A 128306-nucleotide genomic window follows, 5' to 3' on the forward strand; every position below is an offset into this window, starting at 1 on the left:
CCCGCAAAGCTGTCCTTTTCTCCCTTTAGAACTCATTACCGTTATATCAACTTAGTCCACATTTGGCTTGTGTCTGTTTTGTCTTCCTCCAACCCTTACCCACATGAAGACAGGGATTTTTATCTGCTTGGTTTGCTGTTGTGTTGACAGTGCCTTGCATGATCTTTGACAAATGATAGACACTCAATAACCATTGAATATTCATTCAACAAATCATGATGACTAATTTAACCTTTGACCTGAACAACCTGAACATCTAAAATGACAAAATTCTTAAACATGTGAAGACATTTATTAAGAACTTACCGTGGGGCAGATACTCAAACGTTGAGGTTGAATCTGTTATTATCTCCATTTCCAGATGAGGATATCGAGGCAGACAGAACTTGAGGCACTCCCAACCTCACTTGGCTCGTAAGTGGAGCCAGGATCGGACATAGGCTAATATGGGATTCCGTGTTCTAACTACTGCACTATTTCCAGGAGACAGAAAAGTTGAGGGCTTTCGAGATAGGGACCTGTTGTGGAGGGTAAGAGAAATAAAATGTGTTGAAACCTCATACCACGTCTATATCCTAATAAACTCACCAAACATGTTGAAAATCAAGAACCATTTCCTGATGTACCAAGAACCTCTCTTTACCACTGCAATAATTTTTGAAGCAAAGAAATCTGAAAGATTACCATTCTTCTCTTTCCTAGGTGAACTTTGACGTATTCTTGAGAAGAAATGTTGAAGTCTGAAGTCAGTATTCAAAGCTAATTGGTTTTGTGCTCAGATCAATTGGTCATAACTGGTAAACAGTCATAAATGATGTAATTAGTGAGTAGTAGGGTTTCCGTTTTTTATTCCTTTTTTGTTGGTTTCTTAGTTTCTGTAATAAGGCCAATGTTCAAATTTTTTCTCATGTCAATCACCACTTAATAATTACAACTATGATCACACATTTCTTAAAGTAGATGACTTCATGAAAAGGTGAAAGTCCTGGGGCTTGGTTCTGATGAGTCAAAGTCTCTGCCACCCTCAGCTGCTCCCTTCTCTCATCCAGGATCCCTGACTCAAGGAGCTCCATCAGCGCTTTCGCTGCCCTCCGCCCACCATCTGTACCGGAAAGTTGTTTCCTTTTCTCTGCCTGTATATTGCTGCCTGGAGTAAGGGTTTGAAACAGCAGCAGTTCTGGCCCAAGAGGATGGTGGTGGTGGTAGCGTGCAGGGGGTGATCTGCAAAATCATTGGTGACGCTGTGAGATACTGTGCCATTCCTGGACCTCAGTGCCTCAGGGGGTGGAGAAACTGTGTTAAGAACAAAGGTTGGGGGCACTCTTGAGGGAGGAGAACAGTGAAAACCCTGTTGTAGGCTCTGGCTCCTCTCCATCTGGAGGCTGCGAGAGGAGGAATAGGTTCAGGAGCCTGACTTTGCTTTGGAAAACCTCTTAACCTTATTACTAAGGGCCAGCTTTAGGTAAAACGTTTAGATGGTCATCCAATATCCGGTCTCAGTCCCTGGAAATATGTTCCATAAAGACACAATGTCTTTTAGTCTACAATTAGACTTAAAAGGCTCAAAAATGCAAATATTTGGGAGAATTAACAAATAAAAAGCAATGCTTTTGTTATGAAGAGGAGTTAAGAAGGCACTGGGTGCCTGGAAGGAGTGGTGGTAGGCCATCTTAAATCTATAGACAGCAGGGTCAGGACAAACCGTGAGGGTGCCAGCATGTGGCACACAAGAGTCAGCCATGGAGGCTAGTGGATCTGCCTGGAGAAAGTGCAGCCAGCAGCCAGAGCGTGTTAACCAGGTGTCAAGGAGCAGATTATTCGTGAAGAAACAAACTTGGAGATGTCTAGCAGAAGTTTATGGAACTCCAGACTCTAGGCCGAAACTCAATACATGGAAGTGAGTCACAAGATTAAAGTGATTAACCCAGGAAAGTTGACGTGGCGGAGTCTTCATCTATGCAATGAGGGCACCTTAAATTCTGCCCAGTTGTAGGACTGACGGCCCAGCCTGGGGGCACGGGTGAGTCAGCTGTAGACGGGTTCACCCAAGAGAAGCTGCAGGCCACGGGCGCAGAGGGTCAGGGCAGCAGACAGGGAAGGTGCTGTGACGTGCATACGAAGAAACTTCTAAGGACCAATGGATGTAATACACTCTTATTGCAGTGTATGTCTCATAATATGTGAAACAGAAAAAAGTAGCAAGAAACAGATTTTCTTTTAAGAAAAAACACACCACTCAAAGAAAAATACTTTGGTATATTTCTATCCATTTTTCCTGTTTTATTTTACATAGCGAAGACCAGTCTCAGAATATATTTACAGTTTTATATACTTTCTATTCTTCATTGGGCTGATTTTTAATAACTATTAAATAACTTATACAAAGAAAGAGCAACCACTTAAAAACCAGCCTTAGAACTTTATGCTTCTGAAAAGGCTTCAGACGTGGAAGTAGCAGGGAAAAAGTTTCTGAACAAGAACAACAACAATAATAAAACAACAACAATAATAATATCCCCTGAACATTCAACGGTAAATAAGTACTTGTGAAGAGCCAAAAAAGACCCCAAATTATGTCTTTCCTTTGTGACTTCATCTTTCTTTACACCAAGCAAAAGGCAAGCAGTGATTGATCCCGTTTCCATTGTCAAGCCCTGAGGAAGGAATGCAGAGAACAAGGATGTCAAATAACTCGCTTTTGCATTTCAACCACCAAGATCCTAGCCTAAAATAAAATCTTGATTTGATAATTAGGTAGCACAAATAAATTGCAGACCAGAAACTGAAATTTATTTGTGTTTTTTAGCTTCCATTCCTCTAGGCTGGGACCTTGACTTTCAAAACTCAAAAGCTGATTAGTTAACACCTTCTTTCTTTGCCCTCTGCGGCATCATCCCTTCTCTGAGGCTCGAAGATGAGATGCACTGGGTCCAAGGAAGTTGAATGGGGGACAATAGCACCCCAATTGATATCACCAAATATTCCACCAAAGAAATAATTATTGCCCTGGTGATGACCAGCGTCTCTGTGTTTTGGCCAATTTCAAGGCTCAGCTTATATGCTGTGGGAGACCATGATCAGGTTTTGTAGTGGGCCAGATAAAGTGGCAAGAGATGATGGCAGAGGTATGTGCTAGAGTAAGAATTTGCTTGCGCGGCAAATTCTTAGGCCTTGAATGTTGACATGGTCCCTCTCCAGCCTAATAATATAACGAGTCCTTGTTTGGGACTCCTTTTGATGACTGTAAAATTTCATTTCCCTGGAGTTACATGATGTTGATAGAGTGCAACTGAGTTCGAGGATGTACATTTTATTTTTTCAACAAGTAGAATTTCAGGACTAAGATATATTTGATCATGTCAAATCTATTCTGTTGCTAACCAATTGTAAAGCTCATTCTAATGAGGCAAGATTAGAAAATGGGAACATTTTAACAATTTCTCCTTTCACCAGGCCGCCTCACTGATTCAATCGATGAACCAGGCCATTGTTCCAGAAGGTGATCTCTTAATTGCAGAATTGATCCCATGGGGAAGTTGACTTATTGTAAAGGATTTTATAGGAGGTCAATCTTATTTGTTAGAATAAAAATTTAATATGTGTACCTAAAATTTTGTTAAAAGAATTTTGGAGGAACTTGTTTGGTCTGAATTCTTGTGATATATTTAGAGTATCCTATTATAACTTGAGATGCATTTGGAGGCTTGTAAATCCTATACTTTCAAATCCTAAAAATGATTTTTTAATTTATTTTTTGACTCTGTAATATGTACACATAGTACAAAATTCAGACAGTACAGACAGGTAGTCAGTGAAGAATAAATCCTTCTTCTTCTCCCTCGAGGAAACCACCGCAGTTGCCTGTAAACTTGACCGCCTCATCCATGGTGGGTTGCTATACAGGCAACCCTTGTTTGCAAGGTAGTGAGGGATGGTAAAAACCACTGTGCAAGCTGAAACCATGCGAAGTGACCTTAATAAGGAGCGGGAAAAATTGTGATTGTTCCTTGAGATCTTCTCCTCGTCCTACGATTTAATTCAGAGAGGCTGTCTTTTCTATGCCTTGGCAAATTGCTTACTCCTTTCTAAACTTGGATGAGTGTCCAAATTTTAGCTTTTGCATTTTCAATGTCATAAAATATCTCCAAGGGGTCCTTTATTATGAAGTTTTTTTGCCAGTGTCGCTTCCTCTGGGACATCTTCCTTTTCATCACAACCACTTTCCTCATTTATGTCAATAAATTTACCTTCACTAAGTTACCCTTGCTGCCTATCTAGAATCTGTTTAACAGTAGCAGTATCAACATTCTCCTAGTCAGCTGTTTCTTCTATAACTCCATTCACATTTTTTTCCTATTGAGATGTAATTGACATATAACATTGTATCAGTTTTAGGCATACAGCACAATGATGTGATATATGTATATATTATGGAATGATTAACAATAAATTTAGTTAACATCCATCACCACACATAGTTACAAATTTTTTTCTCATGATGAGAAATGTTAAGATCTACTCTCTTTGCAACTTTCAAATATACAATGGAGTATGTTTACTATAGTCACCGTGCTGTACATTACATCCCCAGGACTTATTTATCTTATAACTCTAAGTTTGTATCTTTTGACTACCTTCAGCCATATTCCCCACCCCCGACCCTCTGCCGCTGGCAATCACCAATCTTCTCTGTATCTGTGAGTTTCGGTTGTTTTGTTTTAGATTCCGTGTATAAGTGAGATCATACACTATTTGTCTTTCTTTGTGTGACTTGTTTCACTCAGCATAATGCTCTCAAGGTCCATCCATGTTATGGCAAATGGCAAAATTTCCTTATTTTTTTATGCCTGAATAATATTCCATTGTCATGCTCCTCATTATGATGTTTTGGTCAATGATGGACGGCGTATATGACTACGGTCCCTCAGGATTAGTACCACATAGCCTACATGTGCAGTACCTAGGTTTATGTAGGCCATTTGTATATCTTAGTTGGAAAAATGTCTGTTTAGTTTCTCTGCCCATTTTTTAACTGGATTGTTTGTCTTTTTGCTACTGAGTTGTATGAGTTCTTTATATATTACGGATATTAACCATAGATAACTTTTTAGTTTGATGTAGTCCAACTAATTTATTTATACTTTTGTTGCCTTTGCTTTTGGTGTCAAATCTACCACTTACATTTGATTCAAATTTCACTTCTAGTTTTATCACTTTTCATTTATTTCTGCATTTTTATCATTGTTGGCCAGTTCCCTCCCTCAATTATCCATTTTTCTAATGTGATTTTGTAAATGTCATGTGGATTTACCCCTGGGAGACAGCAAGGCAACACAACTACACACTTTGCTGTCTGTGTGAGACACAAATCACAGATGTGTGGAGAGTGACCAGTCACTGACAGCCTTTGAAAGGAGTGACGTGATTGGCTCTGATCTTAATATTCACCTGTTACTTAGACCTAATTGGTGGATGGCAGAGATAGCAGAGAGGTTTGTACTTAGTACAGTTACTCAAAGTCAATATATTGTGGTAAGTGAAATCTGAACTAGGTGGTTCGGGGCCTGGTATTATTTAACCAAACTGTGGTAATTGAAATTTCTGCATTTCAGAACCATGCAAGGAATGACTACTTATACAATGGCAGATTGTTCTTCAAAAGTGGTGCAAAACCTCTCCCATCCTCCACGTTCTTCTAGAATCTTGCCATTCCCACATCAAGAGGTGGGGTCTAATTCCCCTCTCCTTGAATCCGAACAGTTTTGTGACTATTTGGTAACCAATAAAATGCAACTAAAGTAACTGCATGATTTCTAAAGCTGAAGCATAAAAGACAACACAACTTAATGCCTGAGACTATCGTTCTATGAAGAAGGCCAAACAAGCCCGTGTGGAGAAATCGTATGCAGAGGATATGTAAACTGATTGATCCAGTATTATACCATTGGACTTTTAGGCTGTTTCCAATCTTTTGCTGATATAAGTAATTCTGCAACAAATATCTTTGAACACTCCATTTTTCATGAGTGGGTAAATTCCAAAAACCAGAATAAACACAAAATCTTGAAATTGGAAGAATGATTCTTTTCTATATCCCATCAATAAAGTTAGATCAAGTGAGATAAAGGAATGTACTTAAGTTTTCAAGGAAATGCTAAGTGGTCCATTTTGTTAGTGAAGTAAAAACTACAATATTATTTATGCTAATGAGGCAAAAGGCACTGGTAGCACAGTGAAGATAAATTTTGCTGGGATGAGAAAATTCTTTAGGCAAGGTAATTTATGCTATGACTTAAAAATGTATTTTGTGGAAAGATGGCCATATTTCTCTGAGCAAGAAATCAGATAGTTGTATATTCTTTAAGCTACATTCTTTAAAATGCAGAAAATGAACAAAGAGTGAGAGGATGGTGGGGAATGTTTTTTTTTGGAGGTCAATTCTGGAGTCAGTACCATTCATCTTTATGTTGTACACCAGTTTTGTCAACGTTTTCTAAAAGATGTTCAGCTCAAAACAAAACCTCATGCATGAGATTTCTCATTTCTCACAATGAGACCTTTATGCCATTAAGTAAAGGTTAAGTTACATTAGCATAATTTATTTAAGAAGACAAGGAAGTTTATTTGATACTTTAGATTGTCAAGAAAGAACACTAACACAGAAATATCTGGCCTTAAAGAGTTAACCCTCAGCAATTTACAAAGTAGCTATTCAGAATGATTTACTTCCGCACTTTGCAGATTTCAAACCCTTTGTTTTAGACTTCAGCTTAATTTAACTTTATCTTGATGCTAGGCTATTTGAAATTTGTACAGTATTTCCTTTTCCAGACAGCTACACTTGTACATATCTTAGGTCTATGATGGTTAGTTTCAGCCGTCACAATAGATCTGATAAGGCAGTAGTATTTTAGTTAATATGTAGCAAAGTTCTGAAAGCACTCTAACAAACTTCCTTGTCTTTAACTCACCCTTAGAGTATTACTTTCAGCTTTGTTTGCTTTTTAATTTTAAAATATGTATTTGGTTTCAAGAGGTTCTGTTTGTACTCTCTGCTGCATCGTTTGGTTTAGGCGCTTCTATTTTTCCGATAAGTCTTTTTTATAATAGTGCTCCTGTTTGCTAAGGTGTGGATGGTCAAAACCCAATTTCCTGCATTGCTGAACCAGGCTCAAAGGAGTGAACTGGTGGATGATCCACCGAAGTGTTCCGGTTTCAGACTGTGCACATGTCACACTCTTGCTGACATGCAATTTGCGTTTTCTACTTTGCTTAATTTCCATGTGAAGCACTCTTCTAAGACCTAACCTTTAGTCAGTGCGTGCCTCTCCTTATGGGAGTAAAAGGAAGCTAAGTTATGAAATAGCTGTCATGTGAATGTAACAAGCTATCCAGGATTCAAAGGTCTAAACCAAAAGATCTAAATATCATTTTAAAAGGCAAAGATGTTCTAACACGTCAAAGCAAAAACAAAAATCCACCAGCCATTCTTTCAACGGAAGAGATGAAACCCAAAGAATTCGTACAGCAAAATGGAGGAAATTAGAAGAATGATCATCTAAAAATCCGCCATTGGTGAAGTGATGAAGAACATTTACTGGCTTATTCTGAAACTCGTCAATTTTGCGACTCTTGGCTGCATATGGATTTCTGCGGTACAGTGTACGGTTTTAAACAGCTGCCTAAAGTCATGTGTAATGAACCTGGTAAGTTTTACTGGTCTAATATTTGTCTTTGCAAGAACTAGAACATGTAGAACTCCGCTTGTTCTAAATGATTGAATTGTCTTCTCTTTATGAGAAGTTTTCTCATGAGAAATAGCAGCAAGTTAAAAAAAGAGTCTTTTTCCAAAATGAGTTAGGAACATTTATAATTATGGAAGCAGGGCAGAGCTATTTTATTTTTTTAAGTTATCTGCTTATAGATAGTTTTGGGGGGGGCGCATGGGGTTTGGGTAAAGGAGGCTTAAGTGAAATCTATTTTGCACGCTTTAAGAAATATCAATTCAAACTCATTTATTATGAAATCATTTATATTTGTCTTGAACCATGAAATAAGTTTGGCCACAGGGCAAAGCCTGCTAGTTGCAGACAGCAGTGCTATTTATATTGTGGATGGATGGTTGTATTGGGAGTTGCATGACCCAAGGAAGCAGAGGCAGGTGCCACATGAACAACATTTTATTTTAAACGCAAGAACTGTTTGTAAATTCCTTTATTTCTATGTGTGCATTTGTAATTTTTTCAGTAATGAGTTTTTTTCATATGGAAATTTATGTTTTCCTTCTCATTTCTGGATGTCATCTTTCCTATGCGTATTGTTTCATATCTTTTCAGTTATCGTGACTTAGTTGTGCTTAAAACAGTCTCTGAATCAACTTTGAAAACCAAATACATTCTAGCTAGGGAAAGACACACTCTTCTAAAGGCAAAGTAATAGTATGATAGCTTACGTGTGATACTACTTATAGTCATACTTTTTAAGATAATGAAAGTACCAAGTACAGTACTCAGTATTATGCTGACATATGGGAGACAGAAGTCTGTGGCAGATTAAAAAAGAAATTTACTTGTGATAAATTCTTTTAGTTCAATTTAAATTATGGTTTAAAACACTACTTAGGCTTACTGGGAATAGTAGCACTGTTTTTTTTTAACTTTTTATTGAGATTATGATCGTTTACAACCTTGTGAAATTTCAGTTGTACACTATTGTTTGTCAGTCGTGTTGTAGGTGCACCACTTCACCCTTTGTGCCCACCCTCCACCCCGCCTTTCCCCTGTAAAAAGTTCGGTATTTTATATAAATCTTTGCTGGAGTCTTCATTGCCATTAATGTAGAATTGTATGCTTTAGGTTTTTATAGTCATAATCCAAACTTAAAAATGGAAGAATGGGACCATTAAATGTTTTCTTTATTACAAAATTTAAAAATGTTCTCTGATATAACAAGAACACATATTCATTGTAAAATATTTATAAGATAGAGAAGAATAAAGGGAAAAGTCCTTAATTCCACCACTGTTAAACTTTGATTGTATTTTTTTCAGTGTTTTTCCCTCAAATATGTATATAATTTTACACACAGTTGTGCACCCAGCTTTTTCATTTAACATTATATTGTGAGTTTTCCCTATACCCTTAGGTATTTATGGAAACAGGATCTTTAATATATTCAGAATATAACACCGTGATGTGTTTGCTGACTTCCCTACTATCAAAACTGAAGCTATTTGTTTCCATTCTTGTAGTCTCCATTTTATTTTATTTTATTTTATTTTATTTTATTTTTAAGTTCAGTTCAGTTTCATCTTATCTTTCTGTGTGGGCTCCTTGAGTTCAGGGGTTGGCAGTAGGAGCAGGCAGTTTCTTTGTTGAGTTGCCTTCCGTTCACCACCCACAGAGAAAGGCACAGCTGATGTGGAGATGACTGCAAGGGACACGGTCTACCAATCCGACTGGTGGCTGTAATAAATGTTCTCCATCTGGGCCTCCCACACGGGGCTGGAGGGACAAAAGCCAGGTGAATGAACAATGGATGTAGCCGTGGATCAAGGAAAAGGATATGTAAAGTTCTTGAGTTTATTATGAATTTTGTTTCTGTGCCATCCTTTTCAGCCTTGACATTGACTGTGAAGGTCATCTTTGATTGACTGGGTAGTTTTTGATATTGAGGCATCTTTGCTTTTTAAAAAGAAACACCAAAGAGTCTTGTACAAAGGAATGCCAGAATTGTTGTCCAAAAATGCACAAATCATAGGTCTACGTGTGAGCATGGGTACTGTACATTAATTGATGGATCTGTACATATGCGTTGAGTGTAATAACTGACAATGTTTTTGAATTATATATGCCGTGTGCTACAGAGAACAAAAAATAATTAATGTTCTTCAGAACACTAGTGTTGTGAGATCTTTTATGAAAAAGAAATCAAAGAGATTCATGGTCAATAATTTATGGAAATGCTTTTTACCATACGCTCTTTTGGTAGCTCCACAGGGCACAATAGCATATTAATGGCTTTGTATAATCACAATTTTCTGATATCTTTGACAACAAAACTCTTTTTTTGAGTAACAAATCCAAAGAACTGAGGAACTAGCATTGAGAAGTGCCCTGTGAGAAGGATCAGTTCAATTCAATAAAGGACTGTTAGAAACAACAGAGTTCAGAAAGTTGTCCTGTTAGAAAATATATACAAACATCAGTACCTTTCTTGTATATCAATATATAACTTTATAACAAGATAATGAAATAAAACCATGATCCAAAATTTCATAAAATATTCAGAAATTGCACAGTTTGTATTGGTGTAGGAATAGACAGACCAGTGATACAGAACACAGTCCAAAAATAAAACCATGTATATAAGGGAGTGTAGAACATGATAAAGATGACAATTCAAATCAAAGTGGGGCTATCCATTTACAATAAAAAATAACTCCTTCCTTTGGTAGGTGAATGGATAAATAAACTGCGGCACATCCAGACAATGGAATATTATTCAGAGCTAAAAAGAGGTGAGCAATCAAGCCATGAAAAGACATGGAGGAAACTTAAATGCATATTGCTGAGTGGAAGAAGCCAGTCTGAAAAGGCTACAAATTGTATGATTCCAACTACATGACATTCTGGAAAAGGCAAAACTATGGAGACAATGGAAAAATCAGTGGTTGATGGGATGGGATTTGGGGGGAAGATGAATAGGGAGAGCATAGAGGATTGTTAGACCAGTGGAAATACTCTATACCATCTTATAATGATGGATAGATGTCATTATACATTGATCCAAATCCATAGAATGTACACCACCAAGAGTAAGCTCTAAGGTAAACTATGGACTTTGGGTGATTATGATGTGTCGATGTACACTCATCCTTAGTAAAAAATGTACTATTCTGGTGTGTGATATTGATAATGGGGGAGGCTATGCATGTGTGGAGGCAGGGGGCATATAGGAAATCTCTTAATCTCAATTCTGTTGTAAACCTAAAACTGCTCTAAAAAAATTGTCTTTAAAAAAAGGATTAAAAAGGCCCAACTCCCTACGTCACCAACAGATTAAAATAAATTCTAGGAGGTGTTAAATAAAAAGGTGTGATTTAAGTACAAACAAGCAAATAACAAAAAACAAAACAAGACTTCACCCCATAAAAATATTAGAATAAATTAGGAAAGAATATTTCTATAATGTTGGAGTGAGAATGCCGTAAGAAGCCTGATTTGAAAATCCTTGGTCCCTAAAAGAAATTATCAATGAATTTGACCGCTTAGAAACTTAATCTATATGACAAGAAACAGAATACAATAAAAACCAAGCCAAAAAATGGAAAAAAGTATGACATATTATATACAAAATTTTACCAAACTTTATACATGAAAAGTATTCAAAATAAGTAAAAAGAAGAAATATAAATGGCTAAAAGCGTGTGATAGGTATTCAACCTCGCAGCAACCATAGAATGCACAGTAGAAATGAAGATCAATTTTTCTTCTATCAGACGGGCAAACATAGAGACATTTATAGTTGGCCAAGTTTGGGTAAGCCAGTGCTTTCACATACTGCTGGTTAGGATGTAAACTGACAGATTTCTAGAAAAAAATGAGTTAATAAAAAACAAAATTAAAAGGAAAAGTATACCTTTAACCCCGCGCATCAAGAAATTTATCTGAAGAGATTATTGCATAACTCACTAAAGGTATGTCTGCAAAAGGCTGTTTATAGCAAGTTTGCACATAGTATTAATAATAGATTTTTAAGTGCCTGGCACTGTGCTCTAGTAATTAATACATTATTTAATTGAATCCTCACAGAACCTTATAAACTAAATATTATCCTACTTATGTCTCAGATGAGAATACTAAGTTTAGACGGCATAGGTAACTTTTAAAATATCGCATAGGAGCAATTGTCCTATGTGGGATGTAAATGCAGATCATTCTGCTCTGTTTCATCTATTAGGGTAGGAAGTGAAGAATGAAATTAGTTCCTGCTGAGGTGGGCAGGATAGAGAAGCTTGTGCCAAGAAGTAGGTGTTGGGTTAAGAGAATTTAAGATCCGGGACTGGGATTGTGTGTTTTAAGCAGAGACTTTGAGCGGAAGGAGCTGTAGTAAATCAGTGAGGATCTGAAGTCCCGAGTGAACAACGTGGATTTGGTGCCGGTTACAGGAGGCAGCTGTGCTTTGGTTAAGACTTCAGGGTGTGGAGGCAAACCACCCCCTCCCACTCCCGTCAAATCCTGACTCTTGGGTAATTTACTAAACCTCCCTGTGACTCAGCTGTACAATGGAATTAACAAGCATACCTCCCTAAAAGGGCAGTTGAGATGTTGAATGAGATTTAGTGTAAAACACCTTGCAGAGTGCCTGGAACCTAGGAGTCACTCCCCAAGGAGGAAGAGGTTGGAGAACCAGTGGAGATTAGGGGAGAGTGTTGACAAAATCTGCTTCATCAGAACCCCGGGAGATCCGACTCCCGAGGCTACCCTGCCCAAGACCACTTGATGGGCACTTCATTCAGCCTATTAAATGTAACCTTGAGAGCTGCCAAAAGGATTCGATACTGTTAGAATGTAACTTTATGGTCATCAAGAGACATCTCTGTTGACTTATTGCTTAAAATGGAACACGAAAGCTACTCAGCACTCACCCTTTCGCTTTTATGAGCCAACATAGATTTCCGAAGGGATAGGAAAAAATTCAGTTTAAATTCACTATGTTACACTTGGTTGTATATGATTGTGGTTCAATCATATAAAGGAAAATCAAAAGCTTCATTTTGGACAAAATCATGAAGACAAAGTACTATGAAACGTAGTTGCACAATTAATCTAAAAGATATAGTTCTTACACTCTAAATACTAATCTAAAAACAGAAACATATCAAGCATCCTTAAATATAAGTGATTAGGGAATGGAGTTTAGAGGAATCTTCATTCACACATCGAATGAGAGGAAAAAAGGTAACATTTGTTCTCTGGTTCCTGTGTCTGATTATTTCTCAAGTAAAGCCCCACAATGCTAAGTCATTGGATGATGCTTCCAAGGGACAGGACTTCTAGGGCATTCCTAGGTAGTAGGCTATCTTGAATTCATGGATTTATTCCTTCAGTATAATTTATTGAACACCTATTATCCGTCAGACACTGTGCTGGGTGCTGGGGATAGAGTGAAGAGCAAAATGGATGCTGCTTACATGGAAGGGAGAGAGAATGCTCAATGAACTTAGTGATGAACGTCTTTTCTCTTCCCTCTGAAAACCATGGACTGTTCAGAAGCTCACAACAGATGCTTAAAACCCTTTGGATATTCTCCTGGACCATATCTTGCTTGTAGTGCTGGGTCAGCCAAGGACAGATGGCATGTCCCTTGCTAGATTAATCACCTCTGTAATTCAGTGGTTCAAATTCAGCAACTTTTAAGGGGAGGTTCTAAGCAGTACCAATTAGATTACTAGAAATATTCACTTAGTTTCCCTTTGCTCATAATTCTAAGTCAATCAGTGAGGCAGGTTGATGATTAGATCATATCCACGTGATGCTATTCGGGTACACATCTGATTATCATAAGCCCAGTATTGCCGTCCTTTGTAAGCCCTTCTGTATGTGAAGGACTCTACTCAAATAATGACCAGGGAAAGGATGATCAATTTAGAGAGCTTTTTCCCTTAGTTTCCGTTTCTTTTCTTTCCCCCAGCACAAAAAAATTCTTAAAATTTGTGAAAATTGAGAAATAAACAGTAATCTGATATTTTACTATATGTAAAATTCTGAGTTTGTATTTTTCTCTATTCCTTATAAGAATGCTTTAAAAAAAGAAAAATCTGAACACAATTCATCTCTAATCCAGGAGTCCTTCGACTTGATTAATTGACTAATGTCACAGGTTTATTTAATGCTGTGTGAGGCTCTCTCCAGTGTCCTTAAACACTTTTTATGGCCACACCCCCACTCCCACCATTATCATTTCTGTAGAATTCTTAGGCATTCTATCTTATAATTGGCACTGGCATTATGTCTGATTTCAAGACTGACCTAATGACTTTAAAACATTTGGCTCCTTACTTTACAGTTAGAAAACACTGAGGAGGCGACAGTATTCCAGGAAGCTTTAAAATAAAAAGATGTGGCAGGTAGACTGAACACAGGATCGATAGCTGGTGCTTATTACCTCCTTCTTTATTTCAGGGCAGGCAGCTTGACAGTGGCACACCACATAATCTGAGTGAACCGGTGAGTAATCGCTCCTGTTGTTAAGAACTTCACCAGTGTTTGCATTGATAAAAAAAGGGACAATGGTCAGGTTTTATTACAGTAAGGGTAATTCCTAAATATAATCTCATTTACTTGTCCCTGCTGAGGAAGGTCAATGGGAATTAGTGAGAAGTCTGAATCATAGATTATTCAAAAAGGAAGTCAGGGACAGTGTGTTGAAAGAGCGACAAGTCCATGATTTTGATTCTACAGAGCTGTGTGGCTTTGGGCACATTACTTAATCTTTCTGAGACTTAGTTTCATTATGTGTTATCTGAAAGGGTTGGATTAAGCTGTCTCCAATGTTTCTTCTAACAATTACATTAAGGTTTTATTACTTTTCTGCACCTGTATCCATTTATTCAACAAATGTTTAGTGACTCAAAGTATAAGTATGAAGCAGGCACTGTGCCAGGTAATAGAGACTTAAGAATGAATAAAGAAGGGTCTCTGTTTTAAAGGACTCTCAACTTTGTAGGAGAGACAGACACATACTTAAAACCACTGCCAGACAGTGAGGTGAGAGCCAGAATAGCCATGTGTGTGAGGGGCAAAGAGAATACACAAGGGGAAAAGTACTTGCCTTCATGGCCTTTGAACTAAAACTAGAAAGAGAAAGAATTTTCTAGAAGGACTAAGAGAGGAAAGGGTCCACCAGTGGGAGCCCTTTGTGCCAAGACACAAGGTTTGAGGTAGCCCAACTTGTTCAGGAAAGGAAGAGTATTTCAGCTTGCATGGAAAACAGGATATGTGTGTGGAGGTTAGGAAGGTGGGAAGGTGGAAGACAGGTTCGGCAAGTGAGGTGGGACCAGATCATGGAGAGCCCTGTATATCATGTTGGTAATTTGGTTTAAATTACACACAGTTTTAGGTAAGAGAAGGGTGTAATTAGGTTTTGTTTTAAAAAGATCACTCCAACTGTAGAAACAAGAGAGGTCCCTCATGAGGCTGTTGGCAAGTAGTAGTGGGCACAGAAGAAAAGTAGAGGCAGTGAGTGAGTGAGGAACCCAGATGGATTACAGGTAACGAAGAAGTGAGTCAATAGGACCGGGTGATGGATTGTCCCTGGGAGGGGAGTGGGATGAGAGAAGGAGAAGATGCTGGCTCTTGGCTCGGGCAGCTCAGAAGGTTGAAGCATATTAATGGAAACACAAGAGAAAAAGCAAATTGAAGGGTAGAAATGGGGAATTTAATGTTTCTCATGCTGAATTTGAGGCACTTGTAGGGACTTACATGGAGATGTCTAACGAGCAATTGGAAATCTGAGTCTGGAGCTCAGGAAGGAGCCTCAACTGAAGTTCAGATTTTGGGGTTCTTGACACCTACAATGACTGAAGCTGAGGTAGTGGCTGAGCTCCCTCTTGGAGAACTTGAAGAGCCAGAAGGGAAAAAGCTGAGAATAGGAAACAAACACAAAAGGGGTGGGGAGAAGAAAAAAGAGACGGCAAAGGAGAAGGAACTGAGAGGAAGAAGGAGGGCGTACAGGTGTCGCCGCGCTCTGTGGAATCACGGGCACAGACAAACAAGTGAGGGAAGGAAAAACGGTGGGATCTGCCTAAGAGCAGGCCACAGAGGCAGCTTTGGGAGAAGTTTCAGAGCAGCTGTGGAGTGAAAGCTGGCTAGTGGGCAGCAGATTTCTCGAACTGTCCACTTATTTAGGTTTTGATATGCTGCCTTCTGGTGGAGTCCCTGGCTTTGAGTTTTGCTTGTCTCATGAGGACACCCCACGGACCCATGATATGCTTGATGCCAGGCTGTCCGAGACTTTACCTGCTGTCAACCACCCAGCAGACAGTGTGCTCCTTGAAGGTCTGGCTGGGCCTCCCACCCCGGGCTGAGCTCCACTCAGCAACCCTGCCGCCCTGCAGGGAATCACGCCAGGCCCTGCTCTGTCTGTAGACACGACAGCTCTGCTGAGAAGCCCAAAGGTCCTGATCCTTTAGAGGCCACAAATTCCTTTGTAGATTTCTATTTCTAAAACATTTTTTGTTACTATATTGCACTTTCAAGTGACAAGAAAAGTCACCCTTCTTCAGTCACCATTGCCTCTTCTGGTCTCTTTCAGTGCATCCAAGGATGTCGTTTTTGGAACTCTGTAGATCAGGAAAGCTGTGCTTTAAAATGTGTAAGTATTAATTATATTTCTGTTTTGATACTGGTTCCCTCAAGAGAAGAGTTGTCTAAGAGGATTCCTTTTTGAATTTCCATTGGCTTTCAATTAGTTTGCTTGATTCAAAAGGAAAAGTATGATAGCCTGAGTAATACGGAGTAATGGAAAAAAAGTTGAGATCAACATTATTAATGCAACTGGAGACCGAGGGAGGTTAATGCAAACCACGGAACCCGGGGCTGCCCAGTTGCTCCAAACTGTAAAAGCCTTTCAGGAGAATGTTAGGTATTTGTTAAATTTCCTAGTCCTGTGCTTCTCAAATTTTAATACTCAATTATCTGGGGATCTTGTTAAAATGCAGATTGATTCAGTGGGTCTTGGGCAGGACCTGGGGTTCTGCACTTGTCCCAAGCTTCCAAGTGACATGAGGCCACACTCTGGACAGCAGGGCCCTACCTAGGTCATGTCCAAAGTTTCTCTAATCCAGAGGTCACGAACACCCAGGTTTACCCCACTTTATGTAGGAAATGCATCCCCCAATACTTTATTTTTCATTTTTGATTTATCCTGGCTTTGCCAGTTAATGTATGACTTAATTAAAGTACTTAACCCCTTGGCACTTTACTTTCCTCGTCAATGAGTTAGGATAATAATTGAACCTCCCTCCTAAGGATAGTGCCTGATATATGGTAATTACTCTGATCTCATGGATAAGAATTTTGTAAATTAAATGTTGGTTGCTTGTTCAGGTTGTTCAAGTCAGAGATGAAATCAGTAAGGATCGCGGTAACTTTGGGTCATATCATTTTCTATTAATGACAAATTATAGCACTGAGATTTAAATAAGGACATTAACCTATCCTTATAGATATAGTCCTCATAGCTTTTCTTGTATAGTATGTCCTCGCAGATCTCTATTACAGGAGTTCCTTATGCCCACTCTCTTGTTTGTAACTGTGCGCTTCACAGAATGGAAGTTACCAAAAGATGGATCAGGTGCTATCTGGGCTTTAGAACTATCATACACTCTAAAAACACTTTTACCTCTCCTTGGTAGCACTTTTTACAAATTGCAGTTTAAATCATCATTTGTCTAGTTACGTGCTTGATATCTTCTGCTCTGACATGTCAGCTCATCCGGGCAGGATGCTCTCTGTCTTGTTCACACTGTGTCCCTTGCACTGAACACAATGAGGGGCACATAGCAGATGCTCAGACAAGACTTGCTGAGTGAATGAATGGGAAGGGACTTTTGTTGCTGGAAACAGTCCAGGAAGCAGAGTGGATGCTGGATCGCCCAGTCTGGACAGAGGAAGCGGCTGGCCTTTCCTAGCAAGAGCTACTGGTGGTTTTCATTTCAAGTTCTGTCTCCCCTGGGTGCCTGCCAACACTCCTTTGTTGTCTCACCTGGTCCATCATGGGTTACCTCTTAGTTGACTGAGATTTTCTAGGAGACGTCGCGCTTCATCATTTTTCCAGTGAGGCAAACATAATTTTCACAGCTGTTCGTACAGCGGCTTTCCTGGGCAGGAGGCCCAGCGCTGGGCTCGCTTGCTTTTGTTGGTTTTATTGGTTATTTGTCAATTGGTGGGACAGAAATTAACTTTGAAAAAATGTATAGGTAAGTGTCATTAAAATTATTTACAACTTTAAAGATTTTAAGTAATTTTCCTTTCCTTTTTTTTTCTATGCAGAATGATAGCTATGCTGCTGTTTGTGAGGTGAGCTTGCAATCACTTACAAAACAGATGTCACCAAACCCCATGCCCTTATCTCTTGCGTTAAAAAAAGAGTGAAGGGACCTGAGTCATTTTCAGTGCACGGACACATTCTTCCTGGGAGTGCTATGACTCTGGGCATAAAAAGGACTGTATAATTCCATTTTGACACAAATATTTGCTTTGTTTCCTATCTCTATGTGCACATAAATAATGTATATATAAGTGTATATAAGTGTGTGTACACCCATGCACATGCGCCTTCACATGTGTACATATATGTGACTCTGATCTGGTTGGAAAGGTTCTTATTCCTGAAGCCTGGGCAGGAGAGGGTGGGGGGAGGAGGAAAGTGGCACATGTCAGGATACCCTTCTCTCTGCTGATTTCATTTTCTTCCCCACAAAGCATGTGCTCTCTCATTAAATACAACGCATTAAAAGAAAACACTTTAGTTGCAATCTTCCTCCTTATTCAACAAACTCCTTTGACAACATTTGAAACACAGCTTTGTTTTTGTTTCCAGCCATGATAAAAGGGACTTTCATGCTAACTCTGGCTGCCCAGGTCTCTTTTCACTTCCCAGGGCCCCCACCGGAGTCTCCTCCTCCGGCATCTGATCTCCTCTCCTTCAGAAAGACCTTAGGATTTCCATCTTTTCCTATTCAATCTTCTTCAGCTAAACATACCTGTCCTGGATTCCACAGCCCTCAGAATTCATTTTAGGTTATTTGACAGTAAGTATTTATGATGAGGCTACATTATTTCTCAGTTTTAAATGTCCTTGAAACCGGAGAACAGAACTATTTTATCTTACCTGGGGAAGGAGTACAAATTATCATCCATTAGTAAAATGGAAAAATTTCCTTTTAATAGAGGATAAAAATAAAAACAAAAACAGTTAAATTGAAACATTTTCTCAATAGTCTGTGCTTACTTTATACCCGAGTGATTTTTCCTTGGGAGTGGATGGTGGTGGGGGTTGGCTAAGAAGAAATACAACCGAGGGGAGAAGCTGCCCCATATGTAAATAGACAAAGATCTTTCCTGATTGACATTAAAAAGAAAAAACGACTGCCTGAGAATGCTTTTATGTGATTAAAGCAAAATTAGCCAAAAAATAGTCCCTAGGAGGATTGTGTCTAGAAAGCCAGAGTGTAAGTCTTTTAAGCACTGAAGCAACGCAGGATTGGCTTTCCAATGGGGTAGTTTCCTGTCATCATTATACTGCCCAGTTGTCTTATATAATGTAAATCTTCTCTCTCAGTGTTGTAACGTACAATTATTCTCTTCCTTTCTATTTATACTTTACTATTTCACACTTTAAAATATTACACTTTAAATAACGTAGAATTGAACAGCAATACATGCTCTGTAGAGGCAGAGATAGATACATAGATATTTTTAACTCAGCTGCCCACACCTTTAGGAAATCAAACTCTTCAACTATTAAGGCTTCAACCCAGGAAGCTTGGAATTTTTGCACATGTTCCTTGGAAGAAATAGTCTTAGAAGTGATGGCTAAGCAAAAATAACTTAGAAAATGACGTTAGCAAGTGACAGAGGTTATCCCTGATAATTGATAACACAAATTAGATTATACCGTTCCTAAAAACCTTTTTATGGCTTCTTGCTGCCGTTTGAGAAAATGACAAACTGCCAATGTCTGATGGCTCCTCTGCCTCATCTTGCCCCCTCTCCCTTGTTCTCTGTGTGGTCACACCAGCCTTTCCCTCTTCTTTGACTATACGAGGGACAGTCCTGCCTCAAGGCTTTTGTCCTTGCCACATCTTTGCAAGCCCAGCTCTCTCTCACCGCTCAGGTCTCGTCTAAGTCCTGCCAAGGACTTGTCTCAGTCCTGACTTAACTGAAGTCAGTCTTCTTCCTGCCTACGTATGTCTTATGCCTTTGACTTGTTTTACTTTCTTCATAGCACTTTTCGTTATCTGAATGTATTTTATTTTTAAAATTTGTTACTCTGTGATTGTCTGTTGCCTTCTAAGGAATTGTAAATTCCATGCAGGCAGCAAACTTACCTGTGTTGCTCATGGCCAAGTCTTTAGAGCCTAAAACAGTGCTTGGCACATAAAAGGTATCCATAAATATTTTTTGAATGAATGAATGATTGTTTTAGGAGATGAAGCCACAATTCACATGGAAAGGCTGTACTAGGGACATCCCAGGGGGGTGCTGGGGTATGTCCTCCTTGTGTTAAGGAATAAGCAAAGGCACTGGCAATACATGTGCCAGTCTGGGAAACATGAGAGTGGAGCCAGAGGAACAATGATAAAGATGATCTTACTCCTATGGGAAAAATGAGAATATAGATGGGAACAGAGATAGCAGGCTGGTGTAGCCCCTAGGAAGACTGAACTTGGCTTCCGCAGTGGGAATGGCAGCTCAGTAGCCTGGAATATGCTGCATAAATGCCCCATCCAGGGGCTTTGGGCCCAGATTCTGTGAATTCCTTAAATCCAACTACCTTTAGATTCTCTCCAGGCAGCTTGACCTTGAGAAACACTGGATAACTTCATTTGAAGTCCAATGTTAGGTTGAAAAGAGAGACAGACAGACAGACAGACGGAGAGAAAGGGAAAACCTAATCAATGGCTTTGCCTCCACTTGAGATAACATTTAAACTCCTTAGAGTACAAATTTCCAGTTATAAGATTAACAAATTCTGGGGATCTAATGCACAGCATGGTGATTATAGCTGATAATACTGCATCATGTACTTGAGTGTTGCTAAAGGAGTTGATCTTAAATCTTCTCACCACAAAAAAGAAATGGTAATTGTGTGATGGGACGAAGCTGTGAGTGAGCTAATGCTGTAGTGGAAATCATTGTGCAGCATATAAATGTATCAAATCAATGTGTTGTACACCTTAAACTTACACGATATGTCAGCTATATCTCAATAAAGCTGAAAAAAAAATACAACTTTCACAAAAGTAAACACAAAAAATATTTAAACTCCTGAATAGATCAGAATTTTATGATCAATTTTCCCATGAAAAAATGCAGGAAAAATAGCCCACGATTTCCCCGATAGTCAGGACTAACTATATTTCCAAATAAACATTATTCCATTTCTTTTCTTCTTCCTCAGTTTTCTTTCTTGAAAAAAAATCCCACGTTACATGATAATTTTGCTGCCCCTTGGTATATTTATTCTCTCCAGTTAATGAACGTGGTGAATGTCTTTTACTGAAACCTGCATAGGAGATGTGAAAAGTATACTAAGCCCTTAAGTTAAGTAATCCTGAGTGCAAACTGAGGTATTTAAATTAATCCTTAACTAAGCAAACCTGGGCTTATCAGGCGCCACTTCCTTCGATTGCACAGATCAAACATTGGACGCTAGTGTCTGCCAGCCACAGCCCTTCCCCACCTGGGATGTTGAGGGCAGATGCATTGTGTCATGGTTTCCACTATTCTCGTGAGAAACAATAGCATGTTGTCTTAGATATCATACTTACAAACTGAAGGAGAGCAGGAAGGTTGATCATGATTGTGTTGTAGTTTTACAACGTGTATCTTTTCTCCAAGTTTTTTTTTTTTTTGTAACTAACGTTAATGCATCTATTAAGAGTTACAGGAGATTTGTGTTAATCATCAAAATAGTGAGAGAAACTGTTAATCATCATTAAGTTTTTGTAGACATTAAAATTTAATGTTGGTATTAAGACATCCATTAAAATGATGTTACTATAAAGTTTATAGTCAGTTTTAAATTTTCCAAAGAAGGCATGGATATATGAAATAAACAGGCATCATTTTAGGCTGGAGTTTTAGGTTATTAGGTCACTAAACCTTTGCCTAAGATGGTAAATGTAGGACTATGCTGTTGAGCTCAATGTTTTTTCAGACTAGGGGGTGTCACCCATTAGTGGGTCATGAAATCAGTTTAGTGAATAAAGAGTCACAATAAACAAAATGAAAGAGAATAGAATAGAATAGAATACATCAGAACATATCAGATTGCATCACAGATATAGGATTTCTTTTTGGGGTGAAAATGTTCTAAAGTTAGATTGTAGTGATGGTTGCACCATTCTGTGAGAATACTTAAAATCACTCAACTGTGTATTTTAAATGGGTGAATTTTATGGTATGTGAAATATCTCTCAATAAAACTGTAAAAAAAGGAAAAAAGTAAGCACCGTTTCAATAATCTTTTTTTTTTCAACATGTATGTGTATGCTAAGTTGTTTTTGTTAAACGTATTTTGGAAATTGGGAAGTGGTCAAGAAGTTTGACAGGTACTCTTCTAATCGTACTAGCAAATGGGAACGTTAAGTACTACAGTTGAAATAATTGATATACAGGTATAGCTATATATCAGGCAGGCAGATTTCAAAATTCGGTTGAAGCTTATCAGCAAAAGCAGTACAGAGGCTGCACTGACTGACGTGCTACCTGTCTTCCACAGCGAGAATCGTGTGAGGTCGGCTGCAGCAGTGCTGAAGGTGCGTACGAAGAGGAAGTGCTAGGTAAGCAGACACACGCAACTATTATTGAAACTAATCTGCACCACTCTAGGGACCTGTGCACATGTAAGGACAATGAGCCACCTCTTAAAATATCTAGACGTCTATATCTCTCTATGATTGATCTATCTGCCTGTCTATCTATCTATCCATCTATCATCTATTCATCTATCTCAGTAATTTCAAATGTGGAAGCCATTTTGATATAGATTCAGCAAGACTCTTCTTTCAGAGCAAAATGGAAGAAACACAGCACATGACTGATGTTTAGAACTTGAAATTTTGCCTTCAATTCAGTAGATGCCTTCACTTTTATGTTGATGAGAGACAAATGTGAATCCTGAGCCCACTCGATGTTAGGAAATGCCCCTGTGTTAATGAACTGAAAGTATAAGAATATTTTATTCAATGCACCTTTCATTATTGAGCTAACAGTTATCCAATAGATTATTTACTATAGGTATGGCTCCCTAAAAGACTCTGGGAAATTTGCAGAATGTACAGAAGCTATACTTCTCAGCGTTAGAGTTTGAGTAAGCGAGGAACTTGGCTACCGATGTCTCCAGATCCATCTGCCTGATTTCAGAGCAAGTTGGGTGTGTCTAAGTGGCTTAACCTAGTGTGTTAATTCTCTTGTGGTTTCTGAAGGACTAATGCTTTGATTAGTCATAGCCTGGATGTTAGCAATTATCTTCCAGAATTCCCCAGAGTCTCCTTCCACTGAGAGAGAGACAGTTCCATCCAGAGTGGGAAACGATTGGCTCTTCCATAAGTTGCAGTCCTTGTTTCAATGGCTTGATCCTTACTCTCAGAGGCTGATGGAAATTGGCAGGAGGATCTTGCCTTGCCGTCTTGATTTGCCTCTGCCCTTTAGTGTCCCACAAAACACCCTCCTTGACATTTCTATGGAGAGGTAGTGATATTACATTTCTTTTCCTTTCGTGTAGTGGGAGTCAGCTGTGGATAAAATGTACATTCTTTGGTTTCAAAACTGCCTGAGGTGCCCAGAGTATCACATCTACCTTGAGGGTAGGCATGGGGGATTTTAAATATTCAAGGAAAACACAGGGGTGGTTGACATCTGCTTGATACCACTGGAACCAATAGCTGGAGGTAGTTTATGGATGGATTGCACCTCAATGGTTGCACTACGTTCCTTTCTATGATATCTTATCTTTGCAATGCTGGGTTTTTTGGTGATTGCTGTGGCAAAAAACAAGTACCATGAGAAACTCAGTGCGGAACAGAAAATGAGGATGGGGGTGCCATCCCCATTCCCCAGCCAATATTGGAGAAGTTGTGCAGTGCCCACTAGACACACAAATCCCAATAGTGTGCAGTTATTTTTATTTAAGGATAAAATAAATATATTATCATTATTATTTTTATTAGGAAGCTTAGCCCAGAGCTAACATCCACCACCAATCCTCTTTTTACTGAGGACGATTGGCCCTAAGCTAACACCTGTGCCCATCTTCCTCAATTTTATATGTGGGATGCCTGCCACAGCATGGCCTGATAAGTGGTGCATATGTCCGTGCCCGGAATCTGAACCCGCGAACCCTGGGCCACCAAAGTGGAGTGTGTGAACTTAACCACTACACTGTTGGGCTGGTCCCAATAAATATATTATTTTATCTTTTATTTATGTGTTTTTTTCCAAACTTCTACTAAGTTGTTAGGGCATGGCTACTTATTGTTATAATACATAATAAATGGAACTGTTAGGTAATTCTTTTGGTGAGGGAGTCATGAAAAAATTACTGAGACACTAAAGATGCCAGAGCTGAGAAAATTTGGGAAACTTTGATTTACATCCTTTTCTTATATTCTAAGATTATACTACCAACTTTATACAATTCTGTTACAATTCATGTATAGTCAGTGCTTTATTTAAAATTTCCCATTGGTTCTGGATGGATGTCTATGCACCACTAACAAGTGAGATGTACCAAGTCATTTGTGCTTACATAAATAAAGACATTTGTGCTTACAGACCGTATCCTTAGTTTGGATAATGAATCTTTTTGTCCATACACCTGAGACCCTGTTTATCTCTAACACACCTCATACCTGGTCCATTTATCTGTGAGTCTGCTATATTATTCTATTTTGGATACTCTCCATGTCCCTTTTCCACAGGGTGGGGAATGATAATAGCTAATAATATATTGAATAAAAATAGCTCTTATGTATTGACCATTTATGAGTCAGTAATTTATAGGTAAGTAATTTAAGGTAACTAAATAATTTTAGGTAACTTATAGGTATTAGCTTTTTTGTGCACTCAGGTATAAATAATATTATTATCCCCATTTTATACATGAGAAAAATGAGGTACGAAGTGTAAATATTTGCTTGGGGCTACATAGCTAATGAGGGATGTAACTTGAATTTTAACCCAGCTATCTGATTCCAGAGCCTTTTCTTACCCACTCTGCTAGGCACTGAACGTAGTATGTATCTCAGTTTAGCTTCTCTTCCTCATTTGGTTCACTCTTGTCTTGATATTTTAGAATAAACCTATTTTACCTCTGTTTTTCCATGTGCATCACTATGGCTTTGAAACATATATCTACATTTAGCTATGAAATTTACATTTACTTGTACTTACATAACTCTGATCTCTTCTGCTCAGCTCTCAACTTACATCTTTTCTGATGCCTCCTGCTTCTTCTTCTTTACTCTGCTGACAACTCCATCATTGGACTCCTCTTCAAGGTATCCAACAGCATATTTCCAATGCCTGCCATAAAGCATCTCACATAATAAAAGAGGGGAACAGTGGAACTGTGTTTTGCTTGTATAGTTATAATTAGCCAAAAATGAACCATAAATAGAAGAATTAGTAGAGAAGGGTTGTGCTAAGCCTCTCTGTGGTCTAGACCCTCAAATGACAATGGCTTAGTTTTTTTCTTGGTCACAGAGTGTTTTAGTAGTATGGCCTTTAATTAGTCCAGATTCAGTATCTATAATGATCCGAATTGTGTCAATTTTTCTTTTAACCGAAAGAGTAAAGTTATGGGAATTTGTGTTTAACTATTTTAAGCTCCTTACAAAATTTACCATGTTTTCTCAATCTTAGTAGTGGTTCTCTTTCTATAACAGAAAGCTTATCCTCTAAGATCAGGAACAAGGCAAGGATGCCTGCTTTTGCCACTTCTATTCAGCTTAGTACTGGAGGTCCTAGCCAGAGCAATTAAGCAAGAAAAAGGCATCAGATTTGATGGCATCTATAAAAGGCATCCAAATTTGAAAGGAGTAAGAAAATTATCTTTGCAGATGATATGATCCTATATGTAGAAAACCCTAATGATATCACAAAAAACCTTGTTAGAACTAATAAACAAATTCAACCTAGTGGTGGGAAATGAAGTCAACACTCGAAAATCAGTTGCATTTTTATACACTAATGATGAACAATCTGAAAAGGAGATTTAAAAAATTCCATTTACAATAGCATTAAAAAGAATAAAATACTTAGCATTTAACTTATCCAAGGAGGTGAAAGACTTGTAAAATGAAAACTCACAAAACATTTCTGAAACAAATTAAAGAAGACACAAATAAATGGGAAGATATCCCATATTCATGGATCGAAAGACTTAATATTGTTAAGATGTCAGTACTACCCAAAGTGATCTACAGATTTAAAGCAATCTCTATCAAAATTCCCAAGATGTTTTTTGCAGACATAGAAAGATCCATCTGAAAATTCATATGGAATCTTAAGGGACCCCCAAATCCTGAAAAGAAAAACAAACCCAGAGGACCCACACTTTCTGATTTCAAACTTAGTACAAAGCTCCAGTACTCAAAACAGTGTGGTATGGCATAAAGACAGATATATGGACCAATGGACTAGAATAGGGAGCCCAGAAATAAATCCCTACACATGTGGTCAAATGATTTTCAACAGGGCGCTAAGACCATTCAATGGGGGAAAAAACAGTATTTTCAACAAATGCTGCTGGGAAAATTGAATATCTACATGCAAAAGAATGAAGCTAGACCCTTACATACATCATATACAAAAATTAACTCAAAGTGAATCCATGGTCTGTATGTAAGATCTAAAACTATAAAACTCTTAGAAGAAAACATAGGGCCGAAGCTTCACAGCATTGAATTTGGCAGTAATTTCTTGCATATGACACCAAAGGCACAGGCAACAAAAGAAAAATAGACACATTGAACTTTATGAGACTAAAACAATTTTATGCATCTAAAGATACTATCAACGGAAGAAAAAGGCAATCAATAGAAAGGGAGAAAATATTTGCAAGTCACACATCTGATAAGGGATTAATATCCAGAATATATAGAGAACTCTGAAAACTCAACAATGAAGAAAACCAAACAATCCAAATCAAAAATGGGTTAAGGATTTGAATACACATTTCTCCAAAGAAGATATACAAATGGCCAATAAGCACATGCAAAGATGTTCAACATCACTAATCATTAGGGAAATGCAAATCAAAACTACAATGAAATTCCACCTCACACCAATTAAGATAGCAACTCTAAAAAAAATAGAAAAGTAAGGTGTTGACGAGGATGTGTAGAAATTGGAACTCTGTGGATTGATGGTGGGAATGTAAAATGGTATAGCCACTGTGGAAAACAGTATGATGGTTCCTCAAAAAATTAAAGATAGATTACCATACGGTGCAGCAATTTCACTTTTGGGTACATACTAAAGAGAACTGAAAGCAAGGTCTTGAAGAGATATTTGTACACTCATGTTATGCACCCATATTGAATTCAGAATAGCTAAAACACGGAAGCAAACCAAGTGTACATTTATGGATGAACGGACAAGCAAAATGAGATATATACGTACAATGGAAAGTTATTCAGCCTTAAAAAGGAAGGAAATTCTGACAAGTGCTACAACGTTGATGAACATTAAGGACATTTGCTAACTGAAATAAGCCAGTCACAAAAAGACAAAAACTATTTGATTCCACTTATGTGAGGTATTTAGTGTAGTCAAAATTATAGGGATGGAAAATGGAATGGTGATTGCCAGGGGCTTCGGGGTGGGGGAGAGACGAGGAATTATTGTTTAATTAGTAGACTTTCAGTTTTGCAAGATGAAAAGAGTTCTGGAGATAGATGGTGGTGATGGTTGCACATTCTAAATGTACTTAATAGCACTGAGCTGTATGCTTAAAAATGGTTAAGCTAGTAAATTTTATAGCATGTATATCTTACCACAATAAAAAATTGAGGAAAAAAAGAAAGCTGAAGCATTAAATTAGTCACAATTTTGGAAAATAAAAAAAGTAAGGTAAAATAATTTTATCCCAGTAGTACATACCATTCAGAATTCTAGCCCGTCATACAGAGCCTGGGAAGTAGCATCAATGGGCATGTGCCGCTAATTGTAATGTCGCTAGTGTTTAGAACTCATGAAATATTTTGCAATACAAAACAGCCGAATTTAGAATTCTTTGGAGTACGATTACTCAAACAAAAAAAAATAATTGACAAGATGGGCAATAACAGTAGAATTATAGTGTAAAATTTCAAAAATGTCTCCGGATACTTGTCCTTGGGCAATGGAGGTTCTGTTGTGCCCCAGACGTGCCCTTGGCACCCGTGTCCTCGCCGGTACAGAGGTGGTATTGCAGGAGAAAACTAGACTGTCTCAGAACACTCCATCTTGCTAGCCTATAAAAAAAAATACTATCTTAGCGATAACAGTGAGTTCTTTGGGGAGAAAACACTGCCAGACTGACTGACTGATTTAAAAACATAAACCAATTGAATATGTGCATCAGTCGTTGTTCAAGTATTGTTGGTATTGCGGCAAGATGGAGTGGTAGCAAGATGAATGTTGAGAGCACTAGGTAAAACAGGCGCCTTCTCTCCTGCCTGGACAGACGGGGTGCATGGTGAATGAAATCTTGTTTTCTTCCCAGAAAATGCAGACTTCCCCACTGCACCCTTTGCTTCTTCCATTGGAAGCCATGGTGTGACATTACGATGGAAACCTGCCAACATCTCTGGGGTAAAATACATCATTCAGTGGAAATATGCACAACTTCCTGGAAGCTGGACTTACACAGAGGTATGAAAAGCTGCCCATGTACCTAAACACAGGCTTTTTTTCAAGTTCTTAAAAGTGCCAAGTTACTACATATGATTATAGGTATAAAGACATTCTAGAGAAGATTCAAGCGTAAAATGAGTGGCTGGATTAGATGAACTTTAATCTCAGCTACTCTGTAACATGTTAATGCTCAACCTTTTATTTCTGATGGAAAATATATTATTGGACATATGTATTATTCCTTCAGCACAGCATCACATAACCAACTACTCATATTATTGGTCATTGTCTGCTCATCCCATTTATTTATGTATGTATGTACGTATTTATTTCTTTTAAAGATTGGCACCTCAGCTAACATCTTTTGCCACTCTTCTTTTTTTCTCTTTCTTCTTCTCCCGGCTCTCCAGTACATAGTTGTGTATTCTAGTTGCAGGTCCTTCTGGCTCTGCTATGTGGGACGCTGCCTCACCATGGCTTGATGAGTCACAGGGCCAGCCCAGCCCAGCACATTTAAAAGGATTCTAACTAGGCCAGGGAGGGCATCCAGGGCTGCCCTTTTAGGAAAGCATGAGCAAGTTCAGAGAAAAATAGTCCCAGGATACCAAGTATATTTTATAGAAAAATTAAAGTGAAGCCTGAGGTAAATGCCAAATAATTGAATCCATAATTTTGCAATTTTGAAGCAGGAAAGCATTTCTGTGTGAGTTATGCAGACTGATGTTCTGGATGGCTCGGTTCTAAGCTCCAGCCTCCACTCCATCTGGTCTGGCAGGCCTTGGGTCACCCCATATCCGAAAGGCCATCCATCTCCTGCAAACTACTCCGTGCTCTTGAGTCACACTGTATGGTGGTGAGTCGACAAATGCTGACGCTTGATCTCTCGTTGATCCAGGCTGTGTCTGAACTCTCATACGTGGTAGAGCCCCTCCATCCCTTCACTGAATATGTTTTTCGAGTGGTTTGGATCTTCACAGCCCACCTGCAACTGTATTCACCCCCAAGCCCCACTTACAGGACTCATCCTTCCGGAGGTACGGCGTGCACACATTCCTTCGTTAGTTGATGCATTAAAGAAAAGTGCTGTGTGTTATGATAAAAGGAACATTTTGAGGAAGGTCTGGCCTTTAGGGTCTTGGAAATGGGGAGTGGAGGAGGGGAGATTCAGGTCACAGTATTAAATAAGGTGGTCAGAATAAGCCTCAAGAAGCAGCTAAGTGTTATGGAAGGTTTTAAACCAGAGGAGTAATTGCTTCATATGCTCCTTAAAAAGATAATTTTGGCAACTATGCATAGAATGGATTGAGGGAATGAGAGAGATTGGGAAGTAAAAGGGTATAGAGACCAGCTGGAAGGTTATTATAATATTTTAACATCTTATCAGAGATGAGTACAAAGTACAGTACGTGTATTGGAGCATTTTCTGATTTCTTCCTTTGGAGATGTGACATCCATACCAGGAAAAGGATTCAGGCCTAGAGCCTTTTAGGGAGGCAGACACTCAGGAAGAGTTTCTGGTGCTCCCAAACTTGGAGTTAGTTGAGGGGACCTGGGAGGACTTATTCCAAGCCAGATGTTAGCTGTCCCCACTCCTCAGTTCTGGAGATTCGGCTGTGTGCAGAGACCCTCAGATTGACGTAGGCCTTGGACCTAGGTTGGTTGGGGCGTTTCCCCGTTCTCTGAATAGTGCCCTCTTCTTGCTTATCAGATTTAGGGTATGTGAGGTCACCTCTGCAGATTATTCCCTGGCCATCCTTACAACCTCGGGTCAGACACTGGCCTAGGGCCATGTTTGAAATGTTCCAGATCAGAGTAGAATACATGATCCTTCTTTGTTCAAAGCAATGCCTCCTGTACTCCAACAGTGCTGGAACATTTTCCAGTGCTGGAGAGATATCACAGTCTAAGGCCCATGGCTAGTCAAATCAAAGTAATGAGGAAGGTAGCTTTTGCTTTGCATTTCTGGGCATTTCTCTTGGATGTACAAGCCCACATACCCTGCAGGTGTTCTAGACTCTGTACTGGGTGTCCATTCCATGGATGGTATCTCATGCTTCAATTCTTTCTCACTTTTCTAGTCACCTCAAACTTATAAAGTACGTTTTGTGTTCCATTGCCTCGTTGCTGTTCTCTTTTAGCTATGGGAAATACATATGATTTTAGATGGTATTATTGCCTTTTAATTGGGACCCTTACAAAGATAATTTCTTTACCATGTGGAATGGTTATTAGGCAAATACCTTGCCTAACCTGACCAGCCTTTCATGGAGGATTTTTGAGGGAGAGATTTGGACAATAACCACAGCTCGCCATGTAGGTGGCATCTAACTTGCTTGAAGTGGAGCAGATCCTGTCTGGGCATTGACCCTAACGAGTTAGGGTTTTTGAGATCCTGATTCGAATTCAGTAGAAGACGACTCCTACTTCCCTGTTCACCAAGGTGACTGAGTGCATGGAGCAGAGGAGTGATGCAATAATGTTTGTATTTGCCAAAGACTAGTCTGAGAGTCGGGAGGAATTGTATCAGACAAAGGCTGAGAGATCAATTAAGAGGCCTTTAAAAAACTCATCCAGTGTAAGAGTTGAACTGTAATTTCTTCCAAGTCTAACGAATCAGGGGTGATGCAGAGCATTTGCCAAAGTGTTCCCAGGGAGAGAAGTCTACTCAAGAGCAAAGTGACATCAAAGTATGTCTTTCTATGGAAATAGGACGTGAAAGAGTGAAGTTTCAGGGAATGGGAGGTATGAAAAGTAGGTGGAGACATGAGTGGTAGACAGGCTGTTCGATCATTTGTTTTCCTTTCTGTTCTTTGCCACTTAGGTAGCTCCTAAAGTCTATGAGTGAACGCTTAATTAATTGATGCATGCTCCTGTAATGCTTTGCAAGAGAAGAGCTGCTAACACACAGGCACAGTTAACCTGGCTTCCAGGGGACCTTGGGAGCTGGGGGAAGGAAGGTATAGTCTGGGTCTGCAGAATTGATGCCAACACAGGTGAAGCAGATTGTTCTGATTCAGGCTTATCTGAACCTGTATCTTTAGCTGGAACTGCTCAGGCCACAGCACTCTAGTGAGTGAAATGCCCCAGGACGTCCTCCTTTCAGCTCCTGTGAATCATTGACTCCAGCCTTGTTACCAATTCTCTTCTCCTTTCTAAGCTGGTTCCATCCCACGTTTCAACTCATTTAGGTCCCTGGAGATTTTTAACGACTTTTTTCTAGAACGTTTATCCTATTTGTATTCTTCCACGTTGAATTTTATTTCACAAATTAGAAGTGAGGAAAATAACATTCAAAAGAGTCCCTTACAGAAGTAGCTAACTGGTGTTATTTAGGGATTAAGAATTGCAGCTGGTAGATATCTCACTGCCTTCTCCCTATCACTTACTTTGAATATTAATAAAAATATTTCAATTATGCTGTTTTCAAAGAACGAGACTTTTCTCCTATCCTATTTATATTTTCCCTTGTCACTTTTCCACTCATTATGTCTCCATTATCTCTTCCAGTTCCTGAAACTGCTCCTCTCATTAGAAATATTGAGAGCTCCAGTCCCGACACTGTGGAAGTCAGTTGGGCTCCACCTCAGTTCCCAGGTGGACCTATTTTGGGTTATAATTTAAGACTGATTAGCAAAAATAAAAAATTAGATTCAGGGACACAGAGAACCAGTTTCCAGTTTTACTCCACTCTGCCAAATACCACCTACAGGTAAGAGTTAAGTGGGGCAAAGATAACATAACCTCCATGGCCGCAGGCATGATAACTAAGAAATATGGCTAAAGAATAGTTTAAATGTATTTTGAGAAGTCCCATTGACTTTGTGCTGTGGATTTGAAGTGATTGAGGTTTTCCTCAAGTTTTATGTTTATTAGATTACACCATCCTAAGTAAAAACATTCTCAAGTATTTCTTTTCCATTCAGAGGATCCTTATAAATATGGGCTAACAAAGACATCATAAACACCATGAATACCATTTCTTCATTTAAACATGAAAAAAGTAAGGAGGTGAAATTCTGTTAATGGTATTTTTTTTTAACCGTTAGGGGGATTATTTTATTATTGTTAGCTTTTCTAGCATTTACTAAGACCTCTTTAAATTAGGGTGGGAATGGGGGTCATGCAGATAGCAGAGTTCAGCTTTTGACCTCCATGACCCTGAACTCTTCTATGGGGAATACAAACAAGGATGTGATTGATGGTCGTTTTAGTGCTGAGCAGCGGCACCAAGTAACTAGATACGTGCATTGCCATATTGTCCTTTAAATAGAAACATTATTACTCCTTCTATTTTTATCTCATGTTCACACCATGCCATGTGAAACACATCTCTCCAAATTGTTTTTGGAATAGGTTTTTTATTACAGCAGTAAATGAAGTTGGTGAGGGGCCGGAAGCAGAAGCTAATATTACCACTTCATCCCCAGCAGGTACGGCCCAAGGATGCTCCTTCTGTTTCACGGGAGCTGAGGGGGTGGCAAGGTTGGGTTCGGATCTTAGAGGTCCTGGGTCATCTGGTATTCCTCAAGAATCTACCTCTTCTGCCCAAATGAACATTGTCCTTTGGATACTTCGTAAGATTTCAATTATAAGTGAGTCCTAGTATTTGACAAATAGAAGTTAAGTTGTTACATTGAAAGTTTTCACGTTAGGATTTAGGAATTTAAAAATTAGAACAAAACAATTTAGTGACTTAAAAAATATAGCCTCAAGCAAATGCTTGGTTTCAGTTGAAATCACTAGTGATTATGACTCACATTTACACACTCAGGGGACCATATAACCTTTCTACCCTAACTCCCATTTTATATTATGCATCATCTTTTAATACGTATCAGATATCTTTTTCTTCCAGTATCCTTAAGGTATTTAAATATGTCTGGACTTAATAATTTACATTTTACCATTTTGAATATTCAATCTACCAAATTAACTTTTGTTATTATTCTGTAAGTACCATATTTTTGGCTTTGGCATTTTAATGACTGCCTTGAGAGACTGAGTACTTACTGCGTGATGCCTATGTGGGCAAAGTAATAAATGAAAATGCTTTCTAAGAAGCACCAAAATATTTTGGGGAAACTAGTAAAAGAGTTTGAATAGCATCCAAAGATTCCGAATTTTCAGACTCTCCTTTCTATTTTCACTAGAACCCCATTTGCTGATTTCACTGCCCCTTACCCTCACAAGCCAGTGGGTATGGAATGTTATCTATCACGAGCCTTTAGTTTTTTTTGGCTGTTACTAGACTCTAGGAAAGGAGAGGTATTTTTGTTATGCAAGAAGCATCCAAAGGGCGAGTTAAATATAGATGAGGCTTAAGGTTTTTGTTACTGTGATTATTGCATAACATTTATTAATTGCTCTAAAAGTGTTCATGAGCACACACGGCCTCAATCCCCAATGGAACAGAACATTAGGCAGAGTTCTGCAGTCCTCAAATTTCCTCTAGGGGACTTTTCTCCTGCCTCAAAGGAAGAGATAATTGAAGATGAAACAGAGACTACCAATGTCTGTCTGTATGTGTGTTTGTAACAACCCACTCTGGCCTGGGCTGGACCACCTCCACCAAGCAGTCAATTTCTCATAGCTGAGGATAATGAGCTGAGCTCCTATTGGGGCAAGGCTGTTGAGAACTGTGATACCCCATGCGATATCATTTTGAGGGCATTTAGGGGCACATATACATAAATCTTACTTGATTGACACTCTACTTCCTACCCCAATCATAGAATAGTGTGACGAAATGCCCCAGTGCCTTCAGAGAAAAGCTTGCCAGCCTCTTTCATGTGCTAGTCCCCTTGCTTTGAAGGGTGGTATGGATCTTTCTCGTGTCAATGTGCATATGGTGGGTCTATCTGTAAATTGTGCTGCTGTTTTAGTTCAAGAAGAGGAACAGTGGCTCTTTTTATCCAGAAAAACTTCTCTACGAAAGAGATCTTTGAAACACTTGGTAGATGAAGCACATTGCCTTCACTCAGGTGCTACGCACCATAACATTACAGGTCAGTATAATAGAAAAGAATGTTTCCTTAGTAAAAAGAAAGATCCAGATTGACTTCCATTTTAATCTCTTTGTTAAAAATTAAAGAAGTAAATTCTCTTTCCTGTAAGTTTTTTGTCTGGTTGTTATATGATAACACACATGTATTTGCATGGCTCTTCTAGGAATATCAGTTCATGTCCACGAGCAAGTTGTTTATTTCTCTGAAGGAACTCGCATATGGGTGAAGAAGGCCGCCAACATGTCTGATGTCTCCGACCTGAGAATTTTTTACGGAGGTTCAGGGTTAATTTCTTCCATCTCCATAGATTGGCTTTATCAGAGAATGTATTTCATCATGGGTGAACAGGTTAGTCTGAGAATTTAAAGTGAATAACTAGATACTGATACTCATATGCATATCTTGGCCTATTTACAAGTAAACACAATTCTTTCTTTCATTCCATAAATACTTACTGCATATTTACTATATTTTAGACACTAACAAGGAATCATAGACCTGGTCTATAGGTGATTCTAGACTATACGTAGTACTAGTCCTGACCTACCATTAAATCATCTTTATTTGAGGTTTTTCAGACCCATGAGTTTATACTAAGCTTAATTCACCTTCCGTAAGATATCGGTGGTGCCTGTATTATCACAAGATAAGACTGCCAGTCATGATCAAAGTCAGCTGCATGCATTTGAAATTACATAATGACCAGGGGTCATTGGTAGGTCTCCGAGAATAAAATATTACTGAAATCTTTGAGAAGACAGTCTTAATCTGTTTCAAATTTCCTTCTCTGAAAGGGACAGGCTTATGGCAATCACTACGGCTGGAAACCCATAAACGTGGATACAGCTTAAATATTTAAAATAGTCGAGTGCCTCCATATCCAGGAAAATAGTTACTTGTATTTCACCGATGATAGTAAGATATAAACTCATTAGGATATAAGATATCGAACTGACTTCTAAGAGCTTTTTTATGTTTTTGCAAAGTGCTCAGTGAGTAGCACAATTAGAAGCCCAGAACAGATGCTCAAGAGACACTTGTTGGCCAAATTTAATATAGACAGACACTAATCCTACTGATGTATTTTTGATTCTCTAGGTATGTGTCTGTGATTTAGAGAACTGCTCAAACATTGAGGAAATTACTCCTCCCTCAATTATTGCACCTCAAAAAATTGTGGCTGATTCCTACAATGGGTAAGTGTTAGCTTTGTAAATATGAATTCTCTTCCATTGGCAAGAATCTTTGGGAAGCTTGCTTGCTAATGAAGCATTATAGCACCAGATGAGCCCGTCTATGTATCTTATTTCAAATTTAATTAAATCCAGGAAAAGTTTTCATTCTACGGAGCCAAGAGGAAATTCTTTCAAACCCGATCCAACTTTCTTTCAAAGTTGGTTTCAAACAGCTTCTCTAGTTAAGTAGTTTAGTATTTCACTGTGAAATATGGGTAGATGGGAAAGACCCCTTGTCTGGGACCTGGAGACCTGGGTTCTAGTCCTGGATTTGTCACTATGACAAATGACTCAGGGTCTCCTTGCCCCCTCAATGCTCCCTGTAAGAACCCCTCTAGCCTGTTTTCTCCTTTCATTGCACGCTTTCTTTGCCTGAACAATTCAGCAGCAGTTCATATCTCTGGTCTGATTCTCACAACTTTCAAGAGGCTGGTTTAGTGAGAACGCTGCCAGCAACCACCTAGGAAACAGGAATTGATGATTGACAATAAGTAAAAATTTTCCATTACGAATAAGTATTTTTTCCCTTGCCACAAATGAAACGGACACATTTTAGCTCAGTTGTGCTGCTAAATTGCACTAGGACCTGGAGCAAATAACTTCATGTCTGTGACCTTTGTTTCGTCCATCTGTATTGGGAAGACAATAATACCCAGTTGGGTTATTTTGAGGATGAAATGAGGTATTCTCTGTGAATATATTTTGTGATCTCCAAATGCACACAAAAGCAAAGGATGAAAACTAGAAAGTTATTTTGGAGTTATTATTTCTTATATATGACCAGATAATAACAGGTTAGTAAATAATAAACAAGGCCAATGTTTGTGAGATTAAACTTTTTTCTTTTCTGTAGGAATAAAGTTGTTTTCGTTTTGAATGAAAAAAATACAGCCCATAACCCTTTTATTTTTCACTAACTGATCTTCTTGAAAAAAGATTTCTCATTATTGATTTAAAATGAAGCTTTTCTATTCATATTCATTTATACTAGGTTTTTATTTTAATGTCTTAGGTTTGAATGAACAACTGAATTATAAAATACTTTTTAAAAAACCCTGTGATGTAGAGCAAGCCCTTTGGACTCTCTGGATCTTGTTTTCCCCATTTATAAAAGTCTAAGATCCTGTGAAATATAACTTTGTTGCTGGCAATGACATAAAATGACTCATTCTGAAGATAATGAACTCCACCCACTAAGTCGGTCACTCAAAGTGCATCTCAGTGAGGTCTTGGGTGGCTCTTTTTTCTGTGAGGATAAAATTGATTTGTGCTTAGATTTTGAAACGGGACTAGAAATGATAATAATAATTAATAGTTATCGAACACTTAACATATGCTTCTAAGTGCATTAATTCCAGTAATTCATTTAATCCTTGTTCAACCCTATAAAGTAGATACTTTCAGTATCCCGATTTTGTAGATAAGGAAATTGAAGCAAACACTGGGCTCCAAATTAGGTGCTTTTTCAAAATTTGTCCATTGGCTCCTTTCTCCTGATTGCTGGGTGGCCCTTCCCTGATGTTTTGGTCACTTGTCGGGTATTTCTTCATGATTTGTAAAATGGCAGCCTTGTTGCCTCGCTCACTTGTAAATTCTACTTAAAAAAGCTTAGTCTACTACAAATGCAAAGTAGTTTTGCTAGGTAGTTATAGCAAAATAGTGACTATGAGGTTTAAAAACAGTAAATGTTTTAAATGTTTTTGCTTTCTTCCGTTTTATCATTCACAATACAAGGGAAAATTTATTGACAGACTTAGAGTTAAGAATTTGTGTATTTTGGAGAAAAGTGTTTTATAATAAATAACGTGTTCAGCCATGTAATTTTTATGTGATATGCTCTCTTTTAAGAGTAGACTTCATTAGAAAGTCTTTAAAGAATCTTTCTGTTCTTAAACTTTGTGATTCCTTAAAAAGCCATGTATAATAATTAGGAGACTAAGCATTATAAATGAGGCTGAAATTTACCAATGTTCCAACGTCTAATTTAAATGAGTAGAGCATATCCTTAGGAAATATCTTTACCCTTTTGTACCTTGGGAAACCCCGTACTTACTGACTCTAGAGGTATGTGGTTCTTATTGCCCAACAGGATAAAGCAGTGGCTGAGGAGGTTACTCATCCACCCTTGCACTGAGTCACACAGGCTTCTTTTTTTCCTGTCAGGTATGTCTTTTATCTCCTGAGAGATGGCATTTATAGAGTAGATCTCCCTGTGCCATCTGGTCGCCACTCAGAAGCCATGCATATTGTGGAGAGTTGCACATTAAAGGACTTTGTAGTAAAGCCACAGTCCAAGCGAATCATTTACTTCAATGACACCGCCAAAGGCTTCATGTCAACATTTCTGGATGGCTCTGCTTCCCATCTTGTCCTACCTCATGTCCCCTTTGCTGATGTGAAGAGCTTTGCTTGTGAAAACAATGACTTCCTTGTCACAGATGGCAAGGCCGTTTTCCAACAGGACCTTCTGTCTTTTAATGAGTTCATCGTGGGATGTGACCTGAGTCACATAGAAGAGTTTGGGTTCGGTAACTTGGTCATCTTTGGCTCCTACACTCAGCCGCACCCCCTGCCCGGCCGCCCGCAGCAGCTCTCAGTGCTCTTTGGCTCCCACCAGGCCCTGGTTCAGTGGAAACCTCCTGCCCTCGCCATAGGAGCCAGTGAGTGCCCTCTCCTCAGCCTGGTTACTGACTTCGCTGGAAGGAGGGGAAAGCTTGAACTACTTGATATTGCAACTTAATTTTGAGAGCCCATGTATGATTATTCAGTGATCACCCAGAAATGCTACTTAGCTCCAAAAAAACCCCACAAAACCCCAGAACCAACTATTTATATCTTTGTTCTGCATTTATTGGTTTTACTTTGGGAGGATCTCTATATTTCCCATGTCTATCCCAACAGAACGGTTCGAACATTTCTTGGGTGTCTACTAGGAGCCAGGCACTGTTATTCTAGTCTGAGTGAATATATTAGCCAGGGACATAGAGCGCTGGGGTTGAGATTTTGTGTCCATGGAGATATTGCATGAATTTGAGCAACTCCCTGAAACTCTGTGAACTTGTATGTCCATCTCTGGAGAGGCATCGTGGTGGTGGGCAAGCAGGTGGGCTCTGGGGCCAGCCTGCCTGGATTCAAAGGCTAGTCTTGCCATTTACTAGCAGAGTGGCCCTAGGCAAGTTACTTAACCACTCTGTGCATCCATTCCCACCACTGGGCAATGGAAATATTAATTATATTTTTCTATGGGGTTGTCATACAGATTAAGTTAAGATGCATAAGTAGAGCACTGAGAACAGTATCCAGCACAGAGATAGGCAAACTTTTTCTCTAAAGGAAGGAGCAGATAGTAAACGTTTTCAGCTTTGTGGGTCGCGTGGTCTCTGTCACAGCTACTCAGCTCTGCTGTTGTAGTGTGTAAACAGTCATGGATAATACGTAAATGAGTAACTGGCTGTGTCCCAGTACAACTTCTTTTACAAAACAGGCGGTGGGCCAGATCTGGACTGTGGGCTGTAGTTTGCCAATCCCTGGTACCCTAGAGTGTTTAGCAAACATTGGCCATTTTATCCTTTAAGACTAAGTTAATTTATGCCTGTTTGCTCTATATCTCAAAGATGGCTGAAAATGAACAAGCAGGGTTTTTTTGGTATTGTTTGGGCTTCTAGGAGGAAGGTGCTATACAAACCCTGGGAATTATATTAGATTCATCACTAAGCATTTGTTTATTAGAAGTGTGGTTACACCTGGTGTTGTTATAGAGCATCCCTGACTGTTCCATGCAGCCGATCGTACAGCTTTGACTGAGGAACAGTGTCCTCTGATTTGTTGGGAATGATGTCTCCTTCGATGGGGCAAAATGAGTGGCCTGGGAGGAATGTACACTGTCCTAGTCATATTGTCAGATTAACCCTGATTAGTGGGGTAACAGGTATTACTGCCCAATAACCCTCCCATTCAAGGTGAGGCTGTAGACAAATTTACTGATGATCCTGTGTGCCCTTGCTGACGTCATCCCGGTGAGTGATGTTCTTTAACTCTTCCGATTAGGCCCATCTGCCTGGCAGAACTGGACATATGAGGTGAAAGTATCAACCCAAGACTTTCCTGAAATCACTCATGTTTTCTCTAACGTAAGTGGGACCATGCTTAATGTACCTGAGCTGCAGAGTGCTACGAAATACAAGGTTTCTGTGAGAGCAAGTTCTCCCACGGGGCCAGGCCCTTGGTCAGAGCCCTCGGTGGGTACTACCCTGGTGCCAGGTGAGAAACCGTTCTTGATTTAGGGAGTGATTCTGACTAAAATGTCTTACTTTCTGTGTCCTTTGAAATTCCTCACCTCCAATGTAGTAGAGAAATTAGAATGAGAGTTCGTTGATCTCTTGAGTGTGTGTTTATTATCTGAGATTCGGAAAGCAAATAGAGCACTGTGTGATATTTAATTTAGGTATCTAACCTGCTATTTTAAACTTTCCAAGATATTTTTGAGGAAACAATTTAATTTTCTTCTTCTTCCTGGCTTGCTTCTTTCTCATGGTTTATTAAAACATAATAATAATGAACTCTGAAGGTTGTGGTGAGAGAAGTTGAGGTGCCGTGACTTCCATCCCCTTGCCTGAAAGAAAACAGAAAGATAACTGTACAATTCATACTGCTGTTGTTTCACAGTTGCTTCTGGGTCGTCTGAATGTGGTCAGGGCAACCAATAGGCAAAGCAAAAAAAAAAAAAAATTCTGCCATGACCATGACATCGCTATAGAGGCAACATCACCACACATTTCTCTTCGCATTCGATTTCAAATATTTGCATAAAAAATCAGAAAGTATATTTAACATGATAGATGATTCTATTAAGCAGATACAGTTACTCATATCCTTCCACAGTGTTTTTCAAAATGTTGATATTCTTTTACCTTACAAAGGAAATCTTAGGATATAAGGTATGTACCTAAAAAAGTGTGCTTTCTGTGATTTTTTTTCCATTTCTTCTTTCCAAAACAGCTTCAGAACCACCATTTATCATGGCTGTGAAAGAAGATGGGCTTTGGAGTAAACCATTAAATAGCTTTGGCCCAGGAGAATTCTTGTCCTCTGATATAGGAAATGTGTCAGGTAAACAGCAAGTCCTTTGTACACTTGGATAACAGGTTTCTACTCATAAGACTTCCTAAGCTGGTCAATAAATCAAAAAAAAATTGAGAGTTTTGGTATTTGGTCAATAACGAAAGGAAAAAATATTGATTGAACTATACCATCAGCGATACAATTAAGAAAATGTCTGTTCTCAAGTAGGAAAGCTATTTATTATTTCACAAAATATGAGGTTATTTACTGATTTATGCCCATTTCAGGAAGGCTTTGATATACTTCTCATGTGTCTCAATCTATCAGTGTCTTCTCATAGTAACAGCTTATCTGTTCCACTAAGACAGCTATACATAAGTAATTTATTATGAGTTTTCTATGAGACTGGAGAACAGAACAGCTGCATGAAGTTCTAAATAAAGTGTAAGAAAGAATTTCATGACAACAAGGATTATTAACTAACAAATGGGTAATTTTGCCTAGAAGACGTTAGAATGGAGATAAGTCTTCTTTGTAGGATAGTATAATGGTGATCTTGTCTGAACATGGCATCTTCTGTAAGTATTTAATTATCTGATCTATTTACTTGGCCGTTGAAAATACAGCAGCGCTTCTGACCAACATAGGAGTTGGACTTAGGAAGTAGTGTGGTACTAATGGAAGGAATGATGCGGTGGAGGTACCTTGCATCTGGGTTCTCCCTCTTTTCATCTGTCAGACCTTGGGTAGAATAATCTCACTGAGTCTCTTGTTCACGATGTCAGAAACGGGGATAATTCCTACTTTGAAGCTTTGTTTTAAGAGTTAAGTGAGATATGTAAAAGTGCCTGGAACGTTTGGCAAAGAAGAGATGCTCAGTGAATAGTGGTTCCCCTCTCTAATTCCAGGGGTTAAGATTTTGGGATAGCATTACTGAAATATTCCTGACAGGTTCCTGAAGTTCTAGCGAATATTATGTTTGTATATGCCTTAAAATTATATTGAGGTGCGTGTGTGATTTGTTGACTCGCCGTGACTATGGCATCCATGAGAAAATAACTGCTACCGATTCACTTTGCTTTGAGACATGGATTGGTATAACAACAGCCTCTACTACAGCGACACGAAGGGTGACGTTTACGTGTGGCTACTGAATGGGACGGATATCTCAGAGAATTATCACATACCCAACATTGCAGGAGCAGGGGCCTTAGCTTTTGAGTGGCTGGGTCACTTTCTCTACTGGGCTGGAAAGACGTATGTGGTAAGTTATAGCTTGGCATTCTGGATGTTCTAGAAAAATACCCACCCACTTCGGTGACTTGACTGTCATTTCCATGATTTTTTCATACTTGTGTACCACCTATGCTACTTTTTATTTACTATTTGTCTCTCAACCTACTCACTTTTTTATTGAAATACATTTATGTGTAAAGGAAATTTTATATCACTATTTGATATGCTCATTATATATTTTCAATAATATCTTAAAATAAATATATTAAATTCTTCACCAATGATGAGTCATTGTCCTGGAGGAAGATGACACACTCCAAAGGCATGATTAAAAGAAACTAAGTGAAGGGATTACTTTCAAAGTTGTGGACAGGGCTAAGGAAAATGAGCAAAGGATGGTGAAGCACGCCCTGGGTCAGCAAGGGTGGGAAGATATTCCTACCTCCAGGCATAAAGGAGAAGGAGGAGAAGGACCTGGTCAGGGTTGTAGCTTTAGGGGAGCTGCTGACATGAAACTCCGCCACTGTCAAATGTATAGTCTGGCCTAGAGTGATCTAGGGGAATAAGTACCCCACTCCCTCTTTCCTCCTGGCCTCCAATCTTCCACCAGGGCTTCCATTGGCCGAACCTCACTGGAAGCCAGAGAACAAGGGAGTCCATTTGATGCAATCCATAGAAGTCAGCCCTCTGGGGGCACAAAGTAGGGTGGAAAGTGGACCTGGAGGCCAAATGAAGACGTCCTACGCATCTGTGTACTGGTACACTTTGAAGAGAAAGATGGTTAATGATGAGAACCCTGGTCTGACAGATCAAGAAATATGGTACTGAAATCGTCTTCTAATCAGGAGGGCACTTGTGGTCCATTCATTTATTCATTCAATGATCATTTCTGTGTTACCAATGTGTTTAGAACGCTGAGAACAGACATAGTAGGGAACATAAAGTAAATAGTAGATGCGTCCCAGCTCTTTTAAAAAAGATCAGCTTTATTGAGATATAGTTCACATTCCATTAAATTCACCTTTCTACTGTGTAAAATGCAGTGGTTTTTAGTATGTTCAGTGTTGTGTAACCATCACCACTTGCCCCTGCTCTTTTGATGTGATAAAAATGCATCCATGAAATAGAAGCAGCACACAAAGCAATGCGTTTAGAGGCAAAACAATATGGTATAGTCTGAATTCATAAGTGCCAATGACATGTAGGCAGAATGGAGTCGATGGGATTAATGAGAGAATGCTCCCTAAGATGGGTTAGTTTGAAAATAGTTTTGAAGGAGGAAGTGGAAAAGTGGATATAAAACTGGTTTCAAGTATTTGCTTTGTCTCTTAAAAAACTGTTTAGGAAAAAATTACTTAACTTCTTTGAACCCAGTTCACTTGTGAAAAAATAGGGAATAGAAATCCTTTATAGGCTTAATGTGAGGGTTACAAGAGCTATTATTTTAAGGATTAAAAAAGGAGTACAATGCCTGGCACATAACAGGTGCTCAATAATGGCAGTAACTAATATTAGGGAAATATACTGATAGAGGGGCAAGGAGAGGTGTCCTCAATGACCAGGATGTATACATCTTCTTTGGGAACCCAATCAAATTCACTATTACTCAGCAGTGTTTCTGCTGTCTGGATGTGTGATTAGGAAGAGCAAGTATTTTAACTGAAAATAAGTTTATCTCTCTTCTCTTTAGAGACATGAACAGAGATAAGTTCCATGAGGGCAGGTATCATCACTGTGTGCTATGTTTCCAAGGCTTACCACACTGCCCAGCAGATAGTGCCAATAAATATTTGCGGTTGAACGAATGAATGGGTGAATGCAGCAATTTACTAATTATTGCAATAAACTATTCAGGAATAATAATGTCATTAGAAAATCATTAACTGACTGTATGCTTATGTTTCATAGATACAAAGACAGTCTGTGTTGACAGGACACACAGACATCGTGACTCATGTGAAGCTATTGGTGAATGACATGGTGGTGGATTCAGTTGGTGGATATCTCTATTGGACCACTCTATACTCAGTTGAGAGCACCAGGCTAAATGGGGAAAATCCCCTTGTACTACAGGCACAGCCTTGGTTTTCTGGGAAAAAGGTAATAAAATAAAAGTAATATCTGGGGGCCGGCCCGGTGGCACAGCCGTTAAGTGCACACGTTCTGCTTCGGTGGCCGGGGGTTCGCTGGTTCGAATCCCGGGTGCAGACATGGCACTGCTTGGCAAGCTATGCTGTGGTAGGCGTCCCACATATAAAGTAGAGGAAGATGGGCACGGATGTTAGCTCAGGGCCAGTCTTCCTCAGCAAAAAGAGGGGGATTGGCAGCAGTTAGCTCAGGGCTAATCTTCCTAAAAAAAAAGTAATAATAAAATAAAAGTAATATCTGATCACTTAATAATACTAAATAGTGCTATTGTATAGTTATGATAATACTCTTTCTGCTTATTATGAGTAGTTATGGCAGATTCTGAAAGGAAATACTGTTACAGCAAGATCTTAGTATAAACAGAATTTCTCTAAGTCTTATTTGACTGTCATAATTGATTAAGTTAAAGTATAATATGAAGATTTTAATAGTTTGCTTGAATGGGCCTACACTTAAAAGTATTTTAATTTCTAACTGATTTTATATTCTTCAGGAGTTTTATTGGATGTTTTAGGGTTTCTTTTTGGGTGGGGATTAGGTATTTCATTATTTTCAATCAATTTTGGGTACTGACCGCTCTAAAAACTGTGTGACCCCTAAGCAAATTATTTGGCTTCTCTGTGTCTGTTTCCTTATCTGAAAAATGGGAATATGAACAATTGTTCCACTTCTTAGGGCTGTTGTGAATATTAAAGGAGGTAATTTTTAGGAAGTTCTGAGAATAGTTCTGGGTACATGGTAACTACTCATTTGTTAAGCGCTTATTATTGTAATTCAATCCGAAAAACATACCTGATACAGGAACATTTATGAAACAAATGTTACTTCTTCAGCTTCTAGAAATAATACCAATTTTTCTTGATCCTATTTAGCTACCCTCTAACTATCCACCTAAATTTCTGAATTTTGTTTTTTCTGATCATAATGATAATATATGTCTATTGTAGGAAATTTAGAAATTACAGAAAAGGATGAAGAAGAAAGAAATCATTCATACTATTTCTAACTAGGATATGCCTTAAGCTTTTCATCTTTTTTTTTTCTGTCTTTAGAGATAAGATATACATAATACAGATATACCAGATCATTTGTAAACAAACAAATTATTGACTCACTTGATGGTGAATTCCATAGAATATATGGGTAACAATAATTTTTGCACATAGTGATTATGATGCAGATATTTAAAACAAATAGAAATTTACATACCGTATTCAGAAATTAATCATTCTTGTCAAGTAATGAAAATCCCTTAATTCTGTTTTGGAACCACTTGAGTCTGAATATAAAGAAAGTATATTTTTTATGTCTCAAATACAGATGCTAAGGGAAAGCACTTTCATTTTGATAAAAGCATATTAAAGATAATATTATCTCAAGAGTAACTTCCTCTCCACCCCTGGGGTCTTTGTCAGTAATCTCCCTACTGCCCTGATCTGGTAGTTTGAGATGTTTCCACTCACGAAAGTTCTGGAGTGGCCCTTGGGACTTTTCTGTAAATGAGTGAAGTCATTAGATTTCTCAGCATATTTGGGGGAAATAAACCTTTTCTTAAATTCCCACTCCAAATCCTCTTACAGACTGGCAAGTGCTGTTGCTGCTTGTGAAATCTGTGTTCTGGTGCCAGGGTTTGATGTCTTATCCATCTGCCTGCATTAATGCTAGTGGGTGTTTTGGAGGCAACACATTTTGCACTGAGCAAAGCTCTCCATCTTGCTGTCATTCCTTTATATGTCGCTCACATATTTATCATGAAGTCATAAGATACTTTGCAATCATAAGGCATGATAAACTACAGGCAGCCAATTCTTTATAGAAAGACATGGTATTTGTGTGATGAAAAGAGAGAACGAAGTGAGAGATTCATCTAAAATGAAAAGATATTTTTTGCAACATCTATGGGTCGGGCGTATAGTATATAGTAAGTTTTATCACAGGATTAAACTTCAAGGTTTTAGTTTAGATCAAAGAGATTATTTCCAAAGTATGGGTGTTACTGGACATAGCAATGGTTACCAAAGATTTACGGAACACCCTCTGGCTCTCTTTAAATATGGGCCCAAATAACTGATGCAAAGGAATGGAGTAATGACCTTACACCTGTAATTTACTTGTAGTTTGAATAGTTGTGTTCCGACAAAGGGAGGTGTAGAATCTCCTTTTTTAAGAGATAAAATAGAGTTACTCTGGAATTTAGAAAACTCTAGTGCATCTCATTATAAATAACCAAACATCTCATTATAAATTAACCTGATTTCACTTTCACTGAAAAAATAATTAACACATTTCTTTTAACCTGAAGCAAGGACATATTCAACTCCCAAAAGGCTGGGAATCGCTAGAATAGTTTTTTTACCTTTTGGGAAAGGAGTAGCTTGAGTTTTCTTGAAGACAGAAGGCTGTGTGTATATGGCAATTGAAGGTTCTCGTAGTCATGTGGCCCAAGATTCTTTCTTTGTAGCAGGTCTTGGGTAACCTGTCAGCAGGCACTTTTAGTTCTTGGATACCTTATGGTATTCTCTTGACATGTTTCACTGGCTCATCGCTTTTATACGCTGCGGTATCTTGTAAAGATGTAGTAATCAACTTTAATGCTATATGACACCTCTCAGCCTTTAGGTCTGCTATAGATAGACTCCAATACCCTGTGGGCAGACTCCTGGCAATCTTAGCTTATTTGAAAAATACCTATAAAGCCAAAGAAAGCAAAAAAGACCTCTTGGATTGTAACTTCTATCTCATGCACTCTATTGCATAAGAGGAGCAGTCTTTCCTCAGTCCTCACCTAGACAACTAGACACCAAATTAAGATATGGATTGTAACAAGAAGACAAAAAAAGAGTTGTCATAGGTGGTTTTCAGATGTCAGCTGGAAATAGGACCTCATATGCAAATGGCTCTATCCAATTACAACACAGGGTTTTTATCCATATGGGCCCTATGTTTTTTTTAAATGTATCAGGATGTTTTTGGTTGTAATTAACAGAAAATACAATTCAAAATGGTTTAGACCATTGGTTTTCAAACTTGGTGGCATACTGGAATTATCTGGGGAATTTAAAAACATACTGGGCACTGGGTTCCATCCCTGGAGATCATAATTTAATAGGATGCAACCTGTAAATCAAGATTTTTTTTAAAAAAAAAACTCCACAGCAATGTGGAGCAATGTTTGAGGAAAAGTGATTTAAACAACAATTAAATTCATTGGCTTATGTGGCTGAAGAGTGCAAAGTTATGGCTAGCTTTAAGCAAGGCTTGGCACAGTGCCTCAAAGTTTCTGATTCTGGAGAACCTGCAATGTGGTTGATAATTTATATTTGTAACAAATTCCCAGGTGATGCTGATGCTCCTGGTCTGAGAATCATACTTTGAAAACCACTGGAGCCAAGTGTATAAAAGTGAATAACAGATAGTTCCTGCCTTATGGGCATTTTTAGGAAACCAGTGCTTATATTCAAATTATTTAGGCATATTCACATAATTTTTATATTCAGTGAAAGGCAAAAATCACTGAGTTTATTATTCCAAAGAGAATGTTAAAAAGAAATCTATAGGTTATTCACTAAGGTATCTTTCAAGCATGTATGATCCATTTTCTTACCTTATTTTCTATTTAGGTAATTGCTCTAACTTTAGACCTCAGTGATGGGCTCTTGTATTGGTTGGTTCAAGACAGTCAGTGCATTCACCTGTACACAGCTGTTCTTCGGGAGCAGAGGTAAGTAACGTCCCTCAAAGGCAATTGATTGAGAATAAGAGAATGACTTGCCCCTTGGTTATAAATGATAATGCATGAGAAGTCATTCTTTCAATGAACATTTACTAATTATCCACTGTGTTGCAGGCATTGTGCTCGTGGGGAAAGATAGATTTGTAAAAAACAAGTTACAGAAGACTATGGTAAATACTGTGATGGGTATAGAGAGCGCAGTGGACATGCTGAGGAGGATGCTCCTCAAGAGCCCAGGAAATGGATGGTTTTTCTGCTTCTTAACAAAGTCGAGTGTACATTATGGAGTTAAGACAGAAACCAGCCTATATGTCACACCTGAAAACTGAAGAGGAAGGGACCATATGATTTTTCTTCTTGATCTACGTCCTCAAACTAAGCCCCCTGACCTTCTCTTGTTGGCATCTCCACATGTTCCATATTAGCATTGTCAGAGATTTTTTTCTAGTATTTTTTCCGATACTTCTTCTCACACTTTTGCTTTTTAAAATTAGGCATAATATATGTAATATGAAATGCTTAGATCTTCAGTGTTCCATTATAACACTTTTGATGAATGCTTTTAAGACAGATATATCCATCATCACAGAAATTTCCCTGTACCCCTTCCAAATCAATTCCCTCTGCCCCCGAAATATGTGCTTTTCGTGTCTGGCTCCTTTTTCTTGGCATAATATCTTTTGAGATTCAATCATGTTCTTATGTGTATTAGTTTTACCCTTTTATTGCTGAGTAGTATTCCATTGCATGAATATGCCATAGTTTGCTTATCCATTCTCCTCTTGATGGATTGCTTCCCGAATTTGGTTGCTATGAATAAATTGTATAAATATTTGTATACAAGGCTTTTTGTAAACATATTCTTGGATAAATACCTAGGCATGGAATTACTGGGTGGCAGGGGAGATATATGTTTAACTTAAGTAATTTCATGTTTTTCATATATTTTACTTTTACCTGTGCTAAAAATCCATTTTTGTTATTATTTTTAGTGTAAATAGGCAATAGTTTTTAACTTTACAGCAGTGATTACATATCTCAAATTAAAATATAGGACATAAAATCGTTCAAGAATAATATTTACAGGGAGAATTTAGAAATCATTTTATCTCATTGATGAGGAAACTGAGACCAGAGATGTGCATAAATTTGCCTGATGTCACATAGTTAATTAGAGAGATGGTCAGGAAAAGGTTAAAATAAAACAGAAGGTCATGCTCTAGGGCAGAGATTTCTAATATTGGGTTCTTGGACGCCCAGGGAGTTCATAGAGGGCTTCAGGATGTGTTTGAGTGCTCTGAAATAGAAGATCCATGCTCTTCATCAGGCATTCAAGAGTCTAATCTTACAAAGGCCAGGAACCCCTGGTCTGTGAAGACAATGCCAAGATTACTTTTAGACTTAAAAATGCTTTTTTGTTGGTTCACGGAAAAACTCTTAATCAGAGAAACTATGAAACAGTATACACATTTGTATATAAACATACAATGCATATAAATACATACACAACAAATTTGAGTAATCAGTTATTTTATATCAACTATGGCAAGCAGCTCTGGCTAGTTTTCCACCTATGAACCGTAGAAAATGAATCGTTCCTTTGCCTAGAAATACATGTATTGGCAATCTGATTGCCAAAAGAATTTGTCTATGAGATAAAGACAATGTTCAAAATGAGTGTCCTGAAGGATCACGGTCCGTTCTCAGTGTCTGTACATCCCAGAGGGCTGGCTTGCTGGAGTTCTCTGAGGTCCCAGATCCTTAATTGTCCAGAGGATCAGTATCATTGGATTGAGTAGGTGGAGGAAGGACATTTCTCCTTTAAAAGTACATTTCCTCATCTCAAGGTTAATAATGTGTCCTTGTATGCAGTGCAGCAGCTCTTGGCAAGGTTACACGAAGGACAGGCACTTTTTGGCTCCTAGTAAGTCTTGCCTGTTTATCACATCAGCAAAAAAAAAAAAAAAAAAAAAAAAAAATCTGTGCATAGAGTCAGGGATTCCAGAGCCATCTTGCAAGCAGAAAATTTTTCCTAATATGTAATCAAAATTCGTTCTCCTACGTTTTAAATTTCTTGCCTTTGGTCTAGATCAGCACTGTTCAATACAAATACAATGTGAGCCACGTATGTAGAGGCTTTCTCTGACCAGACTGCATTAGGTCTCCTTGTTAAGGAACCCACTATACCTTTCCTTTTTTTATTTTTTGCTGAGGAAGATTTGCCCTGAGCTAACATCCATGCCAATCTTCCTCTATTTTTTAGTACGTGGGCTTCCAGTACAGGGTGGCTGCTAACAGAGTAGGGTAGGTCTGAGTCCAGGAACTGAACCCCAGCTGCCAAAGTGGAGCATGCCGAACTTAACCACCAGGTCACTGGGGCTGGTCCTCAACCTTTCTTTTTACGTGCCATTCACAGTGTAGTTATTTGCTCATTACCTGCCTTTTCTGTTAGGCTGTGTATTGTATGAGGGCAGAGATTGTATTTGTCTTATTTACCACTATATTCCTAGTGGCTAACACAGAACTAGGCACATAACATTATTTGAGTGAATGAATGAATAAATGAATGAATCCTCAGTAGAGTAACCTCAGCTGACCTCCATATATATCTCATGTTTCATGGAAGGGTTTACGTTTTTATGATTTTTTTTGCTGAGCTTTGCTTTAAATCCAGCTGTACCTGTTGCTGAGGACTGAAGGGTCTGAAGTACTCACTTCCTGAAAATGAGGAGGTTGTGCTGAACCCCAGAAGTCAAGATTTTCGGGGCAGCCCAGGAGATTTTCACAGGAGAGGAGTCTTCAGCTGGAAATGAGAGGCAATCTAGGCTAGTGGTAACTAAGAGATATCTAGTCTCACTCTGCAGGGAAATCTTCTGTCCTCGGAATTCTGAAACCAACAATCAGCCCTGTGAGCAAGACTGCCGTGAGCACACTCACAGGCCGTAGGCTGCGGCAGGTCTGTGGTTGGTCCAGAGGGCCAGCCTTCTCAGGCCAAGTGCCTCCTGCGTGCTTCTTTCCACCTGGAATTTGGTTTTATATCTCTCACAAGGTTACTGGAAACTTCTAATGAGAAGTGGGAACAACAAAGTGTATAATTAGACAAGTGGGTGAAAGTCCAAAAGACAAACCAGATGCTGTTTACACAATTGAATAGGTATGAATAAATAGTGTTTTACTAGAAAAAGGGCTATGGGAATAGTACTAGCGAACATACTTCTTTATCACGTTGACAACTCCCAGCTATGGTCCTCTGAGACAGTTTCAGTTTTTGCAAGGAGGTATTGTAAAATTCTGAAGGCTTGTATTTATTTTGACTTTAAATGTCATTCTTTATACTCTTCTAAAGAGGGGGATGTCAACGCTTTAAAAAGATTTAGAGACATCATTAAAAAAAAAGTCAAACCACCACTCCAAAATTCTGAGAATCACTGAGATAGTTTTTATTGAGTACTAGGCAACTGGAGTAATTTTAGAAACAACCAAAAAGATTTTTAAAGTAAAAATCATTGTAAAATTCCCCATCATTGAGGAAAAACTCTAAAAGCAATTTAAACAATAGTCTGTTTACTTGAATTCCCTGGTTTGAAAAGGACCGTTTTGACTAAGCTGTAGAAGTTGCTAAGTACCATTGAAGCAGCAGATGGTTGCGAATAGTGTAAAATGAAGGACCAAACAGACTGAAATAATGGATGGTAAGTAAATAAGAAGACTGGCCAAGAATAGGAGGGAGGCAAAAATCACAGGTGTTTATTAAAATCTGTGTAACACTCTTGCCATTGCAATATCACATTAATAAGAAAAGCCCTAGAAAATTTGCTTTAGGTGTACTTTAGGAAAAATGTAAAAAATCCACTTGAAATGGAACTAAGAATAATGACAATTATTGTTGCAAAGTGTTTCTTCTTTGTTTTCATGTCCGCAAACACATCCACTCACAAACACACGTTCTATTCCGTGCCTCAATGTACCAGTCTTCCTCCACTCCAGACACAAGCACTAATTGGTGTCATGTTTTAACAGTGTTGGGAATCCCATCATCACAGAATTTGCAGCCTGGAGTACTTCCGAAATTTCCCAGAATGCACTGATGTACTACAGTGGCCGACTCTTCTGGATCAATGGCTTTAGGATCATCACAGCTCAGGAAATAGGTCAGAGAACTAGTGTCTCTGTTTTGGAACCAGCCAAATTTAATCAGTTCACAATTATTCAGACATCCCTCAAGCCTCTGCCAGGTACAAGATTTTATTCCTGCTTATCCTCTCTCCTCTGTACTTTCTATTAAATAAATGTTCAGGTTGGGATTTTTTCTTAAGAATTATGTTTTAAGAGGAATAAGGCTTTAGCAGTTTCTGTTGGTTTGCTTGCAGTCAGTTTACTCTTAACCCAAATTTATAGCCTGAAACACTCAGAAAAAGATGATTTTCAGGATCTATTAGAGGAAAGGAAAATTTTGTTTTCATACTAATTATTAGAATTTCTATTGATTTTCCATGTTTCCTATGATGATTGATAATCCTAAATTCTTTCTCTCTCTTTTCTTTCTTTTATTCCATAGGGAACTTTTCCTTTACCCCTAGGGTTATCCCAGATTCTGTTCAAGAGTCTTCCTTTAGGATTGAAGGAAATGCTTCAAGTTTCCAAATCCTGTGGAACGCTCCCCCCGCAGTGGATTGGGGAGTAATTTTCTACAGTGTGGAATTTAGTGCTCCTTCTAAGGTATGGCGTTGGTTCTAGTAACTTCTTCTCAAACAGACTGTACCACCGCATCATTCCTGCCCACACTGATTTCTACTTTCTTCACTTAGCCAAGCCCATGTCCCTTGTTATTCTTGTAGTGTTTGGTTATTAAGATTATTCCTGAGAATCTTTGTTTACAGCCAGAATCTGTGGTTAATGTTAACAACTGAAATGTTAGATCCACTTTAGCTGGTCTAAGTGGAATAACATGGAACTTACCAATATTAGCACTTTTAAAATGGCAAGGTTTGACTTTACGTGAACCCAAGTTTGGAGATTTTAGTTAATTAGGAATAAAAGATTGTATGATTCTCTCCCTAAGAAAATAATGTTTTGTGCTTATATTTTAGTTCCTGGCTAGTGAACAGCAGCCTTTGCCTGTATTCACTGTGGAAGGGCTGGAGCCCTATGCCTTATTTAATCTTTCTGTCACTCCTTATACCTACTGGGGAAAGGGCCCCAAAACATCTCTATCACTTCAAGCACCTGAAACAGGTACAGGGGTTGAAATCTCTAAAAAAATTACAAGACAGAATCTTGCTTTCCGTGATCTAAATGGATAATTAATAATTTTAAAAAGTAAGTTTCAGTTTTATAGATGTTTTTAGATTCAATACCCTCTCAATGACTTTTTGGAAATTAGAATGACACAATTAAAATAAATCTGCGTAATTTATTCCAAAAGGATATTTCAAAGATTTCTTAAAGACTGTTTCACTTGATTGTAATGGCAGATAAGAGGCAGAATCCCTGTTTCAGGGAATTTGTGAAATGCTCCATCAGGGAAAATGGGCATTTAAGAGCAGAGAGAGTTTTGTGAAAGGCAGGCTTCTCTGGAAATGTTCTCACAGATGGTGACTTAGAATCTTCTGTAGGTGAATAACTGATGTCTAAATTCAATGTATTTCTTTGGAATATATTTTTTAAAGGATACTAACCATATCTTTACATGTGTATGTTACTTTAAAGTGTATAAAGCACATTTATATGTATCACTTCTTTATTAAACATTTATTACACACCTAGCATTGTGTCAGAAACATCATTTCATTTGATCCTCACACAGCTCTGAGATAGGCAGGACAGGTGTCATTATCTCAATTATGCAAATGAGAAATCAGAAGCCCAGTGGTTGCCCAACATAAAATAACTGGTAAGTGGCAGGGCTGGGGCTTCATCTGGACTTTTCACTATAGTTTTACCAAATCTCCATTCAGTCATTTTTGCAAGGGTTGGCAAATGAGAGTATCATACTGCTTTAATTTATATAAACTTCCTAGCACAGGACCTGGCAGGCGGTAAGAGCTCAATAAACATAGACATCCATTCACCATTGCATTTTTTTTACTGTTAAGATTCTTTCATCAATATTTATCCATAAGTCTCATAACAGGAACATAGTGGAGCCTGGGAAGGTTCTGGAGCAGTTAGCATTTGGATCCAGGTATGCTCTCTTTGAGATTGTCTTGGGATGTCAGCTTTGGTTGGATTCTTCTGTGGAAATGGACTTGACTGCATCCATCAGGGGATGAGCTGGGAATTAGGCTCACCAGCACTCTGCTGGATGTTGAGGGCAATAAGGAAGAATGATAAGATTTGCCCCTTGCCTTAAGGAAATTTACAACATAGTCAGGAAATTATTCAAACTGACAAATATTTATTAAGCACTTACTGTGTGCCAGTCCTATACTAGATCTGGGGGGATTTAACAAGGAATAAGAAAAAGTGCTTTCTCTGATGGAGCTCATAAAACAGTAGAGAGATAAATGCATATGCTGCTAATGATAATAGAAATAAGACAGTGAGAACTGAGTAGCAATGACATACAGTGAATAGACAAGACTATGAAATCTTCACCTGTATCAAGCTGCTCAGCATTCTTAGGAGAAGGTGATGCAAGAGACTAGTATGGCCAGGGAAGGCCTTTGGGGAGTGGAAACTTTAACTGGGCTTTGAGAGATAAGGCAAGAAGAGGCACCCTATGTGAGTACGTGTAAGAAGGCCTGGAGATTGGATAACTTCGATAATGATGTGAGTGTTGAACATTAAGAAGCAATGTGATTGGAGTGTGGGAGTGGGAACAGACCGTGTGGAGGAATCCTAAGAAAGATGAGGGACATCTTGGATGGAATGACTTGGAAATCAGGCAGAGGAATTTCTTTTGATTAAGAAAGAGAGAAGTTAATTAAAGAACTAAGAGGGACTAAATTGCTTGATTTGGCTCTAGAATAAATGGCAACTCCCAAACTGTACTCTTGGGGGTGCTTCTTCCCTCCTTGGGGGAGTTCAAAGTGAGAGGAGCTGCATCCCTGATATACTCTATTTTACACGCTGAACTGGCTAGAGGCTGGGCAGAGTTATTGCCTTCCTTCCTGGTGACTCAGTCAGGAGGAGAGTAAATACTGTATTTTACAAGGAGAACCAGCCACCTTCCACCTATACAGGGCACAGACAAGAAAGACGTGCCTAGGTGAGGGTAAGAGGGATTTGGGCTGGAGAAAAGGAAGATGTGCTCAAATGTCAGGATAGGTTCCTGAAGAAATCTATGGAATATTCTCTCCTGAAGATCTTTAAGAATATGATAGACATACCTCAACTGACTGGAATCTTTATGACTAAGTTGCTCCAGACCCCCATCATGAGTGGTAAAAGTCAACCTTTTGTTCTTTTCTGCCCTATCTGTGTCTCTGCTTTTCAGTTCCATCAGCACCAGAGAATCCCAGAATATTTATATTGCCAAGTGGAAAATACCATGACAAGAATGAAGTTGTGGTAGAATTTAGGTGGAATAAGCCTAAGCATGAAAATGGTGCGTTAACAGGATTTGAAATTTTCTATCAAATATCCAACCAAAGTGATGAAAACAAAACATTTGAAGACTGGATTTCTGTCAATGTCACTCCTTCAGTGATGTCTTTTCAACTTGAGGCCATGAGTCCTGGGTACACTGTTGCCTTCCAGGTACGAGAGTGAAAACGAGGATACGGGTGTCTTTTTTTTTTTTTTTTGAGGAAGATTAGCCCTGAGCTAACTGCTGCCATTCCACCTCTTTTTGCTGAGAAAGACTGGCCCTGAGCTAACATTCATGCCCATCTTCCTCTACTTTCTATGTGGGACGCCTACCACAGCATGGCTTGCCAAGCGGTGCCATGTCTGCACCTGGGATCCGAACTGGCGAACCCCAGACCGCCAAAGAGGAATGCCCGCACTTAACCACTGTGCCACCGGGCCGACCCATAGAAGGGTCTTAATAGTGCAAATAGAAGGTTGATTAAAGAAGTTGGTTAAGAATTCTGCCACTCTGTCAATAGTTTGAGGTACAGTGTGATCTTAGAGGTTAAGTGGGCAGCAAAGGTATAGAGCGGAGAGGGGACAACTCGGGTAAAGGACACCTTGACAACTTTCTTAGTTTCAGATTCAGAACAAATTATTATTTTTTGACTCGATCACTATAGGCCATGTACCATGGTAGGTTCTTTTATAGTCTTTATTTGATCTCATTTGATCCTCACACTGTCTATGAAGGAAAAGCCATGTCCCTGGGTGTATCAGTGAATTACTCAAGCTGCATGGCTAGGAAGTAGTGTGTTGTAGTCCAGCTTCTGGAGTCCTTTCTATCGTATCACATCACTGCTGTGAATCATCTAAATGCCCCGACTCAGAGCTACCAATGGAAGTAAAAACTGAGGGGCTGGGTAGCTGACATCGAACAGTTATCACCTAGCTTCTGATAGAGGAGAAAGTCAGAGAGAATAGGAATCAAGAAAAAAAAACTACTCCCACCTCATTTTGGCATTTTAAATTTAATATGAAATAGCTTTCCTTTTACGATAGACGGCTCGATAATTTTCATATCCTCATTAAATACCAGGTTGGTGACAATGTTGTACATATTTAGAGTTATTTTCCATTTCTTTTGAGGGAACACAATATTTTGGAGAGTGGTTTTAGAGGTCTGAGTTTCCTAGGATCTGTTTTCTTTTTGTTAAATTCTAATTTAATAATTATTTTAATAATATATTAGGTCTACATATACTAATCAAAATAGTTGTACATCAAAGTTAAAGATGATACACATTCCTATTTGTTAAGAATTATGTGAGTTCCAGTTAAATCCATGTTCTGGTTAAGTGTATCTGTCTATATGTATATATAGTTTCAAATCCCAGCTGCCACAGAACTGTGCAAAATGATATGCATGGATGTGCATGAGTTTTACTTAACATGGTCCTGTGCAAAAGAGAAGACTGCTTGATATATATATATGTAATATATATATACACACACACACACCATGCACAGATAGTAATATATAGAATATAGTCAAATGTATTTACTACTAGAAGTACAATAGAAGTAATCCAATATTTTGTTGATTGAAAGAGCACTTAAGAATCTATCTTTCAAGACCATCATTATGGGTGTCAATTTTCTTTATAGATCATTGTACGTATACAAGGGTTGGAAATGGAAATGATTTATTACATAATAAAAGACATAATAAAAATTGTTTTTTAAAAAAACTTTGTCGGGGCCGGCTCCGTGGCGGAGTGATTAAGTTTGCGCGCTCCGCTGCGGTGGCCCAGGGTTGGGATCCTGGGCACGGACATGGCACTGCTCGTCAGGCCACGTTGAGGCAGCGTCCCACATCCTACAACTGGAAGGAGTGCAACTAAGATATACAGCTATGTACGGGGGGGTTTGGGGAGATAAAGCAGAAAAAAAAAAAAGATTGGCAACAGTTGTTAGCCCAGGTGCCAATCTTTAAAAAAAAAAAACAAAACTTTGTTGTTAGGATGCAGCATGGCACAGTGAGAAGAAAAGTATACAGACCTCAGAAGACTTGGTTCGTATGTCAGTTTCTACATGTGTCTTGTAGATAAATTACTTACCTTAATTATCATCCTTGTCCAGTTTCTACTTTTAGTAGTTGTGAGGATCAAAAGAGCCAGTGCATGTAAAAGTGGTTTGAAACGTACAATTCATTTTCAAATATAAGGTTTAATCATTATTTTCTTTTCAGAAATCTTTTAAAAAAGCATGTAAATTTATGTGAAGCGTCTAGTTGTTGAACTCATGATTAAGTGAAAGTTTACCATAATTTGTATAGTTTTATTTCTGTTAATTATTGTATATAACTTAATTTTGGAAATAGCTGAAGAATTTTTTTAGAAATTAAAATTTTTTGCCATAGAGAAGTGTGCCATTTCTTTGTCTTTTCTAGACAGGAAGACTCACCAACATGAGTATGGGGCAATATTTTTCCTCTTAGTGATTTATTGCTATATACTTAGATGTAAATAACTATTTGAAACTATTAGTGGTATGTCTCAAGAGTGTGAAATGAAATAATAGTTTGTCTCAGAACTTAATTATTGCCACTGAGGACATTGTTGAATGCAACTTTTTGGTATTCTCTTCTTTCTTTAGGTTCGGGTCTTCACATCTAAAGGACCAGGACCATTTTCTGACATAGTAAAGTCCAAAACATCAGGTATCTGTTATCTAAAATCTGTACAAAGAACAATTAGTGTTTTAAAGTCATTTTTGATCCTTCATATTGTCAGGCATATGAATGCTGTCTCTGAGCTGAAGTTAAAGTCAAATAAAACAATTAATTTTTATCATCACCAAACATGCTTAAACAAAGCTAGGCTTAGAAAGCCTCAGCAGTTTTGATTGAGGCCGGTGTATCAGATGAACCCAAAGGAGACTCGTGGATTTCAAAAAGGCCTGATATTGAATCAAACGATTTTGGTAAACTAAAGTTATTTTTCTCATACATATTATCTACTTATTTTTTGTTTTCAGAAATCAACCCATTTCCATACCTTATAATTCTTTTTGGAAACAAGATAGTTTTGTCAGATATGGATCAAAATCAAGATGTGTGGAAGTTTTCGGCAGAAAGAGACATCAGTGCCATGGGCTACACAGCTGATGATGCGATGGGGTATTATGCTCAAGGAGACTCGCTCTTCCTTCTAAACATGCACAATCTGTCCACCTCTGAGGTATTTCACTATGTAATTCTTTTGGAAGAAAGGAAGTAAAGTATTTGCATGTTATACCACCCTGTAATTAAAATGACTGGCCAGTGGTTGAGCCATTAAGATTAGAATGGTTGAAAAGGGTAGATGTGTGATTATTTAGTCACAAATGAATACAAATTAGATTTTGGGCAAATGTCATTCAGGATTAATTTAACAGTTCTTAGGTTTAGGGCATTGTGTTAGTTCCTGGAATATAGATTAAAAAAATCGCAGTCCTTGAACAAACTCAGCCCAGTATGAGTCTAACACTAGGGGGACAGTATTGCATAGTGATTAAGAGGGTGAGCTTTGGAATCTGTCAATCTAGAACTTAATTCTGGCTCCACTGCTTACTATATTTGTGCCCATTGGCAAGTTATTTAACCTCTATGATTACATAGTACTTTATTGTAGGATTCTTGTGAAGATTCAATGAGATAATCCACATAGGGCACTTAGCACAATGCCTGGCATATGGTAGGCATTCACTGAATGTTAGCTAGTAGAGAAGACAGACAGAAGAGAGGATAAATGCTATCTATGCTGAGGGCAGGATGTGGTGGGACACAGAGAATGGATGCTCAATCGGGTTGAGTGGTGGCGGTGGGGGTAGGGAAAAACATCTTGGGTACAAAGAAGAGGAGCCAGGTGAAGGTGGGGGAAAGTTGAGGGAGTAGGAGGTGCAGAGGCAGACAAACAAGAGAGCCAAAGTGTGTTCAGGGAGCTATAAATAGAGGGAGCTTGGAAGGGAGATGCAAGTGAGGGTGGAGGAAAGGCAGGTGGCAAAACTGGAGAGGTAGGCAGGAGCCTGAATATAATGGGCCTCCTTCACTGTGTGAAGCAGTCGAAGGAGTTGAATGTCAGTCTTGAAGCCAACATCAAGCCATTAAAGAAATTTAATGGGTCATTAACACTACCAAGTTGTGTTTTAGAAAGACCTGTCTATTAGCAGTGTGAATGATGACTTAGAGAAGGTTAAGTCTGAAACAATTAAAAGACTATCACAGAAATCCAGACAGGAAATGTTGGGGCAGGGTGGGGGGTGGGGAATGAGAGGCAGTGAGGTGAAAAAAAGAGAGGATAAATTGGGGAGATACTGAAAATGGGACTAATTTACTAAGGGTAGTAATGGGAGGAAGAAGTCAAGGATGAACCACATTTGTCAGGATTCCTCCTTGGGTGAGTGTTGGAAATTCATAAAAATAGAAAATGCAAGAGAAAAGGGGGTTTGGGGGGTAGGTTGATGAGTTCTGTTTTCTGGGATCACTCATATGGAGACGTCCAGTAGGCAGTTTGATATTTCAGTTAGTAACTCAATGAGGGATCCTCCTTGAAGATGCGGATTTGTAGCACTGATCTATGGGTTATAGTTGAAGCCATGGTAGTTGAAATTAACCAGGGAAAATACTCAATGTGAGAAGAGGACCACTGTTACAGTGGCACACAATCCAGAGTTGTTAAGGTTTTGGATTACAAAAGACAACTGCAGTAAATAAGTAATACGAGTGATTACAGAAAATTCCTCAAACTTGAAAAAAATGACCACTATCTTCTTGGCTGTGTTTTCTACCTATTGTTAAGATTTTCCGAGGTGCACTGGTTTTTGATATCACAATTATCACAATTGACTGGATTTCAAGGCATCTCTACTTTGTGCTGAAAGAATCACAAAATGGAATGCAAATATTTGATGTTGATCTTGAACACAAGGTGAAATATCCCAGGAAGCTGAAAATTTGCAACGGAAATTCAACAATAATCTCTTTTTCTGTATATCCTTTTTTAAGGTATGTTAAGAGTGAGTATCTGTTTCTATTGTGATGAAATAGACATAGATATATTTAATGTGATATCTTTGCCTTATTAAAAGTCAATGATGGGAAAATAAGTGCTTAGAGTTCTTGACTCATTATATTAACTTATAGTAAGTAATTCTACATATAAATTATGAGCCCACAACCACAAATATGTAAACTTAATCCATACTGACAATTTCACTAACCTAAAATTAGATTAATTACCAGCAGGAAGCCAAAGCAGGTTTTTATATTAGTGAATTCAATAATGTTCTCAGTTGGTAAGGACAAGAAGGGAATTGAGATAGTGGCAGATGATGAGAAGGATAGATGGCAGCATGTCTTGTATAGAAAAAGCTATTCTGGGCTCATTCATCTTTAATTAATGTCCTTATAAGATGAGTTTTAAGGCCTCCATTCAGCAACTGAATAGCAGTTTCTCAGGCTGGAAAGATATATTTTGTTTGTGCCATGAGCATGTTTATAGTTTATTTTGAAACTAGATTGTTAACTAGTATTAAGAAGCAGAGGGCCAGCCCTGATGGCCTAGTGGTTAAAGATCAGTGTGCTCCACTTTGGCAGCCCAGGTTTGGTTCCCAGGCACAGAACCATACCATTTGTCTGTCAGTAGCCATGCTGTGCAGTGGCTCACATACAAGAACTAGAAGGACTTACAACCAGAATATATACTGGGACTTTGAGGATGGGAAAAAAAGGAAATTTGCAACAGATGTTAGCTCACAGTGAATCTTTCCTAAGAGGAGGGGAATGGAGATGGGTGTTGATGGAAATTATGCAAATATATTTCATATTTACAGCCATTAATAAGCCATTTGATACAGCACCTAAGGTGATTATAGTCCAAGGCTTTAGTTGTAAACACATTTATTGAGAAATCATTGGAAAATGCTACAAACACGACTTTGTGTGACATCCTGCATCTCAAAACAGGGTTATTGGACACTAGGACATGTTCTCTCCAAATGCTGCATTTGCCTCTCCAATCGTTAGGAATGATTGATCTTCATTAGAAACTAATATTTGCAATGATATGTTTTACTGAAGTTGGAGAGTCTCTTCTTCCCCCTATAGTCGCCTGTATTGGACAGAAGTTTCTGATTTTGGCTCTCAGATGTTCTACTACAGTATTATCAACCAGACCTTCCACCGCATTCTGCAACCCGTAGCCACAAACCATCCAGATGAGAGGGGCCAATGTTCTTGCAATGTGACTGAATTTGAATTAAGTGGAGCAATGACTATTGATACCTCTGACCTAAAGAATCCACAGATATATTTTGTCAAAGGGCAAGAGATCTGGGCCATGGATCTGGAAGGATGTCAGTGTTGGCAAGTTATCGTGATGCCTGCTCTGCTGGGTAAGACACCCATGTGTGTATGTACATCTTCATTAGTAATGGCAGCTCTTCCTGTCCCATTAAAAAGGGCTTACATTCCACATTTGCTCAGAAGAATACATGCTTGGTATTTGCTTTGGACCACACCAAATGTTCTTATAGAATTCAAGTCAAGTTGTTTCCAGGAAAATTGTATCTAGGCATGCATGTAATTTTCTGGATCTGTGGGGTTTTTTTTGGTGGTTCTTGTTATCTTAAAATTAACAGTAGAGCTACAATTGATTGAGCTTAACTATATATTCTAAGCGTGCTACTAAATGCCGTATCTCATTTAATTGTCAAAACACCTTGATGAAGTAGAAAATAGTAACCTCATTTTACAGATGAAGAAACTGAGGCTGAGAGAGGTAAGGTAACTTGTTCAAAAAGCCACAATTAGTTAGTAGAGGAACTGGGGTTTGAAACTCGGCCTAATTAGAGCATCCACAATCTTTCTATGATCCCATTGACTCCACATTCAGCGTGAGCTGGTCAGTACTTGACAGGTCTAGCTGTTGAAATTCACATGCTTGTAGAAGAGGAAATATTCGAAAGTCTAAAGTGATTAGGAAGTCTTCTAATTGGGAGTAATTGTAACAGAAAAAAATACTCTCTAAATCCCCCCATAGATTCTCAAGAGTCTGCTTCTCACTGTCCACTGTAGTGATCGCTAGTCACACGTGGTGATTTAAGTCTAAGCTAATTAAAATTAATTAAAATTAAAAATTTAATTCCACAGTCACACTAGTCACATGCCAAGTGCTCAAAAACCCTAAGTGGCTAATGATTACTGTACTGGGCAGCATTGATATAAAACATTTCCATCATCAAAAGTGCTATTGGGCATTGCTGGTTTATATAGTGAAGTTTTGAAATTGCAAATATGTGTGTGTGTGTTATAACTCCATACATGGTTTTGTTGAAATGTCACCCAGAGCCTTTTAGAAACAAAGCCAATATACTTTCAATGGGCTTAAGAGTAGAGATAACGTTTTGAACTTCTCTTATCATGAGAATTACGTGTTTCTGTTGAATCCATGACAAAGACTCTTTCCTTAATAAATTTTAGTTAGGCTCCTCTGAGCCGTTTTCTCAACCAGGCCTCGACCCTGGCCTTCTGTGTCCATCCTTGCTGAGTCCAGTTTTAGCAAGAATCCTGCTGACTCAGTTTAGAGAGAATCCCCCACCCTTGGTATCTGATCAAGCTCCTCATCTTCCACCCTTGATGTTGTCTGCCTTTAGCAAAAATCCTATTAGGCCAGTTTCACAAGAATCTCCCTCCTGCTGAGATCTCCTCTTAGTAGTTTTCTATTCACTAACCTCCTCACACTGTTTGTTGGCTGTAAATACCCAGCTTTGTTTGTTGTGTTTGGAGTTGAGCATGTCTCTCTCTTCCATTGTAACAGTCTTGAGCAAAGTCTTCCCTACCATTTAAACAAGCGTCAGAAAATTTTTCTTGAACATTTAGAAGAATTTTCTTGAACATTTATTAACAATGAACAATTTAAAGAATTTCTTTAATTCTTCTTGTGTCTGATACACAAGAATTATCTAATGGGTCATTATCTTATGGGTCCATATAGAACTGGTCAGTCTTTCATGAATCCATGATTGAAATCCATAATCCTAAAATTAGAATGACTTTATAGATCATTTAGCTGACATGATACTGGAAGAAATTCCCTCTACGAAAACAGCCTTGCTTGAACATCTGTTTATAAAAAATTTACCACTTTATAAGGAAGTCTGTTTAATTTTTTTGGACAATCCTATTTTTTAAAAATATTTGCTTTTTTTTTTTTGAGATTGGCACCTGAGCTAACATCTGTTGCCAATCTTTTCTTTTTCTTCTTCTTCTTCTCCCCAAAGACCCCCAGTAAATAGTTGTGTATTCCAGCTCTAGGTCCCTCTAGCTGTGGCATGTGAGACGCCATCTCAGCATGGCCTGATGAGTGGTGCCATGTCTACGCCCAGGATCCGAACTGGTGAAACCCTGGGCCACCAAAGTGGAGCCCACGAACTTGGCCACGGGGCAGGCCCCTGGACAATCCTAAATATTAGATTTTTTTCTTATATTTAGCCAAAGTTTTCCCCCCATTCCTCCCACTTATTGGTCTGATTTCTGACCTCTAAATTTACAAAGAATAAATCAATCACTTTCCACATAATACCACACAACTATGTCGAGACAGCTGTCATAGTCCGTTCTAAGCAGTTCCTTTAAAGGAAAAATTCAAGTATCTGTAACTACTCCTCAGGTGATGTGGCTTCTAGATCTTTCTTTGCCAGAGTCACCCTCCTGTGGTTTCACTCCAGCTGCTTAATAGCCTCTTAAATGTCGCCCCCATAATGACTCACCGTATTCTCAGGTGTTCTGGTCAGAGCAGTGGGCCTCTGACTTCCTCGGTCTTCTTTTCCTGCAGCTAAAAGAGGCATCAAGTCTTTGTCTGCCTGCCTTGAGAAATTTATAGTCTTTTTCATGTTAACTATTATTAAGCCAGATTTCTTTCGTTTGTTCATTTCTAGAGTTGATCTTAAACTTGAATTCAGGATGTTACATTTGTGCCTAGTAAATTTCAATCGATTCCCTGACTGTTGTGATATTTTTGAATTTTAAGTCTGTAATTGAACCTACTAGTGACAGAAAGAATCATGGTATTATCTGCAATTTTGATAAATATGTTTACTGTGCATTCATTACAAATCACTGATAAAAATATTGAGCAAGGCTCTGAGCCCTGTGCCCACCATCTGCTCCCTCCCTTCAGGTAGAATCGTTTGACATGGGGTCACACAGGTAAGTCGTAAATCCTAGCTCTGCCGTTTACAAACTGTGTGACCTTGAGGAGATTATTTAACTCTCCAAGCCTTAGTTTCTACTTCTACAAAATGAGGCTAATAGCCATGATATTTGCCTCATTGGCTTGATATGGAGCTAAAATGAGAACATATCTGTCAAATCCTTAGCCTAATGACATAAAATACAAGTGTTATTTTTTCATATTGAAATAATGGGAAGATTCAAAATTTAGCAGAAATGATACAGAAAAAGGATTTCATATGTTGTTTAGAACAGAAAACGTAAGATACATATTTTGTTATGTTCTTTATTTTATGTTTTTAATCAATAGGACAAACGTTTGTTAGCTTAACAGTGGATGGAGAGTTTATATACTGGATCGCCACAGGGAAGGACAGTACACAGATTTATCAAGCAAAGAAAAGCAATGGGGCCATCCTCTCCCGGGGGCAGGCCCTAAGGAGTAAGCATATCCTGGCTTACAGTTCAGTTCTGCAGCCTTTTCCAGGTAATAAAGTCATGTTGTTAATCAGCTTGTTCTCCCAGTTTAGGGTCAGAAAAGTCTCATAGTGTATGCTTCTCTGGCGCTGTCCTTCCGACTCCTTTGTTGTGCTCTCTGCATTGTTCCAAACTGTCAAGATTTGGTGCATAGTGCCGTTGCCGATTGCCCTCCATCAGAAGTTCTCTCTGTGTGTATCCACGGCTCAAGCTGTGGTAGGCAGCATTAGACATGGAAACTTTTGTCCTGTCAGTCTCTCTGCCTGTCCTCTTTCTCTTCCCAGTCTCATAAGTTCTCTTCTTTCTGTCTTTTTTCTCCTGTGACCATATTTTAAACCTCCCAGTGGTATCAAAAAGCATTGCATAAAACTTCAGGCCTTTTTCAAGGTAAGCTGGCCTATTTCTTGTATGTCAGCCATTTAATGTGAACTTTTGTGCTACCATTTTTATTAAGTTCCTGTCTTTTTAAAAAATGTGTCACTCATAAAGTTTTTTAGTGTTGTGCCCCTAACTCTGTTTTCCCCATAAGCTCTGTGGATTTTATTGAGCTTAAGGCAATGACTTTTAGGAATGCCTGTATCACTTCATGGCAGAACTGACAAGATATTTTCTACTGAGAGTCACAATAAAAAGAGTTTGGAATCTAAAACCCAATCAACCAAAACCAAAAACAGCATTACATAGCCTCATGGGTGACATTCAAACCTCAAGTTGTTTCCGAGTTTTTTCTCAAGCTCTCTCTGACACTAAGATGACAATGTCATTCTAAATTAAGTGTAATTCCCTCTTAGAGATAGAAATGAATGAAACAAACCCTCTTTGCTTAGATATATTCAATTACAAAAATATGTAAATCATACAATATGAAAAAATTGCAGAATTTTTAACTAAACTGAGTGCATATTTTGATAAAATAATTTATTTCCTACTTTGAGAAATTTAAGAGATTTAAAAAGTCCATGATCTGTTTGAAAGTAAACACACACACACATCCTAAAAGTAGCATGAGTTTCCATAATTGGAATTCATTTAAAAATGTAATTGATATAATGCTCTCATTACTTTCTTCAAATTAAAAAAGGGCCAATTTATTTTGCTTCTGTCTAGGTACATTAAGGGTGCTTTAGCTCCATCTGCTGGAAGTTCTAAGCAATTACCAGTTACCTTGCTCCGTTTATCTGAGGCTGAAGAGCGTTTGCAACAGTTCAATGTATCTTATCTTCAATATATCTTCAATATATACTTATAAGTTAAATGAAAATAAAGATGATATTACCCTCGATGTCAAATAAATATGCTGTTCCTCTCATTCATATATGTGTATATATTTAATCTTTTTTTCTTATTATTTTAGATAGAGCATTTCTGTCTCTAGCTTCTGACATTGCAGAGCCAACTATACTTAACGCCACTAATACCAGCCTCACAATCAGATTACCGCCCGCCAGGACAAACCTCACGGAGTATGCCATCACCAGCCCTACTCCAACATACCTGGTTTATTACAAAGAGGTGAATGGCAGGGAAAACAGCTTGGAACTGAAATATAGAATGCTGGTAAGATTGGAGCTGGTGATCTTTGTCTTTTCCTAAGATGCTCTCTTTTGATATAAAATTCTCAGTCACAGTAAAATATTATCTATATTATGTTCTGAAATGTGCTATTATGCAACTTTTTACAGCTGACTCATCAAAACGTATTGTGTTCTAGTCTTTTTTGTCTAGGAGTAAGTTAAGCTTCAAGGAAGTATATTAACTCCAACCAGTTGGCGGATGGCCATGGTGACAGTTTCCTGAAAGAACTGAGTTTGTTACCCTCCCTAATTATCTATTTATCCCTAGAAAGTGATAGAGACTTGTTTTTGTAAACTTTCAGCAGGTTACAGATTGAAATGTGAGAAATGAATTGGACAAAAAGAGCATTACTTTATACATCTTCTCCAAAGCATATATCTAATGTAAAAGATGTATATTATATTTTTGTCTTTTATTTTATGTATGTTGTGAAATGTGCTGTTATACGGGAACTATGTCTGTTTTTATTCATCATTGTATTCCCAGCACCTAGCGTAGCTCTGGGCATTGTAGAGACATTCACTAGATATTTCCTGAATGAATGAATGAATTGGCACAATTCATTCCATCATTGGTGCTGGTGTTTCAGTTGCCATCCTTGTGATGGAATCATATGTATCCAATATTTTGCTTTGTGCCTATTATTTAATCAATTCGAAAGGTGAAATTGACCATCATCTATTGGACATTAAACACTTTATGCAGAAAGTAGACCTGATTTTTGTTACTTCCCTTATTTTGTCTGTTTTTACCTTCCTTTACACATTTCTAAGAGGAGTTGTTTCAGAGACAGATTTGATCATTTGGATGACCAAGATTCGCCTTGTGGCATTGAACATTTCTGTTATTAGAGCTACTCTATCTTATTGTTTTCACACTAATTAATATGGGTCAAAGGCAGTGGTTCTCAACCTTGACTGCTCATGGAGCTTTTAAAATCTCTGGGCCCCTGCTTCACCCCAGACCAATGCAGTCAAAATCTCTGGGAGTGGAACCCAGGCATCAGTATTTTCCTAAAACTTCCCACATGGTTGCAAAGTCCAACCAAAGTTGAGATCCATTGGTCCAAGGAAAGTCTTTTTACTTTCTTAAACTTTATTTCTAAGAATGATTAGATAATGTAGCTTAATCTTTTATTGTATTCACTTGTGTGTCACATCCTTACAATCCCATCTTGCTGAATTTCTAACGCAATGCTAATGAAACAGTGTCCTGCTCGGGGAATTTAGCTTCCTACCTGAAATGAGGATGCCACAGAATTGACTGAAAACTGCCAATCATTTGGCATTTATTCTTGGAGATATTAAACAACTCAGGTCTGGGCAGGTTAGGACAGTGAACATTGTCACTCATGATCCATGATTAAAAAATATATTAACTTTTTTAAATTTCCTAATTATTTCTCCCTTTGATTGAATATTTCCTCCCTTTTTGTACTAAAACAAAGAATCAGATATTGATTTTTAAAAATTAATTACAGGAATTTCAGGAGAGTATAGCCCTTATTGAAGGTTTACAACCATTTTCAACGTATGTGATACAGATAGCTGTAAAGAATTATTATTCAGATCCCTTGGAACAATTACCTCGGGGAAAAGAGATTTTGGGAAAAACTAAAAGTGGAGGTGAGTTATGGACATGGTGTCCGTTTCTAGAGTGCTGTTTTGTGATATATGTGATGTAAATATCTATATATGTTTTTTTATCTGAATGCTAAGTAATCTTTATTATGTGAGCTTTTCTAAGCTTAATAAGAAAAACGTATTTGTTGAAAAGTACTTTGAAGACTTGAATTTTGCTCTAACACCAGAATAGGATGAGTAGTATTCCATCAAAATGAAAAGCAACAAGAAGGTGAAACATTAGAATCAATAGTTTGAACAAGAAACACATTCTTTGGTCTCACCACACAGTGTCACCCTCTTCCCATATATTCATAGGTCTCTATACATGTGGTGAGACAGGAAGATCAAGCCTTTTTTCTGCGTATTTTACTGAGGGCACGAGATTTAAAGTAATATAACATCATTGCCTTAAAGAAAATGCATCTAGAATCTAAAATTGTCTTCTAAGAGGTGGTGATTATTATGAGGTGATGCCATTTCTTTCAGATGCCTCTGATGACATTAAAAAAACTCACCTGAATTGGGTTATTCATCATCATAGGCCATATCCTTGAGCTGGAGTCAGAGAATGATTTAGTCATTGGGCAAAAATAAGCGAGAGCCTTTCAGGCAGCCTGCTAACTTCCCATTATATAAGTGGCTGGCTTTCCTTTGGAACATCTGTCATTCATTCTGCTCACATGATACGATTTTTCCTCAACAAAGACCCCACTACTTCTTTCCATCTTTCAGTGCTGTTGCAACATCCCTTATCATGCGTTGCTATTTATTTCAGTACCAGAGGCCGTTTGGCCCATTAACACAACCGTGCGGTCAGACACCAGCCTCTTTGTATCCTGGGGAGAATCTCACAAGCCGAATGGGCCTAAAGAGTCAGTCCGCTATCAGCTGGCCATCTCACACCTGGGCCTAATTCCCAAGACTCCTCTAAGGCAAAGTGAATATGCAAACGGAAGGCTCGCTGTCCTTGTTGCTAGCTTGTCTGGTGGAAAACTATATATGTTAAAGGTACAGTCAGTGTACTAGGTACTTGTATTGTCATTCTCAAGCACAAGGTTCTGAAAAGATTAAGCAATTGTTCTTTTTCACAAAAAGGTTCTGGCCTGCCATGCCGAGGAAATGTGGTGTGCCGAGAGTCATCTTGTCACTGTCGAAACGTTTGACACACCAGAGAAACCTTACGCTTTGGTTCCAGGGAACACTAGTTTGCAATTAGATTGGAAGGCTCCGTCTAATGTTAACCTCACCAGATTTTGGTTTGAACTCCAGAAGGTAGATTTCATCATGTACTTTGATGCAAATCTTTGTTTTCTGGTATAAAATAAATCGGAAGGCCTTTTTCATATCTCTAGAGTATTCTCTTGTATAAAGTGACAATACATTTGACAAGATTCTTTGATTTGGGTTTGGCACATAGAAGCTGTAAGCTATCTAGACTAATTTCTGATGGAAAGAATTCCCAAAGAGGTTAATTTGCTCTTAAAAGGCTCAGTGTAAAAGGGTAAAAGTTATGGTTTACTGATTTCATAATATTTTACTTAGTTTAGACGTTATCTGGTTCTCTGGTTTAAAGTCCATAGCAATTTTGTGTTTTCTATGGAAAAAAATGAAAGAAATGAACAAATAAGAAAACCAAAACCTTGTCTAGAAATGTTTTTTCAATCATTTAAGGGCTGTGTAGCAACAGGAGAGAAGTAAAATATAAAACTAATTTATTCAAAACTAATTTGATCTGGGCTTGTAAACTTTAAGTAGTTCCTCATCTAAAATCTTCTTGCTTTAACTAATATAAAAATATCCACTGAATTTTAAAGCATCAATTAATCTGCTTAATTCGCTATTAGGGAAAGTCTACATTGATTTTTATATTGACACACTTAGAATGGATTAAGTTTTATAATTGCTACATTTCATTTTCACTATTACATATTTGTGTCTCCACATTTGTAAAGATTGCTTAATAAGGTTTTGTTCAGTGGTAACTGAAAAACAAATTAATATAGTTGTGGCCTCACTTTTCTTTAAAAATGGAATTGCTTCCCGGGATGGTTTAAAATTTTACTATATAAGGTATTTTTTATGATCCTGTACTTTTTAGATAAAAATTATGAAAAATATGAAACAGTGATAAAACCAAAGGCCACAGTTTCATTGGACTTTTTCCCTTGAGCATATTTATGATGATTTGTTGCCTTTTTAAAAAAATGGTCATCTCATAAAAATGCAGCTAAGTTGGAGAAATTGAAAGATCGTCTCTTTTTGGACATCTATTTAAGTAAGCTTAATGCAGTTCAGTTTAAATTCAAGGGGAGGGATGTAGAGTCCATTTCCTAGATCAAATAAATGAAATGGGGAAGGACCTTAGAAATGATGACTCTCTAACCTCTCATGTTACTGATGAGATGTCAGAGACCCAGACGGGCGCCATGATGAGTCAGATATCACCAGCTAGGCAGAGGAGGACCCTGGGGCTGATTCATCCCTACGGCAGTCCTACTTGGGTGCTATCCATGGAAGGAATATGAGTCATTAGTCACCCACCCCACTCCTCAAAGTCTGGGAGAAGAACAGCCGACAAGGACCACGTGGTTCAGTCCTTATGACTTTCATACAGTACTTTTTGTTTCAAAACTTGGTCCACACAGGTTTCAGATAGACCACTTAGAAAATCATGAAGCTAAAAATGTAAGCTACTGTAATTGCTACATGTGTGACCATTGCTAAGTACTAATTGATGAGCACTGTAGAAGGCTGTGTTCTGAGGGGGTTCCTGAGTGACATCTAGTCAGAAAGTTCTGCCTCCTTTGAGCAACTTGAACCTACCTCATGATGGTAGGACAGCTAGGAATAATCCTATTGATTCTCTGAGGGGAATCAATATTGAATTGAAACTCTGAAGGGTGAGTGGTGAGGGTGAATACGTGTCTAATTAATGTTTTTTTTTTTAGAAAGAAAAGATGGAGAAAAGGGTAAACTTCCAGTCTTCAACTTTTCTGTCAAAATTTCCTTAGATGAAAAATGAGGGAATTAGAGCACAAAGCTAAATTTCTATCGAGGTCTTAAATTCCACAGATTCTTTATCATAGCAGTGTATAGAAGAATATATTCAGTTTAAGATTGAGGAGAAACAAGTAATTTCACTTTGGTAAATTTTTTTTTTTCATGGAAGTCCATTAAAATTGTATTTTTCTCAGCTGTCTGGGGAAATCCCTACAAGAACCAAACAAACATTTCTGAAGTTCCGGTCTCTGAGACATCATAGTCTGCACCATTTCCCCCACACCCTCGCCCAAATAATTTGAAAATCCCTCTGTGGTAGCCTTCACCCCTGCGCTTGTTGGCCTCTGACAAATGGAAGGTCGACTCCCTTGTGATTTCCTAGGGTGGCCTGTGGCACCTCTCCAAGCTGGTGGTCTGCCCAGAATATTTGTTGCTGTGGTAAGGCCAATGCAGTTTTCCAGCAGAACCCTTGGTCAAACATCTCCCTGACATTCCAAGGAGCTCTGATAATTTCTGGATGGTGTGGAATATTAGGTCATCCAGACTATCCACTTAAGGTAGTTACTATAGCAGATCATTCAGGATGCAGGACCAAAAAAGGCTAAAATTTTTGAGCCAACAGTCAATTTTTTTTTCTCTCTCTGTCTCTCTCAGAGGGTTCAGAGCAGATCTTAAGGATCCAATGCATCTGTTTCATTAGGCTTTATGTCTCAGTGGAATTGATACATTTATGAGTTTAGCAGGCAAGGTCTCTGGCACCAGCATTTGTTTTCTTTCACTCCCCTTTCTTTTTTATAACAAGGCGGTCCGCTTCCTGAAGGTGCTATAAAGAATCATTCCTAACTGAATAGAAAACTAATATAAAGTGTTCATGCAATGAAATGACATGACCTTGTGAGTGCTAAATGAAAAAGGAGATGTAAAGTAAGGTTTATTTATGGAAACTGACCTTCTTAGGAAACTCTACTGGGGAAAATACACTAAGAGCCCTTGACAAAATGCCACATCTTCTGTCTTTTCCTATTTATACATTGAAAAAAAATCACCATTTTCAAATACAGGTATTAAAGGTCCAAATATACAGATTTTTAAAAAATAAATGTCACAGAGAAAGAAGTTTAAGATGGCTATAATTAGAGACCCAGTGTCTAAAGTGAAATGAAAGTGAGATTTCCTGTATTTAACTTCTAACTTTGCTACTTAGTGGCTGAGAGATGGTGGGCAAAAATTTCCTTCTTTTAGGGAACTAGGCTTTCTATATATAAAAGTAAGAAATGCTGGTTGGATGTCTGGAGAGAGTTTTGGGAGGAAAAACTGAATGTTTAAACTTTTAAGTCATTGTGGACTTCTTTAAAGAATCAAAATATGTAAAAATATTATTTTGAAATTAGCAAATCCATGGAATTGAAAGTATCATTGTTTCGATCAATCATTGTCCCTCAGCTGTGAATTTGCATTCTTAGCCATCCTGATTTAATGTCAGGGTCTATGATTAGAAATAACAACAAGTAGGGGGCTGGCCCCGTGGCCGAGTGGTTAAGTTCGCGCGCTCCGCTGCAGGCGGCCCAATGTTTCGTCGGTTCGAATCCTGGGCGCGGACATGGCACTGCTCGTCAGACCACGCTGAGGTCAGCGTCCCACATGCCACAACTAGAGGAACCCACAACGAAGAATAGACAACTATGTACCGGGGGGCTTTGGGGAGAAAAAGGAAAAAATAAAATCTAAAAAAAAAAAAAAAAAGAAAGAAATAACAAGAAGTCACGCTCTGAGCCCTCCCCAAGGATATGTAGTGAGAGATGTATGTCCCACCTTGGACTTACCTTAAGAACTGTCATTCAAGTCAATTACAGCTTATCAGAAAAAACAAAAAAGGTTGTTGGTAGTGAAGATACTGTTTGGGTTCAAAAATACTCGTAAAGAAACTCATTTTTTAACAGAAAGTAAACTTTATGTTTTCATTGCTTGCCATACGCTTGTGAATTTCTATGTATAAGAAAGTTTTCTTAAGGAAACAAAAATGTTAATTGAGGCTTCTTTTTCTAGTGGAAGTACAATGAATTTTACAATGTCAAAGCTTCGTGTAGCCAAGGTCCTGCTTATGTCTGTAACATCACAGATCTACAACCTTATACTTCCTACAATGTCCGCGTAGTGGTGGTTTATAAGACAGGAGAAAACAGCATCTCACTTCCAGAAAGCTTTAAGACTAAAGGTCAGTACTAAGATACTCAACACTCAGAAAACACTACAAGTTTCTCGATTCCTTTATCATCACATTTCACCAACCCTAGAGGTGGAAATTTTGCTTAAAAGAGTAAATTACTATTTCTAGAGCTTCAGTGAAGAAATTGAAAAGAGATAGGAGTCCTTACAGGCAGTAAGGAGAGAACACTGACCTGGTGTGGCAGGATCGTGAACTGAGCCAAATTATTTTGCCTTTTGATATTCTGATTTCCTGTCTAGCTGGGATATTTTGTAGTGAGAACTAAATGAAAAGTGTTACTGAGTGTTCCGCAAATATTTACTTACTGACTACTATATTCCGGTTGCTAAAAATAAAAAATCTAGAAAGTATATTAAATTAGTGTTCTAAAAGGTATACATAACTCCTTATAAGAATTCCTGTAACAATCAAGCGAAAATGCTCCAAAGCTTATAATAGTTTTCTTTATTTGCATCATTTATTTTGTGTCAAGCAAAGATATATTATTACTCCTCTCATTAATCCATCTAATCCATAGCTAATAAAAACCTCAGATGCTCATTTAAAAGTATGTACTCATATGAGAATATTTCTGAATATTTCTTTAATGTATTGGACTTTCTCCTTAGTAAATATATTCTATAGAAAGATGTTATGCAGAATATTTTATACTTCTAATATGTCAATCAGCATTTTCTTTTGTTTCCAAAGCTGGAGTCCCAAGTAAACCAGGCATTCCAAAATTATTAGATGGAAGTAAAAATTCAATACAGTGGGAAAAAGCTGATGATAATGGAAGTCGACTTATGTACTACATCCTTGAGGTCAGGTAGGTCTGTTCGTACAGGTGCTTTGTAAACTACAAAGGGCTAAACATTTAAGTTTAAGGTATTATTAGATCACAATTAAGAATATTTATGAATATGCATCTGTAAATAAACATGAAAGATCCTTAGTTTAAGGACCTTGCGTGCATGCTTACATTCCTTGCTCAAATTACTAGCGGTCAGCCTTGACACTCCAATTATAGGGCAGATCACATCATTCTTCTCAGAAATCTGCAACTACCTGTCAAAATTTTATGGAAATAATTCAATCATTAGAGCATGCAAGTAATATTTACTTAATATCTATTCTGTTCAAGAAACTGAGCTGATGTTTGATGTTAGATGATGATATACACGTGAATTTCTGAGGATAATTTGTTTTAGTCAGATGAATAATGTCTGGTGAGAATTGAAAATGAGGTAGGTGTTTTTCAGAATGTAAAATCGGGTCAAAGTCTGAAACGGTCTGACGCGTAGAGGTCACACAGCATTCTCCAGCTCTTGAAGATTACCCTTTGTAGTGTGTTCCCAGGGCCTGAAAGTGTGCCTTCCATGGAAACCATGCAGCTGATGAAAATATGCAACCTCAGATGCGGCCAGCATGGGGAGCTCTGTGAATCATAACTGGCTGAGATGAACTGATTTCATGCCAACTTGAAGGGAGAATTCCAAATTCCACAGACACTCCCCTCACGGGACTATGAAGCCATCTTTTAAGACACTCCAAGGACAAAAGTCACTTCCATAATTATAGTCCTGGCAACTTGAGCTTTACGTCTATTTTTGCTTCGTCTTGCTCTGGCATTCCCATAACCTTAAAAAATTTTCTTGCTCATGCTAGAGAATTACGTTGGCCACATTTCTAACTGAAACTTTGAAATGTCTGTTCCTGTTTTTCATGCAGAGTGAAATACATTCTGATCTATAGAATGGCCTTGGTAGTCTGTGAATGTCATGTTCACCAGCCAGGCCACACCACAGTCTTGCTAGGACCCTATTACGGAGTGCATAGCTCCATAAATACTTTGCATTTTCTTGCCTCAAGTCTGTAGCTTCAGGACAGGTACCACGCCATAATAGAATGAATTTCTGTGCCTTCAGTATCTCAAAGTAACCTCTTCAGTCAGGACACTCTAGTTAGTCCTGGTGTACTCGCTGATGGTGCAGAGGCAGTGGTTGTGCAAAGTGCATGAACTTGGAAGCTAAACAGACTGTCTAAGTTTCCTAGGGCTGCTATGACAAAGTACCATCAAATGGGTGGCTTAAACCAATAGACATTTATTCTTTCAGAGTTCTGGAGACTAAGAGTCTGAAATCAAGGTGTTGGCAGGACCGTACTCCCTCTGAAGCTTCTAGGGAAGAATTCTTCTTTGCCTCTTCTTCGCTTCTGGTGATTGCTGGCCATCCTTGGCTTGTCGATGCATCACTCCACTCTCTGGTTCTGTTGTCACATGGTGTTCTCCCTTTGTGTGTCTGTGTTCCCCCGTGTGTGTCTGAGCCCAAATTTCTTTTTTCTTGAGAGGGCACCCTTCCTTGGATTTGAACCTACCCTACCTCAGTATTGACCTCATTTTAACTTGATTACATCTGAAAAGACCCTATTTCCAAACAAGGTTACATTCACTGGGGCTGGGTGGGTATGAATTTTGGGAGGACACTATTCAACCCAGCACACAGACCCTGTTTAAATCTTTGTTTTCTTCCTTTTTTTTTTTTGAGGGAGATTAGCCCTAAGCTAACATCTGCTACCAATCCTCCTCTTTTTGCTGAGGAAGACTGGCCCTCGGCTAACATCCATGCCCATAATCCTCTACTTTATATGTGGGACACCTGCCACAGCATGGCTTGACAAGTGGTGCATAGGTCCGCACCCAGGATCCGAACCAGCAAACCCTGGGCCACTGAAGCGGAGCATGCAAACTTAACCGCTGTGCCACTGGGCTGGCCTCTGTTTTCTTCCTTTTTTGAACTTAAGTTTCCTCATCTGTAAAATGGGGTTATAATCTCTACCTGTCTAGGTTGTTGCGAAGACTCTGTGAAATGAAATAACATATGAAAAGTACCAGTGTGTTGTGTTGTAAATAGAAGATGCTCAACCAATGTCAGAATTCTTCCTTCTCTTCCTCAAAGGCCAATAATTGTGAAGAACCATTTTATAAACTTTTAAGGGTTTCTTTTTTTTGGGATCACAGTTGTTTGGGTTGAACAATGAAATTCCCAATACCTAACATGAGACTTCACAAAATGTACAAAAACACTGTGTCATAAAGCTTTATTCAGGATGGTTCCTAGGATGGTCATTAGCTCCTGGTAACAGTTGTGACCAACTCTGCTGCCCTGATCCTCTTCACGTTCTTGCCCATTTCCTGTCCCCCAGAGGCTCAGCCTTCACTGTCCTTGTTGCTCTTTCAGGACGACCACTCATTAGTAGGAGCAGAACTTCCTTTACATATCCCTGAGCTTGCTGTGGGTGGGCACCAAGTCCTAAAACTGTTGCAGTCTGAAAAGGTTCACACTTGAAAAGTTCATTGTCAGAACTGGAAGGCCATGAGCTTGCCTTCAGCAGGTGATTCTGGTAAAAACCATTCCAGTCACGTCTTTTGAACCCATCTCCTGTGCTCTTTCCATGTTTCATATGAAGAATAACATGGACTGACTTTGAGGTAGAGTATAGGCCAATACAAAAGGAAGGAATGAACCTGGGAATTTCAGATATAACAATAACCTTGGTAGCCAAACTATTACACTGTCCTTACCAATTTTATGACCTGCATTTTATTTTATCCAGATATGTATATGTAAGCTACAGATGGCATAGAGACTGAGAATTAAGAAAAATAGAAAATTTCCAGTTAAAAATTATGGAATGATTGTGTTCTGTATTTGGAACTGTGAAGCAATTTTACACATTCTGATAGTAGGAAAAGGCTCTTCAGCTTTCTCTTGGCCACTGATTATTCATTATTTTCCTCATGGGCTGAGTAGGTTGGCTCCATGCATTGCTGGGATGACTTTATAAGACGATGCTGTGTTCTGTAGCCAAACCATGTGAAAGGAATGAGATCAAGGGTAGAGTGTGCAATAGGAGACGCTCTGGAGTGCTGTCATTAAAATGATATATGAGCTTCTAGAAATAACACATATGTTGTCTCATATATTTTCTGTATTTAAAATTTTGCTCTTTCTTTTGCAGAAAGGGTACTTCAAATGATTCACAGAAGCAGAATTTAATGTGGACGATGGCATTTAATGGATCTTGCAGTAGCATTTGCACATGGAAGTCCAAAAACCTCAAAGGAACATTTCAGTTCCGAGTAGTAGCTGCAAATACTCTGGGATTTGGTGAATATAGTGGAATCAGTGAGAATATTCCATTAGCTGGAGGTATGGTACCATGTCTGTCTACATACTAACTTATTATGTAGAGATTCAGGGGAAAAGATAAGTACATTGTTAACTTTAGGAATAAATTGGGTGACTGTATAACTTATCATCCAAACTATCGAACTATTCATTTCATCTGAAGTGGTCTTCCTAAAACGTCAACATCATCATGTCATTTTTCTCCTCAGCAATAATCAGCTACTCCTTAATGCCTGCCACATCAAGGTCTGTGCTCCTAGATAGGCTTCCAAGGCTGTCCACAGTCTGGTCTTTATCCAACCTTATTATCCTGGCCTGGTACTCTCATCTTACACAAAACAGGCCTAAAAGTATACTTTGTCTGTTCTCCAGTATCTCTATTTTCCACTGTGTATCCTGTTTTAGTTTATGATCCATCATATTTCTAATCACACGGGCTAGAAATCTCAGTACCATATTTGGTTTTTCCCTCTTCTTAGTCACCAAATTCTGTTGATTTACCATTTTGATTTCTGTCTGATGAGTTTCTGCTTTCCTATTTCCACTTTGGCTTTCCTAATTTAAGCTATCATTTCTTGCCTGTGCTCTTGGCTTAATCACACAGCTGACAGTTAATCTAGCTGAAGCACAAGCCGGATCACTTAACCTTGCTTTGAAATGCCCCAAATGGCTCTCCATTCACTACCTTCAGAATCAAGACCAACTTTTGTGTGGCATTTAGGATGTTCTGTGATTTGTCCTCCAATTGTGATTCATCTTTCCCAATGTTTATTCCTATGCTGTAGCCATATCAGACTGACACAAAGCTTTTATGACATAAGTTTCAGCCTTAGTTTCCTTCAGCCTAGAATGCAGGTTCCCACCACCTATCATTTGGCCCCTTAGCTGGGATTTCCTTTCCCTCACTTTCTGTCAATTGCAATTCTTCTCATCTTTCAAGGCCTGTCTTAAATGAACCAGTCATGATGCTTAACTGATGCTTCTTAGGCAAATGAATTATTGCATTCTACACACACAGAGCCAATTATTCTATATAAAACTTACATCATTATTATTTGTATTGTAGTTAGTTATTTGGATGAAAGCTTGGCAAACTTTTTCTGAAAAGATCCAAATACTAAATATTTTAGACTTTGCAGGCTACATTTGATCTCTGTAGCATATACTTCTTTTTTTAAAACTAATACTTTAAAAATGTAAAAATCATTCTTAGCTCATGGGCAGTACAAAGTCAGGCTGTACCAGTTTTAGCCCAAAGGCCCCAGTCTGCCAAGTTCTGGTCTGCATACTTGTCTTCTCTACTCAACTGAAACTACATGAGAGAAGGTACCATGCTTCCATGTTAATATTTCTCAGTTTAACGCCCATGGAATTAAATATGTATGAAAATGTTACAGAAGAAATAGTAATCCCAGTGATATAACATATGAAGACTGAGACTTCTTCGTCCCACATTCATTAAAAGATTATACATGTTTTCTCTGTCCCTCTAAACGGGAAGACTGGGTGGGTATATCCCAATGGTGTGTTGATAAACCAGCTCTTTGAAAAGAAAACAACCTTGACTTTGATTTCCCATGATATAAATACTCTCACCATAGATTATTTCAAGGTACATAGTTTAACAACTGGCTTGCAAAAATCTGGTAGGAGCTAGCTCTGATGTATCAGGCATATCACTGGGACTATATAGCCGTATGCTGTGGGTTAATTTCTTTTTCTCATTTGTTTCATTAGATGGTTTTTGGATACCAGAAACAAGCTTTATACTTACGATTATAATTGGAATATTTCTGGTTTTTATAATCCCACTGACCTTTGGTAAGTAAAATAAGTTTTTAAAAATAGGTAATAAACTGTTTACTTGATCATACTAATTGATTTATCTTAGTTTACTTAATCTCCTGTATAAAACAAATTCATGAAATTCACATTGTTACCGTTCACTATACTTTCATAACCACTAACTTCTATAAATTGTTTTCTGGATCTAGGGAGAACAATTTTATGAAAAATACATCTGTATTTACACGTCATGGTGTACTTTAGATAAAGCTACTTGCCCAGCTTTAATATTCTTTAAAACAGTGTTTGTTTCTGATTGGCTATATAACATGTGTTTTGTGGCTAATAGTTTGAAATAAGTAAAAGAAAAATAACTCTGGGTGTAAAAACAGCATAGGATTAATGAGAGACCAGTGACAATCCTTGGACGGGATAGTTTGGGTCTCTAGGCAGACAGCCTGGTTTGGAATAAGCAAAGCCTCTTTTGCAGAAGATCCATTTCTGGCTTGTAAGACCCACTCCTGCTTTCAGACATCTGACCTGCTTATTTCAAATCCCTGCTCATTTATAAATGACCAAGAAAGCAGAAGAATTAGATTAGGTAGATAGAAAACTGGCTGTTTCCCACTATTCATTTTATACTAACGCGTTAATCCTATAAGTCTTTGTTTTTTTTTTTAGATTTACTTTAATGATCAGAAAATACAGTGACATCCCCAAAAGGGTTGGTCAAGTATTGGGCCTATAGGGTTATCATAGTGGTCATACATTCTGGTTCTTTCCTATCGTTTCAGCATAAACATTAATAGCACTCCTTTTGGGTCCCTAAGGCGCCCTGGTTTGGATTATAAAATGTATGGTCACCCTATCATTATTAATGAGTCCCTGACATGCTGAAGCATTACAGGAAAGGCATGATACTTACCAGAAAAGAAGACTCAAGCACATATTCAGGAAATTGTGGCTTCTTTTTTTCATAAATAAGCGAAAGTTAGAAGGAAAAGTTTAAGGAAAAGTTACAAACATGAGATTGAACTCTCTCAGGATTAAAAAAAAGCCAGTATTTCACTGTGTTCTAAATCTTGTTCTTTCCCTACACTGATCGGAGTCATAAGCTATTAGAGAGCACACTGAAAGTTGAATTGAGTTTTCTTTTCACAGATTCCACTCAGATACTATCTGGAACTCCTTCAGCTAACTTGGAAAGCTAAAAATTTCAGCTGACCCTGATGGGATTTTAACCTGTGGTTCCAGAGAGTCTAAGTATTGCACAGCTGATGTTTTGCCACTAAGCCAGCCCCTCCAGAATTACCCATAGGACTGCAGTATATTTGGCAGTTGGCATATAGGCTTGACTGCTTGTCTGCTTTCCTACTGGGAAGGAGTATTACTTGAAGAATACTTCATCTGACCTTTGCTGGCCTACTTGTGTATCACCATTGTTTAAACCCGTAACTCTAGTGGATGAACATGAGATAATTTCAGACAACCTATTGTGCTTTCAAGACATCCTATGGATAGCTGACTTTCTCAGGACTTAAAGGTCTTTATTCTCTTTGGAACTCATGGATTTTTGAGTATAGCTAAGCTAATTCGGTTCTTTGCTTTTAGCAGCGGTGCATGTGGGTTTTATTAGTAGGAGTGTGCGAATGCATGAGGAAAGATTGAGTTATTAAAATCGTGAAAGTTTGCAATTGTTTTAAAATTTGTATTGTGCTGAGGGCTCTCATCTATCATACTTAGTTGAAACAAGGCTTTAAAAATAAGCATTGACAGCCTTTGCTTTGGTGAGTGGTCATGTCTAATTTGTAACATTAGCCTTATGCTGGGAGCAGAGGAAAATATAAAACAGCAAAATACAATTGCTGACCTCGGGATCTTGCCATTAAAGGAGGGAGGTAAGACATACCTGTGTGTAAAGATAAGTCGTGAGGTATGTGTTAAACAACGGAAAAAGGTAATAGTATATGAAATGTACAAGACAGTAAATAGAAGTGCTAATGGACAACCACAATTGGTCTTATAAGTTCAGAGATGAGAGATCAGCCGAGGTTGCAGAGGTCTCAGACAGTGTCACTTAGGATGTGGGCCCTTAAGCTGGACCTTTAAAAATGAAGAGGGTAGTGAGAGCTTTTCAGGTTTGAAAAATTACACCAGCAAAGGTACTTAAGATCTTTCCTCGTGGGGTCCCACAGATGGAATTTGACTTGAGTAAACTAACCTGTTGGATACAGAAACTCCTGTGGAATAAAGTTGAAATTTTAATGATAATCTCACAAAGCATCCTTGCTGTTTTCAACTTCTGAGCCAATATTCTAGTATAGATGAGTGATCTTATTGACATAATTGTGTTTTAATCTTCAAAACAATCACATCTTTATGATCATAAAAATAATTTTTATTCCTTGTATGAAGAAGACGAATATCTCATGATTCCCCAACTAGGGAGGACCACTGTAACATTTGGTGGGTTTCATTCTAATGATTTTTTGTGTGTGTTTGAGTACGTGTATACGAACAACAATGGATATGCACTCTTACACTCTGCACTTTTTAATGAAAGTGTGCCCTTATACCGAAAGCATTCCTTAGGTCTACTGGGGAGTGTAACCTGGACATACATGGACTCACAAATGAATGTGTTTCACTAGTAATTATTACACACATTTGTTTTGGTTTACTTTGAATCTAGTTTACGGGGGATTTTGAGAAATAAGTTCTGATATAAGGGACTTCAACTTGTTTATAATAGCGATTAGAAATATGGTAAGTGACTGAGACGTGAGATGAAAAGTGAGGTGGTATAGTTATATGCTTTTATATGGCTTTGTACCTGGATTAATTAGTGTTTTTATTACAGACATAGGTGTCAGTCAAGTTCTGTTATTCCACCAATAGTGTTCTTATATATATAAACTTTTTACGTGCATTGTTAACGTTTCCTAAAGGGAAAAGGAAGGAATGTTTTACTTTGTAAATTATGTCCTTTTTCTTTATAGTCTGGCATAGAAGATTGAAGAAGCTAAAAACTCCCAAGGAAGGGCTAACAGTTCTCATAAACGAAGACAAAGAATTGGCAGAGCTGCGAGGTCTGGCAGCTGGAGTGGGACTGGCTAATGCCTGCTATGCAACACAGTGAGTAACTGGGGCCATGATTATGGGGCACCTAGATGAAGAGTGGGCAACTACAAAGAGTGTGCCCGTGGATCCTGTGTGGCTCAGGATTGTCCTGGTTTATGCCCATTATTCTGGCATAATTATTAATAACACCCCCTCTACTCTCAAATGTGACCTGGGATGGAAGGCAATTATATGGTTATCCTATCCTGAGGAAAATAAGCAAAAATTAGTTGTTTTCCAGGATTTTATCATGTTATTCAAAAATAAATGAAACAAGGAGATAAATACTATGTTGAAGAGAGTAGATGGTAACATGATTGGGTCAACTGGATGCAAATGGAAGAGAGGAATTCCAAGGGTCTTGCGCATGTGCTGTTAAGTCAATCTTATTCTGTTTTCATAAGTTGTATGGTGATTGCCTACAAAAACTCTTTAAGACAGATGAGTTTTGAACTTCTGTAGTCATAATAATTAAAGAAAATATTTAAATATCTTTTTATACAAGACCCTGTAATATGGTCTATGTAAAAAGGAATCACATTGTCATAGGCCTTGAAATTTATAATTCAAAATGTAAAAAGGAAGGATTTGAAGAAGAGAAGTGATCTAAATTAGCTGTTCAGAGGTGGCTTTTCCTTGAGAAATTACTTAGCACATCTGATTTCAAGATTCTCTTTTAAAAACTCAAAGCATTTTCAATGCAGATGCATTTTTTTACCTGTTAATGTTCCAAGTGAGAAGCTTGGCTTTCTAAAAGTTAACCTGATGGAGATGGAGTTGATTTTTGAGGTCATGGTAAATTTTGTTTTACATAAGAGATCAGGTGTGTGAACGCTTTTTAGCTCATAAACCCAGATGTATTTACTACTAGTTTGCAATAGCTTTTTACACAAATTGGTAACCTGAAGACACTGATAACTTTAACAAAACAAGTTACAGCAAAAAAATCTTGAGGCAATGCACACACAGGTATGTTTCTGTCAAAATGAAGCTGGCTAAAGCAAAGTGACATGGTCTGTCTGGGTTTTGAAATAGGGAAGGAATATTCTGGGTGATGGAATAGAGAAGAAATAGGAACGCAAAATTCCACATCACTGTATCACATAGAACGCACTACAGTGTTGCAAAGCCATAAGACTTGTCTTTCTCATATTCTTTCTGTCTCAAACACTAACACCACCACCAGCTTGTAAACCATACACATTTTGGGAGACCAAAAGCATCGTTATTTTCCAGCACTCTTCCGACCCAAGAGGAGATTGAAAGTCTTCCTGCCTTCCCTCGGGAAAAACTGACTCTGCGCCTCTTGTTGGGAAGTGGGGCCTTTGGAGAGGTGTATGAGGGGACTGCCGTGGACATCCTAGGAGCTGGAAGTGGAGAGACGAAAGTAGCAGTGAAGGTAATGTGGATCTTTCCACTCCTCAACATGTTGCGTCAGCATATTTACATGGATTTACGTGGATCCAACTATTACAAAAGATGAGGGATCTTCATTTTAGAAGTAGTATAAGGTAGAAACCTATCCATGGCTATAGAAATCAGGTTTTTTTTTTTTTTCCATTTCCTATATAAATTCTGTAATTACTAGTTACCGCTAAGGGCACTAATTAGCTAAGGCCTGGCAGACAGTTTTTCCCTTCAAACATACTATAAGAGAACTAGGGTTGTAAAGCACATCCTCAGGGAACTAGGTACTAGGGCAGATAGTAAATATTGTAGGCTTGCTGGCCATACGGTGTCAGCTGTAATTACACAGCTCCGCCATTGCAGTGAGAAACCAGGCATAGTCCATATGTAAACAAATGAGTGTGGTTGTCTTCCAGTAAAACTATACTTATGAAGACTGGAATTTGAATTTCATGTCATTTTCATGTGTTATGAATTATTCTTCTTTTCATTTTACTTTTTCCAACCATTTCAAAATGTAACATCAATTATACCTCAATAAAGCTGGAAAAAATAAAATAAAAATGTAACAACTATTTTCAGATTACAAGCTATACAGAGATAGGTGACAGGCTGGAATTAGTCTTCAGCTGTAGTTCGCTGACTCCTGTACTACACAATTGTTCATCAGGATGTATTTAATGTAGTTTTAGGGAAGCTAAAACTCTCCTATTTTTGTAAAGCTTTCTTTTGATAAAACGGTGATAAGTCTTTTATGTAATTGAGCAATATCCCGAGCACTCCTTGTTAGAAATTTATTACTTTGAGGGTGGGCTGTACAACCAGAAAAGTTGGCAAGATTCTCTCCATTTCCAAATGATATCATTTAATAGTCCTTTAACTTACTCCTCAACTGGTTTAAACAAGTGTTTATTTTTCTCATTATAGCAAGGTGACTGCTGGCTTTGGTGCAGTACTGTGTCAGGTCAGAACCCAGTGTATCTGAAATTCTTTTGACTTTGTACTGTGTGTGCCTCATGGTCCCAAGATGGTTGCCAAAGAATCAGGCATCACATCTCCATTCAGGCCAGGAAGAGGGCGGTGGATGGTGTTAGATGTATATGTTCAGGAAAGTAAAAGTATTCCACAAGCTTCTCTCCCCCTCAGCAGTTTTTCCCTTACATCTCACTGACCAGAACTGAGTCACATGACCACCCCTATTTGCAAGGGAGGCTGAAGAACTGCAGAGCACGATTTTCATGATTAGCTTAGACCAATTGTCTGGGACCGGGCACCTTGCCTCTAAGAAAGAAATTAGGGTATTGTGAGCAACGAAGCAGGGGGCAACAGATATCGCGTAGAAAACTGAAAATTAAGATATTGGCCCAAATGCCAAATTTGGTCTCTTTTTAAAATTTCTCTATTTTGGAGGGGCTTTGTGTAAATATTACTACATCTTTTATCTATCAGGTTTTCCTACTCAAAGACTAGAAATAACACGGGCTAACTTTTACGTTTACAGAACACACGCACTTGCACCACCCTTATCCGTTTCCAGGTTTCAGAGCGGGTGTGACAAAACAAAACAAAGATTGTTTCCATTAACCCCTGGGCTCACAGAAAGCCCTGTGATACTGACTCCTGGCTTGTTTTTATGTTGCACAGACTTTGAAGAAGGGCTCCACAGACCAGGAAAAGATTGAATTCCTGAAGGAGGCACATCTGATGAGGTATCAGGGCAGCGCTGAAGTAATTTTCCCTTGATTTGAGTAGGAAGCTTTTACATCTGATTGGTGGGATTAAATTTTTTTTTTTAAATTGAAGTATAATTGGCATACAATATCATATTAGTTTCAGGTGTGCATCATAGATTCGATATTTATGTACATTGTGAAATGATGACCTTGATGTAAGGATGGATTTTTAACATTCAAAATTACTTGATGTAATAGGTCATGCCCAAAATAAACATGGCTGAAGTTTAAATGGAAATGGGTCTGTAGTGACAAGTATTGCCTGGAAGCTAGTCTCCTGAGCCGGGGTGCAGGCGGTCCTCAGGCGAAAGGTCTTTCTTCCTTTTACCTTCAATAAGAAGCATGTTTTGCAAGTGAAGCTGTTCTGAAACTGTTTAGCTGTAAACATGCTTACGTTTTTCTAAATGTGTGATAATGAGTCAAGTAGACCAAGTAAGGGAGTGTTCTCTGAGGTACAATGATGTCAGCGAAAATATCCCTTGTCTTGGTAAATTGTCTTCAAGGTCAGGGTCAGTTAATGGTTGTGAAAACTGCTCAAAGACAGCTTAAAGGGAGGATGTGAGGCAGTGGTCGATGGAGTCCCGAGCTGTGGGTTCTAATCATTAGATCAGGGCTTACTTGCTTTGACATCTTGGGAAAAGAGTTGTAGCCCAACCTGCGTGTCTGAATTGTTTCTCTAAAATGGAGAGAATAATATTTCATACTTGTGATGACCAAAAACATAATGTTTTCAAATATCTTTTGAAGGAGGCTGTTAGTTAAAATTGCTTTCTTTTCCAAAACATAAAATATTTGAAAACTCACCCTATTCTATCCGTATGCGTTGGCCACTAGGGGTTGCCATGTTACCTCCATAAGGCAAGTCCACAACCCAGCACTTAGAAAAAGAGGGTTTCATTTATTAGAGAAAAAAAAATCAGAGGTTTCAAAGGAAACTATAAATGAAGAATTGCTCTGTTCCATGAAGATCATCAGCCAGGACTTCATTCGCTGTCATGTCATCTTGCCCGTCTCTTTCCACCTTTTAGCAAGTTCAATCATCCCAACATTCTGAGACAGCTTGGAGTTTGTCTGCTGAATGAACCCCAGTACATTATCTTGGAACTGATGGAAGGAGGAGACCTTCTCACCTATTTGCGTAAAGCCCGGATGACGGCGGTAGGAAATGGGGTCCTTAGCATTGATTTTGTAACGCAAATACCCTATAATTTCCCATTAATTTTCTTTAAATTGAATAGTCGGCAGTTGTGGCTGATGGTAGAATCTCAGAAGACTTCTGTGGAAAGAATTGTTCTATTTCCTTCGTGTTGGATTAGGACAATTAGAACCCTGGGCTAATTTCTGGCATCTCCATGTTATTTGAGCCTGTTTTTAGTATTTAATGGGAAAATAGGTCCCTCACTGCCGGAATCATGTTTTCTGGGGAACAGAGGTTGTGTGGAGTTGGAAAAGGCACAGCTTTCTCTGTGTTTAATCTATATGCCTGTCTGTCCCAAACTGATATTTCCAGCCCTTATGTCTTTACTAAGTACCAGACTTACATGTCCCTATCCAGTTGGCTTATCTGTTTGGATTTTAATAGGCATCTCAAACTTATTTTGGCCAAAATAGAACTCTTGATTGATTTCATACATCCTCCTCTATTCCATTCATCTGATTCCTTGCTTTCTCTTTTCCTATACCCACACTAACAAGTCCTGTCAACTCTAGGGTTCTGCCCACAAAATGCCGCCCCAGTCCATCCTGCCTCCTCTCCCCAGTGCCTAGAGCGGTGCCTGGCACAGTGTGGACACCAGAAATACTCTGGAATGAGTGTGAAACGAGGGCCAGAGGTGACAGCACCTGCGAGAACTTACTTTCTATCTCAGATGAGAAACACGTGAGACAAAACAAGGAACTAAAATCTAAATCTGTAGATTTAAAAAATTTGTTTTTTATTTCTATCGATGTACGCTATTATGTAACTAAAAAATCGAAATTCCTAAATACTCTGCTTATACTGCTGCACATTGATTTTTTGATCTTAGGGGAAATCTGATGACCGCTTACTATGAAAGGCAAGAATTAACTCTCAGACTTATTCATGTACCAGCCCCAACCCCACCAGCTCTCCACACAAAGAAACTTTGCTTCCCCCATCCTCTGACAGTTATCACAATTTTAGATAAATCAGTATTGCAGGTTTACATTACTATGGCTATTTAATTATTATTTGTAGCTAAGTTACTCAAATGCTATGATTGTGTATTCTTTGCGAGGGAAGGCTAGTCCAATAAATGCCTCTTTTTTGCCTCCTTTGCTTAGTTTTCTATATTCCTAAACTCTGATGAAATTGTAACACTTTTTCAATATGGTGAAATATATCAGATACTCCGGCACCTAATGATTTTTTTCTTGGATACTTCCCTCTTGGAGCCAATGCGGTGCTTCTCCTCCAGGCTGTCTACAGAGCTGTCGTCCTAGGGCTTTCCTTCACGTTCCCCTGGTAATTTCCACCTTGGACATTTGTTTCCTTTATTCCATGACTTCTTTGCTCTATTTTAGAAAAGAGAAAGAATGCCTGTGAGGCAAAAATCTCCTTTTTTAAAAATTTCTCTTTTTGAGAAGATGTCCTTTATTCTTCCCTCACACTTGGTTGGTAACTTGGCTGGATTCTAGGTTGAAAATCACTTTTTCTCAAAAATAAATCGACTACGTCTTTGTTTCTAGCTTTTACAACTGCCTTTAGGAAGTCTCGCGCCATTCTGATTCCAGAACTCATGATCAGTGACCTACCTTTTGCCCCACCCCTTTGGAAAACTTTAGGAACTTTTCCTTATCTGTGATACTTTTTACCCATCTGGATACTCAGCCTGGAGTATCATCCCCTTCAGTTCTGGGATTTTTTTTTTCATATTTTTTACTTATAGTAAATAAAACTCTTTGTTCCTCTATTTCCTTGTTCTAGAAATCCTATTTGGATAATGCACCACTTTGTTTTATGTTTTTGTTCTATTAGCTATTTTCTCCTATTTTCCAACTCAGTGTATTGTTTTCTCCCCTTTTTTTTTTGAGGAAGATTAGCCCTGAGCTAACATCTGCCACCAATCCTCCTTTTTTTTTGCTGAGGAAGACTGGCCCTGAGCTAGCATCCATTCCCGTCTTCCTCTACTTTATATGTGGGATGGCTGCCACAGCATAGCTTGACAAGCAGTGCCACGTCCGCACCCAGGATCCGAACCAGTGAACTCTAGACCACCAAAGTGAAATGTGAGAACTTAACCACTGTGCCACTGGGCGGGCCCCAATAACTCTGTGTATTTTTGCTCTCAATTCGAGAAGATTTCCTCAATTTTTTAATAGAATTTAAAATTTTAATTTTCCACAACTCGTTCTTATATTTTGACTGCCTCTTAAAATAGTATTCTGGTTTTTCCATACCTGCAAAATCTTATCTTTCCTAGGATACTAATTATAGTTTTTTAAAGAGTTAATTTGCTTTCTTCACCATCCTGCTTTCCTTTTTCCTCTTTGTTCTGCGATTTATTTTTAATGTGAGAAAGTTTTCTCAAATGTCTGGTCACTTGTGGCTGGTTTTCATATTTAGTAGTGAGGACTGAGAAGCTGACTGGAGCCTATGTATCTGTGGCAGCTGCTTTTTGGCTGTCAGGTGGGACCCTGATGTTCCATCGAGGGTCCCGTAATGACAACATCTGGATGTCTTCCCTGGAATATACCAGTTTCACCAGAGAGGAATCTGCGGGGCTCCCGCCTGAGCAATAAATGCCCGAGCCTCAGTTCAGGGAGTCAAGAAGGGGGAGGAGGATGCAGGTCTCCAGGCTCAGGATGTGGACGTGCATTTAATTCCCTTCTCCGTTTTCAGCACCGCGCTTTAGTATGACTGGTATCTTTGAACTTGGAGTTGCTCTGGTTCAGTTTGTGTGCGTATGTGTGTGCACATGTGTGTGTTTTCTGTAGAGGAAAACCTCCTGCTGTGGTGGCGGGATCCAGGATCTAGTTAGCCCTTAAAATAAACTTTTTAAAATTTTTATTTATTATTTATTTATTTTCTGAGGAAGATTGGCCTTGAACTAACATCTGTTGCCAATCTTCCTCTATTTTATGTGGGACGCCACCACAGCGTGGCTTGATGAGCGGTGCTAAGTCGGTGCCCAGGATTGGAACCTGTGAACCCTTGGCCACTGAAGTAGAGCACAAACTTAACCACCATGCCACCAGGCCAGCCCCTCACTGAGATTGTATTGTTGGGTTGAATGCATGAGGGTTGACTGCAACGAGGTCCATAAGCCTTAGTCTAGTACTTCATTTTTAGGAGCTCAATTTATGCATCCATAAAGTGGGATATTGAATCAAAACCTTTTTCAGGGTCCTTTTAGTTTTGATATTCTAAGATTGAATTAACATAGAAAAAGCAAAAAAAAAAAAAAAAACTCACCCAACCTATCAAAATAATACAAATACATAGCCAGATACAATTTAATTCATCAAATTTTTGCTGCATGTTCATTATACAACAGTGAAGGATGTGGCTCTTGCTTTCAAAGGCCTTGCCACATGGGAGGGAGGTAAGTCACATATAAATAACTCATTTAAGGTAGAGACTAGGAAGGCCCATTAGAGTGGACTGGAGGATATGCTGCTGAAGCACGGAGGAGAGAGAGATGATGTCCAAATGGGGAGACCTGGGAAGGCTTTGTGGAGGACGTCTTCTGTTTGGGACACAACCAAAGTGGGAGCTAGAACAGTCTCTGAAACTACACCCATGTGAGTTGTGAAAGGCTTTGACTGGGGACAGATGGGAGGAGGTCTGTCTGGAGGGTTTGGCAAAAGATGACAGGTGGTAGCCCAGGGCAGCATCTGGAGTCAAAGAGGCCCAACATGGGGTGGTGAGGTGTCCCAATAGTTTGTCACAGGGGCTATCTGGAGCAAGTGATAGTTAGAGAGCCAGGCAGGCAGGCAGGCAGCATTCTGGAAACCTGTCAGCAGGGAACCAGGCACTAGCCACCAGACTGAAGTTCAGCAGCAGGATTCTCTGCAAAGAGCGTCTTCACTAGTAGAGTAGGATTTTCCAAGAGCAAAGCAGGGTTCCAGTCACAGAGGAACCGGTGAGCCAGTCAGGAAACCCAGCTGAGATTCAGACACAGGCCAGGAGACAGGCGTCTAGTGGACCTGAATGGGGCTGTAGGGGATTGATTCTTGGGAGTAAGGTTGAGCCCAGTTATCAGATCTAGGTGTGATTGAGTGGGACCATGACAATGTTAAGTTCCAGAACATCAGGATTCTTCCTACTTTTGGGACATGAACTTGTCAAGGGAGGTGGAGGGAACAGCTCTTAAGAATACTCATCTATGAGGAATCGAGGAATGTCAAGGTTGGCAATCATTTGAGATACTCAGTAAAGGACATGGATGGAAATCAAGAATAAGGAGGGCATTCCAGGAAACAATGATGGCAGGAATAAAGAAGAGAGGTTGAGAAACTCAGAGCAGGTGTAAGGAACTGCAGGTGGCCCAGTGTGGCTGAAGCACAAATTGCGAGAGAAGAAACCATGGGAAATAAATGGATGTAAAGAGAGGCTGGTGAAGCCTGGGACTGCCATGGAGCCTGTGCTCAGGAATCTGGAATAGACTCTCCAGGCAGTGCGTCACAACGAAGTGAGATAATGACAGCTCAGGAGGCTGGAGACATGGAAAGTTTGAGATGCGTCAGATAGGGAAGAGAAAGGTCTGGATCAGGGTAAATGCAGAGAAATGGCAAAGGGCAGATAGAATATGGAGATAGCCTCTGGGCAGCAACTTCAGATTTTCTCCATATGGTCCTGATAAAAACTTCAACTGGCTTTTTTCATGTAGAAATTATTGCAGCTGGTACAGGCTCAACTGTGTGTCTGTGCCGGCTTTCTCAGATGAGAGGAGTAATCTGTGACCTTGAAATAGAGTATTGCTAATGCTCTATTGATGTTATAGTGTGACATTGGGCCAATAATTAAACTAGTTAGCACTGATTAAATCATTATTACTACTTAGGAGAGCAAGCACTGCTTATTAAGTGCCTGTTATGTACCAGCCAGATTACATGTCTTATCTCAAATCTATGCAGTCAGTATTATTAATCCTACTTTATATATAAGAAAGTTGCTTAATGAATTAAACAACATGAGCAAGTTCATGAAATTAGTAAGTAGTGGAACTAGGTTTCAAATCTTGGTCTGTCTGCCCTGATGTACTGGGATCTTCCCAACAAAGATCCTATATTGCCTCTGCTTACTAAATGCAGTCTTATTTACCTATATTTGGGTAGAAAGCACATAAATTTTGATCTTTTCTTTTTTGTTTGAATTCTTTCATTTTATATATATATATATATATATAAATACACACACACACACAGTGCAAAATTAGTGCCTGTAATTTTTCTTTCATTTCTTGCAGTTTCATGGTCCTTTACTCACCTTGGTTGACCTTGTAGACCTGTGTGTAGATATTTCAAAAGGCTGTGTCTACTTGGAGCAGATGCACTTCATTCACAGGTACAGTGATATTCAAGATACAAAGTTCTTATGGCTATGGGCACAGTAATCACCTGTAGTTTGGGTAAAACATATAAGATAATTAAACATTTTCATTCCTTCAAAATAGCAATAATTTCTGCAAAAAGTCTCTCTTGTCCACAGACCCACTAGTGTTATTAGTTGTCTGATCTCTGGAACTTTATTCTTCTTCTTCTTATTAAATATGACTTCTGCCATAGGGATCTGGCGGCCCGGAATTGTCTTGTCTCTGTGAAGGACTATAGCAATCCCTCACGGATAGTGAAGATTGGGGACTTTGGACTCGCAAGGGACATCTATAAAAACGATTACTACCGGAAGAGAGGAGAAGGCCTGCTCCCTGTTCGGTGGATGGCTCCAGAAAGTTTAGTGGATGGAATCTTCACTACTCAGTCTGACGTATGGTGAGCTTAATAGGGCACAGAGAAACGTGGGCAGAACCATACAATGTCTGAGCCAGAAGGGATCTTGAAAGATCTTATCTGTTTTTTACATGAGAAAACAGAAGACCAAAGAGGTTAAGTGATTTGCCTCAAGCTGAAGTGAAAGCTGGTGGCCAAAGTAGGACTGTTCCTGGGTCTCAGCAGTTTACACCCCTCCCTCCGATCAGTTTTCGTCCTTTATCTTACGAGTATATTGAAATAGATATTTACTTCAAGTAATTTTATTACTGTTCCAAAGTGTAAAGACCAGGATTAATAGGAATGGGTACCTATGAATTGATGTTCAAGTATGTGTCCAAATGCCTACTATTTGGGGATGTTTGATCGTCAATTTATAAGTAGACTTTAAATCATGGATCTCAAAAAGATTAGGACATTGGGGGCCAGCCTGGTGGTGCAGCAGCTAAGTTCATACATTCTGCTTCGGCGGCTTGGGGTTCGCCAATTTGGATCCCGGGTGTGGACCTACGCACCACTTGTCAAGCCATGCTGTGGCAGGTGTCCCACATATAAACTAGAGGAAGATGGGCACGGGCACGGATGTGAGCTCAGGGCCAGTCTTCCTCAGCAAAAAGAGGAGGATTGGCAGCAGATGTTAGCTCAGGGCTAATCTTCCTCAAAAACAAAAAAAAAAAGGATTAGGATATGGAGGAGGTTTAGATTTCTCTTTATTATTTGAATAGGATGTCTCATTTTCGCTTGTTGATCCCAAACTTCTAATTAGAGCTGCTCAAAATGTAAAGATTTGTCCAATAACTTTTAAGCTGCACTGGCCCTAGGAAAAATTGGGGATGAGATAAAACTGGTCCTAAGTGCTGCCAGTTTTTATTCATGCCTTCCCTCTCCATGTTTACTAGCAGTTAAACTCGGGGGAAAAAAGGTGAAATGCTTTCTTTCTCACCCCTAGGTATGCCTGCATATTGAGGCTATAAAAGCCTAGGTCATGGAGCTCTGCAGTGCAGGATCAACCAGGGAGGAGGAGCAAAGTGTGTGTGTGTGTGTGTGTTCATGCCCCCACTAAGCTTTCCTATCACCTTTGAAGGGTTGCTAGTAGGCAGTTTCTTGTTCTATTTTTCTTGTGGTCAACTTGCTTTTATGTCTCCCATTTCTTGCCAATAATGCCAATCACAAAGCAGACCCCTTTAGCCCCAGGAATGATTATGTTGGAGAAACTACTATACATCTTATGTTTGTAATAACTATAACTAAAGCAAACTCTTTAATATCCTTAGGTCTTTCGGGATTCTGATTTGGGAGATTTTAACTCTTGGTCATCAGCCTTATCCAGCTCACTCTAACCTTGATGTTTTACACTACGTGCAAACAGGAGGGAGACTGGAGCCGCCGAGAAACTGTCCTGATGATCTGTAAGTTAACATGTTAACCTAAGTACCCCCAAAACAAAAAACATGTGCACATGCAATCTTATGCCACATTGGTCCAGTATTTTAAAGTAAAAACTGGGATTTATATATTTGTATATATTCTACATAAATTGTAAATCAATTGTGGCACTTAATTTACTGAGTACACGATAGTTTCTTTTTATTTAGATGTACACATACTATTTCACCTTGGATACAAAATTTGGAAGAGTAAAATATATTTATACTCCTGGTTAAGTGAATTTTAATAAATAAGTAAAAGCTCCTTGTGTGTGTGTGTGTGTGTGTGTATACACACGTATTCATTTTATTTTGGAAGATCTGATTTGGCTGATATCTTAATCTGCATATTAAAAGATTCTATTAAATAGGAATATATTGCTTAAAAGTTGGACTGCCTTTGTTGATATAGCTGATATTGGGATATATTACATGTACTACCGAAAATTGTACAGATTATCTATTTATGAACTTAACGCAAAGTGACTAAGTATTAGTGACTCTATCAAATTGATCCTGGCCACTATTGAATTCTAATAAATTTGTGATGCTCAGAAGAGTAGGTGATTTTGATCTAATTATGAAAGAAAAACAAGCCAAGTTATTTTGCTGAGTACTAACTTACCTTCTTGTTTTAACAACCTCAGCAGAAATATCAAGTCTTGAAACTTTTTCCAAGAGGTGTTTTACCCAAGAAGTTTCTAAAACAACATGTAATCAACGAGTATCCACTCCTCTGCTATGTGCATGATACCATGCTAAGGATTGTATGGAATACAGAGGTGTTTAACCCAGGGCCATGGCCCTCTTCAGCATTTCAGAATATATTTTGGAAGAAAAGACACACACATGGAGCAGTTGGATAACAAGCCAACATGTAATAAAGTGCTAAACTGTGTGGTACAGACAAGTGCAAAAGGAATTAGCAGTATGCGGATACACACCATGGTTGCACTGCCTTGACTATGCTGTGTTATTCAGACTGGAGCCAAAAGATGATTAAGCACTGGGCACCTTGGTTGGATGCTCTACTGGTGAATGTTTCTGTATTATTTAAATCTTCCAGCTAGAAGAAGATTTGAATCACTGCTTGTTTCTGATTTAGCTTTTACAGGCTCTGGGATATTTACACAGAGATCAGATATACACACACCTGAACAAGTTTGGTGACAGTGCCTTAAAATATGATTCATGATCCTTTTGAGGGAGTTGGAAAAAATTCTGTAAGTTAGGGGTAAGCAATTACAGAAAATTTGAAAATCTGTGATCTAGGGCTTCAGGAAAAAACTCCAGCATACCTAAGTGTGAAATTCATTTTATTAAATAGTTAGCAAACTAATAACTGTTTTGCATCTCTTACACGTCTGTCAAACACTCAGAAATTTTCCCCAGAATTTCGATTGCACAACATTGTTATTATGCTGTTTGAATTTTGTCTGGTATATTTTCCCTGTAGCGGGTAATGTACCTCATCACAATTATGCAATTTTTTTGGATAGGCACTTTCATAATCAATCCCTGAATTATGCATTTTGATCAATGTGTTCATTTATTTTGTTTAGGGAGGGGCGTGGTGGGGACTTAATTGCCCCATTGTGGAGTAGAAAAATGTAGGTGTGTTGAACTTTGCTCTATCCAAGGTATCCAAAAATGCAACTAGAAGGATGAGAGGAAGGAGTGTTAGGAAAGTGCTAGAAATATATTCCTGACTATAAGTGGAGAAAGATAATATTCTATTTAACTTTGTCTTGAATAATTATTCAGTTGGATACGTTATTGCTCTAACTTTATAAAAATACAGTTTCCTTGAAACCAAAATTTTCCAATGGTGGTTTTGAAGTTCGTTTGAACCTTAGTAATTCAAAACCAAACAATGCTCCAAGCCCTCCAAGTGCCGAGTGCTTTCAGAGCCCAGGAAGGGTTAACCATCCATTGCCAACCAGGAAAACAAGCTGTGCTAGGAAATGGAGCTCTCAGCGATGCCATTCAATCTGGCCATGGCCTTAAGTTGTCATGATAAAGATTAACTACTCTCCTTAAAGTACAGAGGGAACTGATTTTTATTTGAAGCAGTTCTCGGAGATCACAGGCCCAGCTTAGAGAGTTGAAAGTCTGCATTGAGCCGTGCTGCACCTTCTATTCACTGCTTAAATACTCAGCACCTGGATGCACCCTGGGTCAGGTGAGCCCACAGATGGCTACGCTGTGCTCAGCTATTAATGGAATGCAGGGGTTCAGAGCATTCCTGCCCTTCTTTCCATAGCCTGGGATGCATGGTGGAAAGCCCAGTTCTCAGTATTCTCTTCAGCTTTTAGTTTGCACAGCAGCCACCCCACTCTGGAGAAGAGGGGTCAAAGGGCAATCTCCTTCAAGTGAGAGCTCTTCGGGATCCTCTGACACATGTATTGCAGTGGCAACTGGAACTACTGGAGAGTCTCTCAAATGTAGGAGGCGACAATGGGAGACGTGGAGATTCACCATCTTATTTTTACCTCTTAAAAAATATGTACACCTAGATGCTAATTGGATGTCTCAGGATTGGGTATAATGAGTAAGGAAGTTCTTAAAATCTGTATTTTACGTGCTTTGTTGAAAAACTATAGGAACTCTTCCCCTTCATACTGAAAGATGCCATGGAATTTTCATCTGTTGCTTTTCAATTGCTTAATGAATTCAAGGACTTTACTCATAGAGACTAAAAATGAACATGGCTAATGAGTCTCATGCTATTTTGAAAAAAAAAATGGAGGCAAAGAGGAGTAAAGTGTTGGCATGGTGAATGGAAGAACTCGAACCCAAACACTTAGCTAAATGAGATATTTCAAGTATAGTAAGTGTGTATCTGTTTAGAGCTAGAACAACCGGCTCAAGTAAATTTTTAAAAAAATGAAGGACTTATACGTTTATTTAGAGTAATATACTTGAATATTGGTGACTATAACTTACTACAAGTATCTAATGAATGACACTGAATTGTGAGAAGTGCATATTTGTAAGTAAAGACTCCTATGCCAAAAGTATAGTTGTTATTAGTTTATCTGGAAGATGTAAGAAATGCATTTTTAGGATTATTAAATTCTTAAAAGCCTCTTTATTTTATTCCATTGCCAGCTTAGTGCTGTTTAAGAGCACAAGTTGAACTCTTTACTTTTAAATGACTGTTGCTTTATAGAGCTCCTCTTTTCTTAATCTAGGGCAACTCAGTACTCATTTGTCCCTTGGTTGTTGGGAGAGAAAGGTTTTGTATGCTACCAGGTCATGTGTTTTTGCTGTTAAAAAATTTTAAAAAATGACTGGATTCAAAGTAAATTAAAGCCTCTATAGATGACAAAATTAGGAATATTTGCTCAAATAAATTACGTGGATTAAACAAGAGGCCAAACTTTTGGAGGGTAGTATGAGCGGGTGAGGTACAGAGTGGCTAAGTGACAACTCTAGGGATGGCTTCTCTCCCCTCCCTCCCTCCTCCTCTCCTTCCTTCTTCCTTCTTTTTCTTTCCTTCTCTTCTTCTAAGTAATCTCCGTTAAGTGTCTTGAAGTCCTTCATAGAATGAGGCTATAAATAGAGTAAATAAAAAATATAAATAGAGTAAATAGAGTAAAATAAAATAAGTAAAAACTTCATAATTGAAATATGGCAACTCTTGAGAGATTCTCTCTCTTCTTTGGCAATGTCTTTGAACCACAACTTTATTTTCAGAAGGATATGCTTCTTGTGGAGAATTATACTTTCCTTTCTCCTCTTGTCTCTTAGAACAACCATTAGGTTACTCATCAAGATTCTACTTTAATTATTGGTTTAAATTCCATGATTGAGTATCAGTTATAAGATTTTATTTCAACTTCTAATTATCAGTTATTGAGATCTTTGTATAATCTCTATATCTAAATGCCACAGGTTATAAAGAAATACGTAAAAGATTAGGTTCTCTAATTTTTAAGAAATAGAGCCAAGTTTGGCACTCTATATCCAGAATACAAATTCCTTATAATACATATGAAAAGTCATCAGATCAATATTAGTTTTCACCATAGTCCTCTGATATGGAATACTATGACTTGAGGGAATTGTTAGGAAATGAAAGAGACGGAAGTAGAGTTTGGATACCACATTATAATGGAACGCAGATTCCATTGTAATTCCTAAAATAGGTAGTAGCTGTTTTAAATATAACACCTGTAATGATTTCTGGGTTATTGTCACCTAGTGATCGAATATATCCTGCTCTAGCTCCATGGCCATTACCTTAGTCCAAACCATCATTATCTCTCACCTAGTCTTCTTTAATAACTTCCTTGCTTCTGCAGCCCCTCTATAATCCATTCTCCACGTGTATCAGCTAGAGTAATCCTTTGAAAATGTAGAGATCATGCCTGCTTAAAAACCTTCAACAGCTTTCCATTGCAGTGTCATAAGATCCAACTCCTAGCCTGGTCTGTGCGACCTGCCTGATTTCGCTTCCTCCTCTGACCTCATCTCTCATGCTCTCCCACTCAGTGACTGTTCTTCAGCCACACTGCTTTCTTTCAGATTCTAAAATGTGCCAACCTCTTTCCAAATTTAGGAATTTACACATGCCTTTCCCCTCTTCTAGTTGCTCCCTGACTCCTGTCCCCACCCTATTCCCATGACTAACATCTTATTTTATTACAAAGTTCTGTGGCTTAAATGTCACCTCTGCAGAGGCGCTTTCTGTGAGCAACTTACCAAAAATGTTTCTCCTCTATTAGATGTCACATGTTTTTTAGTACTTTTAAAAAAACTTAATTTGTAACTGTACGTTTATTGGTTGATATAGTAGAACTAAAATTTAAAATACTTCCCAATTTATCTTTATCAGTTTCTCTCTCCCTGTCCCCAGTCTGCCTTATAGCTTCATAAAGTCAAAAAACAGAGCAGATACTTGACTTTTTTAGAAAATCAGTAGACTTGAAAACCGAGCCTGGAGGAGAAAGAGTTATCTAGAACCCTTTAGCTTCTTGTTAGTATATTAAATGCCAGGTTTGAGTAACTAGAACATACAATTCTATGTACAGATAATCTAATAAAAATTAGGAAGTGAGTAGAACCCTCACTCCTTCTAAACCCTGGAGAAGTGTTGAAAGAAGAGATCTTGACAGATAGAGGTAGGAGGGTGAAGATATTGGATATCTAGGTTCTGAAACCTCCTCTGTAGGCTGCAGTTAGATTCGATGTGGGCAACAGCAAGGGCATGGAGCAACTGCCTCCAGTTTCAGAGGATGGCAAGGAGATCATTGAGCAGGGACCCCCACATTGACTTGGAGACCCAGAATCACGAGGAAGGTCCAGACAGAGACTGTCTAGCTTGTGCTTCCAAGCCTCCTTTGTTTCCCAAAGGTATGAACATCTTATTGAAACTAGAGATTTGGCCAAGGAGCACCCTGTGGGCCTGCAACAGAAGCAGGAATGGGTTCCCTGGGCCTTGTCAGCAGATATAGGACATGATGCCGTCTCAGAGAAGCCTGCAACTAGAGAGAGAAAAGGGAGGGTCATCAGCCCAGTGGGGAAGGGCCAAAAGAAAAGGTGAAGTGATTATAGACTAAAGATAGCAGCTGAAGCCTGCAGGATGGAGCAGACCAGCCACTCTGGGACACTCTGAGACTAGCAAAGATCTGGATGGCACAGTGGGCTCCAAAGGATCCTTTGCTGTGCCACTATAAGTCACATAAGACTTCCACCCAACATGTATCCTGAAACCATCTTGCGAAAGAGGACAGAAGGAGTAGGACTAGCTGAAAAATAAGAGACTGAGTTGTAAGCCAGAAAAGACTGAGAAATACCTAAAAGGGATTGTTTAAAATATTGGCTTGGACTAGGTTTTAAACTGCATTGTACTAAATGAAGTTAATGCTAGGTGCGGACTCTGAGAAAGACCTAATTAGTTACAGATAATATAAAAGAGCTACATTTTTTTCCTACTCATGTGGGTTGTAATGTGATAAATTTTGTCACCCTCCTACATTGACTATATGTATCCTCTACAAGGACGGGGGCCACACTGTCACATCCCTAGCTCTTGATATACTGCTTGGTGTATAATAAGCACCCAACAAATCTTTGTTGAATGGATGAGTGGAACTAGTTAAGAATGCTGCACAGACAATTCTTAGACAACTGTTACAGAAAAAGATAATTTTTAATCAGCCAGCTATTAATGTATAGGGATATGACATTAAATAACATGACAATGAAATAAAGAATAAAAGCGTTGGACTCAAATCTGGTTTCCACCTCTGGTTCTGCCACAAAACGTCTGTGTGGCTTGGAGTAAATCTTAGATTTTGTTTTAGATATCAACATATGAATATAAAGTCTTTTTAATCTCAGCTTCTTCAATAATTTTTTTTTTCTGAGGAAGATTAGCCCTGAGCTAATGTCTGTGCCAACCTTCCTCCACTTTATATGTGGGTCACTGCCACAGCACGGCTGATGAGTGGTGTAGGTCTGTGCCTGGAATCCGAACCCAGGAACTTGAGCTGCTGAAGCAGAGCATGCCAAACTTAACCACTAAGCCAGGGGCTGGCCCCTCTTCAATAATTTTTATAATTGTTCATTCCCTTATTTGCTGAGTAAACATTTTCCAACCATCTATTTTATCCATCTACTTATTTGGATCAAAAACTATTATTAAAATGTCAGCTTTTCAAAAGAAAGGTGTTGTCTAATAAAAATTGCAAGCCGCTGTTAAATAAGAAACCAAAACTTTTGTTGCAATTTAGTTATATTAATTGTGGAAAACCAACAATAACTCAAATTCTTTTCCTGTTAAAATGGCCTTACCTGGGTTATCAGTAATGATTGCCTAATGTTTGATATCCAATCACCATTTACTTTCATGTCTTTACCCACATATCCAGGTGGAATTTAATGACCCAGTGCTGGGCTCAAGAACCTGATCAAAGACCTACTTTCCATAAGATTCAAGAACAGCTTCAGTTATTCAGAAATTTGTCCTTAAATAATATTTCTCACTGCAGAGAAGAAGCAAACCCTACTGGAGTCATAAATGAAGGCTTTGAAGGTGAGTTTGATTCTTCTTCAGAGTTTTCTGGTTTTCTCTCGAGTGTGAACTGAACAGGGTTATAATGGGATGTACACGGAAGATATTTTGTGGTGGGTAAGAAGAATAATATACAGACACCATCTTCGTAATAGTTTATTGTGCTCCTCTTTGAAAATAATTTTGTATTGTGCACTAAATTAAAAGAGAATAGTGATATGGCCCCTGGATTTCTAATCTAAGATAGTAAGGAGGGGAATTAGCATTTAGGTTATATTTTGCTGAGGTCTGCTCTCCTCCTCCTTGACCCCTCACACCACTTTGGACCTCAAGTGCAGAGTTGAGTTTACGATTACAGACTCTTAGGCTTATGGTACTTTATCATCATTGGTCTGTGCAGGGCTTCTCTTTTATTTTGTTTGTTTATTCCCTCTATCTCCATATTCCTCTCCTTTTCTACTTCCTCCCTCCTCATGCCAGGCAACCATTCTAATGTCTTTAATGTGTATCTTTTTATTTGTGTATTTTCCTTCAAAATGTGTATTGTATGCATGAATGTGATTATGTTATGCAATGCTTCTTTTCTTTTTTTTATAACTTTATTTTTTTTTTTCAAAGATTGGCACCTAGGCTAACAACGGTTGCCAATCTTCCTTTTTTTTTTTTTTTTCTACTTTATTTCCCAAACCTCCCCGGTACATAGTTGTATATCTTAGTTGCAGGTCCTTCTAGCTGTGGGATGTGGGACTCCGCCTCAACATGGCCTGACGATCAGTGGCACGTCCGGCCCAGGATCCAAACCCTGGGCCGCCGCAGCGGAGCTCGCAAACTTAACCACTTGGCCACGGAGCCAGCCCCTCTTTCTTTTTTTTATTAAGCATTATGTTTTTAAGAGCCATCCATGTGGCTATGTATATATCTAATCCGTTGCTTCTAACTTCTGGGTAATTTTACTATGATTATTATAGTGGGTCATGCCTTGCTAAGGTCTAGAGTGATTACACAACTCCAGTATTTAGTAAGACAATGATCTTCTGGAACAATTCTACTGTGATGGACAGACTAAGCCTTTTAGTTCAATGAAGAGCATGAAACAGAATTAAAACATTGTATCCACTTAATTCCTTTCCAAAATCAGATTTGCAATACATTTGCCTAATTGGCTGCAGAAAAATGAATTTTAAAATGGTTCTCTCCAGCTGCTCTAGAACCTCCCATTATTAAAAGTTCACAGGGCCCTTTGTTTTTTTTCAAACGCAGACATTCTTGCTTAGAAATAAACCTGGTAAGATGGACCATGACTCAGAATCTCTCAGAAATTAGGCCTCTTGGTCTTTGCAGTGACTGATTATAAAATCCTGATGGCTGTCCTGGAGTCATCTCTCTACTGTAGCCCACGGCGAGACCATCATCTTGAGTGATGTAGCTAACTCATGACAGGGAAAAATAAGCCCAAGGACAAATATCTGCTTGTCTTTTTGCTGTGTTTCTGACTATGTATTTTGAGTAACTTCAGATCCATGACATGAATGGAGATAAGACTCTGATCACGTGACTTCTTTTTTTTTTTTTTTTTTTAAAGATTTTATTTTTTCCTTTTTCTCCCCAAAGCCCCCCGGTACATAGTTGTGTATTCTTCGTTGTGGGTTCTTCTAGTTGTGGCATGTGGGACGCTGCCTCAGCGTGGTCTGATGAGCAGTGCCACGTCCGCGCCCAGGATTCGAACTAACGAAACACTGGGCCGCCTGCAGCGGAGCGCGCGAACTTAACCACTCGGCCACGGGGCCAGCCCCTCACGTGACTTCTTTACTATAAACAGCTAAGTGACAGATTGGAAAGGGCTGTGCTTGCCTTGAGCCTACATCATAATGCTCATCAGAATAAGCCTTGTCAAGAGTCTCATAGTGGCTCCAGCTGCCTTCTCATAACGGAACTGAGCTGATTCTAAGAGTGGCAATGGCCGAACGCTCAGGAATGATAGCTGCTACTACAACCCCATCCTTTTGGAGGTTCTATACGTATATTTGCTTGTGGGAAGTTCTCACAGGCTAAAGAAAAACATACCTGTAAGCCATTCTAGATACTATAAAGTCCTCATTTTCTTAGCATTTGCTTAATGTATTCCTCTCAATGAAATTTCGATAAAAATTTTAAAAAATTATTTCAACAGATGCTTGTAGACTTTTGCGCAAAGCATAGTGTGAAGCACCTCAATGTAACATGTTCCACTGTGCTACTTTAAAGAAGAAGTAGTGACAAGGATATTTCTTTCCCTTTAGAAACTAGAGTCAGTTTCTTTAATTTTGCTTCTACTGGTGGTTTTGACAGTTGTCCTTGTCATAGGACTGTGTCTCTATCCATAGGAAAGATGGATGTCACCAGCTCACTACTGAATTTTGCTCAAGCCATTGGAATCTGCTCCTGCTTGGCTTGGTTCTTGTTTGCTGTGGCTTCATGTATGGAAACTTTAGAGCAACCAATCTGGGGTGGTTTGTCCATATGTAAAATGAAATCCTTTGTCCCTAAGATAGATAAATGGCAGTAACTGGGTGGAGTTGAATGTGTAGATGCCTGAAAGGTAAGCGGAGCATGGTTTTTGCTTCCCTGGCATTCAAAGCATGTTTTTCTTACTAAATCACTGCTCTTATCTCTAGAAAGCAACACTTAACTGATAAGACTCTGATTTATTAAGATTTGTTTGTGAATATCATTTTGTAGAACTTATAAAATTAAATGCAGTCATTATCTTTTTAAAGGTTTAAAAAAGAATTTTTTTGTTATTTACATCAATCATAAAAGTTACTCCCGATTCTTTTCCTATTTTCCTCCTAACTTTTTCAGTAATTAATCTCAGTAATGATTCTTGCTATATCATTTTATAACTGTAAATAAAGATCTTTATTGTAAAAGTAATTTATGTTTATTGTTTAAAAGCATATAAAATTCTTTAGGCAGAGTGAAAGTCTCCGGCTTCCTCCTATCCTCACTCCCCAATGCTAGCCGTAGTTTGCAATTTGGTTATATACTTCCAGGTATTTTATATGTATATACAACCAATCACAGAAATATTCATTTGTGCATGTTTATATATGTACAGTCTGGATTCAGAATTAAAAGTTAGATAATCTAAAGGAATGAGTTGGATGTAGAGTCTCTGATCAGTTCTTCACCATTTTTTTTCCTTCTGTGGGAGTCCAGAGGAAAGATTCTGAATCCACACTGTGTGGCAGATGGGGAGTCAATAAAAGCCACTGGGAGGAGGTTAATCTTAAGCTGAGCTCTGCAGAGGTGAGGAAAAAAAGTATTTCAGGATAGAGGGAGCAGTATATAGAAAGGCAGAGAATAATAGAGAATGGGTTGTTCATAGAATTGAATGCAGTTTATCACACATGAGGGTAGAAAATGGTGAGTGATGAAATTGGAGGGAGAGTGGTCACACTAGTCAGGTAAGAAATGAAAATTAATGAAAACTGGGTTAATGAATGGTAACATGTGTAGAGAGAAGGAAATGGAGTCCAGAGTTACCACAGAGGTAGGTGTTACAGGACTTGGCATCTAACTGGGTGAAGAAGAAAGAGGAGACAATGGTGAATCCCAGTGATCTGCGAAACTAGGTGAAAAGTGTTCTTCCCAAAGATGAGGAACATAGGAGGAGGAACAGCTTTGCATATGTTTTGTTTTGAGTTGGCTACGGAATAAGTGGAAAAGCCCAGTATTCAGTTGGAAGGTCTGTCCGGTAAATCTAGGTAGTTGAAGCGAAGGGAGTAGATAAGGTCATTCAATCAGAGTGTATAGAATAAGAAGAGAAGTGAAGAGCGGATGGGACCCAGAAAATGGCCAGTATATGAGAGACTGACAAAGAAAGATGGTGGGCACACAGGTGAAAAGACAGAAAGAGGAGAGAAGGGTCATAAGAGAGTATCATCATGGAGATCCAAAGGAGAGAGGATCAGAAGGAGGGAGTGCTCAAATGCTGCAGAGGTAGAGTTCTATAGGGTTGCAAGGATTTTACAGTTGACTTGTAGTGTATTGTAAAATTCAACTCTTTGCTCATGGCACCTTTTCCTTCTGATGTGTACAGACATTTTATAAAAATCACAGAGGCTGCTATAATGGGTATTCGAGGGTCTGAGAGCTTAGCTTTACTTTAGTCTTTACCAGAAGTCTCCATGAACCCTTGAGGAAAATCTTTTTACCATGTTGCATTACCTAGTCCATCTATGAGGCTGAGATGAGTAACAAACAATGGTCACACTAAATATACAGAACGAAATCCTTTTTGCGAATGGCTTTTAATTGCAATATTAGCTAATTTTATTTTAACTCTTTTTTATGTACCATTCATGAGGTTATGTGGGTTAACTCATTAAATTCTCACAACAGCTTTATGAAGTGAGTATTATTATATCACCATTTGACAGATGAAAAGACTGAGGCTTAGCAACTTGCCCATGGTCATACTGCTGAGATGGGCCTAGAGTATAACTCTATTCTAGAGCCTTCGCTCTCAGCCTTCGCAGAGACATGGTTGCAGTAAGGAAACTGTCCACACCCTCTCCCCACTTGTTACCAATAGTGTGCGACACAGCTGGGTATAGTGAAAGAACTCATTACCTATGGCTTGCTAGAAAAGATACACCACTTTGTCCTGGTTGTTTCAAATTTATTTAGGGGTCATATTGTTGGCAGACTGAATTAAAATTCCAAATAATATTTAAAAAAATAGAGAAGCAGACATAAATATGCAGAAGACTGATGCAGGAAAAGTTTAACAGGGAATATACTCAAACTGATAATTTAGGCAGAAAGAAGCAATTCTGTGCCATGACAGAAACAGAATTTTAGTTAAGGAGAAATTCACATTCTGTTATTTACAATGAATGTAAATCCTGAAGATAAAGACTGGAAAAGCGATCCGGGAGTCACTAATCAAACTGGGTAATTGCCATGTGACCGAACAAAAGCAGCCAAGAAGAGAAAAGAAAGAATGAAGGCAGAGTTTGCATATTTGCCAAGGGTGGAAATGATGGAACGGTGCTTCAAGGCAAGCCTAAACTTAATTACCTTTTTAATCAAAGAGAATGTGTTTAATAATAGTTTGCTGCTTTGCAGACTGGTGGGCATATTTAGCAAAGCAGTAAGATGTCTGTCTTCATTGTTCTTGTCGGAGACGTATAAGAAAATAAGAAAGCCATTGGGAGGACTTTTGAGGGGGAAAAAAATAAAGGGCATTAGGATTACAGGGAGCAATAATACCATGCCTCTCCTATGGTCCTACTGACCTAATGGGGTGGAGAGAGGATAGAGAGAGAAGATTAGTAACATATCTGGGCATCTAGTAAAAATATCCCAGTGACTTCATCCAAGCATTTGTGTAAACATCACCTCATCAGTCCCGGAGAGTTCTACAGGAAACAAATCTAAATGCTCCTCTGCTGTTCTAAACATAGCCAGTCAGCCGGCATATGTCTCGTCTGTAAATACCCTGTCTTACTTGGAAGTCTTTATTTTAATATTTTCCTCTTAAATCACTGGTTGCTGAGTGCATGCTGTCCTTACTCAGAATCTCTGCTTTAGTGACCTAAAGGTTTTATATAAACAATCCCCCCCCACCCCCCCCGCCGTCTCTCACAAGTTTTTAATGCAATAAGAAGATGTACTAATTGCTAAATGCTTGCCAGGGTCAAGTTACTAAGTATTGCTCTAAGTACTGTGAACCAATGAAGTAGTAAGCTAATGATTTTTTTTGACATATGGCGCCAGAATTTGTAAAAAGAATTTATTTGCCTTATGTAAAAGATCTTTTTAAAAAATAATTCAACAGCAAGCAAAAAATTAAAATCATGTTTCAGCAGAAAGTTTCCCAATATGGGTTGAAGGTATGGCAGTGAAGCAGCTGATGATATGAGTAGTTAGACCTATGTTGTAGATTTAAGTTTTTTTCAAAATTCTAAACTCCTTTAGTCTAACTTCTTGAAGCCTTTTAGGAATATCATCCTAATTTCCTCAGTAATCTGGGCCACTGGACTATTTAAAGTTAAATATCCTATTTCTTCCTATTACTTTTGACATTTTCTATTGCTATTATCATACATAGCAAATTGTTCTTATGGGTTTCTCAGTGGCTATGAGTACATATTGACAATAATCCTAACAGTTGGATCCTTCCATAAATATTCAGTGCTCAGGTACTAACCAAACTTAACATCTGATAAAGTTATTTCTGTGGGGGAGATATTTTAAAACACAGTCTGACTATTCTTGTGGTTTGAAATATGCTATAATGATGTTTGAACAATGAAGACAAACATGAGATGATGCCCAAGAGCCTGTGAGCCTGTAGCTTGGCCATCTTGTTCTTCAGCAGTGGGGGAGGGTCTGCAAAAGAAAGAAGCACACAATAAGACACAGAAGGGTCAGTAGTTCACGTGCTCTTATAATAAAATGAGCTTTGTTATTCAGGTTTGCAGCTCGGTAAATAGGTAGATGCGTTAAATTCCATAAGGAAAAAATAGGTACAATGGCGCTTCCCCTAGCCCTTTGAAATTATTTAATTTTCCCTGTATTTCAATTTAAATACATTCCAAATAAGCCCAGCCATGTTGTTCATCAGGGTAAGTGTGGAAGGCTGGCAGCCACCCACACGTTTGGATGCTCTTATGCTTATGAAAAGAAAAGGAAGGACCCCTATCTATCGACTGAAATCTTTCTGATTTGCAAATGTGATACTTTATGAAAGGACAGTCATATTTCTGATCATAAACTTTTCATCCAGGTAGTAACAGCCAGGAATTGGAAAGCATGGATAAGAAATAAACCATTCCCTGAGCCAGCCGTGATGGTCTAGTGGTTAAAGTTCGGCACTCTCACTGCTTCCGTAGCCTGGGTTTGCTTTCTGGTTGCGGAAACACACCAGCCATCTGTCAGTAGCCATGCTGTGGCAGTGGCTTACATATAAGGACTAGGAGGACTTACAACTAGGATATACAACCATGCACTGAGAGGCTTTGGGGAGAAGAAAAGAAAAGAGGAAGATGGGCAACAGCTGTTAGCTCAGGGTGAATCTCTCCCTGCAAAAAACAAAACAAACAAAACAAAAAACACAAATCATTCCCACAATATACATTTGTGTATTTATCTTTTTGATTACCTAGAATTTTGTGAAGTGTTTCAGAAACTCTACTATTAGGTTTCAACAAGAATTCTCATACTTTTCTGAGTAAGGTCAGCCATTAAGTAGAGAAAGACAAAATAATATGAGCATAAGTGTGAAGAAGGTCAATTACCCCCTGGCTGCCAAGTTTTCTACTGTCACCCCCCTCTCCCCACATGTGTGTCCAGAGTCTGTGCTTCTCAAGGACTCCTGTAGGGCACAGTCCTCACCCATGTGGCTGCACCTCACGCAGCATGGCAGACTCGAGCCAGATAGTTTGGGTTCAAATTCTAGCTGTGTGACCTTGGGCAAATTATTTAACTCTCCTGTGCCTCAATTTCCTCCTCTGTTAAATGGAAGTAATACTAGCATCTACTTAATAGAAGAGGAATGAGTTTATATATATATAGCTTAGAACAATGCCTGGTACACAGTAAATACCCTATAAGTATTAACAATAACAACTATTATTATTATTATTGTACTTCATGTCATTTTCCTTCTCCTTCAATGCTGCCATCTAAACTTGCCAGGCCTGTGTCCATTCCCTGTCAGCCTTTTGAGGTGATAAGCATGCTCATTTTAATTTATTTGCCAATTGGTGCTAATGATTTCATCTGCTACTTGTCCCAGGGAGACAGCTGAGGAGGCCTGCCACGCTGGCTGCCTAGCTGTTCCTTAATCCACATGCAGCATGCCCCTGCCTTGGACCCTTGGTCTCTCTCTTCTCTCTTCCTTGAATCTTTTTCCTAAGACATCCTCGCGGCCTAAGATATCCAATTCTCTCCTTTAACTCAGGTCTCTACTCGAATTTTACCTCATTAGAGAGGCCTTTGCTGACATCGCATCTAAAATAGCAGCCCCCTTCCATCACCACCATTATTCTCTTCCCCTTTTGCTGCCAAATTTTCCTTGCTTGTGCTTGTCACCACCTAATATAGATTCAGTTGTCCACTAACTTATTATCTGTCTTTCCCCATTAGAACGTAAACCTCAAAGAGCAATAAATATGTTATATTCAGTGCTGTATCATCAGCACCTAGAACACAGCCTGACACATAGTAGGCATCCAATAAATATTATCTTACTAAATGGTCAAATTACTTAATCTAAAGGAATACATCTTTAAAGGTAGATATTTTAGCTGGCGTGGCAGGATAAAACGGTAAGCACTTTAGACGCAAAGGGCCATCCTAGGGCCACTTAATTCCTGTCACAAAGACCATGACTGTTCCACCTGTTATGGCAGAATAAACCGCCTCTGTGCTCTCACCGTATTTCACATATTCCTTTATTACATATAGCACACATCACCTTCTATAGTGACATTTCTGCTCCCCCACTAGACTGCAGTAGCCTCAAAGACAGGGAGCATGTCTTATTTATCTTTGTATTTCCTTAGTGGTCATCATAAATGTTTGCCAAACCAATGTACGTGATTGGTGTTATTATAATTCTCATACAGCCTGTATGTTACAAATAAAGGAAATCAAATACATGCTGGAATAACTTTTATATTTTTTTCACAGATGAAGATGGAAATGTGATTTCCTTGACTTCAGATGACAATAGGTCAATTGCTTTAATGGAAACCAAGAACCAAGAAGGGTTAAACTATATGGTACTTGCTACAGAATGCAGCCAAGGTGAAGAAAATTCTGAGGGTCCTCTAGGCTCCAAGGAATCTGAATCTTGTGGTCTGAGGAAAGAAGAGAAGGAACCACATGCAGACAAAGATATCTGCCAAGAAAAACAAGTGGCTTACTGCCCTCCTGGCAAGCCTGAAGGCCTGAACTATGCCTGTCTCACTCACAGTGGATATGGAGATGGGTCTGATTAATAGCTCTGTTTGGGAAATGCAGAGTTGAGATAAACACTCCCATTAAGTAGTTACTGAAAGAAAACCCTAGTAGAATGATAGATGTGTGGTGGTCTGTGACTCCGAATTAACACTGGGACGTTCCTGAATTCTAATCTTGGTTCTGAGAGCCATTTGGTTTCAGTTGTGACAATCCTTTTACCAACTGTCTAACCTTCAGCAGAATTCTGAGGTGAACGTTTAAGCATTTGGAAAGCTTAGAAAGACTCATGAGTCTGGAAGGGAAGCTGTTGTCTTTCGCCCTTGAGGTTCCTTAAACCATAGCCCACACTTCAGTCTGGGCTGTAATAGAAACATCTTGGTCAGATGGCTAGAGACAAAGTAGGTATGTTCAGAGACCTGAAGGAGGAGGATGAGAAGTGTGCTCAGACTGAACTATAGATTGTCTCAAAAGGGACAGAGGAAATGAGAAAACTCTCTATTTATGGAAGGAATCAGCATCTATGACATGAGAGATCGTTTGAAGAGCTATTACTTCAATAAAATATTATCTAAATGATAACTAAAATATTTTGTATTTTGGAGGCTTGGAACAGCAGCTTCAGTCATATTGAAAACAGGACCGTGAAGATCTCTATGTCCTAAAGTTTAGCAATTCCACTATGTCTGATTTTGTATAAAAATCGCTCTGTGACATGTGTGCTATTACGGAAATGAGCTAATATAAAGATCGTTTTTATTTGCCGTATCTATTTTATATATAAAATACTTAGGATTACACTTAGCATCAAATTGTCCTTAAAATTAATTATAATAATTATACAGTGTCAATTCAAGCTATGTGAATTTCAGCAACTATATGAAATAATAAATACTTGAATGAGAACTATTAAAAAAATTCTTCAGAGAAACGCTGACTTAAAGCCAGTCATTTTTGGTGCAGTTACCCATTTAAACCTGAAAGCCTCAACCACTCGAACAGCAACACTAGCGGAAGCATTCAATGTGTTATCCAGTTGCAATATACAGAATGTTCACTACATATAAAGAATACTTTGGTTACAACATTTGCTAAGAACTACTATGGAATAAGATCACGAATCTGTTTTCCCCTTGGATAATTTAATTCATTTTTAAACTTACCCACTACCTGAGAACCTGCACTGATGATTGGCTGAATGGTGAGGGACACAGAGAAATCAATGTGTTAGTTCTGTGATGAACAGGCCCCAAGGAAAGGTCCAGGGTTTGTGGCCACTCTGCTACATCTGTTATTTCCCTGAACAGGGCAGGATATTTTCTCTTCGATCTTTGACCTTCTAATGGGCATTTATCCCTCTTTTTGATAGCCCAGCATATGATGGGCCTTCCCGTGTCGGGGAATTCCTCTATCTTTATCTTCTGGGTGGGAGCTATGTTCTGTTTGCCTCCCCAAGATCTCTTGCAGATAAAGCCACCACCACTTAGACACACCCACCACAGGCTACTAACTGAGAGCTGAGGAAGCAAAGAAACAGGGACTACCTTAAGTCTTCTCTGGTGATGGTGGCAGCTGCAGTTGGTCTGGCTCCTGGCATCCAGTGTCCAAGGCCAGGAGAGTTGGCAGAGCAAGCTTGGAGCCTGGTGCCCCTGGCTGCAGGAGTAGCCAGATTGGACTGGTTCTGCTGTCTGCTTCTAGCCGGTGCTGCCAGCTCCATAGCCTCTGTGTCTCGTTCTCAAGCCCTCTCGGAGATTCTGTGAGTTACCTCCATATCCTTTTAATAAATGATTTTCTTTTAAATTAGTCAGAGTCAGTTTCTGTTGCTTGCAACCAGGACTTTTGCTCTGCCAGTGCCCAGGATCTTTGTTTTGGAATACCCAAAAGGATCAGAAGTGTATAGAAGAATTGGATTTTCAGTACAATGCATTTGCATTACAGTTTGGACAATAGAGAAATTTATAGAATGTCTGAGGGGAATAGTCCATAAAATATCACGTTTCAGCCAGAATATACGTACAAATCAGTAGTTTTAAAAACAATTAGTAGTGAATAATATTGGTAGAGATATTTAATGCAAAATAAAATAGTGGCTAAAATCTCATAGGTAAAATTTATTGTCAATAAAAGTAATTTGATGAAATACAAATGACTAGTAACATTGAGAACTGTGTAAGTTAATGCTGGAAAAAATAGATTTTATAATCAAGAGGGAAAAATTGACAGTGGCTAAAAATGACCCTTGTTAAAATGGTTTTCACTAAAAATTAACAGGATAATAAAATCTTATTCGTAAATTTTTTATCTGCAAAATATGACCTGCGAATATTAGACTTGGGAGAAATAATGGCTCCCAAAGGCAGAAGTTTTGGTAAAAACAAAGTGAAACAATACAAAAGCCGATCAATAAATCTAACCTTCATTTTAAATTGTTCAAGAAAAAGAAATAATCCAGTAATACTATTAAATAGTATTAAGAAAAGCATTTAAGTTGAAAATGAAGAATATTGTTTATGATTTAGCATTGCCAATTGAACAAAGATTTACATAGATAAAATTAATATGTTGATATAATTCTGATGAAAATGCTTTACTCAAAACATCCTTGAGAAAAGAGCCTGTCGTGGGCTCAGATGCTCTCTGTGTTCCTCGCCCATACGGGTTTTCCCTGGCCTGTTGCAATCTCCTCACCTATTCTCTGCTTATCTAAATCCCACTCATCCTTTAGGGTCAGCTCATAGTATAACTTTTTGGAAAGGTTTGCCCTCAACTCCCTCCCTTCTCCCTTTTCCGAATTACTGTTGCCTTTCCTATCTTTACATCTCATTAGGTGGTAACCACATATGTTTCCATCCTATTTCTGTGTATTTTACCTACTTGAATAAATTGCAAGCTTTCTGAAGACATAGTGACATCTTTTAACCTTTGTGTCTTCTCTAAGCCAAAATAGGTATTCAAGTTTAATGGATTAATTGGCTGATTTTCTCATCATTCTTTTCCAACACATTTCACAAGTCTTCACTTGGAGCTCATAGAAAGGATGCCAGAAAATTGGTCTAATGCCAAGGGGGACTCAAGAGGATTCTTTGGATCCTGAGTTATCTCCCAAGACCTAGATAATTTATAGAAATTGGGGGACAGCTTTGAGGTTCATATCAGACTTAGATGAGGCCTGAAATTCTAGAAGCCCTTGAAATGATGGTGAACATATGTAAAGGAGGCAAAACTTTATTTTGTCATTATTAGTTTCTCCCCTGTCTCAAATCCACCTTTTATCCTCAGAATGGCCTTTATGGATGTGGAATCAATGTTAAGGTGCCCTTGACTTTTCTTTGACCTTTTCTCCTTGGTAAAAAGAAGCCCATCCAATTTTGCTTTTTGCACTTGGTCAGGGCTATGGGTTGCCCAAATCAGATGATCTATCCTGATCCTTCTAAGCTTCTTCAAAGGCAGAAGAATCAAGGGACCAAAATATACCACCCAAACTCTATTGTAAATATTTTAGGATATTTCCTTCCAGCTTTTTTTTTGCTTTCTTTCCCGATGTGAGCTTATTTTCATGGCTGAAATAGTTGTTGTATCTCTCCTGTTTTTTTTTCACATAACGTTATTGCATATGTTTTCTCTCTTATCATTAAAAATTCTTTGAAAATGTTTCTAATGGCTGTATAAAATCCCTTAGGATGGATATGCTGTAGTTTACTTCTCTCTTGTAGATCTATCCATTCATTCATCCACTCATTCTATAAATATTTATTGAGTGCTTACTAGGGGAGAAGGCAAAATAAATAAACAAACAAAAATATATATGACAATACATTAAAAGTATCACACACCGTGAACACGTGGGATTTATTCCAAGGATGTGAGAAAGGCTCAATATCTGCAAGTCAGTGTGATACACCATATTAACAAAATGAAAAATAAAAATCATATGATCATCTCTGTAGATGCAGGAAAAGTATTTGATAAAATTCAACATCAATTTATGATAAAAACTCTCAACCGAGTGAGTATAGAGGGAATGTAACTCAACATAATAAAGTCCATATATGACAAGCCCTCAGCAAACATCATTCTCAATAATGAAAAGCTTGAAGCTTTTCCACTAAGGTCAAGAACAAGACAAGAATGCCCACTCACACTATTTTTATTCAACATAGTATTAGAAGTCTCAGGCAGAGCAACTAGGCAAGAAAAAGAAATAAAAGTCATCCACATTGGAAAGGAAGAAATAAAACTGTCACTATTTGCAGATGAGATAACATTAGATATAGAAAAACCCTACATACCCCATCAAAAAATTGTTAGAACTAATAAATTCAGTAAAGTTGCAGGATACAAACTCAATAGACAAAAGTTGGTGGCATTTCTTTACACTAATAACGTACTATCAGAAAGAGAAATTAAGAAAACAGTCCCATGTGCAATTGCACCAAAAAGAATGAAATACCTTGGAGTAAATTTAACCAAGGAAGTAAAAGGCCTATATATTGAAAACTACAGACATTAATGAAAGAAATTGAAGAAGACACAAATAAATGGAAAGATATTCTGCACTCATGGATTGGAAGAATTAATATTGTTAAAACATCCATATTACCCAAAGGAATACGCAGATCAATGCAATCCCTTCAAAATTCCAATGATATTTTTCACAGAAATAGAACAAACAATCCTAAAGTTTGTATGGAACCGCAAAAGACCTTGAATAGCCAAAGCAATCTTGAGAAAGAAGAACAAAGCTAGAAGCCTTAGGCTCCTGGATTTCAAACTACATTACAAAACTATAATAATTAAAACAGTATGGTATTGGCATAAAAACAGACACACAGATCAATGGAACAGAATAGAGAGCCCAGAAATAAACTCATACAGATATGGTCAATTAATTTCTGACAAAGAAGCCAAGAACATACAATGGGGAAAGGACAGCCTCTTCAAATAAAAGGTGTTGGGGAAATTGGCCAGCCACATGTGAAAGAATGAAACTGGACCCCTATCTTAAACCACACACAAAAATTAACTCGAAGTGGATTAAAAACTTGAATGTAAGACCAGAAACCATAAAACTCTAGAAGAAAACATAGATGGTAATCTCCTTGATGTTGGTCTTAACGATGATTTTTTTGAATCTGACACCAGAAGCAAAAGCAAAAAAAGCAAAATAAATAAGTGGGGCTACATCAAACTAAAGAACTCTGAAGAGCAAAAGAAACCATGAACAAAATAAAATAACCTACTGAATGGGGAGAAAGTATTTGCAAATCATATATCTGATAAGGGGCTAATATCCAAAATATATAAAGAACTCATTCAACTCAATAGCAAGAAAACATACAATCCAGTTGAAAAATAGGCAGAAGACATATAGACAGTTTTTGAAAAATGATATATGGGTGGCCAACAGTACATGAAAAGATGCTCAACATCTCTAATCATTAGGAAAATGCAAATCAAAACCACAATGAGATATCGCCTCCTATCTGTTAGAATGGCTATTATCAAAAAGACCAGAACTAACAAGTGTTGGTCAGGATGTGAAGAAAGGAGGTCCTTGTGCACAGTTGGTGGGAATGTAAATTGGTGCATCCACTATGAAAAACAATATGGAGGTTCCTCAAAAAATTAAAAATAGAACTACTCTATGATCCAGCAATTCTATTTCTGAATATTTATCCAAAGAAAATGAAAACACTAATTTGAAAAGATAAATGCACCCCTATGTTCATTGCAGCATTATGTACAATAGCCAAGATATGGAAAAAACCTAACTGTCCACTGATGGATGAATGGATAAAGAAATGATGGTGTATATATATATATATATATACACTGGAATATTATTCAGCCATAGAAAAGAACGAAGTCTTGCCATTTGTGACAACCGGATGGACCTCAAGGGCATTACACAAAATGAAATAAGTCAGACAGAGAGAGAAAAATACCATATGATCTCTCTATAAGAGAGATATATGTGGAATCTAAAAAAACCCCAAACAAGCCAAAAAACAAGCTGATTCATACAGAGAACAGATGGGTGGTTTGGTGGTTGCAAGAGATGGGGAGTGTGGGATGGGAGAAATGGGTAAAGTGGTTTTTTTGTTAGTTTAAATAAATTGAATAAAAGATTTTGAAAAAGTGTAATTTTTCAAAAGAAAAAAGAGAATGAGCGCAAAAAGGAAGAAAGTTTAGCAGTAAGGATTTTTTTTTAAAGTAAGAGAAAAAAGAGAGTGTACACTTGAGGATAAAATAGAAAATGAATTTGATTTGAATTAATAGCATTGCACCATATTGAGGAGGACTCAAACAATGTAAATTAGAAATATGACACTGAATTTCAAAAGGACATTTCCTTGCAGATGTTATCGGCAGATATACAGTCTACTCTTACCTTTCCTCTGGAAGGCAAGGCAACAGATGAGGAATAGAGAGAAGGAAGCAGAAAATAACTGAGAGTGAAAAAGAAATCACAATGTGAGACCTATTATCATTGTCAATTATTATTCAACTCAATTACTTGATTTACTTTAAAAACTATCCTCTTATGTATTCTGTATATTCTCTTTGGAGTTTCTTATTGGTCAATATTCTGATGCACAGAACACATTCCACTCCAGACAATTTGAATAAAAGGATTTATTACAGCATGTCAGATGGCTTACAGAATTATTAAGATGATTGAATAAAAATCTGTAGCATGAGATTCCAGAATTTGTTCTCAAATCAGGCTGCCAAAGGAACTGCTTCTCCTGCCGTGATCAGGAAGCTTCAAATCAGGAGGCACCCCTTATCACATATGTAAATACAGGAAAGCCTCAGTCTGAGCTGCTAAATTACCTACAGTTACTGGTTCTGGAACAACATCACTGTGCTCCCATCAGGAAACCTCGTGCAAAATCAGGAAGGTGCCACTATAGCTTCAGGTCCCAAATCATGCCGCCTTTTCTACTATCAAGAAGCCATTTGCTCTAAATCATCTTCGGAGATGGAGTTTGGCTCCAGAACTATGCCACATTGGCTATAATCCACATGGATTAAGTATATGCCAATATCCCATTTATTTCAGTTCTAATTTCAAGTCTCATGGAATTGCATCTGTTGTAGAACCTGAATCAAACTTGGATCACCAGCTGAAAGTGAATTGGAGAAATTTTTGTTTTAGCTTTCTGCTCTCCATAGGAAAGGGAAGTCACACTAGAAGAAAATTGGAATAGATATTCTAAGCCAAACTTCCATAACTGCATTAGACTTCACTCTTACTTCTCCATGTTTATCTTTGAAAATTTCAAACTTTTTTTTGTTATACGGAAAATGACATATTTGTCCATCTTTGAGCATAGTCCCAAAGTCTAGAACATTCCTACTGTAAATAGTGCTTAATAAATATCTATTCAATAAAAAATATGCATATGACAAACATTATATATGACATGTAAGAGGATGCTGAGTGCTAATAGAAGTATGAATCAGGGGATGAGGCATAGACAGAGGGACAGAGAGTGAGGGTAATTGTTATTTTATGTAGGGTAACCAGGGAAGGTCACTCTGATGAAGAGATACTTAGCAAAGACTTGAAATAAATAAAAGAGTGGGTCATACGAATATGTCGTAGAGGAAAAAGCAACTTCAAAAAGCGTCCCTGAGACGGAAGCATGCTTTGCCTGCATAAGGAACAGCATGAAGGTTGGGAGTGAATTGAAGGAGAGGGGAGCGGTAGTGGAAGTTAGATCATACAGGCCATTGGAGGCCACTGGAAAGATTTTGGCTTTTTCCTTGAGTGTGGTACTGGAGAGTTTTGAACATATGAGAGACATGATTTGACTTAGGTTTTAAAAGGATAATTCCAGATGCCATGCGAAGAAGAGACTGAGATTAGGGTGAGGCCGAGAGGTAGAAGCAGGAAAATCAATTAGCCGGCTATTATAAGCAACCAGACAAGAGATGATGATGGCTTGGCAGTGAAGGTGATGAGACAGCAGTGAAAGTGATGGAAGAGGTTGATTCTGTGTTTCTTTTGAAGGTTTTGCTGACGGATTAGACATGGGGTATGAGAGAAGGAAAGATGAAGATTTTTAACTTGAGCAGTAGGAAGAACTGAAGTTACTACTTACTCAGATGCAGAAGACTGCAGGGGAGATGATTCATTCTGAGAGGCAAGATGGCAATCAGAAGTGCAGTTTGGGATGTGTGAGTTTTGAGGTAATTGTTAGAGATCTAAGGGGAGAGGCTGAGTGTGCAGTTGGAGAGGGGATTAAGGAGAGGGGTTCAGGCTGGAGAGTTGTCACTATGCAGATGAGGCTGAGACTCGTCATGAGACTGGCTCAGCTCAACCAGGATGCGCATAAGTAAGAGAGAAAGCCCAAGGACTGAGGCCAAGTCACTCCATGTTTAGATACTAGGGAGCTGAGGAGAGACCAGCAAAGAAGACTGAGAAGGAGGGATCAGAAAAATAGGACGAAAATCAAGAGAGGATGGAATCTTGGAAGCGAAGTGAACAAAGTTTTTGAAGAAGAATGGAATTGTGAACTATGTCGAATGTTATTGACAGGTAAGGTAACCACATGTCCCAGTTTATGTTTTTGTTCTAGATTAATTATTGCCAGTGTCCCTTTCACACTTAAAAGTGACCCGGTTCAGACCAAAAATTGTATGGTCTCCTGTGGCAGACATGGAGGTGTGCTGTTTAGACCATCTTTCAAGAGAACCTGCTTTGGGGAGTGTGGCTCATTGACACTTCCAGCTGCTGTACCTTCAGATCTACTGTGACATTCACGCCAGGTTATGCTTCCCTTGAGCCATTTCCCGCCAATGACTGAACACTGAGGGGTAGTAGAAATGGGTCATTCCTCCCCGATGTGGACATTATTGGCTACTAACAGGCCATCTTGACTTGTGGACTCCCTATCACTCTGGCTGAGACTTACCCAGAACTGCACTATAATCTGAGGATCTTCTTATCCAATCCTTCCTTCTCTCTCTTTTTAACAGATATCAGATCTGCATCGCAATCTGAAGGCTTTCCCCACCTTTTCTTTATCCCTCTCCCTTTTTTCTCCCTAGGAATTTCCCCCAACGAATCATTTGTACATCTATTCCTCTTGGCATCTCTTTCTTCAAGCCCTTTAATTAATACAGATAGCACCAGGAATGGCAAGAAGACAGGTAACAAGATGGAGGTCTGGCTCAATCACCACCCAAGTGGCTAAGAGGACCTCATCATAAGTGATATAGGGGGGCACAGATAGTCCTGGGCACAGGTGGCAGCCCAAATGGTAAAAATTTCACCAGTGATGAACAAGGAAAATGTCCTAGTGGAGGGGAACACCTTTGCCCATTTGATGATTCAGGCGTTTGAAAGATATAGAGAGAATAACGCCTAGGAGAACAGTGGAGTTAGCTGACTAAGTTGGACTGATTCCCTGCAGTGGGATAATGAGGAATGAAGGATATGTAACAAATAAAGGCTAAGTGTGAGAGCTAGAGGGTGTCTTGTAGGTTAAAGAGAGGCACTTATAAACTGGAGTGTAAGAGTAGACACAGCTGAGGAGCAAACCTAGCATTTGATAGTGTTACAGAGCTCCAGGGATATTTAAATGGTCCGTCAATGTAGGTCTGTTGAGAAAACCTGGAGCCCTGAAACATTAGATGGAGGCATTTGGATGGATGCCTCAAGGATTTGGGCTCAGCAGACCACTCTGATTCCTGATTGCTTGTAGAGATGGCTCACCCCTCTAAAGTAAGAGCAGCACTTTCTCTGTACAGGAAGATACTACTGCGGCCTCTCCCCAGCAAGGCAACAGGTGCCCCCTCAGGAGCCGCATCCACCTCCTCTCCTGACTTCCACGTTGATAATAGGGTTAAATTTCAGCGTTACCTGACCAGGGATATGCTGGGTCTGATAAAGAAGGAAAGCAATTACATCCCAAAGGAACTCCAAGAATTAGCTAAAGCCTTGTGGTGGGAGCCACAGGAACAACGCTGAGATTACATTCTGAAGGTGCTTGAGCAAGTGGTGGAAGGTAAGACTGAATAAGCAAGAATCCATTCACTCAATGGACTTTCCTGGAACATGAGATTTAACATCCTGGAAAAGACCAAAGGAAATGGGGCAAACTTGCAGCTAGGTCAGCCTCTGAAGCCTGGTGAAAACAAAGGCCCATGCTGAGATTTCTTGTCGGGTGGTAGAGAAAGGAATAAAAAGGCGAGGGAAGTGGGAATGCTGGCACAGACATATTGTGTGAGGCCAGAAGACCCGCTGAAGGACTCACCATTCATGAAGGTCATCAGGAATATGCTGATGAGAAGGGCGCCTCACTAAACATCACTAAGAAGCTCAGTGATGGCCTCCTCTGCAGGCCAGAGCTGATGGTAGGAGAGATGATCCTAGATCTGGGCTTATTAACATCTGTGAGCATGATGCAGCCCTGAAATAATAGACGCCAGATGGCTGCACTTGACCACTAGAAGCCAGATGACCCCACCTCCATGGTGGTGGAGAGGCAGCCAAAGGGGCTTGACCACAGGGAATTGCAGAGAAGGCTAATAAAGCATGTTGTCCCCAGGGCAAAACGGATGGGCAACCAGTGCTTAACATCTACAATCAGAAAAAGGCAAAAATGGAGCAGTAGGAGGCTGTTGTGGTCATTCCAATAAAAATCATGATCCTTGCCCAGATCCTGGATCTGAGCCAATTTTCAGATCTGTAACCCATTGACTGAAGAAGTGGATGGGTCCAAGGTGGAAGGATCCTATAACATCATCACAATATATACTGCAAAGATTCCCCCACAGGGAGCTATGGCCACCTACTACAGAGGCTGTGCACTGGGGAAAGGGGGAATTCCCAGACATTTGAGACTATTGGACACAGGATCTGAGTTGTCACAGGTATCCAGCATCATCATAGCCCCTCTGTTAGAGTGGAGTCTAATCTACAGTGTGTCCACTGGGTCCATAGCCCCAGTGGCGGTCATTTCTCCACTCTTTAAATGTGTAATTGAGACTGACATACTTGGTGATTGGATCATTGGATCCTTGGTCTATGGGGTAAAATGTATCATGGTGTGGAAGACCAAGTGGAAACCTCTTTAACTGCTGCCCTCCTCTTTTCTGTCCCCTGGCCAAGATAGTAAGTCAAAAATAAAACTGAATCCCGGGGGATGACAATGATTAGTGCCACCATTAAAGATCTACAGGGTGCAAAGTTCATGGTTTCTATCATATCTCCATTTAATTCACCAGAGCTCCTGCATAAACTGCGTGGCTCCTGCAGAAGGACTGTAGAGTACCAAGAGTAAATCAAATAGTAGCCCCAACTGCAGCTGCTATGCCGGATGTAGTATCTTTGCTAGAACATATTAAGAAGGCCTCAAGTACGTGGTATGTTCTTGGCATTGGTTTATCAGAGGATCTTAACTGATGTATCACCCTATTGATGAGAGAAGTAAAGGGATTACTGAGAGTTGATCTTCAGGTTTAGACACAGGGAGCTAACTGATCGCCTTGATGAGTGTGTGTGTAGTGGAAGCTAAATTAGAGCAGGGACAAGAGAAAATGGAAAGTAAGTGAAGAGAGCAAGAAGGTGACTCATTTAAGGCATTTTGCCATGTAAAGGGAATAGAGAAATGAGTTAGAAGTTGGAAGGAGATGGTGTCAAGAGAGGATTTCTTTTTCTTTAAAGATAGGAGATATTGCAGCCTACTTTATATTAACAGGAACAATCCAGTAGAGACAGAAAAGTGATGATGCAGGAAGAAGAGGATCTGGATACAAATGCAGGAAGAGGATATTGGATACTAATTGGCTTCTACTAAAAATGTCAGAACCTCTACCCACTCCTTTTAATATGAGGATTTTTTTTACTGAAGCAGGCTTCCAGACAGTTTTCCTTTTTTAACTTGTACTCCAAACCTCAGCTCAATCTATATTTTTAAATTGGTTTGCACATAATGAAATTAAAGAAATTAATGCAGTAATTTGTGGCTTTTCCCACAATAGTTGGTGGTACTTGGTCAATGTACTTAATATCTAGTTAAGAGGGTAAAGAATATTATAAGTCAAGAGTGATCTTTAGGGTTACTCCAATCTCCTGAACCCTGAACTTCTGTCACAAGATGTTACAAAATAAATGCCAAATAAGTGGCATAGACATTACGTGGTAAGAGTTCCGGTAAGGGTGAGACCACTCACCGTGTCTGGTGTGAAGACAAGGCTTCGTGGAAGAGGCAGAACTTAAGCTAGACTTTGAAGAGTGGATAGCATTTGAGTAAGAGGTTAGTTAGGGTGAAGGTTTTCTGACACCACGGGAGGTAGGAATTTACAAGCAACCCTCTGTAGTATATGAGAGTAACATTGCAGACTGCTCTAACCCAGAGGAACAGTCAACCAGAATTGTGCTTAAATACTCTGGCAATTTCTAGATCGTGTGCTGTTGAGCTGAAATCGCATGATGGTGAGCTTGATGTCCTTCTGAAAACTCAGACAAGATAGTTCCAATTTCATTCGGAGCATTGATATGGGCATACAGGACAAGAAACCCAAGAACTAGATCAGAAAGTGAAAAGACCACATGCAAAGCATTTTGTATAATGTTTTAGAACTTTTCTGTTTTGCATAAGGAGGAGAATAAACGGTGTGTAACTGAGTTCAGATTAGAAATTCCCCTATTATAGGAAGTGACAAAAATCAAATAAATACTCTAAAATAGCAGTAAAAAATGTAGTCAGAAGCTTGTATGATATGAAAAAATATATACGATTAAACTGTATAATCTTGTTTTATTTTAGCATCGAATGTCTTGCCCTTGTTGCTGTTCTGTGACACAGGGAGATTCAATGGTACCTAGACCTCCCATCTCATTCTCCAAAGACCCAAAGCCTCTGTTAACCTGCTGCCTGGCACATTTTATGGCTGTGAAGTGTTGTTTATTTTTCTTTTTAGTTTCAGTATATTTTACATCTCAAGCAAAAGAGGGAGTTGGCAGCATCCCAACGGTGGATTTAAAAAACTTTCGATAGTATTTATAATGACACCATTCCTTAAACATCAAATAACCAGACATCCCAAACTTCAATGCAAGATGATGGTGCCATTATTATCACTTTTTGTTTATTAACTAAGTAGTTGGGAACTGTTAAGTATAAAATTGTGAATAATTTTCCTTCTTACCAATTCCAGCCGAATACAACTTCACTGTGATTTTCCCTCAGGGTACCAGTCTGGGTTTTCCCTAGACTCTTTTCTTACTCTTCTGAAAAAGTATGAGTGAAGAATGTGTTTTTAGAAGAAGTCTTTGAACAAAGAAGAACAAATATCATAAGCTCTGTTCTTTATGTTTCTTACCGAAATCTGTCTGTTAATGCCCTTCTGTCAGTTTCTGAGTGTGGAGGAGAAATTGCCTGAGGTTAAAAACAGGATTTCACACTCCACAAAGCAAGGTGGGATAATCCTAATAATACAGAATCTGTAGACCGTGCTTCCAGAGATATCAGAAATTCCCTAAAAAAGCAGGTACAATAAAAAAAGGCATATGATACCAGAGGAAAAAATGTCCAATTGTTTTCTGGGATGGATTACATATTGGGTAAAATGTGCTAGAAGAAAATAGAACTAGTATTGTACCTAGTAAAAATAAACAGCAATAACAAAAAATAATTTGCTTTGTTTTCCATCCCATTTCTTGGTAATACCTTTGGCCCTGTGCCAATAATGTAGTTGCTAAAAATAAGGGCAAGGCTATAGTCATGAGAATTAGCAGGAAAAGAAATAAGCTCATGATATCTCATCAATTTTAACTGTTGTTTTGAGCAATTGTGTGTTTAGAATTTTAAGATACTCGATTTTCCTTTTCTGAGTGAAAACTGCTTTTGTTTGAAATATTCTAAAGAGGCTTCCAAATTATAAGGTAATTGGAACATTTTACTAGTTGTAAATACACAAAGAGACTAACGCACGTACTCCAAAAATAAATGTTGATAAAAATGTCTAATTGGTAACCAGATCATTAGAGTCATGCAAATATTGATCAGGAATCAAAAAATGTTAATTCTTCAGTTTTGTTTTCCAAAGTTTAGTTTACCTTTAACCTAAATGTCTTATATGTAATGATAATTATACATTTGTTAATTTATGCAGTTTTGATGGGAAATGGAAATAATGATGACAGAAGATAGTTTGAGCAAAATCAGTTTTGTCGTTTTGAAGCGTTGGGAGGTAAGTCGAACTAGAGCTCACCAGGAGAGCCTAAGAGCAAAATAAGGCAACAGGAAGTGTGCCGCTGCTTTTCTAGGTGAAACGAATGAATTCCAGTAAGGCAGAGGAAACTCGGACGTCTTATTTTTGTTTTAGAGGAGCTTAGTTCCTCTCTGGAGAACTCATAAAACACCATAATTGGAGGTAGACATGATACTATATTGTGGAGAACTTTAGATTTTTCTCTTATTGAGTGAAATCAGTTTTTTAAAGTGAAAAATTCCAAATAAAGGGTATTTTACCAAAGTAATAATTACTCTAGTAAATTCAATGTATATTTCTCTAAAGGTTAAGCATCAATTCTTCAGCAAATATCTTCCTCTTTCCCCCTAAAGAGAATTTGTCTATCTTCCTAAAGGGAGTTGGATTAGAGAGTCGCCTCTGCCGACTCTGCCAGTGGCCACACTGCCCGGACACAATGTTTCTGCTGGAGTGGAGGTCAAGGCTGGAAACAACTGGGAGCTGTTCCTGAAGGCTGCCTTGCCTTTTTAGGTTATGAGGGTCTCTGTGTTTAGGATAACATGATTGACAGCTCCACTCCAGCTCCAATTAGCACCCCATAATTTATTAGCTTCTGCTTTCAGATTATGCGTTAACTTCACAAATATTTCAACCACGGAAACAGCAGCTATCAAGTGTCTCTTTCCTGATCCAGCCCTCTGGGGCTGGAGTGAAATACAAGGAAAGAGCAGTACAGTTGGTCTGTCAAGTGAGAATAATCATTTGTGTCTGTGCCTGTCTGAGGGCACGGTGTCTCTGATTTCCCTTTAGGCCTGCATCAGTGTGTGTTTGTGAGACATTTGTAGATAGATTCTATTGTGTGGATACCGTATTTGTGTTATTAGAGTTTCAGTTATTCACGGGAAATGATGGAGAACTGGTGTGGAGGAAATGTGAAATTTACATTTGCTTAACCCTGTTCCTTGCGTAAATGTCAAACTTGAGTTATGTACAAACAGCAACTATAATAATGATACTGACTTTAGGACATTTATTCCTTTACTTTAGATTTTAGGGATATGTAATAAATAAAGAATAACAACAAATCCTAAAAGTCTTGCAAGGAAGAATGGAAGCATAGAGCAAAGACTTTGACAAGTACAATCAAAATGTGAATTATTTGCATGCAAACTATCAACAAAGTAATTTTATAAAGGAATCTTAGGTTTTTTGGTTTCGTTTATTTTTAAAGTCTTTTCAAACCTCTTTACACTTTTCTTCCATGCTTTGACACTTAATGAATTCCATTTAAAAATGTAATTTATGGAAATAAGACTTATATGGAAAGCAGTTTGTCTAAGCTTTATTTTTCGTATCTCCCCCAACTCAAAAGTAATCAATTACGAAAGTGCTTAAGAAAACAGCTTCTTGGTTATTTTGATAGAAGATGTACGGGCGCCTGCACGTAAACACAGAGTTTGTGATTCTCAGCAAACTGGAGGTTAAAATCACCTTAAGGGTTGTTTCCCCCAATGCAAAAGGGTACAGAAAACGCAGTACTTACCCAGCAAGAGTGGCAAGAGAAGCTTCCAGTCAGGGAGTCTAAGTCCCAATACCCACCACCTCTGCCCTCTCTACCATCCAGGCCTGAATCAATCTTAAGTCATTGCTAGAATTTGCCATGCATTGAAATAGAACTTCAAAGGGGAAACGAGACAGGATGGCAACTCCTTTTAAACTAAAGGAGGAGAACAGATAGAGTTCCCTGTAGTTGGGTGACTGAGTTCTCAGCCAGAGGGCAATCGGCAAAAGGATTACTTGGTGGCGGAGAGCTGTCTCTCCCCTTTTCATCACCTCTCCCTCAGCCGAGGCTAAGTGCAAAGGGAAAACTGGGGGTGAGGAGGATGCTGATGCCAATGGGGATGATTAAAGAATCTAATATTTCTCTCAGACCCCCAACCAGGTCTAAGATATGTAAGAACATCATGTTTGTCTTCTCTCACATCATCCCTCATTCCCTTGAAGGTCCTTTTTTCGACTACTAGGTCCTTCTCTAATCTGCATGGTTTCATGAATATTAGTGAGACCGGCAGGGGAAATCACATTTTTCACAAATTGGTGGGCCTAAAGAATGTCAGTTAGGGCTCTTAATTCACCAAAGTTCTGTTTGATGCTCTTATTACACAGAACCAAGTCACTATAGTGCTTGTTCATCTTGCATTTCTACTTTGGGAATGTGTAACATGGAGGGAAACACTCTGCTCCATGTGTCCTCTGTGCCAGGCCGCTGCAGCCCTACTCAGCAGTCTGAATTATCTGTTTAGGACTGCCCCAAAGGCCAGTTCCAGTGAATGAGTCTCCTCACCAGCAACCTGATATTCAGGTCAGATGTGGCTAAGGAGAGAGGTTTCAGTAATCAGAACCTTGTGGCTGGGAAACTGCTCCCTGTGGGTTCAGCTCAGAGCTCTTGTGAGTGCTAAAGCACGTGGAGTGCAGGTAAAGGGCTTCTTCCGGTGGGGACTAGTTGGAAAAGATGTCTAGCAGAGAACGCATTCCTGTGCTTTCTTCTTCAACTACATACTCAGTGGCAAATTCTAAAAAGGGTGCTGGAACTTAGTGTATTTTATTTATGCTTGCATATACCAGTGATCCATGCCAATGGAACATGGATTAAAAAAATCCACAGAGAAGTCCAAAGTTAATTTTAGGTATTGCTTCAATGTCCAAACCTCAGGCCAAGTCTTACAAGACTTGGTTAGCTTGGGTGTGAAGAACTTCAGAGCAGTGAAGTATGTTAAATGCTGAAATGAGTTAAAAAGAGACGCAATAATTCCCTCCAGAAGGAGAGTGGAAATCTGCATCTGACCAGTCTACAGGTAGTGCCATTTGAGAGAGTCCGGACAATGTCCTAGGACAGCTCCTTTGAGACCTGGGATTCTGTAAAGTCTACAGTGTGTTGGTCTTTCCCCCTCTGTATTCATCTGTTGTGGAGGAGAAAGTAAGCCCAAAGGTGAACAGCCAAAGACAATCAGGAGTGCACAAGCAATTACTTGCAGTGGAGAACCGTGCAATCTCGGCGCCCGGGTGCCTGGGTTGGCATTCTAGCTCTGCTACTTACTCGCTATGTGACTGGGTGAATTATTTCTCCTCTGTAAGCCTCAGTTTTCTTGTAGATAAAAACGGGATCATCATAATAAATACCACCCAGAAATGTTGTGAGGCTTAAATGAATTAACCTATATATAAAGCCCTCAGACCAGTGTCTGGTGCATGATAAGCAATTACAATTAGTTATTACTGCTGGTATTACATCTGGTGCAGTATAATAATATAGGACCTTCCACCTTAGGAAAACCAGTAATAGGTCCCTGTAATGATCACAATCTGCTTCATAGCTGCCAACATGATAGAAAGACGAGAGGGAACTCTGCTAAGCCATGCTCTGAGAATGGTTCCTTAATTCCTCCCAACTCTTGAGACTATTATCCAAGATAAATTATATTAGCCTCTCATGTTATAATGAAGGTCAAGATTTGAACTAATATTTTTGTGCTGTAAATAGTCTACAAGGGCAATTTAAGCATACCACAAAATCTTTCTTGGGCACTTCAGGGAAAGAACACAAATAACTTTGGCAACAAAAGAAAATAAAAAGAGCATTAATTTTTTTCTTCCTAGTGGTAGGTTTGGTTTCTTAGCCTAACTTATTAAAATAGAAAATAACCAATATTTCAATAATACTTTTTAACTGATGACTCTACTGTCAAGAGTCTAGAATTTACGAAGTAACAATAACTCTCTTCTGGAGAATA

At 38.6% G+C, this 128306-nt stretch overlaps 1 protein-coding gene across 1 annotated transcript; it reads left to right on the forward strand.

Annotated features, from left to right (window-relative positions):
- The first annotated feature begins 7248 nt into the window (after positions 1-7248).
- On the forward strand, positions 7249-111072 carry ROS1 (ROS proto-oncogene 1, receptor tyrosine kinase). The gene is made up of 44 exons (XM_046674219.1): positions 7249-7706; positions 14187-14231; positions 16318-16377; positions 18057-18083; positions 22513-22573; positions 28501-28649; positions 29527-29665; positions 32139-32340; positions 32985-33061; positions 34514-34636; positions 34800-34984; positions 35735-35832; positions 38035-38531; positions 39919-40131; positions 40870-40980; positions 42018-42196; positions 44077-44268; positions 47937-48037; positions 52070-52284; positions 52608-52768; positions 53140-53284; positions 55488-55750; positions 58220-58283; positions 58601-58803; positions 60403-60608; positions 61710-61996; positions 65146-65322; positions 66667-66869; positions 68368-68512; positions 69288-69520; positions 69608-69784; positions 73559-73727; positions 74430-74547; positions 77739-77929; positions 79646-79729; positions 82693-82828; positions 84050-84212; positions 85865-85929; positions 86982-87111; positions 92385-92482; positions 92704-92907; positions 94179-94313; positions 101210-101373; positions 110035-111072. Exons 1-44 carry the CDS (start codon positions 7584-7586, stop codon positions 110343-110345), a joined length of 7029 nt encoding a protein of 2342 aa, XP_046530175.1. The 5' UTR covers positions 7249-7583; the 3' UTR covers positions 110346-111072.
- The last annotated feature ends 17234 nt before the right edge of the window (positions 111073-128306 follow it).

Source organism: Equus quagga, chromosome 11, assembly GCF_021613505.1.
Source record: "Equus quagga isolate Etosha38 chromosome 11, UCLA_HA_Equagga_1.0, whole genome shotgun sequence".
Taxonomy (NCBI): domain Eukaryota; kingdom Metazoa; phylum Chordata; class Mammalia; order Perissodactyla; family Equidae; genus Equus; species Equus quagga.

What these genes read in the sequence shown, in the direction of transcription:
- ROS1 (XM_046674219.1), top strand. Translation starts at nt 7,584, where the DNA reads ATGAAGAACATTTACTGGCTTATTCTGAAACTCGTCAATTTTGCGACT. An exon ending in GGGCTGGAAAGACGTATGTG is followed by an intron (nt 42,197 to 44,076) that starts GTAAGTTATAGC and finishes TATGTTTCATAG; the next exon opens with ATACAAAGACAGTCTGTGTT. An exon ending in CTTGGTTTTCTGGGAAAAAG is followed by an intron (nt 44,269 to 47,936) that starts GTAATAAAATAA and finishes TTTTCTATTTAG; the next exon opens with GTAATTGCTCTAACTTTAGA.